The following is a 144,179-nucleotide window of genomic DNA, read 5'->3' as shown; positions in this document are numbered from 1 at the left end:
GAGGTCTATTGTCCTGTTTTTCCTTGTAGGGCAGTCAACATACTGGTAAAAATTTGTGAGTGTGGAATCCAGTGTTATGTGATTGAAGTCGCCAGAGATCACAAAAAAGGCGTCAGTGTGTTTGGTTTGAAGCCTTGCGATTGTGGAGTGGATGACGTCACACGCTGTATCCGGGAGAGCTCGAGGTGGAACGTAAACACAGACAGCAATTGCGTGCGAGAACTCCCTCGGCATGTAGTACGGACTAACCGCTAATAACTCCACGCTTGCTGTCGCTGGAGCGTTGTAATATGTCCGTATCCATAGGATAGAATAAAAACACTCCTCAAAGTGTGTAATCCAAAAAGTTGCGAAGTAAAAAGTAAACAAAAGACGTAGAAACAAACACTAAGACACGGAGCTGCTGAGTAGGCTGCCACACTTGACGGCGCCGGAACCGGAAGTGAGGTGTAGGAAGAAAACACACGAACCATCCACACGAACCATCCTTCTTCTCCTATATCCCCTCCGTTTTTAAAAATAATTCTGTTGAACAGTGATATGCTACAAACATGTTAAACAGCTGGGAAAGGCTGTCGCAAATCCCTCGAACAGGTGGTCAATCAGAGATTTCAAACGAAGGAGGGAACATGTCGCAATGCAACAGCGCTGTTTTCCCTTGATGAAAGTGAAACCACGAGTTTTCCCACATCTCAACTTTGGCCAAAGTTTTCAGAAATAATTGTTTTCAGTGATACAACCTCACTGCCTGGCGGGCCATCCTATATCATTGAAATGTATAGTCTGGAATCGAATCATTCACCTGCTTAATCCAAGGGGCGGGCAGAGAATTGTCTTTCAAACTGCCTAGGCATGCAATAGGCCAGCGCTACGACCATATCCGTATCCGGTCGGCAAAACGGCAAATACATCCTTCTTCGAAAGTAATGACTGAAGTGCATTGTGTTGCTCAACTTTCAAAGAAAAGCACAAGTCCAACTCCTCCAAAGTTGACGCCAACGCCGATTCAAACAACCGCTCTTCGTTCGCCAAAGCCACCTTTCTTGTTGTTCACAGTGCAGGACTGTCGTTATCCTGTTAAGCCCGCCTTAAGACTCTCTAACAAAATAGAGCACTGTGATTGAATAACATCTACGGTGTTAGCCAATAGAAATCCCTATGGTTTGATACTAGACGTACAGGCTGAGCAAATTAATTTGCCGCCACTAGGGTGTGTCTAGATTTCTAGATCATTAAATAATATGAATTTTCAATATGGGGTCTTAAAAGCCATGTATCCTTCTAGCCACAGCGTTTTTGTTTCAAACATAAGCCTAATCTAAGCGTGCTCAGATGATGTGACAGACCAGGCGCTGTTGCTACCTGTCCATCATCGTAAAGCCTGATTTGATTGGTCCGCCTGATATAGGGCGAACATACTTCCACCACAATGAAGCAATGCCAGACCGAACTTCCCGACCTCAGTTGTGGGTGGGACTAAGTTCGGAATGGTCCCCGGGGGCCACCCCCCCCCCCGCGCTGGGCCCCCCAAACCCAAAAAATGCAGTTTTTCCTAAATAACTACCTGAACTGTGGCACCGAGGATGAAGACTTTTTTATGGTACTAGTGCAGTACCCGTTCAAACATGCCATTCCTGAAGAAAACCCGTAGCCCAATTACATGCCAACAGGTAGCCTGTGCCTGCTTTAAAAATAGGATGATAGGGAAACATCATTCCAGCTTTATAAGCATTCAATAATGAATACAGAATATTATAATATATTAGCCTATAATTAATGTGGCCTCTAATACATGTGTAATAAATTTAGGCATGGCTGCATGTGACATTTCTACAGATCAGAATGACATAAGCCTAACAACTGTTTTGAGTTAAGGCTAAATGTAAGCTTACTGACTAACTTCCTAATACTGAAGACAAACCATTTTGTGGAAGGATGCATCATTGTTTGAAATTTGCAACGATGTGACTCAAAAACAGTCTTTAGCATAAGTGACGTCGCTCAGTCTGCCAGTTGTTGTTGTGTAGCTATGTGACATTAGCCTATCGCTCGTTTTAATTTGGGACCTTGCAGTCGGAATTGTCGTTTGTTTAGTCAAAGTCTCAAGTCCAAAGTAGCCTGGGTTATTCGAAGCGTCAGTTTATTGCACATACTTTTATTGAGTGCTTACTACATACCTGTGTTTGTTGGCGTGTTGTTGCAAAATCCGTGCAATCATTTTATGCAAGCAAACTGCATACAGGAAGTCTTTATTGTTGAGGTCAGACATGATAATTATCTTGCATCTTAACCCACAAGCGGTTCCCGAGTAATCCGTTTTTTAAATTGCGACTGACTATCATCAAAGTGAGACTTAGCTGTCAGTACACGATCCATGGGGTGGAGCTCCCCTGAAACTGGTCCCCTTGGAATTGGAAACAGTGCAGTGATAAACGTCCTACGTAAATAAGCATATTTTGAAATATGCATGCAAAAATCTTCAAAATCGAGAGTGCACACCTTTGTGCCACGTGCTAGCCACATACGAAATCTTAGGTCAGTCTGACAAACAGACTGACCTAAGTCCCCCCCCCCCGGTAAAAAATGAAAATGCAATATCATTCTGCTTTAATCGCCCCTCTCTTCAGTTAAGATGTTCAGAACTGCACCAAATTTTATGTGTATGATTAACCTGACATTCTCTGGGGGTATGCCAAGTTTCATAGAATTTCATCCATGGGGGTGGTCTAAAAAAATTAAGTTATGTGTTGGCTGCATTTCCAGTATTGGATTTACGTAGTAGTTTGTCCACCAGATGGCACATCGTTGCAATGAGACGTAATTTTGTTGGAAGTTAATCTAAAGTGGGTTGGAAAGACAATAAACACTTCCTACAAGGACAACACAGACAGTGTTCAAAGTCAAAGTCAAAGTCAAAGTCTGCTTTATTGTCAATACAGACATACAAAGAGATCGAAATTACGTTTCCCACTATCCCACGGTGGAGACAAGACATATTTTACCAATTATGTCCACAGACAAACATAACATTCAAGTAAACAATATAAAAAGTAAAAATAAGAAGGCACATACAATGAAGAAAATAAGAGCAGCAAAATTTGAGTTGAAAATGTGCAATTGTGCATACAGTAGACAGTCAATATAAAAGTGCAAAAGTCAGGCCAATAAATGGCTGAGGTAGTTCTGTTTGACCTAAGTATGCAAGTGGCATAGTGGTGCAAGTTATGAAGTGTGCATGTGCAGAAGTGGAGTAGTGCAAGTGGAGTAGTGCAAGGCAGCCATTGTGGGTCCAAAGTCCAGGATGTTATGTAGCTGAGGGTGGAGGGGGGAGAGGGGGGAGAGAGTTCAGCATCCTAACAGCCTGGTGTATGAAGCTGTTGGTGAGTCTGGTGGTGCGGGAGCGCAGGCTTCTGTACCTCTTCTCAGAGGGCAGTTGATCAAACAAATTGTGAGCGGGGTGACTTGCATCCAGTGTTGCCACAGTTACCTTGAAAAAGTAATCTGATTACTGATTACTGATTACTCCTTTAAAAAGTAACTTAGTTACTTTACTGATTACTTGATTTTAAAAGTAACTAAGTTTGATTACAAGTTACTTTATCAGTTACTTTCAGCAGCTGCCGACAACACCCCCACCACCTCAACATAAAAATGATAACCGGTTTTGCCAATATTACATTACATTACATTACATTACATTTGGCTGACGCTTTTTTAACCAAAGCGACTAACAACATGGTAAACAGTAAGTTTTAGAACAATTCTCACAATTTTAGGACAGTTTAAAAAAAAACACATTAGAGTACAGTAAGAATAAGTGCGTCGGTGAGTGCTGTATTTTAACAGTTACTTGTCAGTTTAACGGCTGGTGAGTGCTAGGATCAGTAAGACTTGTTGTAAGTGTTGCTATGAGAGTAGATGTTCTCTAAAGAGCTGGGTCTTCAGGAGTTTTTTGAAAGTGGAAAAGGATGTCCCTGCCCTTGTAGGAACTGGCAGTGTGTTCCACCAACGAGGAACAACAGATGAGAAAAGTTTGGATTGGCTTGAGCGTACCGGTGGTAGAGCTAGACGTCGTTCGTCAGAGGAGCGCAGCGGTCTGGAGGTAGTGTAAGTCTGTATGAGGGCATTCAAGTAGGTGGGAGCAGAACCGGAGACTACTTTGTAGGCAAGCATTAGAGACTTGAATTTGATGCGGGCCGCCATAGGTAGCCAGTGTAGCTGGATGAGCAGCGGGGTAACATGTGCCCTTTTGGGTTGGTTGTAGACCAGGCGCGCCGCCGCGTTCTGGATCATCTGAAGTGGTTTCACTGCGCAGGCTGGGAGACCTGTCAGGAGGGCATTGCAGTAGTCGAGTCGTGAGATGACTATTGCCTGAACCAGAAGTTGGGTAGCATCTTGAGTCAAGTAAGTCCTGATTTTCCGTATGTTGTAGAGTGCGAAACGGCATGACCGGGCGACTGAGGCAACATGATCTGAGAAGTTTAGTTGGTTGTCGAGAACAACTCCTAGATTTCTTGCAGTCCTGGTCGGTGAAACAGACAGGGAGTCAAATTTGATGTTGATGTCGTGGTGTATGGTAGGTTTAGCTGGGATGACCAGCAGTTCAGTCTTTGAGAGGTTCAGCTGGAGGTGGTGTGCCTTCATCCATGTAGCTATGTCTGAAAGGCAATCTGAGATCCGTGCTGAAACCAGGGGGTCGTCAGGTGGAAAGGACAGATAGAGCTGTGTGTCGTCTGCATAGCAGTGGTATGAGAAGCCGTGCGAACGGATAATCTGTCCCAAGGAGGTGGTGTAGATAGCAAAGAGGAGGGGGCCCAGCACTGAGCCCTGGGGGACCCCTGTGGTGAGATGGTGAGGTGCAGATAGCTGACCAAGCCATGATACGTTAAACGAGCGTCCTGTGAGGTAGGATTCAAACCAGGAGAGAGCAGCTCCGGAGATTCCCATGTCAGCGAGTATAGAGAGAAGGATACGGTGATTAACCGTGTCAAAGGCAGCCGATAAGTCAAGCAGAATGAGTACTGATGATCGAGCGGTCGCCCTGGCTTCTTTTAAGGCTTCTGTTACAGACAGCAGAGCCGTTTCGGTAGAGTGGCCGCTTTTGAACCCAGACTGATTTGGATCCAGAAGGTTGTTCTGTGAAAGGAAGTCAGAGACCTGTTTGGAGACTGCTCGTTCAATGCCTTTGGATAGGAAAGGCAGTAGTGAGACAGGGCGGTAGTTCTCGACTTGAGCAGGGTTGAGAGAAGCTTTCTTAAGTAACGGTGTTACCCGGGCCATTTTGAACGCTGTTGGAAATGTGCCGGAGGTTAGCGAGGCATTGATCACATGTGTGATAGCTGGAGCGATGGTCGGGCTGATGGACTGAAGTAGGCTCGTAGGTATAGGGTCCAGCGAGCATGTGGTAGGACGGCTGCATGTCAGGAGTCTGGACACTTCACTCTCGGAGAGAGGCGTGAATGCTGAAAAAGATGTTCCAGCAGTCCCTAGAGGTTGTAGGAGTGCGGTATCTGAGTCAGATGCGTTGAGTGGGCATGTAGAGAATTGACTGCTGATTGCCGCCACTTTGTAAAAAATGAGGCGAGGGTATCTGCAGTAAGGCTGGATGGAGGAGGAGGCAGCTGAGGGTTGAGTAGCGATTTGAAGGTTGAGAAAAGTTTTCGAGTGTCTGTAGCGCTGTTGATTTTGTCATTGTAGAAAGCAGTCTTAGCAGCAGTGATGCTGGCTGAGAAGGAGGTCAGGAGTGTCTGGTCGTCAGCTAGTTTGGATTTGTGCCATTTCCTCTCCGCGGCTCTGAGTTTGGTGCGCTGTGATCGGAGGGTATCATTTAGCCATGGATGAGAATGTTTGGATCGAGCTGGCCTTGTGGTAAGAGGGCACAGCTCGTCTAGACACGAGGTCAGTGTGGAGCAGAGCGAGTCAGTGGCTTCATTAACCTCCAGAGAGGAGAAGGTGTTGAGTGGAGGTAGACCGGAGGCAACCACAGAGGAGAAGTGCGTTGGAGACAGGTTCCGGATGTTGCGGCGGAACGTGACCATCGGCTGAGGAGCCGGAGGCTGTTCTGTCAGGCTGACGTTGAACTGGATGAAGAAGTGGTCAGAAAGATGGAGAGGCGTCACCATGAGGGTGTCTGTGCTGCAGTTCCGAGTGAAAATCAAGTCAAGCTCTTTGCCAGCTTTGTGAGTCGGTGGGCTTTGAACCAGTTCGAGGTCAAAGTGGATGTTCATATCACCGAGAACAAGAAGCGGACAGTCATGCTCAGGGATGGAGGATAGCAGAGTGTCAAGTTCGTCAATAAAGTCGCCTAGTTGGCCTGGAGGGCGGTAGATGACCAGCACGTAGAGTTTTGCTGGGGCGATCACTGTGATGGCATGGAATTCGAATGAGACATATTTGTTTGAAGGCAGTAGCGGGGTGAATTTCCATTTGTTGGAGATCAGCAGGCCTGTCCCGCCTCCTCGTCCAGATAGGCGAGGGGTGTGGGATAGTGTAAGGTTAGTGGAGAGTGCAGCCGGGGTGGCAGTGTTCTCTGGTTTGATCCAAGTCTCAGTGAGAGCAAGGAGTTCCAATGAAAGGTGGTTGGCATAGCCAGCTATGAAGTCCGTTTTGTTGACTGCGGATTGACAGTTCCACAAGCCCATGGAGAAGGAGGTTTCTGTCGGTGAGGACCGTTTAATACTCACTATACAGGAAGTGCATTTTAACAGTAATGTCAGCAATGTATAGCAGACATCCCAACCTAACCTACTTAGATACTGAAATTCAGATGTTTGTTCAATAATGTCTAAGTACACCAAATAAGGAAGGCCTATTGATAGAAATTGTTATAGTAAAATATGTAGATTTTTCTTCATGTAGCCTTGGCAACTAGCCATCTTGTATAGGCCTGAGTAATATGCAAATGAAATTACACTTGTTAAACTCACCTCAACAAGTCTTTTGCAATCATTTAACCCGCCGTGAGCAATGCTAAAGTCACTGTTACAAACAGTGCAGTGTGCAAGACTTATCATTATGTTTTAATCTTATGAGACAATTGGGTACACTTTTGCGTAGTCTGATGTAAAATGGGTCTTAAATCTTCCTTTTTGAGGGGCACTGACGCTGTCATGACGCTCCTGTTCCTAGATACACTGACTTAACTGATTAATTAAGTTTGGGAGAAAAGAGATATAAGCACACTTACACTGAAAACTGATTGGTTGATTTAGCAAAACAGACCAGGATGCTCTCTGTCTTGGATGCGCTTCAGGCACAAATGCACCACTCCTCTCTCTCTCCCTCTCCATTGTGTGCGCGTTAAACTCATATGCACACGCGATTTGAAGTCTGGTCTGGCTTGCGTGCTCTTGTTCGCTCTAGGTTCTGGGAGATTTTATGTAATTTGCGGGCGTCAGAAAGCCGGTATCAATATGTGGGAGACTCCCAAAACTTCGGGAGACTTGGTATGTCTAGCTAGACAGCACTTTGTCGCCAGCACAGAATGTACAATGTACCTTAATGTTGTCATGTTTAGCTGACACAAACTCAAAGTAATGACTGATGAAATGTGCATCTCTCTCTCTCCCTCCATTGTTGTTTACGTTTGTGTCGCTGCGTGGTTTTACACGTGAATTGTGCTCATGCTGAAAACGTGAGCATAGCCTACATGACATTAATCCCCAAGACAAGAAGAAAGCAAAGAATATATCTTTTTACTAAGGAAAATTACAAAAATAGTAACGCACAGTAACTTAGATAAGTAACTTTAATCTGATTACTGGTTTGTAAATAGTAGTGCGTTAGATTACTCGTTACTGAAAAAAGTGGTCAAAATACACTAAGTAACGCGTTACTGGCATCACTGCTTGCATCACTCACAATTGTGGTCGCCTTGCGGGTGAGGTGGGAGGTGTAAATGTCCTTCAGGGAGGGGAGTGAAGCACCAATAATCCTTCCAGCTGTGTTCACTATGCGCTGCAGGGCTTTCCTGTTGTATTCAGTGCAGCTTCCGCCCCACACAGCGATACAGCTGGAGAGGATGCTCTGAATGGTGCCTCGGTAGAATGTGGTCATGATGGCTGGTGGAGCACTTGCTCGCCTGAGTTTCCACAGGAAGTACAGGCGGCGCTGAGCTTTCTTCGCCAGATTGCCAGAGTTTAGGCGGGCAAATAAAACTTTTAGTTGAATGGATCTCAATAGAGTGGCGAAGTCCCGCCCCTTCCGTTTGCCTCCATGGGACCTATCTTTCAAAAAATTTTGAACGCCAGCATATGGCGAAAAAGAAATTATTTTCTGGTCCCGGTTGACTTGTGCCTTGAATTACCCATATGATGTTTGTCAATTTTAAACACAATTTTTCATGTAAAGACATTTGCAGTTTTTTTCGTAACTACTGAATTACAACAGATCGTAATTCCAGCGACTACAAACCCATCAGTCGCGCTAGTGACGTTAGCTCATTCACAGCCACACAGATTGTACAAGCATACCAGCAACAGGTCTTAATTGGGCTTTCCTTGCCGATGAAAATACCATGAGTCAGAGGATTAAACACATCAGGTAAGTTGTATTCGTCCATAGACTGTACATTAGATACTGTTAAGAGACATAGCAGGCAGCAAGATGCAACCGTTAACTAGTATAACAGCTCTTATCGTTTCATTACGTTGGTGACGTACATCGTTCGAGACGAGAGATGTAGTCCACTGAGCGGATTCGCACAAAACCAACATAACTTTTGAAGTCTATCGAACAACAGTACTTTCTTGACGTGAAAAATTATCTTTTAAATTCACACACATCATATGTGAAATTCGTGGCACAATTCAAACTGGACAAAAAAATAATTGTTATCTCTCCGTTAACTCCCGTTCATAATTTTTTGAAAGATAGGTCCCATGGACCGGAAGTAGAAGGGCGTGACTTCGCCACTCTATGACAAAATCGTTGTTGGGGCGTTTTTTTTGCTGATGAGGGCGGGTTTTTGAGCGTGATTGAGCGTGATCTTATACAAGTTATATAAATAGCCTAGGACCGTTAGCATTGGTTGAGTGATGGAGGCCAATTTGATTATTGGTGTTTGTAGAAAACCATAAATGCGGTTACCAAGCAAATTGATATCAGCGCCGTAATTGTATCTTCTGACTGTCATCTCATTCTTTTCTGACCAGCCTACTAACAGGAGCTAAGTGAATTAGCCACAACGCGTTCGCTAACACAATGGTTTTCTAATGGAAAATATACCTGAAAGATAACCTGTCTATGAAGCATCCTAAACAGGCTGGGACATTTCTGCTTGCTAAATAGGTTTTCCTGCTGTCGATTCGCACACAGTCCTTGGTGGCCCTGTCAGTGCTTTGTAAAATGTTGCGTTAAGACCAAAAAAAGTCTCAAAAAGCATCTGAGCTAACGTTCATTCCCAAACACCACTTCAATCCTCTATTTTCAAAGGTGTTTCAAGTAAGGAAGAGCATGGTCTGAAGTCTGAAAAATCATTTTGGTTCTCGTTTTCAGAGCACCTAAACACCTTGTGGGAATATACAAAGATTTATTTGATATTTTTTCCTTTATTCTCCACGATCCCTTCTTTTTAAAAACACCAATTTGACTTGTCTAATGCAAATCTTCCTTTTTTACTTTCCACCCTGAACATGGACAAAAAGTACTATTGAGATCAATATGTTTTGTATAGAGTTACCACAGGTTACTCTATACAACCACAGGTGGCACCAGTTCTCTAGATGTGTGTGCTTACCATTCATGCTGGCGTGCCTGATAGTGACTGCTGTTGTCGTGCTAAGCTTATGCTCCTGTCTCTAAATAGGCACAGTGTAGACTAGACCTACTTGCTATGTCGCTTGATTTTCTGTAACAAATGCAGCCTGTAGCCTAGGCTACTTCAGCAAACCCAGACTGGTGTGGCATCAGTTTCACTTTTAAAACGCAACAGTGTAGCGAGAGGGAGTGTGCAGGCTATTTATTTAATTTGCAGCATGACAGACGAACACCCATTGTGAGCGCACTCCACGAACCAGTGGCATCTTTAGTAGCATTTTTTAAATTATTATTTTCCCCCAGCAATCAGTACAAATAAGCATCGGTAGGCTAAACATAAAAATTAATCAAGATAGATCTGGCCAAAAGTGGGCCGTTTGCGGTCGTGGGCCCGGAGCGACTGCCCCCCCGCTCCCTCCACTTATGGGTAGAATTGAAATGGTAGGCTACTTGTTACTTCATTATGCTAAATTAGTACATCAAAAACTGTTGTGACTGTCTGACTGACAACATTTTGTTTTGTTAGTAATTCTAATCCTGCATAATTTCAATGGAGAATGCTATGCTAGACAAGGTAAATCAACCGAACCAGCTAACCAGAGGTTAGACATGGGCTACTATCCATTAACGTAAAATAACTGAAGTTGAAGTGAAAGCAATTCACGTTTATTGAGTCCCATTGTGTTGATCTTTCTTGTGATGTGTAGATGTGGCTCATAATCTGTCCATAATGCCAAGGGGTATAAATACGAATTCTTCTCATTTGTTGCTTTAACAGTAGGTTATTAAGTGCATGGCTTTATTTGCATAAAATATGTAAAGAAAATGTAGGGAGTTATTTATAATTTGGCCAGGATTATTTCACTTCCCTATCCCAGAACCCCCACACTTTTAAAAAGCTTGACAGGCCCCTGCCCTTGAGCAAGGCACCTAACCCCTCACTGCTCCCTGAGCGCCACTGCAGCATGGCAGCTCGCTGCTCCGGGTCATTGTGTGATTCACCTCACTGTGTGTTCACTACGTGCTCTGTGGGTTACACTAATTCACGGATGTGATAAATGCAGAGACCAAATTCCTTGTGTACGCAAGTATTCTTGGCCTACAAACCTAATTTATGATTTACAATTACATTCTTACACATTCCTCTTTTCAGAGCATGTTCCACCATCATCACATAAATCATCATATAATTGCTAATTTGTACTTAAAAGCTGCAGAGTATCATCAAAATTCTTGATATCAGCCAATGCCCCTACAGTAGGCTACCTTTCACTGACTCCGGTATTATTGCTTCTCATTTCTTTGTAAGTGTTCATTTATTGATAAAGAGTAAATGTTTGTGGACAAAATACATACATTTTCATAACCAACTACATGTACATCCCACCATGAAGCCTACTGATGAAGAATTCATGTAATGGTAAAAGAAACTGCAAATAAATATGAGAATAATATCAATATATGTGCAATAGGCTATTCAAACTTTTAAAGTCATGTAGTGCATGCTTTTGTATTACTTGGCAATCATCAACCATTTAGATAACATCTTTTAACAAACACATTGTAAGTACTAAATAAATTGTATACACATTTCATAGATAAAATATAACCAAAAATATTTCAGAATGTTGCCGAAAACACAACTAAGTCGAAATATATCATAAAGTCATTGTGTCATTCATTCATTATGGCATGATCATATAGTATTTATGAGGTTGTTGTCTTTTATCTATGTATTCTTTCACATACTCAGACAAATTTGTTTCTGATTGATTTCATATCGAGGGCTGATTAAAAAAAAAGAAAATCACTTAACTTGCATGAGAGAAGACTCGGGGCTACATATTTGACACCTTAAAATTATTTTCATGCTCTTTTGAAACCACGGGTAGAACAAAGCATATATAATCGGATTGAACAAAGAATTCAGGTAGAGTAGGGCTGATGTGTAATTCAGTACTGCCTCTAAGATTTGGGAGTTTATACCAGGAATAACACTAGCAAAGTAATATGGCACAACACATAACAAAAAGACAGACACTAATATTCCAAGCACTTTTGCAGCTTTTCTCTCTGATCGTTTAGACACATTATCATTCTTGCTATTTGGATTTCCCTGACTGTTAGCTGCCCTGATGGCAGTGGCATGTTTCCTGGCAATGCCAAAGATTATCAGGTACAGTACAAACATAATGCAGCAAGGCAATACAAACACCACTACAAAATCAACCCAAGACCATATTTCATCAACAGCAATGAGACAGTCATGTGGACAGAGTGTCAGTGCATGAGTAAAGTAACCGTTGTCGTACAGAAGAGCAAAATTGTAAGCCATAGAAAAGACCCAGTCTAGGGAGGCCAAAATGATCATGAGGTTCACAGTGATTTTCTTGGAATAGTAAAATGGATTGCTCAGAGCCATGCACCTATCCACTGCAATGAGAGCCACAATATGGATAGATGCACAGGTCAAGTGGAATGACACAAAGTTGAAAAAAGCACAAGCTCTTGTTCCAAAAAACCAGCATGATTCTATCAGCCAAATAAATTGCATTGGCATTACAAAAATTCCCACAAAGAAATCAGTCACAGCCAAGACAAAAAGGAGCACATTAGTTGGTGTGTGAAGCTGTTTGAAGTGACACACCGATGTAATAACAAGCAGGTTGCCACCCACAGTGATTAGCACAGCAAGTATTGCAGACACATACAAAGCCACATATGATGTAGTCACTGTTGATTTCCCAAAGCACGAAACACAATCGTCCAGAAGGCTGTCATTGTTGAATCTGTTTGTCTTTATGTATGTTGGCTCAGTGTAGAGCTCTCTAGAAACGGAATAGGATTCCAATGACATGATCAGACACTTAGTGAATCAGACCTATCGGTGTTCTGTATTTATAAAAGTTTAACTCCACAGACACTCCCCACTACCCCATGCATTGTTTATTTCTGATGATTCATGATGTATTCCTCAAGGATCAAGCATCTTCATCTCTAATTTTAACATGGACATCTTGTTTAACACATATACAGTATATGTTTTAATGGCAGATCTCGTATTCAAATGCACTACATTTCTAAAATCAAATTGTTTAAAATGTACTAATGTGTACAGAACACCGATAGGTCTGATTCACTAAGTGTCTGATCATGTCATTGGAATCCTATTCCGTTTCTAGAGCTCTACACTGAGCCAACATGATCAAAATTAAAAGGACTAGGGCTGTCAAGAGATTATTTTTTAAAATCGCGATTAATCACTGAATTTCTATAGTTAATCGCAATTTAGACCATTTTAATTTTGATCATATTCATGCAATTTAGACCATTTTAATTTTGATGATATTCATGATTTGTTCATTTTTGTAAGTACTCATTGATTTTTGGGATTTATCAATTTTGTTGTTTTTACTCTTACCAAGAACAAACCAGAAATTGCACCATTGCATTTGGCACACAATTTCAATTCTATATTTGAGGAATTTAAAAAAACATATAATAAATTGTCATAAGAAACCCACTGATAAAATAAAAAATGTTGGGTTATGTTGTAATCCTGGTTCTCTGAGTGAAGAGACCATCTCTCCACTTCGTTACATATTCCAAAAGTACGGGGAATGACCCCCCACCTGCTAAGGACCGTGGATAGGCTTTAAGACACACCGGCTCACCCGGACAAGCCCAACTCGAACCTATAAAACAACTGTGTTGGCATGTAATCACTAATAGTTTCATCGGAACGGGTCCCCGAGCGGCCTGATGACTGGAGAGGTGGCCTCTTCACTGAGAGAACAAGGGTTACAACATAACCCAATGTTCTCTATCGTCTCGAGACCATCTCTCCACTCCGTTACATTTCTATGGAAGCATATGAGTAGCTTTATTCAAATGAGAATGCAATCTGCAATATGCAATTCAAAAAGACATTACATTATGCAGTTTGACAATTCATTATGCAATTTAATATTGCAATTTGCAATAATATCCAACAAATTGTATTTTAATCTGCAAAGTGACAATGAAATCCTAAAATCAATTCCAATAATTTTGGTTAAAAAATAGAATAAACATGGATTGAATTGCATTCCATTTTGCCATGGTACTTCAGTCTCAAAATTCAAATGGCAATTCATTTTGCATTTCAATTTTCAATATTCAGTTTCATAATTTAACTGTCAATTCGTTTTGCAATTTAATATTTAAGGTGCAATGTAGGATTGCATTTTAAAAACATATTTGGCAAAACTGTCAATGCCAGCCTGAAAAGATTTTGGATTATTTTGGGCAAAATGTTTTGCCATCGTTTTGAGGCATTTTATTCAAATGGAAAAGAAATAGCGCCCCCCGTGATTGCATTGCACTTTGGTCACGCTCTTTGTGTTGCAAAATTCAATGGCCATTCAATCTGCCAAACGCATTGCAATCTGTCAAGTCACTCGTCAAGGCGGGAACTAGGCTACGTCACTTCCATGTTTACGTCTTACCCAGTTAGCGCTTGACGAATTGACAGTTAAATGACGAAACTGAATATTGAAAATTGAAATGCAAAATGAATTGCCATTTGAATTTTGAGACTGAAGTACCATGGCAAAATGGAATGCAATTCAATCCATGTTTATTCTATTTTTTAACCAAAATTATTGGAATTGATTTTAGGATTTCATTGTCACTTTGCAGATTAAAATACAATTTGTTGGATATTATTGCAAATTGCAATATTAAATTGCATAATGAATTGTCAATTGCATAATGTAATGTCTTTTTGAATTGCATATTGCAGATTGCATTCTCATTTGAATAAAGCTACCCATATGCTTCCATACATTTCATATGTACAGGGTAACTCTTTAAGACACCCCGCGAGGAGATGGCCCAGGAAGGCCCAGACCAAGAACCACTGTCGACCCAGTCACCATGAACAGACAGCGCATGGAGCTCACTAATCCTCTTTGCAGAAGTAATGGCCAAGAGGAAAGCTCTCTTAAGAGAAAGCCACTTCAGGTTGGTGTGAGTGAGGGGCTCAAAAGGCGGAAACGTCAGTGCCTCAAGGACGAGGTCCAGATCCCATGGTGGGACAGGAGGGCCAGCACTGCGAATCTCCGTGCTCCTCTGAGGAAACGGGAGATCAGGGAACAGCCGTCCTCTTAGGGGCCAGGCCACCAGCCGGAGCCCTGCTGGGAAGGGATGGAACAGTTTACCGTCTGCCTGGGATAGGAGGTCCCTCCGGAGAGGAAGCGACCTCCGCTCTGCTGAATCGTGACCAGACCTCCTCAACCACCTGGCGGTGGAGTCTCCACTCTCTGGTATGTGGGCCACCTCTTGACAAGATGTCGGCCACAGCATTCAAGGCCCCCGGCACATGCTCTGAGAGAGCTGAACAGGGGCTGATCCCATAGCCACAGGTCCGTCACCAGACTGCAAAGGGCTGGAGACCCCAAGCCCCCCTGTCTGTTTATATAGGCTGTAGTCACCATGCTGTTGGTCCTCACCATCACATTTTGGCCTCTTAGCCACAGTAGAAAGTGCCGGAGGGCAAGGAGAGCGGCTCTCAGCTCCAGGACATTGATGTGCTGGGATAGCCAAGGGTCCGTCCAGAGATGCCCTGACCTTCGAGAACGGCACTCCAGCCTACTGGGGATGCATCTGTAAAAGCGACCCGGCGACGAATCACTGGTCCCATGGCACTCCCCCTCTCGGTGTTGGTTGGATCTTTCCACCGGCGTAGGGCTCGGTGAAGCCTGCGGTACACAGTCACCTTGGCATGGGAGGGCCCTTGGGGGCACAGGCCTAGGCTCAACAGGCACCTCTGGACTGGGTGCATGTGAAGGAGGCCCAAGAGGCAAAGGCAGAATCTCCACTCCACTCCACCTGGGGGTGCAACGTGAAGCAACCGAGACATGCGGCGAAAGACTGCTGTCTCGCCGGTGAGAGAGTTACGATTGCCCTCCTGGAGTCCAGGGCCATGCCCAGGAAGGTGGTGATCTGGGAATGCTGGTGATCTGGGAATGCTGGAAGGTGGTGATCTGGGAATGCTGGAGTCTGCTTTTCTTGGGATTGGGGTGCCCAGTGGCTGAAAGTGGTACTAAAGTTTCACGCAGCTTCACGTCACGTAATGCGCGACTGAAGTGGCCATTTCAAAGTAATGCCCACTGTAACAGTGGAGATCAAACAATCAGTGATTACACGCCAACACAGGTGTTTTATAGTTTCGGGTTGGGGCGTGTCCGGGCGAGCCGGTATGTCTTAAAGCCTATCCACGGTCCTTAGCAGGTGGGGGGGTCATTCCCCCGTACATATGGAATATGTAACGGAGTGGGAGAGATGGTCTCGAGACGATAGAGAACGGTTTATTTTATGTTTTAGCCAATCTCAGGTGATTAGATCACCAGAAACAGGATTTGAGGTTGGTATTTAGATAGAGGTGTGAATGGCTCTAAAGGAGAAGAGTATTCTAGGAATATAAATAATATGGAAACTTCACTCATGGTTTTCTTCAGGGGGCCAATGAGGTTCGTCTGTTTGAGGACACCAGTCTGTGTCCCGTGCCTGCCTAGTGAGTCACCATCATGCCCAAGGACATCCAGCTGGCTCTTCCCATTTACAGGTGGCATGCTTAAATTCTTAAGAATATCTCTAAACTGCAAAATTGGGCTTCACTGTGAAACACAGTGATATGAAACACATAAAAAAACGGGGCTATCCGAGAGGTGGGGCTCAGTGGACACATTCTTAAACTATTTCACCCATACTGTACTTCTCCTTTTTACTTATATGATATTCCCTTATTTTGCACTTCTAGACACTCTCTCTTATTTTCCCACCTCTTCTTCATTTGTTGTGCTGTAGGGTGTTAGATATGGAAAATGACCCAAAAGGCCCACAAGCTCCTACAATACACTTCAATGCATCTGGATAGAGCAGATAATTTTATTTCAATGCAAAGGCCTCCGTCACTACATATCAGGAAACTTGTTTCTCTGTGGCCTAGACCAGTGTTTCTCAAAGTGTGGTCCGGGGACCACTGGTGGTCTGCAAGCTATCCCAAGTGGTCCGCTAGCAGACATGGTAAAATATAATATAGATGAGTTGTTTGCAATGTTGAACCAACTTGTATGTAAATCCAAACAGTTCTGCAACATGCCTACAGTATGTAAGCTACGCCAGTTTAAATCATATGAATCCTCTGACACAATAAGCAAGGTGAGTAAGCCTATTGTGTAATATATTGTTGAAGTAGGTTTACTCTTTCTTTTAGCAAGTGGTCCGTGAGGTTTTTTTTTTATTGGTTAAGTGGTCCTTGGTCTGATAAAGTTTGAGAAACACTGGCCTAGACAACAGCCAAAAGCATTTGTAAAGAAATGATTCTTTGGAGGCTTCTCTGTAATAGAGAAAGAGTAAACCGCAAGTGGCAGCTATGAGGCCTCCAGTGAACCAATGGCTGATGTGCCTGATATACTGAAAAAGTCAATGCTATGACATTTATGGGTGAGCGATTTGAAACACACAACTAGGTGCTACAGATCCTCAGTTCTGCCTCTCAGATGTCAAGTGAATCTTTCTAGGCTCACTGCATGGAAGCTAAAAACACTCTTTAGAGATGACTGTGGCACCATCGGTATGACTCTGGCGCACAAGATTGAGAATTTCCATAATCTGCCAGGTATGATGACTGCTTTTGAGCTACTTTCCTTTCTCTGTGGAAAAAAAAAATCCTAAAGAAACTGTATCTTAACCTTTGTATAGGCCTAAGAATTGCATTCACTCTACCAGCAATAAGATGAAATGAAACATCGGCAGAAATGAGATTTTTTTTTATAAATTAAAGCTAATCAAAAGCAAGTGGTCAGTCCACCATGTGCATAAGTCTATGGTGACATCATTGGTAATTATGAAAGTCCAGAAGATTAATGTTTTGATTGCAAGATTTAATTCAACCATTCAAATGTGTACACTTACATGTAACAATTGTGTGATTGCATATGGCAGAACTGCATTGGCTTAACTATGTGTCATTGGGGCAGCCGTGGCCTACTGGTTAGCGCTTCGGACTTGTAACCGGAGGGTTGCCCGTTCGAACCCCGACCAGTAGGAACAGCTGAAGTGCCCTTGAGCAAGGCACCTAACTGCACTGTGTTCACTGTGTGCTGAGTGTGTTTCACTAATTCACAGATTGGGATAAATGCTGTACTTTCTCACTTTCTTCCAGGCAGTCCTGATAGTGGTATGCTGATGCTGAAAGAGCCCAGCCTGTAGAGGGAGCCAAAGTTAATCAAACTTAGTCATCTTGAGATTGTCTAGAAAATGTCAGATATTAAGGAAGTATTGTTTGATTGTATTATTTGTTTATACCTCATTCTGTTCTGTCACCGAACAAAGAAAGATGCTAGAGGGGAAGTGGGGGCGGTTGTAGTGGGAGCACTGGGGTGACTTGTGACTAATGGCAAATGGTTTACCGGGGCCGTGTGCCAGGTAGGAGGGGCCCTGAGCAGCAGGCTACAGAGGTGTCAGGACTGGCGCTGTCATATCTTACGGAACAACGTACTGTCGCACCTAATGGAAATGTATCTCTGTTTTCTCTTTAAGTGTTCCCCATCATGGGAAGTACTGAAAAAAGAAATGACAGTAGCATCAGCAATAGTATAAACAATAGTATAAACATCCATTCCATAGGTCTCCTACACAGCCATAGAGTGTCAGAGGATATTCCTTCAACGTAGTGTGTCCATATACGGTCTCTCAAGTCATGTTTTCTCTCTAAATGTTTGCTGATGAAGAGTTAATGCACTCACACAATATCGTTTTTATGTAGGCTATATGGTCTCTTCAATTAAAATATAATAATAAAATTAAAAAAAAAGATATGCAAGTAATCAAGTCTGATGAACATGTGTGTATTCATCAATGAACAGGATAAAACCAGCATATTGAATCATTCACATCCTCAGATGAGTTTGAGAGCTAGGGCCTAATTACAGAAAAATAGGAAATCCTATCTTCCTCTGACAGAGGCATGCTATTTTGAATTTAGGACAGGGTCTGTGCCATGTGAGGGCAGCCATGGTCCACTGGTTAGCACTCTGGACTTGTGCCGGTTCGAGCCCCGACCAGTGGGCCATGGCTGAAGTGCCCTTGAGCAAGGCACCTAACCCCTCACTGCTCCCCGAGTGCCGCCGTTGAAGCAGGCAGCCGGGATTAGTGTGTGCTTCACCTCACTGTGTGTTCACTGTGTGCTGTTTGTGTTTCACTAATTCACCGATTGGGTTAAATGCAGAGACCAAATTTCCCTCACGGGATCAAAAAAGTATATATACTTATACTTATATTCTAACTTAGGATTATTGATTTGTGAAGTAAGATGGTTCTGTAATGGCCAAATTCCTATCTTAAGTGAAGATAGGATTTTTTCCTAAAGGCTGTTTGGAAACATGCTTCTGTAATACCAAAAATCCTAAATTCCATTCTATGAGAGGATTTCAGAGTTAGGAACTTTCTGTAATGAGGCCCCTGGTTACAAAAAAAATAAATAAATCACTTCAGCTGCATGAGAGAGGACTCGGGGGTACATATACGACACCTCAAAATCAACTTCAAGCTTTTTTGAAACCAGGGGTAGAACAAAGCATAAATAATTGGATTAAACATAGAATTCAGGTAAAGTATAAGGGACGTGTAGTTTAGCACATCCTCAAACACTTGGCCGTAGAGAAACTCAGCCATAACACTACCAGTGTAATATGGAACAACACATAACAAAAATACAAACACAAGTATTCCCAGCACTTTGGCAGCTTTTCTCTCAGATCGTTTGGGCATGTTCTCATTCTTGCTTCCATTTACATTGATCTGATTATTATTAGCTGCCCTGATGGCATTGGCGTGCCTCCTGGCAATAGCAAAGATTTTGATATACAATATAAACATGATGGAGCAAGGTAATGCAAACACCACCACAAAATCAATCCAAGACCAAATTTCGCTCACAGCAACAGGACATTCGCTCGGACACAATGTCAGCGAGGTCGTGAAAAAAAAGTTGCAGTAAAGAAGAGAAGAATTATACCCCACTGAAACCGCCCAGGTAAACAAAACCACGATGACAGCGAGCTTCACAGTGATTTGCTTGGTATAGAGAAAGGGATTGCTGAGAGCCAGGTATCTGTCCACTGCAATGAGAGCCACATTATGAACAGACGCTGTTGTCAATTGGAATGCAAAAAAGTTGAGAAAAGCACACATAGATGTCCCAAAGAACCAGCATGCCTCTATCATCCAGATGAATCCCAGTGGCATCACAAACAGTCCCACCATGAAATCTGCCACAGCTAAGGAAAGGATAAGCACATTAGTTGGCGTATGCAGCTGTTTGAAGTGACACACCGATATTATGACAAGCAGGTTGCCGAACACAGTTACTATAACAGCAAGTATTGCAGATATATAGAAAAACACATATTCTGGTGTAACCATTGTTTTCCCGAAGCAAGAAACACACTTGTCCTTATGGCTGTGATTGCTGAATTCAAATGTGCTTTTTCCTAGGTCTGTTCGCTCAGTAAAGAGCCCCCTAGAAAGTGAATAGGAATCCAATGGCATGATGGGACTCCTAGTGGATCAGACCTTTAGCTGTATAGTATTTATACTCTTTTAAACAGGCACTCTCACTCTCCCGCCCCATTTTTTTTATTTCTTTCTTGTAAGCTCTGATGATGTATGGTACCATCATGCATTGTAATCTGAGGTTTGAAAACAGGTTTAGGCTTGCTCTTATGAGACTGGGTCATTTAGTGGCTATCGAATTACGCCAGCGAATAAGATTAACGTTAGGCGTACAGGTTACAATGACAGGCCCATTCAATTTCCCTTACACCACTGAGTGAACCATTCAACATTACATCTGTAGCTGTATTTGACAGAGTGAAATAAAGCTTACTATAGCATACAAGTTGTTTTATGTTTTGTTTTTTAAGCACAGCTAACAATGAAGGCCTGTACCCAGGTCTGTGTGGGGTACTGCTCTAGCAAGGCCTAATACTGGCCAGTAGGCAGGCCCAATAAAACAGTTTTGGAATGCCTAGGATCAGCCAAACCTGCACACAATAGTCAGTTATCAGTGTATGATAGTCTGTCAATGGTTATGTTGTTGATGAGAATTAATGTACTGTGAAAATAAGCATCTGCTAGATCAGTGGTTACAAACCAATCATCTGTCCATTCACTGCAGCCTGTAAGGGTCGGCATGATCAGGTGACAAGGAATTTTTTTTAAGACAGCTGATCCGACCTAGGAGGTCTGAGACCGGCATCAACTAATCCTCTTCAGAGTCAAAAGCTACATCAACTGGGCATCAGGCTAGCTGGAGAAACCAACAAAACTCATTGGACAGCAGCAAGGGACACAGACCTGCGTGTCTCACGTCCTGGCAGTGTGCATTGGGAAGAAGAAGGCTGAACCTGAGGTCCTAGGGCTTCACAGTATGGACAAACCAAAAGGACATAGCAATGAGCACCAAGTCTGGGCAATGAGGACCAATGTTCTGGCTTTAGACAAGACACACACAGCATGTGGATGAATTTGTGTAGGCCACTTGTGCTGCTGCTGCCATATCCTGTTTACTGGTTCTAATTTCAGAACGCTTTACCTGTTAGGGTTCTTTTTTCTAGAGTGGATAAAGGCGCAATAAGATAGAATTTGATGAGTGGACAATGTCCACTGGAAATCGGTGATGGCATGAATGGCATTTTAAGAGAGATGCCTTTACAATGCCTCTTACCGCTACTTACAATAGAGTTAAAGATCATTATGACTTAAAGGGAATGCTTTATTAAAGTCTCTGCATAGATAGGTCATTTGTTACTGCATTTGGCATCAGAATCAGGGCTTTGAACCGGTTCAAGGAACGAAAACAAAAACCGGGAACTTTTTGTATTTTACAGGGAAGAGGAATGAAACCGGAAACGTTATTATTTTTTATGTTCTGGAACAGGAACACTTATTTAAAAATAATGGTAACCGGTTAATACGTTCCTCAAAGTTTTCGTTGCCTAATTAACTAAAAAAAAAAAAGTAATTATTTTCCTGCGCACATTTGTGGCCGCTTTATTTGTTGACCCTAGGTATAGGCTATTTTTGACAGATAATCAGGCTGAGATGGCGAAATTACACCTGTGCCGCACTTGGGACATGATCTAAAACCTGTCCGCCGCCCCCAACACAGACAGCGTAGCTGAGCGTTCATCATCTTCATCTGAAGATGATGATGAAATTGAGAAGCTGCTGGTGGCTAAAGAAAGAGAAACCACTGTCATACAAAGGGGACGAGTTCCCATTGCATCGTTGTTAGATGCCTATTGCAGAGAAGCGCGTTTAAAGCGCACCGAGAATGTTCTTCGTTATTGGGCGTCCATGGCCGCTTCAAATGCAGATATGCACAAACTCGCAATGTCCGTCATAACGCTCCCCGTGACCCAAGTCAGCGTGGAGCGCGCATTTTCATCTTTGAAGTTTATTCTTTCTCTGCTTAGGTCGTCCCTGAATGACAAAATTCTGGAGGATATTCTTTTCATCCGCTTGAATAAACAGTTTGGAATGTAGGCTGACCCATTTGCACTTCTGTCTTTCTTGGTTAATTAACGTCAGATATGGGGAGTAATCTGCTTTTGTGACTGCATGATTTCTTTTATTTTTATTATTATTGGCTGTTAGGCATATTTTTTGCATCGTGGAAGGCAATTTACTCTCGTTAGGCCTAATGTCAGTTACAAATCTTTGTTTTTTTGTTGTTTGTTTAAAAATGCCAGGTTGGTATAGGCATTTTTTTAGTTTTTGCGAACTGTTAAATGTGAGCCACTGTTATTACAGGCTATAATTAGTAGGCTATGTTTGTTGATAAACAATAGGCCCTACCTGATGAAACAGGCCTAATTGCAAGTAGGCCTAAGCAAGACAAAACAAAAGACTTGTTACGGTATGAGTAGGCCTACTGGACCTACTCGGCCTTTCCCCCGACAGTTGGAATTTGTTGTTGCCCGAGTGGCATAACCACGTGTCTTAATAATGTGGTTACGTTTGTGTGGAAATTTTCTCTTTTAACAATAAACTACACATTTGAAATAATTGTAGGCCTATTTAATTATTATTATTTAATAATGGTTGTAATATTATTACATTTGGTTTAAGCTGGATGAGAAAGATGTGACATAATTCTAAAGCATTAAACAGCTGACAGGAACGAAATTAACCGTTCCGGGAACAGTATTTTTTTGTTTTAACCGGTTCGGGAACGTCAATTTATTGGTGGAACTCATAACCGGAAACGTTATAATTCCGTTTCTGTTCGGAACGAACCGATTGAAAAAATCGGTTCAAAGCTCTGATTACAACACCTCATTTTTACTTTTTTGTGTTTAACTAGGTGGCGCTATATATGAAATGAGTGGTTATGGAATGGGTTGACATGGCCCCTTGTGATCAACATACAAAAAAATGGTCCTCCTAAACCCTACGGTTCTCGACATATTCACAGAAAACTGTGTCTGCCCTACCCAAGTTTCGTGTACCCCAGTCTTTCAGTGTCCTGGGAATCCTTGACGGAAATTTGGACATGCGAAAAAGAAAAAAAAAAAGAAAAAAATCTGACTAAACCTATATGACCGCCGCTTCGCTGCGCGGCGGTCATAATAATCAGCAAATAAACTTCACTAAACTCACCAAGACATGCTAATTCTAGAATGGTGCCCTGTGAGTATCATATGTCCCTTTATCTGATAGTCTGCTGCTCTTGCCAACTGCTGAGTTGCAGATTGGACATTGAGGTCAGCGCTCTCAACGTTGGCCTCTATGCTGTCTGGGAAACCACAAAGAAGGAAGTGGAAGAACCAGTGTGATTAGTCTGCCATTGTCCTACAAGAAATGTGGTTGAATCCCAATCAGGGAACAGCAACCTATGAAGTGGCGTCCTACAATGAATCGCAAGGCCTCAGAGCTTCGGGCAGGCTTGTTTCAGCCGTTAACTCAACATGTTTGAGGGTTGACACTTTTCAAGTGTCTGTGAGGCTTAAAGACAATGTCCTGTCATTACTGTATGTGATAGATAATAAAGCTTGTTTGAATCCGTTGAAATCTTAGAATTTAAGCACACACCATAAAGATATGCAGGTTTTTGTAGAATCCCATTTACAACGTAAACTGATATTTATTTTTTCCATTTCCTGTGTAGGCCTGTAAGGATGCCATATTATTTGACTTATTTGCCATATTAGTATTTCTTTTTATTATATCTTTATTTTATATGGCATAAACACAACACATTAAGCACTTACATCATGTTCTGACAGCATGTTTTGTCAGTTAGTATTATTATACTATTATGGTCTGTCATCTCAATGGTACTCATTAGCCATGTGAGCTCTTTAGTGATCTTCACACCTTTAATTGGTCTTTGAGCGGTGTTGACACCCAAGAGCGGGTTTGCAACTCTCTTTAGGTGTCAGGGTCTCCAACCTTTGGGCCAAAATGTAAACTATGGAATGCTGAAATGTACAGTACTATTGTACTGTACATTATGCTTTGTAATTGTGAACTTATTGCTGTAGGCTATCATCATCATCATAACTATTCCACCTGTGTGTGCAAAACAGTTTTGGCTGCAGCACAAATATTTTCATCCATAGATAAAAATAAGCAAATTTGTCCTCTGAATTTCTTCTGAAAGTGCACCAGATTGATGCATTTAAATGTTAAAATATACAATTTCGTACGGGGGAGCATGCCTAGGGGGGCTTGGGTCCCAGTGCAGTTTAGGTGACACCCCTGGTACAAATCAATATGGGGGCTACAGACATGCCAACCTGCAAAAATTAATTTCAGGGAGATATCATGAAGCCCCCCCTCCCAAAAAAAAAAAAAAAAAAACTTTAGCCTACTTAGATACTAAGATACAGATTTTAATCTGATATTAAAATATGTTTGTTCAATAATGTATAGTCAGTAGTCTACACCAAATAAGGAAGGCCTATAGATAGAAATTGTGAAAATAATATATAGATTTTGGTAGTTTGGTCTTTTCATATAGCCTTGCCAACTAGCCATCTAGTATAGGCCTGAATAATATGCACATGAATTGACACTAGTTAAACTCACCTCAACATGTTTTTTGCAATCATTTAACCCGCCATGGGCAATGCTAAAGTCACTGTTACAAACAGTGCAGCGTGCAAGACTAGGCCTATCATTATTTTTTACTCTTATGATTATGGGTCCTGCATGTTCCTTTTTTGAAACTCTGCCTTAGATAGATAGATAGATAGATAGATAGATAGATAGATACTTTATTGATCCCCAGGGGAAATTCAAGGTCTCAGCAGCAGCATACATACAACACAAACACATTCTTTAACAGCAGAAAGAGTAATTAAAGTGTAACGCCCTTTACCTGTAGTTTCACTTAAGGTAAAGGCCTGAGTTCTGTTACGGTGGATCTCTCCTTACTTTTTTGTGTCACTACTTTTAACGCTTAGTTAAATCAAATTTCCAAGTATGACCATTTCTGAACAATTAATAAATATCCCCTCATCAAGACAAATACCACAGTTTTAATGCCAAATGCTGTTAATTTATTTCTACTAACAAAGGTAAGGATATGGGAAAGTTATAAATAACAATAAATATATAAATGTGAAATATAAATGCTGTATGTTTAACAATGAATATATAAATTATGTATAGCTAATGTACAATCAGTTGCCAACTGCCTAGATAGTATGAATAATACCAGGATATAAAAACAATCAATAAATACAATATAAAACCTGTGGCTTGACGAACTTGACCAGCAAGTGTAATAGATGTAAACACACTTCTGTAAAATATCTTTAGCACAGCGGAGTTAGAAGGTTTAGTTTATAAATAACACAATATGATTAAGCAAGGTTAGGTTTAGAAGTACTACAGTATGATTAAATAAGTATACGTTTAGAAATATTAAAGTATGAATTGATAGGCTAAGTTTAGGTTTAGAAGAACTGCAGTATGATTAAATAGGTTTATGTTTAGAAAGAGTGAAGTATGAATAGATAGCCTAAGTTTAGGTTTAGAAACACTAAAGTATGAGTAATAGTATAAATACTATATTAAACGACCCATAAGGTTGTCAATTCAATGCTAAACCCCTTAGCCTGGCTTAAGGCCAGACAACGGCAACCAATTTGAACATCACATAAGACAACAACAATGTGGGCCCACACATACACTCTCTCTTTTACACACACACACAATACCGCACGGTATCGAGGAGTTATCGTTGCAGGCCTGTTAATGGCCTGTTAATGGCCACTTATCTCACACACGACTATAGCCATTAACTGATGAGACTTTTGTCTGTACACTATTACAAGCAAACTCATTACACACAGTTCCCGAATAGACAACTGGCATACCAAAACAAAATAGCTTATTTACAAAATTATCTCTCACATCTGGATCCTTTCACCTGTAGTCAGCCTGACTAACGTTACTCCCAGCGCGTCTTATTATTTCAACGCTCGTGCACTACTCAAAAAACCCGGAGACCCCTGTATGAACTGTGATTGGCTGTAAGGCAGTCTTAATGTTCTGTGGGTTAGAGTGCCTACAAATAAACTCTTGAAAGTTCTCAACAACTATTATATTGAATGTAGTTTTACATATTTAAGTATTAGCATATTTATTAACTTATCTATTTATCTATTTAACTTTATATCCTAATATTTATTTTCCCTGTGGGTTACACCAGTATATAATATAAAAACACAACTAAGCAGTAAGGACAGTAGAAGATAAAGAATATGCTAAATATACTTGCCTTGACGCTCCTGTTCCTGGATACACTGAACTGATTAAGTTAAGAGATAAAAAGCCCGCCTACACTGAAAACTGATTGGTTGATTTAGCGAAACAGGCCAATTCCGGGAGATTTTATCTAATTTGTGGGTGTCAGGGAGCCGCTATCAATATGCGGGAGACTCCCGGAACTTCCGGGAGACTTGGGATGTCTGGGGCTATTTTGTCTGACAGGGGTGACCAAGAAACGAACAATTCTTGTAAAAAGTATCGCTACACCACAACACTCATTTTTCACCATTGCACCGACAGTGGATTTCAGAGTTCCCCCACCTGCCAAATCCCACTTTAACCACTGACTGTAAAGAGTGTGCTAGTCACCCGGAAGATTGTAGTCTTTAGCGTTAACATTTTAACACTCTCTGGTTCGTAAAAATCTCTATGAGAAAATTAATGGAGTTTTTGCCAATACGGTTCAAATAAGGTATGAGCAAAGCAATGGCCGTCGAAAACCTTGGCGTTCAGTTTGATGAGTTAAAATGTATTTCTTATTCGGTATTTTGTCATAAACTGTAGTCTTGTTTCGTAAATGTTGCTACCAAAATGCTAAAGCAAAAATGAAGTGGACTACAGCGCACTGCTTGCCTGGTGTAACCAGCAGGATGGTTGAGAGGTATCCATGGTTACAGATGACTCTTCACCAAAAATTTTAGAGCGGAGCGGAGCATTTAATGTGTGCAGCAAAATGTTGCAGATGTTTTATCAGTGTTGTGGAAAGTGCAATTTTCTTTTCTGCCATCTGTTGGGGCAGTACCATTACAGCCAGGGACACTAAAAAACCGAATAAGATCACAATGAAGGAGGAGCAACCCTGGAGTTGCTGGTGGAGAGAAGGATGCTGCACAAACTTAAATATATTGGACAATGGCTCACATCCTACACAACTTACTACACCAACTAAGCTGTAAGAAAGACATATAGAGAAATACTTTTTTACCCACTGCAACAGCACTTCTTAAGGACTTCCCCCTGAGCAGAGAGGGAGGAATAACATTTTTAGAATAATTTATGTATGTATGTATGTATGTATGTATGTATGTATGTATATGTGAACGATGTTTGTATGGCTACTGAAACATAATTTCCCTTTGTGGATAAATAAAGTATATCTATATATCTACTGTATATCTAATGAGGCCCCTGGTTGTTACACCCAAGAACAGCAAAAAAATCACTTCAGCTGCATGAAAGAGGACTCGGGGGTACATATACGACACCTCAAAGTCAACTTCACGCTATTTTGAAACCAGGGGTAGAACAAAGCATAAATAATTGGATTAAACATGGAATTCAGGTAAAGTATAAGGGACATATACTTTAGCACAATCTCAAACACTTGGCCGTTGATAAACCTAGCCATGACACTAGCAGTGAAATATGGAACAACACATAACAAAAATACAAACACAAGTATTCCCAGCACTCTGGCAGCTTTTCTCTCAGATCGTTTGGGCATGTTCTCATTCTTGCTTCCATTTACATTGATCTGATTACCATTAGCTGCCCTGATGGCATTGGCGTGCTTCCTGGCAATGGCAAAGATTTTGAGATACAATATAATCATGATGGAGCAAGGTAATGCAAACACCACCACAAAATCAACCAAAGACCAAATTTTGCTGAAAGCAATGGGACACTCGCTCGGACACAGTGTCAGCAAGGTCGTGAAAATCCCATTGCAGTAAAGAATAGAAACATTATACCCCACTGAAACCGCCCAGGTAAACAAGACCACACTGACAGTGAAATTCACAGTGATTTGCTTGGTATAGAGAAAGGGATTGTTCAGAGCCAGGTATCTGTCCACTGCAATTAGAGCCACATTATGAACAGACGCTGCTGTCAACAGGAATGCAAAAAAGTTGAAAAAAGCACAAATATATGTCCCAAAGAGCCAGCATGCCTCCACCAGCCAGATGAATCCCAGTGGCATCACAAACAGTCCCACCATGAAATCTGCCACAGCTAAGGAAAGGATAAGCACATTAGTTGGCGTATGCAGCTGTTTGAAGTGACACACCGATATTATGACAAGCAGGTTGCCAAGCACAGTTACTATAACAGCAAGTATTACAGATATATAGAAAAACACATATTCTGGTGTAACCATTGTTCTCCTGAAGCAAGAAACACACTTATCCTTATGGCTGTGATTGCTGAATTCAAATGTGCTTTTTCCTAGGTCTGTTCGCTCAGTAAAGAGCCCCCTTAGTGAATAGGAATCCAATGGCATGATGGGACTCCTAGTGGATCAGACCTTTAGCTGTATAGTTTTTATACTCTTTTAAACAGGCCTTCTCACTCTCCCGCCCCATTTTTTATTTCTTTCTTGTAAGCTCTGATGATGTATGGTACCATCATGTACCACCACGCATTGTAATCTGAGGTTTTAAAACAGGTTTAGGCTTGCTCTTATGAGATTGGGTAATTTAATGGCTATCGAATTACGCCAGCGAATATGATTAACATTAGGCGTACAGGTTACAATGACAGGCCCATTCAATTTCCCTAACACCACTGAGTTAACCATTCAACATTACATCTGTAGCTGTATTTGACAGAGTGAAATAAAGCTTACTATAGCATACAAGTTGTTTTATGTTTTGTTTTTAAGCACAGCTAACAATGAAGGCCTGTACCCAGGTCTGTGTGGGGTAGTGGCACGGGCCAGTAGTTCAGATTTCAGTGGCAGGTCCGTTTTTTCATGGCTGCGTGACCACACACACACACACACACACAGACAAAAACTGCTCTAGCAAGGCCCAATACTGGCCAGTAGGCAGGCCCAATAAAACAGTTTTGGAATGCCTAGGATCAGCCAAACCTGCACACAATAGTCAGTAACCAGTGTATGATAGTCTGTCAATGGTTATGTTGTTGATGAGAATTAATGTACTGTGAAAATAAGCTTCTGCTAGATCAGTGGTTACAAACCAATCATCTGTCCATTCACTGCAGCCTGTAAGGGTCGGCATGATCAGGTGACAGGGATTTTTTTTAAGATAGCTGATCCGACCTAGGAGGTTCTGAGACCGGCACCAACTAATCCTCTCCAGAGTCAAAAGCTACATCAACTGGGCATCAGGCTAGCTGGAGAAACCAACAAAACTCACTGGACAGCAGCAAGGGACACAGACCTGCGTGTCTCACGTCCTGGCAGTGTGCATTGGGAAGAAGAAGGCTGAACCTGAGGTCATAGGGCTTCACAGTATGGACAAACCATACTGCAGCTGACGGGTAAAGGCCTCATCCCTTTAGGGACGCCCAAATGATGACACCAATAATTACAGCCACAATCACCAAAATGACTATCAGAACACAAATCTTCTTCCTCAAAAATGAGTGTTGAGTATACCATAATTCACACACAAATACTGTGGGTGTAGATAGATAGATGATAGATACTTTATTGATCCTCAAGGGGAAATTCAAGGGTCTCAGTAGCATACAGACATCACACACAACATGCATTTACCGCAGAAATGGTAAACATAAGTATAAGTATAAACATATAAATAAACTCCACTGTACAATAAAGACAGTAGAAGATAAGAAAGATAAAACTAACAAAACTAAATACTAAATACACTATATAAATTAAATTAAGAAAGTCCAATGTGCTTGAGGGTGATCAAGCATAAGACGCTTGTAGTGACAGGGCCGGGACTGGTAAGGTGCTAAAGGGAGTGAGTGTCATGGTGAAGGTGCAAACAGTAGTCCAACCATAGTCCTTAGTTATGTGTGCCTGGCAAGGTGCTCAAGAGAGTGAGTGTCATGGTGAAGGTGCAAAAAGTAGTCCAATATTAGTCCAACAGTGCAACAGTGCAAGAGTAAGGTCTAGAGACCAGCATAAATAATATGGACAAATAGGAGAGTAAAGTATAATGTAGACAAGGTAAAATAAAAAACTATTTCAGTGCAAGAACAGGTTGAGGTAATAGGGTTATAGCCATTCATTCATTCATTCAGTATTGTAGTAGAAGCCTGACTGCAGCCATATCTGTAAGACTCAATATGTCCATTTCTTTCCACAAAACTTTTAAAAAGTTGCTGAGTTAGGGTGGTGGTACCGTAGAGGTTAAGGAGCTGGGCTAACATGCAGTAGCCTAGCCTGAAAAGTTGTGGCTTCAGTTGCCACCTTTGTGCCCTTGAGCAAGACACTAAACCCAAAGTTGCTCTGGAGTGAATGTAGTCCCTTGTAATATACTGTAATTTGATAAGAAAGTTTGGATGGCCAGTTGGCCATTTTGGATGAAAAGTGTCTGCTAAATGAATAAATGTAAATGTTCTAAGTTTCTAGGGTGAGCAGGGGGGCCCTTTTCATGTTTTCATCTGATTTATACTATCCAACCGATTGCGGCTGCCAAACCCTTCTGTAATTACTTTACTTAATAGCGTGATTGTTGTGAAAAAGTTATTATCCTTGCTCGCTAAAGCTAACTATGGTTAGCCACTGCTTGCCTTGTGACGCACAGCTAGGAGACAGCGCGGAAGACAGTTTATAGCAGGTAGCAGAGGCATAGCAAATCATATTTTAGCGATATAGCAGATCTAAAGCCCTCACGGAGACATCATACACACTGATTTTATTAAAAGGATATGAACGTGGGGACTCACAAGCAATTACTCAACTATTAGATTAATAAAGTATCTATCTATCTACCTATTTATTAGGGGGCATAATTTTTTATGATTCCCGAAACCCCGTTCATTTACGCATAGGGATTTTTCTTTACAAACTGGAACATGCAAAAATGCTAATTGAACGCATACAAAATGACGGTAGTGTCTACCACACTCTATAGTTTAACTCGGCAGACACTCCCCACTGCCCCCTTGCACTGTTTATTTCTGATGATTCATGATGTATTCCTCAAGGATCATAGAAAAACAAGACTAGAGATCACACTCAAAAGGTAGACTTAAAAAAAATGAGTATATCATCAAATAGTGATTTATTGACCTCTCCATACCCCATATAAGTGCAAGAGCAAACGTTTTGGGTGACCCCATCCTCAGTGCAAGTTACATCAACGGAGTTCACAGACTTGACATAATTTACTGGGCAAGTGGCAAATTTAAATGGACCAATCACAATTCCAGTTCACAAACAATCAATCAATCAATCAACCACCATCTTGAGCTAAGAATTAAATAATCATACAAAGCAGAAAAAACATTTCATCATATTTCTTAGGTTACATACATGTTTAAGAAGCATCAATACCAGTGTGCAAAAGAAACACAGAAGATTACAAAGAAATGTCTGTACTACAATGACTATGATTTAATTAGTCTGATTAACCTGATTAACCCCCCCCACACACACACAGAAGCACACATACACAAAAACAAACACACACTATGCACACACTCATTTACACAAAAATAGGGGGTAGAGTAGGAAATGTAGACAAATTGACAAGCGTGATTTTTGCAAAGATGTGCAGGACTGGGCAGCGGTCACCGCTCTCTACATCTAGTTGATTACCTGACTGAGAGAACACAGGTTGTGAGACTGAAGTCATGTCGGTCACCCGCAGAAGTTCTCAGATGATTCTGCAGTTGTGGGGTGTGTCAGTGATGATGAGGAGACGGAGTACAGGGAACTGGTGGACCGCTTTGTGACATGGTGCAGGAGCAACCACCTTGTCTTGAATGTGGCTAAGACAAGTGAAATGGTGGTGGACTTTAGGAGGGCCAGGCCTGAGCTAAATACCATTTCAAATCTGGGTGAGGAAGAAGAAATTGTAGAAAAGTACTAATATTTGGGGGTTCTTATAGACAATAAACTGTATTGGAGATACAACACTGAGGCTGTATACAAGAAGGGTCAGAGCAGACTCTATTTCTTGAGAAAGCTCAGGTCATTTAATGTGTGCAGCAAAATGTTGCAGATGTTTTATCAGTGTTGTGGAAAGTGCAATTTTCTTTTCTGCTATCTGTTGGGGCAGTACCATTACAGTCAGGGACACTAAAAAACCGAATAAGATCACAATGAAGGAGGAGCAACCCTGGAGTTGCTGGTGGAGAGAAGGATGCTGCACAAACTTAAATATATTGGACAATGGCTCACATCCTACACAACTTACTACACCAACTAAGCTGTAAGAAAGACAGATAGAGAAATACTTTTTTACCCACTGCAACAGCACTTTTTAAGGACTTCCCCCTGAGCAGAGAGGGAGGAATAACATTTTTAGAATAATTTATGTATGTATGTATGTATGTATGTATGTATATGTGAACGATGTTTGTATGGCTACTGAAACATAATTTCCCTTTGTGGATGAATAAAGTATATCTATCTATCTACTGTATATCTAATGACGCCCAACCAACCAAGAACAGAAAAAAAAAATCACTTCAGCTGCATGAAAGAGGACTCGGGGGTACATATACGACACCTCAAAGTCAACTTCATGCTATTTTGAAACCATGGGTAGAAAAAAGCATAAATAACTGGATTAAACAAAGAATTCAGGTAAACCATACTGATTGTGCAGTTTAGCGCAATCTCTAACACTTGGCCGTTGATAAACCTAGCCATGACACTAGCAGTGAAATATGGAACAACACATAACAAAAATACAAACACAAGTATTCCCAGCACTTTGGCAGCTTTTCTCTCAGATCGTTTGGGCATGTTCTCATTCTTGCTTCCATTTACATTGATCTGATTATTATTAGCTGCCCTGATGGCATTTGCGTGCTTCCTGGCAATGGCAAAGATTTTGATATACAATATAAACATGATGGAGCAAGGTAATGCAAACACCACCACAAAATCAACCCAAGACCAAATTTTGCTCACAGCAACAGGACATTCGCTCGGACACAGTGCCTGCGAGGTCATGAAAAACCCATTGCAGTAAAGAACAGAAGAATTATACCCCACTGAAACCGCCCAGGTAAACAAGACCACACTGACAGTGAAATTCACAGTGATTTGCTTGGTATAGAGAAAGGGATTGTTCAGAGAAAGGTATCTGTCCACTGCAATGAGAGCCACATTATGAACAGACGCTGTTGTCAACAGGAATGCAAAAAAGTTGAAAAAAGCACAAATATATGTCCCAAAGAGCCAGCATGCCTCCACCAGCCAGATGAATCCCAGTGGCATCACAAACAGTCCCACCATGAAATCTGCCACAGCTAAGGAAAGGATAAGCACATTAGTTGGCGTATGCAGCTGTTTGAAGTGACACACCGATATTATGACAAGCAGGTTGCCGAACACAGTTACTATAACAGCAAGTATTACAGATATATAAAAAAACACATATTCTGGTGTAACCATTGTTCTCCTGAAGCAAGAAACACACTTGTCCTTATGGCTGTGATTGCTGAATTCAAATGTGCTTTTTCCTAGGTCTGTTTGCTCAGTAATGAGCCCCCTAGAAAGTGAATAGGAATCCAATGGCATGATGGGACTCCTAGTGGATCAGACCTTTAGCTGTATAGTATTTATACTCTTTTAAACAGGCCTTCTCACTCTCCCGCCCCATTTTTTTTTTCTTTCTTGTAAGCTCTGATGATGTATGGTACCATCATGCATTGTAATCTGAGGTTTGAAAACAGGTTTAGGCTTGCTCTTATGAGACTGGGTCATTTAGTGGCTATCGAATTACGCCAGCGAATAAGATTAACGTTAGGCGTACAGGTTACAATGACAGGCCCATTCAATTTCCCTTACACCACTGAGTTAACCATTCAACATTACATCTGTAGCTGTATTTGACAGAGTGAAATAAAGCTTACTATAGCATACAAGTTTTTTTATGTTTTGTTTTTTAAGCACAGCTAACAATGAAGGCCTGTACCCAGGTCTGTGTGGGGTACTGCTCTGCGTGATCTGCGTGTCTCACGTCCTGGCAGTGTGCATTGGGAAGAAGAAGGCTGAACCTGAGGTCCTAGGGCTTCACAGTATGGACAAACCAAAAGGACATAGCAATGAGCACCAAGTCTGGGCATGTTCTGGCTTTAGACACACACAGCATGTGGATGAATTTGTGTAGGCCACTTGTGCTGCTGCTGCCATATCCTGTTTACTGGTTCTAATTTCAGAACGCTTTACCTGTTAGGGTTCTTCTTTTCTAGAGTGGATAAAGGCGCAACAAGATAGAATTTGAATGAATCTCTCAGTATAGTGTTTAATTTACAATGTTGATGAGTGGACATTGGTGATGGCATGAATGGCATTTTTAGAGGGAGAGCAGCTTCACAGAAGAGAACTTCTGACGGTAAATTTGAAGAAAAGTTGGTAAACCACCCTTCTTACCTAATTTGAGGGTGCTGATTCTGAATATTTTGTTTACCAAGTTCAATTCTGAGTTCTAAGCTGCATAATCAGCATTTTAATGTACTCGGAAATTCTAATCAAAACACAACCATATTTTTATTGCTAACATAGTGAGTCACTCGTGGTGCATTTCATCACAATAACAAATTGCACAGATAACCTTCAACTCAGAATATATCCTATAGTACATATGAACTTAGATAGCGGCAATAAGCCTAATGCAGAACTGCATCTACCGTCAGCAACAACCGTCAAGTAAAAAACATTTTACTTCTAGTAACACTGGATTTGGTATGTGTGCTTGCCTCCATACTAGAGCTTGATAATGTGCTCTTCTAATATGCCATTGAGCAGCATCACTTGTTGGTGGTAGAGCCTCCGATCCTCGACATCTAGAAAACAGAGTGGCTCTGGCATAGTTATCACGATACCAAAATTATGACTTCGATACAATACCTGCCATAAATATCTTGATACTCGATACTGAAGCGATATCCAAATCCTAAAATATCTGGAAAAGAAAGGATGCAGGCCTCCTCCAAGTGTATTGTCATTTGTGTTTAATTTGGTGCACTTTTGGTCAATTCTGGGTTTCAAACTTCTAAACTTCCTACATAATTATTATTTTTGTAGTCAGTAAAATAGAAGTTTGTGTGTGAAGTCCTTTATTGTTTATTATAGCTCATTTATATTGTGTGATGTTTTGGCAATAAATTACCTTTAAAGCTACCTTGTGTAAGAACTTCTCCCATCTAGCGGTGAAATTCTATATGACAACCAACTGAATATTACCAAAGTCCTTTTAGGCCAAGTCCCTCCACTCGGCGGCCATATACCAACGTTTTATGGGCACTCATCGGGCACAGTCTTTGGGTCGAACTGCGCGTGCGCAAGGCTTCACGACACCAATCTTGCTCCAGCGGCGAGATTACAACACATGATTGGCACGATGTCTTCACAACACACCATATGATTGGCTCAATGTATTCACATCACACCACATGATTGGCTCAATGTATTCACATGTCGACGTTTTGCCGAGGAAGGGGTGGGATATGTGTAGACAACGGCCATATTGGCGTGACAAACTAGCCCCATGCATTTCTATGGAGTATTTTTTGAGTGCTGTGTCTCCACATTAGAAAGTCTCTGATATTACTTTCTAGCCCCTCCCATTCCAAGCGCATTTTAACTCCTACAGTGGCCGTTTCATGCCAAGATTACCATGGCTTCCAGTACTAGGACTTCGTCCAGTGTTCCTTCCAGTGATGAGGTTACTTTAGAAAACAATTACACATTGCATTTAGTTATATAGCCAGTAAACATGTTGGGTATGACCTCTATGTAAAGTGAATAGCCTAATAGTTTTATGTTTTCGTTATTTTGGTAGGCTACTATTTCATTGCTAGCATCAGCTATCAGGTTCCCAAACGAATGCATACTAATGTTAGTACAGTATCAGTGCTATCGTTATTCAGTATGTGCGAGATTAATAGTGTAAAGGCAATGTTTACAGCGCAACCTACTATTTTTCTCAGTGAGCAGAGTCAGAGATCAGTCGATGCAACGGAGGTGCGAGGGAAAGGTAAAGGAAGAGGGATGGGTAAAGAAAAGCCAAGAGCCGGTGGCAGAGGATCGGTGAGACCTGCTAGGCAAAGAAAAAGTAAGACTCCAAAGATGACGAGGAGAGAGTGGAAGAACTTTAAAGACAAAGGAGAGAAGCAACAGAGGTTTGTGTTTTTAATATATTTCTCTGAACAGTATCAATGTCAATGACACCGAAATTAGCTCGGAAGCTGCACCAAGCACGTTCGTTTGCGTTGCGTCTGCTGCCACTACACCAGAAAAAAAAATAGACCATTCTTCTAAAATTGATTTTACGCGTTGTGAATGGAACACTTCAGTTACGCGCTTGGTGTAGCTTCCCTGCCTGTTTGTATCTCCATTGTTTATATGTAGCAATTTCTAGCTGTTGCCAGTCAATTGCATGATGTTACACAACATTTTCAGTTATTATCAAACAACAATCACATAGAATCAACAATTGTTTTCATGCAGTGACTGACCGGTCTGTCCCACTGTCCACAATGCTGGACACTTCTGGAGTAGTTAATACTAGAGGGCTTTCCCTTCATTGGTGTTGATGTGACTGCTCTCAGTTCTCTCTCATAGCTGGACATAAAAAGAGCAGTACATGTTAGAATGTCTCACTTTAACCACAAAGTACATTCATTTTATGACCGTGAGGAAAGATGTATTTTGGTAGATGCATTGACTAAAGTTCAATCAAAGTATTTTATTGTTCTGCATGATAATGACTTAGACCCTCAATGATCAGTCTCAATGGGCTGGCTGGTCTACCTTGCTCCATTCACAAGTGTAATGGACTAGGCTAGTCTACCCTTCCCCCATTCTGAGGTGTAGGCTACACTCATATGGTGAAAAACTTTCAGACAATTTAGTAATTAGTAGGCTATGTCTACAATTAATAAGACTACAGGACAGGCCTCAGGATGTGAATGTCACCCTTGGAATTGGCTACCCTAGCATTATCAGATTAGGATACATTTAGGCTACAAAGCAAAAGCAATGAAAAATAACTACAATTTACAGTGCCCTTTGCCTGTGATCCGTCATAGCAGATTTATGTTACAACGTAGAACAGACAATCCTTTCTCATTGACGCGAGGAAAAGTATCCCAGACGTCATTCTAGCGTTATGGACAACCATGCTATAGTAAGCCAAGCAACTATAAAACTTAGACTTAGACACCATAGACTGTATATGTTTACACGAATAGGCCGAATTACCTGTCGAGGAGAAAGCAGGCAACTTCGGCGTCCCTTTTAAAATCCTTGCTCCTCACGAGCTTTCCATCTTAGAAAAGCCACTCCAATATTGACTTTGGTCTGTTGTTTTTCCGGTCGCGTTGGCGTTTTAATTCTCTTTTTCGCTTCCTTGGCGACTCATTTTCATGTCCTTGAGAATAGGTGTCAGGGCTCTCAAGTTTTGAGGACAGGCAAGAGTCAACACACACTGGCATGGGAGTTGCACCAGCCCCAGGTCAGTTACCAATTGATCCAATATTAGTTGTGCAGAAATATAGCCCGTCTTATACACACCAATTGAATTGAAATAGAAATTGTAAAGATTTGTATTTTTTGTAATTATTCCATATTTAGTGTAGTCATATCAGAACCTGAAGTAGCCTACAATCCAAATGCAAGCATGAAACTTCAGAGTATTACCTTTCATTTGAGGCCATGCTTATGTGGGGTTCATATGCAGTAAGCATTTGATTGCCAGTATGCATTTTGGATAACCCAAAGTCCTATGGGGAGTTTTCATAGGGCATTTTACCAAATGCAGGAGCATACCTTGGCAAATAATAGTCTAAAGTACTCATGTTGTCATTCTATATTGATCTACTTTTGCACACAGCATGACAAGACCTAATGCTAGGACTCAAGTCATATCAAGTCAAGACCTAGAGGGCTGAAATGTGGTCAGTTCAAAGATGCTTGTTATCCGGTAGAAAAATAAAAGAATAATCTAGCCTTTGTAACTTTGTGACAGTACATCACACAGTTATTCTAACAGTTTTCCAACAGTGTCTCAGCTTTCCAAAAGAGAGCAGACGTTTGATTATTGGCTAAAGTATAGGAGCAATGCCCTCTTAAGTCAAAATGGGGCAAAAGTATAATTTATAATTGCTCAGATTTGCAAAAGAAATTATTTGACACATGGCACTAACAATTCAATAATGGGCCTTTTCACCACCTCTGAGCATCCACTAACCTGGACCTTTTAGGGGGCTTTCCTCTCAGGGTGAATGAGAGGATGCTTAATTGCTTTTTACCCGACATTTTTGAATACAGATGCAATGATTAATGCATCCATGGCCAGGATATAATTATATAATATGACGTGATTTTAAAAGTGACCTATAACAATAGGCTATGCAATACACTTTAATTTGTTTAGTGGTAATAAAATGATTAAGCCTATTTGGAGAGAGAGATGTTTAGAATGTGACAATATGTCAGTCATCGTGTGAACGAAAGTATGACTAGGCATAGGCTACTTGTTCTGAGCAAGTGTTGTCAATGAACAGGCTGTGAAACTGTTGGCTAAGTTACAGAGTCATGAACAACTGATGCTAATTATCTGGGAAACATTCTCTATAGCAGCAGTCACGTTGTCATTGTTTGTGTCAAACAAGTTGTGGATTTGTTGTAACATTAAAAGATGACTTACTCTGTGCTGAAACCATGAACTGAAGCTCGAAGCTCCAAGGTGAACGAAACTTGGAAGAAGTAGGTAACAGGTTCACGTTCAATAATTCACGTTAAACAATTCCAGGATACGCGTTTTTCATTGGTTGTTGCGTTAAATCTTACCCAGATACAATACAGTTATTTTCTGATTGGCTATTGTGTAGCCCCTCTCGTTATTTTTGATTGGCTGATAAGTGGCAGGCTCAACTCCAGGGGAGACGCGCTTGATTCCTGCCGGTTCCATAGTGAGAGCGGCGCGGCCGCAGCATATTAAATATATAAATCGTTTTTCTGCGTGAGAAATACAATGTGTGGCGGGAGAGCGTGACAAAAGACCGAAATGATTGACTGTCACGCTCAATGCTTGACACTTGAGAGCCCTGAGGTGTAATCCTCCATCTTCAACAGACTTTCAAATCTGCCGGCAGTCGCGAGTAGACTCATCATGCAATGAGTGTTGCCTACAAGCGCGAAAGGCGGAGCTGAATTTCCAGGAATGTCCCTCGTTGGCGAATGTATTTCAAAGATGGAGGCGCAACATGGATTCAGCCATTCGCGCGTATGTATTTGGAATAGCAGATTCTACACTTACGAGAATACGTTGATTAGTAGGTGGAAATAATTACACATGAATGAGCACATATTTTTGAAAGAACAAATGGGTTTTTGCTAAGAATTAACTCAAAAAAGTACACAATGTAGCTTTAAATAGCCAAAGTAGGCTAGATCAAGGTCAGTGTTCAAATTACTGCATGCAAATCACTTAATGCTATGCAGAAGAGTCTAATCTTTAGGCCATCTGATGTAGGCTACCCTAGGCCTTCCTGTGTTTATGGGATTTCTTTGACAGTTGCAAAGGGAAGTGAAGATAGTCTTCTTTTCTCCCAGTGTAATTATGACCGCCGCGCAGCGAAGCGGTCATAAAAGCGAAGATTTTTTTTTTTCTTTTCTTTTTCGCATGCCCAAATTTCCGTCAATGATTCCCGGGACACTGAAAGACCGGGGTACACAAAACTTGGTGGGCATGTAACCCCACATGGATAGCATGGAACCATCGTTTTTCGTTTTGATCTGTAGCCCCCCCGCTGGACTGGACCCCCCGAAAGGAGGGTAGGGCAGACACAGTTTTCTGTGAATATCTCGAAAACCGTAGGGTTTAGGAGGACCATTTTTTTTTTATGTTGATCTCAAGGGGCCATGTCAACCCATTCCATAACCACTCATTTCATGTATAGCGCCACCTAGTTAAACACAAAAAAGTAAAAATGAGGTGTTGTAATTGAAGGAAATTGGAAGTATAGGATCATTATGACACCCTCTGTATGCACGCCAAGTTTTGTGGAATTCCGTTCATGGGGGGCCACACAATAAATTAATTTATGTTACTATACCCCAACTGGCCTGTAGGTGGCCGGAGACAGTTTTCTGTGAATATCTCGAGAACCGTAGGGCCTAGGAGGTCCACCTTTTTTATGTATGTTGGTCTTAAGGGGGCATGTCAACCCATCCCATTACCACTTATTTCATGTATAGCGCCACCTAGTTAAAAAATAAAAAGCAAAAAATTAGGTGTTGTCATCACAATATCTCTGGTTGACAAGGTCAAAACTGCACGAAATTAAAAGTGTAGGATCATTATGACACCCTCCGAATGCATGCCAAGTTTTGTGTACTTTCGTTCATGGGGGGCCTTACAATAAAATAATTTATGTGTACATTTAGTGACGTACACCAACAAGGATTCCCGGGACACTGAAAGACCGGGGTACACAAAACTTGGTGGGCATGTACCCCCACATGGATAGCATGGAACTGTCATTTTTTGTTTTGATCTGTAGCCCCCACGCTGAACTGGACCCCCCGAAAGGAGGGTAGGGCAGACACAGTTCTCTGTGAATATCTTGAGAACTGTAGGGCCTAGGATGACCATTTTTTTCCGTATGTTTGCCTCCAGGGGTCATGTTAACCCATTTCATGTGCACACATGTGCACAAACAGATACACACACACACATACATTCACAGTAATCATACGTATGACACATACTCACACAGTAGACATATGTACGCTTGCATGCACAGGCACATACGCAGGCACACACACAAGCACGCACACACACACACACACACACACACACACACACACACACACACACATAACATAAACATAACACAAACAATCAAGAATTTCTCAGAATTATGAACAGGCAAGATGGAGGTGGGGTTGTATAAAATTAATTTTACATGTGAAATCTATGAACTAATCATGTTTTGGTACTTGTTGTCTAGCAGATACCAGTGAGAATTGACTGTGGATAATGCAATTTAGTGAGACAGTTAGAATCATATAGGCCTTTCAGCGTGATTTCTTTTTGTGGAAAAAATGTGCTGGACTGGGCGGCGGTCATATTTTGTACCGCTCTGCGGTACATCTAGTTTAATAAGTATGTCTCATCCACTCTTTGGGTCTTAATCAGATATGCCTACACCATTATTACATTACATTACATTACATTTGGCTGACACATTTTTAACCAAAGCGACTAACAACATGGTAACAGTTAAGTTTTAAAGCAATTCTCTCAACAATTTTAGGACAATTTAAAAACGGTAGAGTACAGTAAGAATAAGTGCATCAGTGAGTGCTGTTTTTAAACAGTTGAGTGTCAGTTCAAGGCGGATGGTAAGTGCTAGGATCAGCAAGACTTGTTGTAAGTGGTGCTTTGAGAGGATACTGTATGTTCTCTAAAGAGCTGGGTCTTCAGGAGTTTTTTGAAAATGGAGAGGGATGACCCTGCCCTTGTAGGAACTGGCAGTGTGTTCCAACGAGGAACAACAGATGAGAAAAGTTTGGATTGGCCTGAGCGTATCTGTTGCAATATCTGTGTGCATTCCTACATTAGGTCTATTTCTTTGATAGTCAACATCATTTGCTACCACATAACAAATACCAAATAACAATACAAAAGTTTCTTACAAACTTTTCTGCATACTTCTTTAATGTGCTGCAATCAGATGGGTGCCCTAAAGACAACTAGATCTTGAGCATCTATTACCAGTGTTGAATGAGCAGTTTTTGTAGTGATCACTACTGGACATTCGACATTGCTAGATAGCACTTGAGTGAGGATGACTTATTTCCACTTCACAAATAACCATCGCTATCTACAATAGCTACAGTACAGGGGCATTAATCAGTTCATAGCTGAGGATTTATCCTAGGTCCACTTCCCTTTCAGCATGCAGTAATGATGCACTGGAGAATGTTTCTTTTTGTTGCACTATAAAGGATATCTTGTCTAAATTTTATTTTTATTTGCAAATAATGCAATCTCCATAGCACTCTTCAGCAACCCTCAAATATGCACACTCTTCCATTTTTTTGCATGGCTGGGATTTGAATGATAGGAAAGAGCACCAGTGATGTTTTAACTAGGCAAGAACAGTCACCTTTACAGTAAAAAAAAAAAAAATACAGTGTAAATCCTCTGTAAAGACGGACAACTCTTCATAATAGTTAGTGACAAAATACTTTCTACAGAGAAATGAGCAGTCACCTACTATTCTATCAATTTATTATTAAGAATCTATTTTGCTTCTAAACGTCATACTGAATTTTAGCTATTATTTCAATTTATATTTTAATTTTATCTTATTTTCATTTGCTACTTGAGGGTCATTGGGGTAATTCCTGTCCTGTCCTACAACATATCTAATACATAAAGAGTACATTAACAACTTATTTTTTGCAATTCCTACAATGGCGTAGGTTTAGTCTGAGCTTTGGTGGGGACACTACCCCTGAGCTCTGAGCAACAACCTGGCCGGGGTTCCTCTATCACTTTATAAATAAAATATTGATGTCATGAGCAGTGACATAGCACGACTCAAATCTCGAAGAAGACCAGTAGTATTCACTAGGTCTATAACTAGCTAACACTAAAAAAACACCATGTCCTTATTCAAGTTCACCTGCTGCTGTGACCCTGCCACACCAACGCTGTCTAATAAAGGGAGCGGCTGGGTTGCTTTTTCTGTCATCCGTTTTGCATTCATGTTCTACCTCCAGCACGTCAAGCCCATATTTAAATGCACTTGTTTTCACTGACATCCTCGTGCCATTTTCATTCATTTTAGCAAACATTGCATTGCTGGTTAAACACATGCATTTCCTTTCCTTAGTAACCATTGTCATAGTACACAAATCTGCTAGCGCAATATAGCTGAACTAGCTGGTATTTGGTTGATTCCAACGTCCATTTAATAGGCTATACACATATAGCACTGTCAACTAAATGTGTAGCCTACCAAAAAACGCATTTTCTGGCATTCATAACTAGTGCATAATATTATGACTTAGGGCTACACTTTGTTTCTTGAAATAACTTCTGATGTCCTCCACCTTTCTTTTCATGCCCGACATCCTCGAATCGACAGCCAAGCAAAGATTACAGCTAAGATCTTTGCAGCCAAGTGTGCCAAAAACTTCTAATCTACAGCATTATAGTCTACAGGGAGCTAAGCCAATCAAAAAACAGATCTGTGTCAAAGACGTATTTTGGGTGGTGGTACTGAAGTGGGAAATGATTTAACCTTTTGTGTACCGCATGAGGCGCTTTTTCCCCCCGTTTCAACCTGAATATTGGTGGGGACATTTCAGTCATTATTTGATATTGGTGTGGACACGTTCTTCGGACCCCACGCAAATCTACGCCCATGAATTCCTACGATATCTGATGGCAAAACCAAAAAGTATGTGAATTATGCTAACTATGCTAATTAGCAAGCTTAAAACTCAAAATTGAGCTTGGTAAACAAAATATTTGAATTCAGCACCCTCAAATTGTGTGAAATAGCCCCTTTACCGACTTTTCCTCAAATTTGCCAACAGGACTTTTTCTGAACGTTTGTTAGCTATCTGCTCTCCCTCTATTTAAGAGATGCCTTTACAATGTCTCTTACCACTACTTACAATAGAGTTAAAGATCATTAGGACTTAAAGGGAATGCTTTTATTAAAGTTTCTGCATAGATAGGTCATTTGTTACTGCATTTGGCATCAGAACATACATAACTATACAAAGTCAAAATATATAAAATATCTAAAAATTGGAACTGTCCCATCAAAGGTTATTACAATCTAAAAAACAAAATTTGCGCATTATTAAAATGAGCATCCCTTTGTTTGGATCTTGAAAGCATTTACAGTACTGTGGGTTGTGAAGTGTCATTAGTGATGAAAATAAATCATAAAGTGCCACATCCATGTTGAAAGAAGCATGCCTGGTAGCAGCAGTCTCCCTGGGGGGGGGGGGGTGGGGACATGGCTCTGAACGGTCCACAGCCAGCAGGAGCAGCTGACGGGTAAAGGCCTCATCCCTTTAGGGATGCCCAAATGATGAGGCCAATAATTACAGCCACAATCACCAAAATTACTATCAAAACGCAGATCTTCTTCCTCGACTTGCGCTGGAAATATATGAAGGGCCATTTGTGAACTGACACGTATTAAAGTAATATGAATAATATAAAGTAATACAAGGACACAAAATGAGTGTTGAGTATAGCATTATTTTGTGAATTTAAGGATATGTGTTGAGTATAGCATAATTCACACAAACACTGTGGGTGTACATTACAGCATTGCAGCAAGTTTTCAGTCTTATTTGGCATAACACTTATTGCTGCTTTTACTTCTAAATTAATAATCAGCAAATAAACTTCACTAAACTCACCAAGTCATGCTAATTCTAGAACAGTGCCCCGTGAGTATCATATGTCCCTTTACCTGATAGTCTGCTGCTCTTGCCAACTGCTGAGTTGCAGATTGGACATTGAGGTCAGCGCTCTCAACGTTGGCCTCTATGCTGTCTGGGAAACCACAAAGAAGGAAGTGGAAGAACCAGTGTGATTAGTCTGCCATTGTCCTACAAGAAATGTGGTTGAATCCCAATCAGGGAACAGCAACCTGTGAAGTGGCGTCCTGCCATGTCTGCCATGTCTTTCTATCTGCTTTAGTTTTTTTGCGAGTTGCGACCACCATTTTTCAAGTCAATAAACATTCTTAATTTTCGAATGTCTTTGTCAGGGAACATCTGACTTTTAAAAACCATAGGCCTGGTAGTCGCTCAGACAAGGAGTTATAAGATAAAGGCAATACCATTTGTGTCACCTAATGCAGTTCAGTGAATTAGCAAGATACCATCAGAAGGCAACAATCATAAAGCACAGTGCGCGCGCGCGCTCTCTCCCCTGCGCATAAAGCTGTCTGTTATAGACGTTCTATGAGGTACCAGTGTTTAGCTGCGTCACAAAACAATAAGCTTTGTCAGACTACTTTTAAAATGATATTCAGGGCTATATACATTTTAAACATTGGCCTTGCGTTAATTCTTCAGATGGGAAGAGTCAGGAATTTTCATACGCTTTCATTGGTGGTTAGGATATGGAGTAGGGGATTGACAGCAACATAGCCAATCACATTATGAGAGATGCTGAATTTAACATCAACTGCAATGTTTGATTTTAAATTAATGTAAATTTAGCCGGGACTGTAAGCTGGCACACGTGGGTGCTCGAGCGACGGAGCACCCACGGTATCGGCGCCTATGAGCCAGAGCATAGGGGAGAAGGGAAGGGAAAGGGAAGACATTGTAAAACACTGAAAGTTAATATTTTGTCACTAGCAACATACATCTGTCCTTTGTCAAATACAGTTGCATGTATAGCTCTGAACAAAACCGTTCAAGAGTTATTTAAGGAGAACAGCATGGGGGACGAATTAAACATCCTACAGCTTAAATTATGTAAACTTCCCACGACTTCAATATTTGACAACATATCATGAATAGTACTTCAAGTATGTGTTATTTTAGATAGAATGCTGCTGGGCTATATGTCTTGGTTCATGTCTGTTAACAACTCATTGCCGTCAAGCGCGTATCTCACGGTTGCATCCATTACAAACAAACATGCAATGTGAACGTCTGGGATTGGGGCGAGCACTAAATGCTCTACTGAATAAGCACAAAGTCAAACCTTTAAATGAAAAACACTCTTTAATAATCAAAAAAATAAACCGCTAATAAAGTAAACTTGTGACCATCAAAAATCATTTATCGCCTGTAACTCCATGATAACAGGACGTAACAGGAAGGCATTTGGCTGAGCAACGGAGGTTAATATGCTCTATATTTTGTCCAAATGATGTCTATCTATCATCGTTGCACTCAGAGAAAACCGGAATGTTTCATTCGTCCTGCGTTTCTTTTACGGCTGCAAACGGGATTCACTCGCAGTTAACCAAATATTTCTTTATTAGGGCAGGGCAGGCATATTTCTGGCTATTAAATTATTTCTAAACCAGTCTGCTAAAGTCTGTAGTGAAGTCTGTGTAGGGTTTTCCAGGCTCCATTTCTTTTTACAAGACACCCTGCTCACAAGAGACATCTGCCGGTTGTTTGGGTGTTGCAGCGTCACTGGAAAAATACAAATTAAAGTCGTGTGATCCCGTGTGATGTTACGCGCGGACCACGAGGGAAGCTGGCCAATAAAGCTTTTTTAAATCCTTTGAAATCTCAGAATTGAATCACACACTAGGTTAAGATATGCTGTTTTTTGTAGAATCCCATTTACACCGTAAACTGATATTTATTTTTTCCAATTTCTGTTTAGGCCTGTAAGGACTCCATATTATTTGATTTCTATTAGTATTTTTTTTTATTAATTGTGTGCATTGGCATAAACACAACACATTAAGCACTTACATCATGTTCTGACAGCATGTTTTGACAGACTATTATGGTCTGTCATCTCAATGGTACTCATTAGCCATGTGAGCTCTTTAGTGATCTTCACACCTTTAATTGGTCTTTGAGGGGTGTCAACACCCAAGAGCGGGTTTGCAACTCTCTTTAGGTGTCATTGTCAAAAGGTGTCAAAATATCAGCAGTCTGTTGGTTCCCTTCATGTGAGAGTATTGAAATCTAAATTCATATCTCATAATTTTTATATTCATTATGTCCTGATGTTTCTTATGTCTGTTTTTATGTGTCCTGCTATTTCCTGATTTTTGCTACCATTGTCTGACTGGGTCATTCATTCAAAATTACTATAGCATGGCAGTGCAACATAATACTGAGATTGCACTTGCACGTGTATGTGTGTGTGTGTGTGTGTGTGTGTGTGTGTGTGTGTGTGTGAGACATAGAGGGAGATGTGCCGTCAGATGTGTATGTGGTCCTTACACTACCATGGCCTGTGGGCCTAAAGGGGTCTGTGAAAATGGAGAATGAAGTCTTACCAATCATGTCTCCTTGCTCATGGACCATCATTCCCAGGTCTTTAAAGATTTCATTGATGTCTGTGATGTCAGACTGAGAAAGAAAAAACATATTTTAAGCAGCTCAAATTATGCAAGATATAGAAAACATATTCTCCAAGTGAAATGGAATAGAAGTAAAAAAACAAAGTACACACTATGATAAACAGAGTATGAAATTTAAGTTGTGTGGAGTTTACTCTGCAATTCAGTTTACTAATCAATTCAGATGAATCACCTCTAGCTGCCGTATGGACTGTTCTCTCTCCTGGATGAGATACAGGTCATCCACAGTAATGGCTTCCTCATCTGCCTGGATTTGTGTCTGACTGTCACTGATGATAGGGAAGAGTTGGCATGACAACGGTGACAAAATACTAGACTAAAACAAACAAGACTCTATTTTATTTTACATTTACACATATTGGTGTTAGGGTTAGTTTAACGGTTCTCTAAGCACGGTTGGGTAATGTCACTTCTGTTGACGTTTCAAACTAAAACAGAGAGCCCCCTCCCTCCCCTGCAATTGAAACTGACATGAATGCGCATCTCATCGGTGATTGGCTGGAACAATTTGTTATGTTTCATGGTCCAGGCTGGACCCGACTGTTTTTGTTGCCGTTTTTGGAGCCTGGGTTCCTCACAGAGACTGCGTTTTTTTACAGTTCATTCAGGGGACAGGCAGCTAGGGGATCATGAGGAGATGTTAGCTGTATGTGACAAAAAATGTTTTAGCTTAGAAACTGCATAACATGACTTAGTGCACCTTTTACATAGAAGTAGCTGATCTACAGCACTGAAATAGGCCTAAATGTCCGCAGCTACTGTTCTGTGGAGTATAAATAAACAAAAGTAGGGTTTGTGGTCAATGTTTGCAGTTCCACTCTAATGCCCAAAGCTGCCTACAGTGGGCATCGCTTTTAAATGGCCACTTCAGTCGCGCATTACGAGGCGTGAAGCTGCGTGAAGCTTTAGTACCACTTTCAGCCACTGTGCGTTGCTCTGCCACTGTACATCGCTCTGCCTGCCGCCCCTTCTGAAAAAGCTCGATTTACCTCGATTTAGGCTACTTGGGTTGAGGCTTGACTACTGGTAGCGAAAATCGAAATTGAAATTTGCTGTCTACATTATTGTCAGTGTTGGGGTAACGCAACTACGCAAATCAAAACAGTGGTGTGATAATTGAGCCAGTAGAGAAATAACTGTTCAGAATTAATCTGTAGCCTTGGGTAGGCTTCTGCGACATTTTTAACAGGCTACGCTATAGAGGCTTACACAACTATGACCCACGTTTTGGTAAATTAATTTGCCCTACTTCTTGACTGCAATGTAGTCAATTTACTGCTTGACATGTCATTTTTATTTTTCTGTACAATAAACAAATACATCTGCTTTATGCCGCAGAATTACATTCATATTTGGAACTTACATAGGCCTAGTTCAATGCATCGTTACACTACGTTAGTGTTTCCCAAAACCATAGTAGCAACGAACGTTCGCAACCACTATCGTAAAGTTGTGTAGTTACAACTACACCTCTCGACCTGTGGTAGAATGCTAGTAGAAGCATAGTTCCAGGGATCTTCAGGTCAAAGACGTCACTGACGCCAGTTATTTGTTTGCAAATTAATAATTATAAATATATTTAGGTTTCTAATTGCCCAAGACGTCACTGACGCCAGTTATTTGTTTGCAAATTAATAATTATAAATATATTTAGATTTCTAATGCCCAAGGCAGAAAATACATAAATTAAAAGTAATTTTGCAGCCATGTGCACGTAAGTAAAAGTCACACACATGCAGATAATAATAAGGTGGTGCGCACTTTTTGACGAGTCAGCTGAGAATACAGTATGTAGACTTTGATTTTCATGGGGGGGGGGGTCCTTGTTAGTTTACGCAAACCAAGCCAAGAAGGCGGATTCTGATTTTGATAATATGATCTGCACAAAAGATAAACTTAGGTAAACAACGATGTCAATATTGTTGTCAAAATCTTAACCCAGATAGATTCGAACTCTTGGACAGGGGACTGGTAACTGCTGTGCAACGGCGGCTGTCATCTGCCAGCCTTAACGCAATGCGCCACAGAAGTATGTGCAGGTGCCCGTACTAAACGTCATTAACCACCTTAGTCCAGACTACTGAAGTTTGGAAACTCACGGTCCAAACTTACAGTACTATGTAAGTACGACAGTTTTGGGAAACAGTCGTAACTTACATGTTGGTTAGTTGAACGATGCATCCTGTTAGTAAAAAGCTAACCTCCGTAGTTGTACGGGAAACGCACCCCATGTAGGCCATTAGCAATCTGTTTATTTTATTTTATGAAGCCTACATAGTAGATCACATGCCACATTCTCACTTTCAATAGACAGATGCAATAGCCATTGGTCAAGTATTGAGTATAAAGCAATTAAGATAGTATGAAGTACTTTTTGTATAGGGTACTATCATAAAAATTTGTTAAAACGAATAGCATTTTGCAACTTGACAAAACACTGGATTAAATATCGTAGGCACAGGAGAAAACTTGTACATCCATTGGCCCATGGGGAAATCACATGCCAGTTGCCTCTCCCTTCAGTGCTATGACTCGTTCCGCTGTGAGCTTGTTTCGCCAAAAAAAACTCTATTGCAGATATCAATGCGTCTTTGTTCATGGGTTTGGCCTCACAGCAGAGGCTTAGACAACTATGACCCACGTTTTGGTTTTGTAATTTGCCCAACTTATTGACTGCAATGTAGTCAATTGACTGCTTGACAGGTTATTTTTATTTTTCTGTACAATAAACAAATACATCTGCTTTATGCCGCAGAATTACGCACTTGGCCAGCCTATAGAACGGGCACATTTTGGAGAGAATAGAGAATGTACGCACGCAAGAATCTGTAGGCTATTTGTGGATGGTTACCAGCAAACAATGTTTAATGCATTAACTCAAGACGTCAAACCTTTTCTAAACAATACAAACAGAAAGGATGCAACAGGCAGCAAATATAGAAGAGTCATTTCCAGTGGAAGAACAAAATGCTGAATGAAGCCTAAAGATATGAAGGCATATCTGGCAAGTTGTTATTTTTTGAAGACATAAATGGTTGGGCTATAGGCCTAGTTTGCAAGAAGGAGACATAAAGTGTGAGTATGTCACACTATCCACAGCTGTGGTAGCGGGGGGTAGGAGGATTACGCAGGATTTATATAAAATTCTTCAACAGAAGGCCTGCCTTGAATGCAGGCTTGCCCAAAAAAAGGCCTGTGGTTTGCGCAGCCTACAGTAAGTAGGTAAGTGAGTTAGGAGTCCTCTAGACTTCTTTTAAGCTGTCTCAGAGGTGGAAAGTTGCGTTCGTTGGGGGCAGGGGCGGATTAACAATTAGACCCTTGGGAACAAATGTCTGATGGCCCCCCCTGCCCCCCAGCCAACGTGAATCGGGCGGTCAGTTAATAGGCCTATCTGTGAGGCCAAGCCTCACCAAGTAGCCCGTTTGTTTACAACTAACATGATCATGATGCTGCGGGACAGTGAGGATCAGGCGGTGCGGCAGGCAGACATCACCGTGAGGACTGGCCAGAAATGGAGCGCCAGCGGAGCTCTGAGAGAAGCAGAGAAGCGGTTGCAACACGCCGACATCACGGGCACCGTGACACAGGGGAGGTTGGGCCTTGGAGTCATTACCCGAGCAAGCTGGAAGGAGGCGAAAGGGAAGGAGCGTAGGAGAATGGTGCAAGAGGAGATCCGAGCTGTGGAGGAGGAGAGCAGGCAAGCCAGCGCAGTGGCTATGAAACAGCAAGGCAGCTGGACACGGTGGGACAGCGTCCGTGGAAGATCCCTTAGCTGGAAGGACATCTGGAGCATGGAGGGGCATCGACTGAAGTTCCTGCTGAGCTCTGTGTACGATGTACTGCCAACACCGACGAACTTGCAAAGGTGGAGGCTGTCAGAGGACCCATTTTGCGCACAGTGCAAGAGACCAGCAAACCTCGAGCACATCCTGTCATACTGTCAAGCAAGCCTGACCGAGGGGAGGTTCAGGTGGCGCCATGATAAAGTGCTGGCGCAACTGGCGGAGGGACTAGAGAGAGAGAGGAAGCGGAGAAGACCCCAGACTCAAACCAATGGCCCCCGCTTTATCAGCTTTCTCAGGCCAGGGGAAAAGGTGGGCAAGGAGGGCAGGTGTGCAGGGATCCTTGGCACGGCACAGGACTGGGAAATGAGAGTTGACCTGGGTAGGCAACTCAGGTTCCCGGAAGAAATTGCCAGCACCAGCCTCCGACCAGATATTGTGCTCTGGTCTCCTGCAACAAAGCAGGTGGCTTTGATAGAGTTAACGGTACCCTGGGAGGAGAGGATCGAGGAGGCACATCAGCGCAAGTTGGGGAAGTACCAGCCGCTCATCGCAGAGAGCCAGCAGAGGGGCTGGAGAGCCTGGAACCTACCAGTGGAGGTGGGATGCAGGGGATTCCCAGGACAGTCCCTCTGGAGAGCACTAGGGAGTCTTGGGGTTAGAGGTGCAACCCGCAAGAGCCTAGTGAACAGCATTTCAAAGCAGGCAGAGCAGTCATCCAGGTGGCTGTGGCTGAAGCGGAGTGAACGTTGGCAAAGCCAGGCGGGCAGAGAGGAAGGGAGTAGAGTTGCACGGTAGGTCCCAGATCGGCAGAGGGAGCAGTTCCAGGACGCTGGTTCTGCTGTCAAGCCCCACTGAGGTGTCGTGGGCTTGTTGACGAAACATCAGTGAAGTGGGGTGCCCACTTGAAAACCCGATGATGTTGACAGGTCCATGCCGTGCAGCTCTGCCCTTAATGGAAGACGTCTGAGAGGAGCGACTTCAATGCTAGCAACCACACAGAGGGAGCAGGACTCAACTCCTGCCAGGCATGGTGGCTGCGGTATGCTCTACCGTTTAAAGACACATTACATTTAATGCTTATAGGCTATGCCGAAATAGTTTCAACATTTTGAATATCAGTGTCGGGTGAATTAGGAAATGCCTTATGGCTGAAAGCTGCTTGGGATCCCCCCTGTCAAGCAATGACCATACAAAAAGTTAAAAACAGATGACATGATGCGCGTCACTGACATAATGCGCAAATAATATAGCCTAGATATTCCAATATAGTCGAATACATGTGTTTATTTTAGAGGGGATATTCGAACGTCATTTTTGAGCAATTTTGACAGCCCTAGTCCACTGTAGGCTACGCCAATCGTCTATTAACACCTTCCACCTAACCCCGGTAAGTTGGGGTTGCTATAATGCGTGTGAAATAGCACCATTGAGTAGCCTATGCAAAATAGCCTTAAAATCGTTCCGGTCGTGCCTTCTGGTTTCTCCACCTACTGGTTTCCTTGCGCGTGCATGCGCTGCAGCAGTTGTCAGACATTCACAAACAAGTTGTTTTAGGCGGTTTGAAGTCGCTTTTCATACGCCATGAGCGCTCGGCTACATTACAGCCACTCGGACAAAAGACATGTAAAAAAATATATGTTTTGAAATCTAGCATTAAACTGGATTCGATCCCGCAAAAGCAACACACGCGTGACTCTCTCCATCCTGATTCCCTACTCTTTGAGCCAACTAATATGTTACGCGAATCAATTAACTATTGTAGGCTACCATTAATTAATAACGTAGGCAACACCCAGGTAACATGTTGTCCAGACTATCTGAAACAAGGGGTTGCCTCTCATCTACAACAACTGGTTACCTTGGGCTGCTTCAGTCATCAGTGCACTGTGCACAGTAGGCCTATGCTACTCTTTGTGGTTGATCAACTAAAAATAAAAGATGTATTTGGTGATAACATTATTGTAGGCCTAGTAGACCTACATTCTGAGAAATTAAATGGTACGAGAAACGATCTACATAGCGCACAGTGTTGCGCGGTCTGCCCGAAATTAAGCGGTCGCCCGCGGATGACCGCGGTCACCCGCGGTTATGAGTCATAGACAAAATATTTTAATGATATTCGGGTCATTTGCGGGCGGGTCATTTAAAATAAATTAAGTAAGGGATAATGGACGACATGGTGGTCTGTTCACAGAAGTTAATGCACGGTCGAGGTTGTAAAACGGCCCCGACGCGAAGCGGAACAGACCACCGTGGAGTCCATTATCCCGCTTATTCCACTGTTGCCACTTGCGTTGTGTTCATTTCCTGTTACAATTTAAACGTTTTAATCGCTAACACTGTCTTGTTTGTAGAACTAATTTCTTCCGACACATATCAACTAATTTCTCAACTCACAGGACAAACTGTCGTTACTAGTTCTAAATGGATGTTTGCTACGGCCAAAGGCCAGTCGTTAGTGCTATCTCTCCCGTTGTCAAGCGGGCGTATCCCAAGATTCTGATGAACTTTAGCTTTGAAACATCGCTATTTTACTTAGCCTGCTGTTATCCATCTAGCTAAAAGCCACCTCCGTCATATGCTACAATGTTGCAATGTTCTGAACGTCTGCATTTTACAGCTCGGATGCAACGTGACAGTTCATTTAAACTTCACAATGAGTTTGGCGAATTAATATACAAGTGTGATACGGCCAAAAAATGGATCTACTTCATAGGCAGATAACATACAGTTAATGGTCGTTCTAAATTACGTAGGGCAATGGGAAATTCAACCAAGCAGTGGAATAATTAAATATATATTTTCTACAAATAGGCCTACTTAAAATATCACGAGAAGGCTAGCATCAATACAGTAAAGTCAACAGTAAAGAAGCTGAAGACGCGAGTTAAAATAATAAAGACACCCCTTCAGGAAAAGCGATATAGGCTATGGGAAATATTGGGAAAAGTTCTTAAAGAAGATGACAGTAGTACAAGTTATGGTCTGTGTAGGCCTACTTCTTGCGAAGCCATTTAAAAGTATGACAGCCAAAACGGGCAGCCTGCAGGAATAAATGTTATGGCACAGACTACACAGCCATATCTACCGGTATGTATAGGTTCGCGCATGCATAAAAGTTAGTTCGTTGTGTTTGTGACTTTAAACAGTGGATGTGCTTTAGTAAATGTGCTTTGTGCTTCATTTAGCATTATAAACCAGTTCTTACGCTAACGTTTTGACCAGCAATGTATCTCTCTTGCCTATACCTTGCCTCACCATTTCTGTTTTCGAAAGAAAGATGCATGTCCATGGCCTTCAAATCTTATCCTAGTGTTCTAATCCTTGGTGGTTGCGTGCGTGCTTGCGCTCTTATTCTCATTCTCTCTCCTGCGCAAACATTATGTCCTGCGTGCCTACTGCGTGTAGTTCTACTGCATAAAGTTTCGCAAATAAATTAGTTTGTTTTACAGAAATGGCCTACTGTCACACTGCATGCAGGCTATAACCAAAAGCACACATTTTGTAAATAAGCGGGTCGGATCGCGGGTCGGGTATAATTTTGTCCTAATTAATATTCGCGGACCAAAGTTGCGGTTGGGTTGATTAAAATATCGGGCGACCGCGGGCCGCTTGTGACCAAACCCGCGCAACACTGATAGCGCACCAGACCGCGATGTCTTCAAGGGTTGAATGAAGGGAGTTTGCAAAAAAATGAGTGTGTTTTTCAAGTCAATAAACATTCTTAATTTTCGAATGTCTTTGTCAGGGAACATCTGACTTTTAAAAACCATAGGCCTGGTAGTAGCTCAGACAAGGAGTTATAAGATAAAGGCAATACCATTTGTGTCACCTAATGCAGTTCAGTGATTTAGCAAGATACCATCAGAAGCCAACAATCATAAAGCACCTGTGCGTGCGCTCGCACTCGCTAGCTCTCTCCCCTGCGGTCTGCATGTTGTAGGCTAGATTTGCGTGAGTTCTTTCTATCTGCTTTACTTTTGTGAGTTGCGACCACCTAGGCTATGTTATAGACGTTCTATGAGGTACCAGTGTTTAGCTATGTCACAAAACAATAAGCTTTGTCAGACTACTTTTAAAATGATATTCAGGGCTATATACATTTTAAACATTCGGGGCTGAAGACCCGACAAAGCCTTGCGTTAATTCTTCAGATGGGAAGTGTCAGGAATTTCAGCATAAAAAAGACGCTCTCATTGGTGGTTAGTATATGGAGTAGGGAATTGACAGCAACATATCCAATCACATTATGAGAGATGCTGAATTTAACATAAACTGTGATGTTTGATTTTAAATTAATATAAATTTAGCCGGGACTGTAAGCTGGCACATGTGAGTGCTCGATGTTTTCAGTGGGTGCCCGAGAGACGGAGCACCCACGGTATTGGCGCCTATGACAAGCGTATCTTGCGGTTGCATCCATTACAAACAAACATGCAATGTGAACGTCTGGGATTGGGGAGAGCACTAATAAGCACGAAGTCATGCCTTTAAATGAAAAACACTCTTTAATAATCAAAAAAATAAACGCTAATGAAGTAAACTTGTGACCATCAAAAATCGTTTATCGCCTGTAACTCCGTGATAACAGGACGTAACAGGAAGGCATCTGGCTGAGCAACGGAGGTTAATATGCTCTATATTTTATCCAAATGATGTCTGTCTATCATCGTTGCACTCGGAGAAAACCAGAATGTTTAATTTGTCCTGCGGTTGTTGCAGCGTCACTGGAAAAATACAAATTAAAGTCGCGTGCTGCCGCGTGAACCGCAAGGGAAGCTGGCCAAGTCGAAGCACTGCCCACTGTATGTGGCTGTTTTCGTTTTCGTGTGGAGACCTCCACAACTTCCTGTCACTTACCAAATGGTTACCATCTTTTGAAATGAAACAAAATGTTTTAAATTCTAACCTTCCAAAAGGATTAGTACTTCCTCCAAATTCATAATCTGTGGCACCACCCTGAAACCAAACATTAAAACCATTTTAAAAATAATTTCTCATACACCTTCACACTTCAAACTGTTATTCTGTACCGTAATTGTGAATGATCACAATGAGGAAATACAGCATTAGTCAGATCTTAGCAGGCCACACATTTAAAAGTGAGGCATGGGAACTAAACCAAACATACTGGGAGATGTAATTCACCAACAGTTAACATAAAAAAACATTAGGTTTAAGTTATAAGAGTAGACTTCACACTTGCCGATACTCTGGAGCTGGCACGAACTCTGGCAACAAACTCTTTCTCTTTCTGTGCGGCCTCCCTCTGAGTCCTTTGGAAAAGAGCCAGTGCGTTGGAGAAATCATTGACAAGACGGTCCTTCTGGATCTTTCTTTGGCGCTAGATGATGAGGATGGACAGTTAAGTGATTTGGGGTTTTCAAGGGGGTTATTTGTTTGCTGAACAACTGAGCTAATGTTTCTGCTACAGAAAGACAAATCTGTGTGAATCTGAAATTTCTACAAATGTATGTGCCCATTTTAAATAGGATGGTCGTTTTTGAGTCTGTAATTCATTCACATCCAGGGCAACGAATGAAATCCAAGTACATAACATCTAACTTAAAGCAACAATTTGCCACTTTTGGAGGTATATGTTTTTTGAGCAACTACTTTTGCCATTTATTCCAAACACATAGTGCCATGCTCAAGTGTCAGGTTTGATATTACAACTGGTCACTAGATGGAGACAATTTGCCAATCATTTAATTCTTAATGTGATTTTTGAATACTGGCAATCCAATACTGAAATACTTGAATTTCACAGAAAATGAGAGCCTTTTGTTGTCAGCTGTAAGTCTCAAAATAGGACTGCCTGAAGAAAACAATAAAGTTTCCATAGTTACTGATGATATGGGGTTGCATGTCAGGAAAAGGACCAGGGGAGATGGCAGTCATACAGTAAATGCACAAGTATACATTAAAATGTTGGACTCTTGTCTTAGATAGATAGATAGATAGATAGATAGATAGATAGATAGATACTTTATTGATCCCCAGGGGAAATTCAAGGTCTTTCAAAGTCTTTCCATCAATCGAAAGGATTTTTTTGGTGATGAAGTCATTTTCCAGGATGATAATGTATCTAGCCATAGGGCAAATTATGTTTTCTTATTACACTGCTCTTCATAATGCTGCAGAATGCTCCATTTCACTTGAATAGGCCTTCCCAACGTTTGGTGGTCTGATATTTCTCGATACCAGACCATTGCTAATAACAGACCGCTGTCAAGGAAAATGGATTGTGTGCTTGTAATTCATGTCTTTCATATCACTCCACAATTAGTCCGGTCACTTCTTGCATTGGAACTTCATTCAAAAGTGAAAGCAGACGGTTGATTAGCTGTGTTCTAAAGAATGTTTGATTCAAATTCAGCGTGTGTTGTGAACTATGTTACTCAACAAAAGCAATGATGAAACGGTAACAAATAAATGTAAAGAGTCATATCATGTGGCGTTTATTTTTTTCGTTTTGGCGAGTGGCCGTGTAATAAGTGGGATAATGTATGGAACGCTGGTCATTATCCAAAAAAAAGTCCCTTCAGGACGAAGTAAGACCCCTCCACTGCGCAGGGTCCTGTTCAGCCTGTCGGGACTTATTTTCTGATAATGACCAGCGTTCTATACATTATCCCTTACATATACTGTAAGACATATCAAGTCAATGACATGGCCAGTCTGGATCTCAATCTCATTAAAAATGTATGGTGCAAGCAGAGGAAAAGGCACCATCCTGTAAAGCTGATCTGGCAACTGTTTGGTCATACAAATTGATACAAAGTGATTACCAAGACACCATTCTTAGTAATCTTGGGAATCTGATTGTCCCCACCAGAGCTGAGACCAAACCTACGCCCTTGGCCTACAATGATATTCCAATTTAACAACTGTAACTCCTTCACTGTAAACTATTTCACTGTCCCCATGGCATTACAGAAAAAAATCAAGCAAGCTTGTTGCCTACTACTAAGCCAAGTTTGAACTTGCAGAGAAACAAACATTCTGTTTGTGGTAAGCCTGCTGACGGAATAGGCCTTGTAGGAAAATGTCTGAATATTTTACCAAAAATATTTAAGGAAGAAACCCAAACAAAGAATAGGATGTTTTGTCACTTGTACACACACTGAATTCGACATTTTTTTTTATCATTATCATGTAACCACTGGTGCTGCCCCTTAGAACCCCTACAGTTGCAAAGTCAATCCCCCTTTTCCATCACTATTGTCGTCCCAGCCATTTAGGTTCAAATCAGCCTTGATGTTGAGAAAGCAAACAATTACCTCAAACAAAAATAATTGATAATTCGCCTAAAATGCATTGACTCCAAAGTAACAAGCTAGTGTTGAAAATGTAAGGAGAAGAAAGTACATATATTTATGTGAAAATATAGGGGAGTAAAGTAAAAAGTTTTAAAGTAAAAATAAATAAAAGTACAGATACCTAAAAATGCTACTTAAGTAGAGTACTTAAGTATTTGTACTTAGTTACTTCCAGAATTGAGGAAAGTTTGGTCATCAGCTTGTGCGTATGTTCTCCTCACAACACGGCGACTTGAAGAGCAAAGTAATGCACTGACTGTACAAAGTCTTTTTAAATACTGTTACAGAGATAAAAACACTTTGTCTGCAGAAACCCTCTCCATAGTAGCATAGATTTATTATTTTTTGAGCCTAGGTAATGGCTTAAAAGAGTCATTTACTTTGACGTAGCGAAGTTGCCCCCAAAGACTATGCTACAAACTATTCAGTTGTAAATGCATATTCCGGTCTTACTCAAAACTGCCCCGATTGACATTGTTTTGGTCCCAAAAATGTACACTTGTTATCATAGGTTGTTGTTAGAGCAGAGTTTTCCTTTAAACTAGGGTAGTTGTGTCAACCATATCTTTCTAGGTTGAAGTCAACAATAAAGTAGTGATCAAATCTATCAGCAGCAGTTCCTCTTTGGTTTAAAGTCTGAGCTTATGGTTAGTTAAAAGGACAGTTGCTCTGCAACAGTAGGGCCTACATGAATGAATAGAATCACCCTTCCAACAACAATGACTTGGATTTTGTTCCAAAACAAGAACAACCTGTGTTACTCGCATGATTCCGCATTGCCATTTGGACATAGTTGCTCAGTTCAATAGCACACAAATGTATAATATACAAATGCAAGTAAGCTGAATTGTCAGTTTCCTTTATGACTGTCGTATGGAAACATAACTAAAGCCTACCACATTCCACAGGAAGTGAAACACAAATACTGTGAGAAAATGACCTTGACATTGTAAATATCATGATAAGGCAATTACTTTACCTGCTCTGTTGTTACCGGCAAGGAACCAAACTCTTTCATCAACTTATCCGTCTCTTTGGCAAGATTGTTGACATTTTGCTGCTTCTGTTGTCTACAATGCAAGTACAATATAAAGTCAAAGTGTGACACCACCCTCTTTGTTAATAAACCTAGACTTTCATCCAATGTCAATTCACAGGATTACCATCTGCCATGTAAGTCAACAATAAAATCCCAGCAAAGCAAACTTTACCTAATATTCCTCAACATTTGCTTTGCTCAGACATATACTAAATTGAATCATAATGGAGATGACAGAGGGACCTTGCACATTAGCTAACCCTTTTGGAAACGGAGCCTACATGACCTGAAGTGCACTACGGTTCCATATCACACAGGGTAGGTTTCGAAGAAATTAGCCCAGAAACAATTCATAGGCCTAGTCAAGGGATTTAGTGGGAGTATGAACAGTAAAAAACTAAACTAACAGGGTATATGTTTTGTGTCCGTTTTACAATCACAGCCAAGGGATTCAGTGGGAGTAATGAAATTAACAGGGTAAATGTTTTGTGTCCATTTTACACTCACAGCGTTTGTCTCAGCTCAGTGGTGTCCTGTGGTGTCCCTACTTGACTGACAATCCTCTGGATCTCAGATGCTGGTACAAACACAGGTACAAATGAAACACACACACACACACTTTAAATGTGGCAATCTTAGCCTTAACATAAATAGCCATTTTGTTCCATTGATGAATATAAAGTTTCAATACTCTGTGCACTTACTTTGCTGTGTGATCTTTTGTATATTGGAACTGATAGTCTGTGCAAGCTGGTTCGGGTCCTTGGGCACTCCACGCTGGTAATCCATCTGCTTCTCTGAGGACAAATTACAGCAAGAAATATGAAATCTTGACCCGTCACAGAAAAGGAAAGTTGTTTTCTGTACACAGAAACGAAGATGCTTAGTGTCTAAGTGTATGAATACACTATTTCTAAGGAGGCAGAGAAGATTCCCAGAACTTTGTCAGGTTGTTATTTTGTGTCAGGTCTGTAATTTGCCTTTTACAAGAGGCAAAATGCATGAACAGGCCTAAAAGGAAGAACCATAACCACATGCAAATTGAAGTTGCAATAATGACTTTTTAAACACGCCTACAGATTTAACACACATCCATGTTTTACATACATGCAGCAAAATATGTGGTTAAAGGAGCAACGTCTAATTATTTATTGCGAACAAATCTGGTGGAGCAGAGTAAATGGCCATGCGCCAATTGTTTGTGGCAGGTTTACTGTTTTTTCTTTATTCTTTAAAGTAGAGAAATATGAATTAAATAACAGGCACAAAACCTGAAGGAGTTCCTTCAATGTCAATATAGCCTGTCTGTTACTGTAAGTGTACACAAAACATGCTACTTGCGTTATTAATGCCACCCTAGTCTAAGTGCTTTTCGGACAGACCAGAGCCATTGACTATTCTAATGTATTCGATAAGTAGTGGAGCAGTCAAGTAAATTCGCCTGTTTCATTGAGCCTCTTAGGCATAATTGTTTACATTTTTTAATGGCAGCAATCCCTTTTTAATGGTAATTACACAACAATCTCAACACCTGCTCTGAAAGAGGTGTGTGTGAGACGCCCTTGGTTCGAAGTAGCCTAGTTCATGCGGAAGTCCCATAATAATATTGGGACTTGCATTAAAAATGTATTCACAACAACCACCGCAGAATATATGTTAGACTGAAACAAATACACACAGTTTCATAATTTCTCGAAACTATAGACTGTAGTTAGACTACCTAAAGTCGACAGCTGTTTTTCGGGACATTGAGAGCGCATAAAATATGCTAGGCTATTTTTGATTTACCAAGGGGCGACGCATTAACGTAATGACACCAATTAAATTATCGTTCCAAAAATCTTGAGTAAAGTTAATGAATATACCTGCAATACAGGCTAGTTTACCTTACAACGCTTAAACCAAAGTCAGTTTCTGCGCTGGCTTCCTGATCTTTGAGTCATTTCTATGTCACATGATCAGCTGGGTGCGTGCGCTGCCAACACATTTCCTCACTTCACGAGAACACAGAAGGCGAGAGGAGAGGGAAGGGGCCAAATTTTGAAGTAGACGCTGCACACGCAACGCAAGAAGTAACCTTCAAGGCCAAGGCAAGCACTTTACAGCCTACAATGATAACACTCGGATCCCTGATAGCCTAGAGTAGTGTCCGAAGAGAGGAATAGGATATCGGAATGCCCAAACTAGATGTACCGCATAGCGGTACAAAATATGACCGCCGCTCAGTCCTGTACATCCGTTCCGCGAAAATAAATCACACTTCAATTTGTCTCCATCTTTTACTCCATCCCCCACTCTTGAAACTTTTGTGTATGCTTGTTTGGCATGCCTGAGTGTTTGTGTGCGGCTGCACAGAAAGTAGCCTACTGGTGCTGAAAAGGTGAATAGATTGTAGAATAGCCAATGAAAGATGTAGCATTGTTATAAAACCTTTAAAATCTCTAAACAATCACAAGTAGGTCAGTTCATCACAGTTCATCCATTGCAACTGGAATGATGAAAGGTCACCCTGTAGGCTACATTGTATTTGGGAAAAGCAAAAGGTATCAGCATAATGTTATTTACTTATTTATTTATTTATTTATTTATTTATAAACAAAAACATCTCTGTCAGTTCCATGCCGTTTTCAACAGCTATCAAAAACAAAGGTCATTTTTGGATGGATGGATTTTTTGTGAATTTTCTTCTAAGATTTTAGTCATCTTTAGTTCGTGATACTTTATTGTCAATGCACAAATTAAGTAACAGTAGTCTGAAACGTTATTGTTAATGCACAAATTAAGTAACAGTAGTCTGAAACGAAATGCTGTTTTACATCTAACCAGTGGTGCATATAACTGACATGTCCAAATGGGCCTTGATGAAATGCGTCGCTAGACTGTTCATACACATTTTAACGGGCCAAAGTTGAAGAGCTGTTGTCCGTTATTGTTCGTGCAAATATAGGCTGATTCATGTTCCCTTGCATTGTGTAACTGAGGTCCATGGCTAGTCTGACTTTCACCAGACCAAGCTCAATCTTTTAAAGGAGAATTCTGCAGTGATATTGACCTAAAGTGTATTGAAACATGATACCGAGTGTGAACGTATGTCTCATAGCCCATCTCGGCTTGTCCCCTGCACTCCAAAATCTGGCGCTAGTTAGCCGATGCTACCAACAGCTTTTTCAATAGTGGTGCTTCCATAGACATAATATACATAGACGCCGCATCGACCGCTATTCCTTACTAGCGCTGACGAGATTTGGAGCCGCCATCTTGGACCGGTCATCCACTCCACTCAGTGTAATCTGTTTGGCGGTGAGATGAGCTGTCAGCGCACTTAATTAATCATATCTCACTGAATACCGAACAGATTCTCACGCGGTTTTTTTTGCTGCAAAGGTCATACATGTAGCTATGATACAGGACACATGATTTAGCGTATTTTAATATTCATAGTGGGTTTAACAGTAATAGAATATTCTGATATATGATATAAAGTGACCTGACGTCCGATATCAAAACTGGGAACATAATCCATGTTTGACAGCATAGACAAAACTAGTTTGATACAAGTTTAATGAGTTAAATATAGTTCACAGTTGACAGAAAAGTTCCATCAACAGCATTATTCACAGTCCACAGAAAGGTTCCATAAACATTTAAGTGAGATCAGTGCCATTCAGACATCTGAGGGGTATTCCAAGTACAGTAGGCCTACAGTATGTGGTTTAGTGACAAACTTGGGTAAATTGACTCAGAATAAGTTGTAAACCTCCCAGTAGAAAAGCTGTATGATACAGGAAACATGGTTGTGTGTATTTTAATATTCATAGTGGGCTTAACAGTAATAGAATATTCTGATATATGATATATTATAAAGTGATGACATCCAATATAAAAACTGGGAACATAACTAATCCACGTTTGACAGCATAGACAAAAACTGGTTTGATACAAGTTTTAATGAGTTAAATTTACAGAAAAAAATCCATTAACATTTTCAGTTCAGTGCCATCAAAAATAAAGTGATGAACAGACATTGGTGTGGCATAAAGGAAATGGAGTAACTGGGTTCAATATCAACAGCATTTGTTAGACAAGTTCCATAAATATTGTAAAGTGCAAGTTTGTAGGTTTGTTTCTGATCCTTAAAAAACAGACATTGGTTTGGCATAGTAAGTGTAACAGTTCATCAATTCAAGACAAAAAGGTGACTTGTCACTTGTACAGTGTCAATGGGTTCATCAACAGCATCTGTTATTTACAGTTCACAGAAAGGTTCCAGCCCCAATGAAGATATTAAATAAAAAGGAATTAAGAAACATTTTAGAAACTGCTAAGATCAACCCGTTCATTGCAATCAGTAAAGAATCAGGGAGTGTCTTCACAGGCTCAGTGAGACAGAGTTACCGTCATGCAGTTGGTTCTATGATTTCGACAACTGGTGCATGTCATTTTGTATGTTCCCACCTTGCTAAAATTGCTTGGGTACACTTTGGCTGAGAACAAAAGTGCTTCAGACAGCAGGTGGGCAAATAAGATGGCATAGTAAACTGGGTAAACTCCATAAAAGAGGACTGAGTCAACCAGACGATGGGAAAATGGGACACAGAGTGGCGAATGCAGGTGATGAAGGTGGAGCTCATAACATTCAGTCACAGTGTAGCAGATGCCCTGCAGTACTGCAATGAAGAGCTGCACCTTCCTCAGTTCCAGGGGTGTGAGGAGACCGTTCAGTTCATTCACAGTCTTCTTGAACAAGGCAGTTGTTCTGGAGAGATACAAAATAATAAATAAATGAATTAAAAGGAATTTGAGAGGCATCTTATTCTTGTTAGGGTAAATGACATGTGAATAATACAGTGTTGGGCAAGCTACTTCGAAATTTTAGTGAGCTAAACTATCAGTTACTCTGCCATGAATAAAACACTACAGAAAACTACCACCCAGGCAAATGTATTAGTAGCCTAACACAAACACAGCAGTAGGCTAGTTCACTACATAGGAAGCTACTTTAAATTGTGCTAATTTCACATGACAAGAAAAGTGTAGCTTGTCTGGCTAAGCTACTTGATAAATAAAGAAGTTGAGCTATTGAAAAGTTACTTTATTCAGGAAATAGTGAGGCTACTACCAACACACTTAGGCTACAAGTAGCAGCTAGCGATTGCCCAATAGGCTAGTTTGTGCCACACTTGTGTAAAATTCGCCGGCCAAATCTAGTACGATTTAGTTCTACAATAGCCTTCTTGTGTCAGTTGTAATCTAAGTCAGTGTTATGGAATATGACTTATCAAGTCTCAGTTCATAGCCGGGTGAACACCGAGTAAACATAGCCTAGCTAGATGGCTACGATTTTCATACAGTAATATCAAAGATTGCTCCTTCTCAGCTCTGGTAATATTCTATTCACAAAATACAACCAATAGTACGGTTATGTTAAATCTTACTTGTGAAAAGTAAATCCCCCGAGTATGGTCCGCCGATTTGAGAAGGAACATGCTGCACAGTGCTGTCATCTTGTGTCTTCTGCTGCAACGCAACGAGGAGTATGACCGGTCTAAGATGGCGGCCGCATTTCTTGTTTCCAGCAGCCAATGCGGCGTCTATGTATATTATGTCTATGGGTGCTTCGGCATCGGGCTAGCCATGCAAATAAATCACTGTTTTACACCCATTCACAAGGCTCAATGTATCTCCACACTTCATTGGTAGACTTCCGAGGGCCCTGACATTTAAAACGAGACATTGAGAACTGGTAGTTTACTTACAAGACGATTTATACAGACAGTATCTTCACGAAGTTTAGCGTTTGCAGCCATCTTGAATTTAGTCACGATAAGTCGAGCAACGAGTAAGAATGAACAGGTATGATAAGGGATCAGATTCCAAAAATAATTCAGTGGAAATGCATGGATTCCAGTTGCTGCTACTGGAAGAAACTGGAATCCATGCATTTCCACTGAATTATTTTTGGAATCTGATACATTAAAGCCTAAGCAATAGAACTACATTGTGTTGCTTTAAAGCTTGTTTGGGCAGCTGGGGCAGTCCAGTGGGTTTAGATGTACTGGTCATTGACTCCGACTGAGGGTTGCTCAATGCCCACAGGTATGATAAGGGATCAGATTCCAAAAATAATTCAGTGGAAATGCATGGATTCCAGTTTCTTCCAGTAGCTTTGCTAGCGGCGGTCATAATAATAGTAGGACTATGGTGTTGGTACCACAAACGACAAAAAATTTGTAGTTTTTATTTTACAGAGATTTTACAGACATTTACTACAGGTGAGTTGAAAACAACCAGGATCCAGTGTGAAACGTTTATTTGAAACTAGACAGTAAAACATTTGCTAGAACTCATCGATTTGGCTTATTCACATGAACACAAACCGTAACCGAGGTATGAAAAACCTAGGCCTACATTCTGCGCCAGGTATAAAAAACCTAAATGATTTGCTCATATGTTGTATGGAGATATTACTCTGGTTCAAGTCCAAATGATCAGTAATATTATTAACTTAATTCAGTCATCAATCAGGAATGCAAAGGAAATTTCGGAATCCAACAAAGCACCGACGTGGTGCGTTTGTGAAATGTACATATTTGATGCGTGTGCTATTTGTTTTTGTTTATTATTTTCTGGCACATATACTTGCTTGGCCAGGTGGGGGCGCAATGCAAGGCAGGCCCATTGGGTGTCATCATAATCATAATATATATTAACCTGAGAAATTTCAGACCATTCATTTTAAGTAAAGAACATATCTGATGCACTTTTTGGTTGGCCAGATGGTGGCGCTATGTTATGCATGGAAATTACACATGTGAATATCATCAAAATAATGATATTTAATTACATTTTTGAAAATAAATTCCAAAAACTATTTTGACTTTGGCCAGCTGGTGGCGCTATGCCAGACAGGCATATTGGGTGTATGGATGTCATACACCTAATCTGATGCATCTGATTGTGATATCCAACAGACGTGGAAAAAACACATTCCTTCTCTTGCCAATTGGTGGCGCTATACAAGGCATGTTAATAAGATATATGAATATCATCATCATGATATCTAATTTTGTGTAAAATTTCAGATCAATCAGTCAAAGCATTGAACATTTTTGTCACATTTCCTGATTGGCCAGATGGTGGCGCTATGCTTGGCATGTGAATTCCACATGTGAATGTCATCACAATAATGATATCCAATACTTTGTAAAGTTTCAGATCAATCAATAAAGGCATTGCCAATTTCTGGCACATGTTCCTGCTTGGCCAAGTGGTAGCGCTATACCAGGCAGGCCCATTGGGTGTCTGGATATCATCATAATCATAATATCTATTAACTTATTAAATTATCTTATTAGTTTCAGACCATTAATTCAAAGCATAGAACATTTCTGGCACATTTCCTGCTTGGCCAGATGGTGGCGCTACTAGGCATGTGAATTACACATGTGAATATCATCACAATAATATCCAATATTTTATAAAGTGTCAGATTAATCAGTTAAGGCATTGTCCATTTCTGGCACATTTCCTGCTTGGCCAGGTGGTGGCGCTATGCCAGGCAGGCCCATTGGGTGTCTGGATATCATCACAATTATAATATCTATTAATGTGAGAAGTTTCAGACCATTCATTCAATGCACTTTGACTTTATGACACATTTCCTGTTTATGTGCAAGATATTATAATCATAACATATTACAACATATCAAAAATCCCTTTGCCATTTAAAGTCAGCGTCATCTTGCCATCATATTTGCCAAATTACACATGAATCTGACAAACCGTCTAGGAGGAGTACGTTCAAATCTATCATGTGGCATCAGTGTTCTTGTCATTCTTTTTGTTGCCAGTGGGTGGCGCTATGCCAAATATGGATTATGGGCTTGTGAATATTTTCATTACCATGGTATTCAATAACCTGTGAAATTTAAAACATTTCAAGCCATGCATGGTGAATTAAGACACATTTATTGTTTATGTGGAAGGGTATTAAAATTCATAGTTTCGCCATTTTGTCAAATTACAACATATCAAAAAAAGCTTCACAATTTAGAATCAGAAGCATATTGGCATCATGTATACCGACTTTCACATGAATTGGAATAACCGTCTAGGAGGAGTACATTAAAATTGGTCATGTCCACAACGCACAAAATCCCAATCACCTCACTTCCTGTGGGCGTGGCTAATGGCATGTTAATACAAAAGTTGATTGTTTTGGGGAGTTACATGCACCCACCAAATTTGGTGTGTGTATCTAAAACTATATGCCAACCACAAGTCACAGTGCCATATGGGGCCGCTATGGAATTCCTGGGCCAAGCCCAGTGTCAAGGCTTTCCCCCTGTGTATTCACTGCAAAAAATGAAATCTAACCAAGTGTTAATAATCTTTTATTAAGATCAAATAATCTATTTGGTATTGTTTTTGGTATGAAAAGACTTACCTAGTGCTCTCCCGAAAGATCATTTTGACTTAATTTAAGAAGACCTTGACTTATTTTAAGTGTCTTATCAAGACAAATTTACTCAACGCACTGGCAGACAAATTTGCTTAACGCACTGGCAGACAAATTTGCTTGTTTTCAGGATGAGATGTCTTAAAATAAGTCAAACTTTTCTTAAGTCAAATGATTTCATGAGGTTAGGTAAGTCTCTTTATACTGAAAACAATACCAACTAGTTTTTTTTATCTTGATATAAGATTAATAACACTTGGTTAGATTGTGTTAGATAAGCAGTTTTTGCAGTGTTCACGGTACCTCTTGATGTGTGTGCCACATTTCATGAGTTTTTACCAATGGTATATCAATTGGTGTGTATAGCTAAAAGTATGTGTTCTTAAGGACACATTGATTGAGATTTCTGTAAAGTTACAAACATTGTGAGATTGTTATTTAATGTTGAACACCCTGATAGGTAATATGTAAGGTAAGTGCAATAGAAAAGGCTGTACAGTAAATTCATCTGTCTTGACATGCAATACGCTGGCTGTTGAAATACTGTGACAGAATTATACAATAAAATAAGGTATAAGAACAACCGAAAAAAGGCACATACAGTACATTCAGTATTTCAAAAAGTACAGGATATATTGAGTCTTAATTCACTGAACCTGAAATGCAGCTCTATGAAATTAATATGTTCATGTCAGATGAGTGTGTGTTAAATATCTTAAGGGTCACAATTAAATAAAGAGATTTCCTGAACCATGGGTAGAAGAGCCCGTATATAATTGGATTTAAAGTAGAATTAAAATAACCAAGCCAGGTAAAAATCTCAAAAAGAATAACTGGGGTAGAAAAATTTGTGTAAGGATCAACAATAGAATTGACAAAGAATGGCATCCAGCAAAAAATAAAAGCACCAACAACAATCCCAAGAGTTTTTGCAGCTTTCCGTTCTGTTTTGGAAACATGTTCATTATTCGGATTAAGGCCTCGGTTGACATCTTCAATCTTTTTTATGTGATCTTTGGCGACCGAGAATATCTTTGCATACAAACCTACCATAATAAAGCAGGGTAAGAAAAAAGCTATCAAGGTATCCAGTGCCCCCCACAGTGCATTGAACAGAAGGTTACAACTACCTATACAGTAAATGGACTTCAGGAAGTCATCAAGCCCTTTAACATTTGCCCTGGAATAGAGGAGACTGAAGGAGTAAGCAGCAGCAATGCCCCAACTTACAGCTATCATGAGCCAAGCTACAGGTATTGTTATTCTTGTAGGATACAGAAGAGGATAACAGAGAGCCTGGTGTCGATCAATGGCTATGGATATCAGGTGGAAAATCGAGACAGAGGTCAGGAACATGTCAAAGCTGGAATGCAGTAAACAGAACGCATCACCATAGTACCAGCACCCATCCACAAATTTGACTATACTGAACGGCATCACAGTCAAACCCAGCAGTAGGTCTGCAAAGGCCAGGGACATCACAAGCAAGTTTGTCGGCGTGTGCAGCTGTTTGAAATGCACTATGGAGATAATAACAACCAGGTTGCCCAGAACAGTAAACACCATGCTGGTCCAAAACATAATGTATAAAACTACTTGCGTTGCCTGATTGTAACTGCCTTTCAGGCAAGAGCCATTAAATAATGGATAGCAATATTGAACAGAAGAAATCTTCATGTCCATCTTCAATTGTCTTCTGTCACGGAAGCAAGAGACACACTGTGGTAATTTACCAGAGTCTATGTCTCTCTTGCTTTTATATGTTTCGTTTCCCTGTCCTTTGTTGGAGGCTCCCAGGGGGCTTCTTCAGTTCTTCTGTTTTAGCCAACTATCTTTAAGCATGCAGAAGTGTATGTCTGAAGCAATAGTATGATATTAGGAGGACATATTTTAAACAGCTGGTAAATTATTTGAAAATTAAATTAAAAACTCAAATGGGAGAAATTGGAAATTAATTTTGAGATTAGATTAGAGATTAGATGATTACATTATCATCTACTGATTTTAGATGAACAGTGGTCATCTTTTTAGACACCCCCCCCCACACACACACACAAATTAATAGGATTTTATTTATTACAAAAACATGTCAAGTTCACATTGCAGAACTGTTCTATTGTATCGTCAAAGCACCAACTCAATTCTAAAACAACAATGTTTTTTAATACTTAACAAAATAACATTTGATAAATGAACCTTACATTTTTAAGTAGCCTTGGGTGTGTAGATTTTAACCAAATCTGGAGGCTCAGAGTTTATGAACATGAAACTGGTTTTAGGATAAGGAAACCTATGTGTTTTATGACATTGTAGACATTATAGCAGTGAAACAAGCAGGCGACGTTGAATTTAACAATCATATAGTGACGCCAAATGAATGAGAGTATACAGGGCTCTACAGTGCGCCCATTTCACTCGCACATGTGAGTAAAAATGATGCCGTGCGAGTGCAAAAAAATATTTAGGCGCACTGGTGCGAATGACTTCTAACCATGTCAATGTTTGTCTACAAAATACACCGCAACATCGAGAAACATTACTGGTGCAAACCATAGAATCACGTCGCAGCATACAAACTACACCTCCCATCAACGTTAGCAGTTTCGCGTTGTGACTCGCTAGTCACTTCTATCAAATCCAAGAGCGCGCAGGAAAAAGCGGAAAGTTAGACTAGCCAGCCAAGATGCAAAGATTGAAGAAATTAGTTCTTCTATCCACCGAATTCATTGGATATAGGAGGAACAGGATGAGATTCTGAGAATGCAGTGAGAGAAGGAGCATGCATTTTAGCCTAGTTGACGTATTGGCTGCAATATGCAAAATATAGCTGTAGCTAACCAGCACAAAAGTAGCCTTCCGTAATACTCGGACATTTTATTCAAAGGTAGAACGCTACTCACAACTCCAGGCTTCCACGCATGCTTGTTTGTTTACACCGAATACAAGCTGAAGTGCAAAACGAAAGTAGGCCTAACGTTTGCCTACTGCCCCCATCAATGCAGATATTTCAAATAAAAACTAAAAGTATAAAACATATATCCTTGATTAGCCTATGTTGGGTTTTGTGGAAGAGTAAATGGACTGTTTTAGTAGTAGCCTAGTATTAGGCAGTATGCAGTCAGATAGGTCACCATGGGCATATTTGGATTAGCTATAGATGGATTCACAAATAAATAAATTAGCCTACATTTGGCAGGATACTTGATATAGGCTAAATGCAAATATGGCAATGTATTATATTATTTTACATTAACAAAATGTAGGAAAATAGAATAGACTGAAAATAAAGTAGGCACTGATCTTTAAAATCCTGTTTCCTGTAGCCTAAATGTTGTCAGTCATTCTTAATATTTGCAATTGGTGCACTGGCATGTTTAACTGTTAGCTGCAGTATAATGTTAGATTATGTGTAAGTTAAGTACAGAACTGACTGTGCGCCCAAATTTTTGTCTGTGCTCCTACATTTTTTAACTTGGGCGCACAAGTGCTCCTGAAAAAAAATGTTAGTGTAGAGCCCTGGTATACTGCAAAGCAAGTGGCTTGCTATAGCCTTATGAAGAGGCAGTACAAAAGGCCTTACCACTACAAATAACTTAAACCCTATCGACATACTCACTCAATTAAATCCAGGTGCAGAAAACGTCATTGATGTAATTATACTGATTGATTTATTCCCCACTGTAAAATTATTCTCATTTCCAATATTTTGTTTTAACTTTAACACTATTAGGCCTATGTTTGACTCTCTTTTGACTTCTCGACCTTCTGTCTAGTGAATGTCTCTGTCATTGTGTGTGCCCCTCCTAACCCAACCGTGCATCTTAAATAAAACCCTCCAAGAGCTCAAACCCATTAGTCCCAAAAATAGGCCTTTGCTAATTGCCACAGTAGGGAAATGTATAGAAATACATATGTAATTACGGTAAGCAGTGGTGGAGGATGTTTATGCTGAAGTGTGGCCATTGTGAAAATATAAGTTAGGTTTAGCCTCTTGTTATATAAAAGCCAAGGCCCACTGGCGACGACATTCGAACGAATGGATTTGACGCTCAAGAGATAGAACAATTTTCGAAACGTTGGCACGCACCAGAGGCCGCCAGTGGGCTTTGTTCTATTAAAAGTAATGGAGCTCTAAACCTTGGCGTCATTTCACGTACGTCAGATGCTGCCAGTGGCCGTTGGCCTTAAGGCCGCAGGTGGCTGCCCACGTGACTTTCACAGCTGAATATGCTGTAATTCTCAGCTGCTTATAAAACAACACATGGCTGTGGCACCAAAGGGTCTTCCTCATGGTTCCTGTATGATGTTATGAACTCTATAACAGTAAAGCATGTTAAAGTACAATTATTATTACTACGGTATAATGTGAGATGAGTGTGAAATCTAATGTATTTTTATAAACCTATGGCCACATGCTTCTGGAGAATAGGCCTGTAATATCTGTGTTATCCTGTACTTTAATACTTCCAAAATGTCTCTCTGAATACTCACTTTCAATAATAATTCAAGGTGGTCATTCATCCGGGAAACAGTAGCCAGCAAGAGCAGTAACCTTGTGGATCCACAGACATCCCTAGTGTCTGTGCTAATTGGTCTTGGGAGAGCTTTCACTTTTTCGCATGTATAGGCTAATTGGGAATGAACTACTGTATGTTGTACTGTATGTGTGTCCCTGCCAATTAAAGGTGTTGGTAAACACAAACTCTCTAAATGATGTAATAGCTCTCTATGGCTCAATTACCAACTGTGTCAGTATAGCATGGCTGTTTTGATTAAATCTGATGACCTTGTTGAAGCGTTGTACAGAGGTCATGCTGTTAAGCTGACACAAAGACTCATCTTATTTGTCTTTGTTCACTGCTGCAGTTTCCTTGTGTAGTTATGATACTAAGACATGACATCAATTGAGATGAGATCAAACGATTCCTGTTCATTATACTCTGTCAAATGATTTTGGGTTTTGGGTTTTGGATTTTGGGGACACTTGGGTCTTGTAGTGTCCCAAAACAATGAATTTGCAAAGGGAGATGATAACACTATCATTAAATAGAATAAAGGGAACATATTTTTGTCTCGCTTACTGGTGTGCCTTTTGTAGGGGCAACAGAAACACTAATGTAAATTGTGAAAAAGGCAAGTAAAACTGACCTCATCTAAAAGGCACAACTTTTGGGTGGTTATGCACTCCAGGACTGGTCTCAACACAATGTGAATATCTGGTGGGTGTCTATTTCAAAAGTCCTCTTTCAGAAGATGGTGGAAATCAACGAGAACAAATTAGAACATTCGAGAATACAGATTTCCAAGTACAACTTATATATCTATGATAAATATCTATGGTGTGTTCACTCTACTTTAGCCTATGTAGGCTACACCACTCATATTCCTAGCCTGTAATGGGCATAATGTTGGATCGTCCATCATGTTGGCATTAGTTTTCATTAACAAATTGTGAGCTAGATGATGTTGGTACTGATATACACTGTTGAAACAATTAAAAGCCAATGGACTTTTCATTTTTGTTCAGATTCTCACTGGAGGTCAGCATATAGACCCTATTAATCTCATGAAATGACAATTCTTGGCCAGGGCCCACTTGAAAAAGAGATAACAATCTCAATGTGTTCTTTTTCTCTGGTTAAATAAAGGTAAACAAACACCAACAACAACAGTGAATACGTATTTATTACTAAAAGCTATGTTTACAGAGAATCAGCTGACTAGATTCTAAATCACATTTGTTCATTTTTGTTTGGTAGTTGGTGGGTGTTTGCAACTGTACACAGTTAACAATAGTAATCATTACAAGCAGATTTAAACATTTTTAATGTATGTAACCAAATCATTTCAGTCATAGAATAACACATTGAGAAAATGTACCCATTTTATAAAAGACCTTTTAGTAGGATTTGAAAATATTTTCTAAACCAAGTATGGGAGAAGGCATAAATTATGGGATTAAACATAGAGTTTAAGTAGGCAAGCCACATTAAAATCTCATATAAAAGTGCAGGTATGGAATGCCCTACTATTGGATCTATGATATTGCATATAAAAAATGGTGTCCAACACAACATGAAAACACCAATGACAATTCCAAGAGTCTTTGTGGCCCTATAATCTATTTTAGTCACATTGTGTTTGCCGATTCTGATTTGTCTGTTGGTCTTATGGATGATGTTAGTTTGTCTTATTGCAATGACTAAAATCCTGAGGTAAATGCTTGACATGACAGTTAATGGGATGAAATAGAACACAAAAAAGTATGAGATACCTATTTCTTTTTCATGTAAGGCCAAGCATCCTCCTATGCAGTCAAAATAAGCGCTTTCAGTGGCGTGTCCCCTATGACCAGGGAAAAATGCTACTGCAGACCCAAAGATGGCAGATATAATCCAGCTGACAGAGATCATAGTGAACGCCACAGATGTTGACATTCTGTTGTGGTACTGCAGGGGCTTACTGACCGCATAGAAACGGTCGATAGAAATACAGGTCAGATGCAAAACTGAGGCACAGCAAAGAGTGATGTCAACACAGGCATAAACTGTACACAAAAAGTCGCCAAAGTACCAGCAGTTTTCCATAGATTCAATCATGTTCGGAGGCATTACAGTTATACTCAACAGCAGGTCAGCCACAGACATGGAGAAAACAAGGTAGTTGGCGGGAGTTTGCAACTGTACAAAATGAACAATAGTAATCATTACAAGCAAATTTCCCCCCACTGTGACGATGATTGTGGAGGTGAGAAGACAATACAGTGGTATGCGGAGGGATAAAGGGTAGGTGGACCGGGTGCAGGAGCCGTTCATTCCTTCATAGCAGAACTGCACACTTGGAACTACAGAGATGTTCATTTTCGTAAACCTGTTCGGAAAGAAATTGTATTTTTTTTTTTTTTTGAGTATTTCAATTCAGCAGGATTTTGACAGTATAAAAGCAGGACAGTTCCCCCCTTTAAAAAGTAAAACATTTAATCACTTTGTCGCTTATTTGATTTAGGATAGGACTCAAAGAAATATTAAAGTAATTTATATTAATTCAATTTTTTTGAATCATTACTCATCACAAGCTTACTTATCTTACCTTTTTGATAGTGATAAGTCGGTCTTCCTGAACCTTCCTTTGAGAGCAGTGGGTAGAGGTTTAGAAGTGTCAGTGTGCTCCCTCCTAGGGTTCACATTTATACTATGGCAAATTCAAAACTCTGTAGGCTACTCAAAGGCTCAAATTTAGTGGCCTATTACTAAGATGGGCGGGGCTAAGTTCGGCTGGCATCCAGGCTACAAATTTAGACCAATCAAACATCATGATGTTCTGAATGACTTCACCTCTCCATTGCATAATTAATGAAACATGCAAGTACACGATTTATACAGTTTCTTTACAATTAGTGAGTTATATAGGCATAGTGGTATCTCTGTAGAATACAAATTATTGCACAATAAAGGGAGACATGAGAGAGTGCGACATTTTCTTCATGAGAGAAGCATCAAAAAGCCCATTACAGTTGGCCGATGCTTTTTATCCAAAGCAACTTACATATGTCAATTATATTACAAGGGTCAATGGTGGAAGCCCGGAATTGAACCCACAACTTTTCTGGCTACTGCATGCTATCCTTAACCACTACGCTACCACCGTCCCATCACTGGACATGGCCGCTCAAATTTATAATGAGTTTCAACTGAAAGACACACAGCTATTTTTCTCCTCCCCAATAATGACTGCTGGAAAAATAATGATTGCTGCCATTGGCAGTGGTGTTTATATACTTCTTACTCACATCTTTCACATAATTCAACAAGTAGTTCATTTATGCTAATGAGAATACAATGACATCAAAATAACATCACTCTCGGAACAAATTTACACTTGATGAATTTTGCCCAAAGATTTTACCAAACAAGATAATTTTGAATGCCTTTCTAAACCAGCTGTAAAACAGTGCATATACAATCGGGTTACAGGTTGAATTGAAATAGGCGATCCACATAACCATGTCAAATACCAAAGGTGGAATGGAATAACCAATAAATGGATCAATTATGTTACAAATAAAAAATGGCAGCCAGAGGGACAAAAATACACCCATGATAATGGCGAGTGTTATGGTGGCCTTTCTCTCCATTTTGGAGGCAGAGGTCCCATTCGTATTGTGCTTGTCTTGAATTGACCGAGCTTGTTTCTGTGCAATGCTGTAAAGTTTTGCATATATGGAGAGCATTATGACTCCTGGAATGTAAAATGAAAGAACAGAAGATAAAGCCCCAGACAGTCCGCCCTGAAACAAAATGCAAGCTCCTTCACAGTAGAAGTTGTTATAGTAAAACTCCTCATAGCCCAAAATGTTGAGCTCAAGGAAAATCATCCCAAATCCAACAAGGCCAGGGACACTCCAGCTGATAAAGATCATGGCCATGGTCACGGAGGGAGTTATGGTGGTTTGGTAGCGGAGTGGGTGGCAAATAGCGTAATATCTGTCAACAGCAATGAAAGATAGATTCAAAATGGATGCATTGCAAAGCATCACATCAATGCTCGAGTGAACCTTGCAATAAAAGTTACCCAAATACCAGCAATTTTCTACAGAGCGCACTATGGATGGTGGCATCAGAAAGGCACCCACAAGCAGGTCGGCCATAGCCAACGACACGATGAGATAATTGGTTGGAGAGCGGAGCTGTTTGAAATGGACCACAGTAATGACCACCAGTAAGTTACCAATCACCGTTAGCAGAACTGTGGTCCCAAAGAAGATGTACAGGGGCACACGAATCACCACTGGATAGATGAACTTAGGACAGGAGCCATTCACAGATTCATAGCACAGAGGAACTGCACCTCTGTTGTCAGGATAGGTTTGGTTCTTTCCTGCCATCTTACCTGATCAAATAAAAAAGAATGTAAAAAAGAAAGTAAAACATTCAAAACCGCACTATTAACCATGTGCCATACAGTGAAGGGATGCCATACATGATACACAAGTACTTCACAGCACATTTAGTGCTATTGCTACATCAATGATACATTCTCAAAAACAGCAATTATAATACATTGTAACACAAGAGCAACCAAATATCACAAATATTTTTCCCAGTGCACTGGAAATGTAGTAGTTGGACAATGCCCATCTTAAATACCAGATAAGAAGTCAATTACAGATAAGAACTCAATATAAATTTCAGTCAATTAACTTCTATATCAAAATTAATTATTGGGTTATAATAAAATCCAAGAAAATAAACAGATTGTCTCTTACCACAGTCAGAACTTTGACAGCTCCAAGTGATAAAGACTCATATTTATCTTTTCCATCCTGGGGCTATTGCCCAGAGCGGTTTCACACTTTTGCCCAGCACTGTCTGTGCCCTCCCAGATAGCAGTAGACTCCGGACAGACTCCGCCTTCAAACTTGCAAATCCGTGTAACTGTCACCTCTGTTTTACTGTCGTGATTGGGACATTGACCAGGATCTATGGAGCTAAATTTGTCTCAATAATATTTGTATATGCGCAGAGGGGGATCCACAAATATTTCTTGATTTGCATGTGTGTTTTGATATCTACAAATAAAAAAATCATATTTGTAACTCGTATATTGATTTTTACAAATATAGATGTGCATTTGTAAATAAAATGTCATTTGTAAAACCGAAAATTTCATTTGTGAAATGTGATTCTGCATTTGTGGATCACCAACACACGCATTCTTCGCTTTCCAAAGTTACGTGTTTTTGAGACGTTCTTCACATGAAAGTCACACAAATCCACACGTAAATAGGCCTACTTTAATTCACCGGCACACAGAAATCGCAATCCAGTAGATGGCGACATCCACAAATATTTCTTGACTTGCATTCGTGTTTTGACATCCACAAATAAAAAAATCATATTTGTAACTTGTAAATTGGTTTTCACAATTGTAGGCATAACTGCTAGCAAACATTAGAGCCATTCCAACTGTCAGTTATCGTCAACTATCTACCTAAATAATTTAACCATTTAAAGTATCCACCTATTTAACTGTTCAGTCATTCCAACTATATTAAACCTCATCTACTTAGCAACCAATATAGTTTGTTTTTACTCTGTATGATATTTTACATCATATTTTTGCATTTTCATGCACTGTATTTCCTTCAGGAAATGCTTTTCTAGTTCTTCTTATTTTTCTTCTAACGCTTTTTGTGCGTTTAATACAGCTTCAACTGTTTAACGTAGAAACTTTATTCAAACTGCGTTGCGTAGGTCTTACTTATGTGACTTTGGCTATGTATTTTTCAACTTTCTAACTTTTATACTTTTTAAACTATTATTTAAAAACTACTAAAATTTCCCCATTGACTTAACATTAGATTATGACATCACAATAGTAACTAGAGAATGGAATTCCAGGGAATTATGAGTGCATGAAAATGAAGCTAGGACAGACATAGCATAGCTTAATAAAAAGTTGATAGTTTAGACGTAGACAGTTTAAAAGTTGAATGTAGATAGTTTAACAGTTGTTAATAGACAGATAGTTTAATAGACAGATAGTTTAATGAATGTTGAAAGTTTAAAAGTTATATGTAGATAGTTTAAAGGTTGTTGACATACTGATAGTTTAATGCGTGTTGGTAGACAAATAGTTTAAAGGCTGTATATAGATAGATAGTTGACGATAACTGACAGTTGGAATGGCTCTAATGTTTGCTAGCAGTTATGCTAACAAAGCTAATTATTTTGACCAAGTTACTTAGTTAACTTAGCTCATGTTTTCTAGCAGTTTTGAAAAAAATGCTAATATGCTACTATGCTAACCATGTGACTTAGCTAACTTGGCTAATCATTTTTAGCAGTTATGCTAAAATGTTAACATGCGAACTATGCTAATCACATTACTTAGCTAATCATTTGTAGCAGTTTTACTAAAAATGCTAACATGCTAACTATGTTAACAATGCTAACCATGTGACTCAGCTAACTTGGCTAATCATTTTTAGCAGTTATGCTAAAATGTTAACATGCTAACTATGCTAATCACATTACTTAGCTAACTTAGCTAATCATGTTTAGCAGTTTTGCTAAAATGTTAACTATGCTAAAAATGTTAATGATGCTAACTAACTAACTAGCTAGTGAGGACTTTTATTTTGAAACAGTTGAAGGCAGAGGATACAGTTGATGGGAGTCATAGTTGACAAATAGTTACAGTAACAGTTGAACAGTTGATAACAGTTGAACAGTTAAAAAGTTGGATAGTTTAAAGGGACTTTTATTTTGAAACAGTTGTGGGCACAGGAAGCCGTTAAACAGGATCTGCAGTCTTAATACAGCCATATTGTATGCTTAAAGCCGGAGACAGTGGCTCCAGGTGGCCTGAACACCTGGCATAAGATTCTAATTGCTCTATTGTGATGTCATAATCTAATGTTAAGTCAATGGGGAAATTTTAGTAGTTTTTAATTAATAGTTTAAAAAGTATAAAAGTTACAAAGTTTTATTTTCATGCACTGTAATCAGAAGAAAAAGCCTTGGAATAACAGTACAGTGCATTTTCATGCACTGTAACTAGAAAACGCAATTCCAGGGAATTACCAGTGCATGAAAATGCAAAACATATGGTGTGAAATATATTGTTAAAACAGATGATGTGCTAATTGGCAACCAACAGGATGAGGTTTAATATAGTTGAAATGACTGAACTAGTTAGATGAGGTTTAATATAGTTGGAATGACTGAACTAGGTAGATGAGGTTTAATATAGTTGGAATGACTGAACAGATAGGTGGATAGTTTAAAAGGTTAAATTATTTGCTAGGTAGACAAGGTTTAATATAGTTGGAATGACTGAACTACGTAGATGAGGTTTAATATAGTTGGAATGACTGAACTACGTAGATGAGGTTTAATATAGTTGGAATGACTGAACAGTTAAATAGGTGGATAATAATAATAATAATAATAATAATAAGAAGAAGAAGAAGCCTAGGAAGAACAGTACAGTGCATTTTCATGCACTGTAATAAGAAGACTTGGAAGAACAGTTTAGTGCATTTTCATGCACTGTAATAAGAAGAAGAAGAAGAAGAAGAAGCCTAGGAAGAACAGTACAGTGCATTTTCATGCACTGTAATAAGAAAAAATCGGATAACAATAGAGTGCATTTTCATGCACTCTAATTATGTGTCGTGATTTCACTGGCAGACAACTCGTATCATGCAGTTGACTGGCAACAGCTAGAAATTGCTACATATAAACAATGGAGATACAAACAGGCAGGGAAGCTACACCAAGCGCGTAACTGAAGCGTTCCATTCACAATGCGTAAAATCAATTTTAGAAGAATGGTCTATTTTTTTTCTGGTGTAGTGGCAGCAGACGCAACGCAAACGAACGTGCCTGGTGCAGCTTCCGAGCTAATTTCGGTGTCATTGACATTGATACTGTTCAGAGAAATATATTAAAAACACAAACCTCCGTTGCTTCTCTCCTTTGTCTTTAAAGTTCTTCCACTCTCTCCTCGTCATCTTTGGAGTCTTACTTTTTCTTTGCCTAGCAGGTCTCACCGATCCTCTGCCACCGGCTCATCGCTTTTCTTTACCCATCCCTCTTCCTTTACCTTTCCCTTGCACACCTCCGTTGCATCGACTGATCTCTGACTCTGCTCACTGAGAAAAATAGTAGGTTGCACTGTAAACATTGCCTTTACACTATTAATCTCGCACATACTGAAAAAACGATAGCACTGATACTGTACTAACATTAGTATGCATTCGTTTGGGAACCTGATAGCTGATGCTAGCAATGAAATAGTAGCCTACCAAAATAACGAAAATATAAAACTATTAGGCTATTCACTTTACATAGAGGTCATACCCAACATGTTTACTGGCTATATAACTAAATGCAATGTGTAATTGTTTTCTAAAGTAACCTCATCACTGGAAGGAACACTGGACGAAGTCCTAGTACTGGAAGCCATGTTAATCTTGGCATGAAACGGCCACCGTAGGAGTTAAAATGCGCTTGGAATGGGAGGGGCTAGAAAGTAATATTCATTGTCATATAGATGGGAGAAGTTCTTACACAAGGTAGCTTTAAAGAATTCATGTTTTTTTCATTCAGATGTGTAAATAAACATGTATAAGTTGCTATTAGTGAATTAATGGGGAGATAATCGAATCGAAATCGAATCGGACTGAAAAAATGAATCGTTAGATTAATCGATGCATAGAAATAATAATGGCAAGATTAATCGTTTTTCCCCTGGATCCTCCCATGAATGCATATGCATGACATGACAAACGCAATATGCCACTTTCAGCTCCCGCGACAGGCAGTTTAGTTAAAAGAACCACATTCTGTGTAATATAGAGGTTAACAAAGATACTCTAGTTTGTAATTTCTTTTAAAGTATTTATCCATTTGAAGACAAATGGAGTCATACCACAGGTCCAGGGATGGACTACTGAATGGGCTTACTGGGCCCAAGAGCTCAGGAGGCCCTGAAGCCCAAGCCTCTGTGTGAAGTTGCACCAGTCATCATTTAAAGGGTCATTTAAACAAAAACAAAAAAATCTGTGGGATTTTTTTGGACCCCTCTATCTGGAAGGGGGGGGGGGGGGGGGGGGGGGCATCTGTGCCCAGGGGTTCATAATCCATCCATGCCATGCCTATGTCCGTCAAAAGTTTGGAATACCCTAATTGACTGGTAGGAAATGTATTGAAATTCTGTTTGGGGGTCCCACAGACCCCACCACAGATTTGGTCCCCACCAATGTTGACATCATGACTACGGCCTTGGTGAATGGTAAGGCCTAATTGGTGACAGTGGAGAAGTGGAACACTCTAAATTAACAATCCATGTACACAGTAACTATAGACAAGAGACTAAACACTCACTCGCCCACACTCTGGACCAGTTTACATTTGGTTTTAGAATGTTTTTTGGGTGGTCTTGGCCCACAATCAGAATTTTTTCTGCTAAGAATTGTTTTGGACTTTTATGCCTTTTTAGTAGGCCACGGGGGCAGCCATGGCCTACTGGTTAGCGCTTCGGACTTGTAACCGGAGGGTTGCCGGTTCGAACCCTGACCAGTAGGTACGGCTTAAGTGCCCTTGAGCAAGGCACCTAACCCCTCACTGCTCTCCGAGTGCCGCTGTTGCCGCAGGCAGCTCACTACGCCGGGATTAGTGTGTGCTTCACCTCACTGTGTGTTCACTGTGTGCTGAGTGTGTTTCACTTATTCACGGATTGGGATAAATGCAGAGACCCAATTTCCCTCACGGGATTAAAAGAGTATATATACTTATACTATACTTTTTATTTGACAGGACAGTGGAGAGAGTGACAGGAAGCGAGTGGGGAAGAGAGAAGGGGTGGGATCGGGAAATGAACAGTTAATAAATATTAGGTATGCACACATACTTTGTAGAAATGTGAAGAATAGGGATAATTCTATTGTATTTATGTAAAGATAGCATAATACAATATAATTTTTTTCTAATTATGATGTTTGGTATACCAGCAGCCGGTTCAGTTTTGTGTTGATATTCAGTGCTGTGTTATAGGGCAATGTTAGCATTTTGTACAATGGTCAAATATGGAAGAACGGCAAAAGTGAGGACTAAAAAAACAAAACAAATTTTTTTTTAAAAAAAACACTAAGCGGCTGAAAGAATTGTGAATAAGCATTATAGTCTACTGTATTTCTCCTGTCCTTGTATGCAAGCATCCTTTGTTTATCCTTGAATGATTAGAATTTAATGAAAGCCTGTCTAGAGGCCTTTTGCTTATCACCAGGTGTGAAATGTTAATGTTTGTAGAACAGTGAGGGGCCTCTGAGGAACTTCCCAGGAAAGGGGATAGTTTTAATTAAAAGACAATAGAAGCTAACCAGACCTGATGAAGGCCTGATCCTCATCCTCCCTTTCTATTGCATATTCAAACTGGGTTGGACCTAGAGGTCACTCCTTCTTTTGTTTGTAACATAAAGTTAGTATACACCTCTGTGTAGTTAGAGATACGGGTGAATCCTCTTGGTGAAACTTGTGGCTCTCCCTTGATGCACATCATTGTAAAGAATAAAGCCTGTTTCCTGATTGACCATTCATCCTGACTGAGTTTCAAGATGGGGTAACTGGGGTACATGAAAATTACCATCAGTTTTAGAGGTTCCACCGAGATTACAATTTTGGATTTACTGAGATTCAAGTCTGCTAAGATCTTCATCATCCTGGTTGACAGTACTCTTAAGGTGAGCATTTGTGTTTTCTGGTGGTGAGATTCTGGTGAGTTAAGTCCCATAGTCATCCTGATGAGGATTGACAGTTGACCTCTTGGAGGATATTGGGCTCCCACTCTGGAAGCCATATTGGGCGTTAGAGCATTCCTGCTCTGTAAATGGCCATACGCACTGACGAGTGGTCTCTGTGAGATCTAGTTGGGCTTCTCTGAAGCCATATTTTGGGCGTTAGAACATTCTTGCTCTGTAAATGGCCATAGTACTGACAAGTATACAAGTGGTCTCAGTGAGATCTAGTTGGGCTTCTCTGAGGCCATATTTTGGGTAGTTGGAGAAAAGGGCCACTCTCCTGTAAATGCTACTATATTGGGGACTGCTTGCCTGGGGTCTCTCGCCTGAAACAATAGTATAAGAATATGCTGCTGGCTGTCACACAGGCAGAGGTGGAAAAAGTACGAAAATATTGTACTCAAGTAAAAGTACCAATACCTTGATGAAATATTACTCAAGTACAAGTTAAAATACCGATCTGAAAATGTACTTAAGTAAAAGTAAAAAGTAGTTCATTTAAAATGTACTTTAAGTAAAAGTTACTAGTAATGCATGGGGTTAGTCAGTTGTCTACAAATATCACAACCGCGGCAAAACGTTGACATGTGAATACATTGAGCCAATCATGTGGTGTGTTGTAAAATACACTGAGCCAATCGTGTGGTGTGCTGTGAAGACATCATGCCAATCATCTGTTGTGATCTCGCTGCTGGAGCAAGATTGGTGTCGTGAAGCCTTACGCACACGCATTTCTGCCGAAATAGATGCACGATAAGTGCCCAAAAAGTGTTGCAATATGGCCGCCGAGTGGAGGTACTTGCCTGAAAAGGACTTTGGTCCTAGCTCGAGTTGCTTCAGCCAGCAGCTAAGGCAGCCATGTTCATGCTCCCAGTGTGTAGCGCTGTAGCTGCAGCAACTCGAGCTAGGTAAAACCGATTGTTTCAGTTTTGTTCATACCGACAGTACTCGGTGACGTTGAGAAATTGAGTTCTCCTTTAAGTTTGAGCAGTAGTTGATTTTCAAAGTTAGTTGCACTCATCCTTGCGTCGCTTTGCAGTGAACAGTAATCCAGCACAACTGAAAAGCCCCTCACAGGCAGCTGAGGCAGGCAGGCCAATGTTGAGTTGCAGAGAGTTTTTTTTTTTTGGAAACGAGCAGAAGGTTCAGCAGATTAAAGGGCGTCAAACTGGGGGGGAGAGTGGGAAGTATAGGGCCCCAATGGAGGAGAGGGCCCTTGAAAAGTGGAATACGGGGGGTACAACATTTTCACCAGGCATTAGTAATAACTCAGGTAATCCACACATAAAAAATCCAAACAACTCCATAAGTAGAGTCATGTGTAATGAAGTGGAATAACACAGGGAAAAAGTATTGAACAAGCTAAGAAAAAGCACTAAGGCAAGGAAAGGGAAGGAACGAGCTGGAATCTGTAAGTAGTTAGAGTAGTTATCCTTTCTATCTATGCAAATTAATATAAGCTTGGTTAATATATTGATGGGCTATAAAAAATTTTAACCAATTTTTTTGTTTTTTTATTACCAAGGTGTCACACAAAAAACATTTCATGATGGATAAAAGCAAAAAGCTCTCCCAAGACCTTTGCAACCTTATTGTTGCAAAACATCAATGAAACTGGTTACAGATTAATTTCAAAACTTCAGAATCTTCAGTAAGCAGCATGGGAGCCATTATCTGCAAGTGGAAGAAACATCACTGCCATGCAGGATCTCCTTGCAATATTTCTGACCAGGGAGTCAGAAGGATAGTCAATTCCAAGAGCCAAGGACCACTCGGAGAAATCTCCAGAAAGACTTGAAGGCAGCCAATTCAATTAAATTCAATTAAACAGTTCTGGAAGTAACTAAAGATCAGGATTCACAAGAGGGACCCCTGGAATCTGTTTAGAACAATGGGCCAAAATCACACCTGATACTGTGACTAATAAATTTTGTCATACAGGAAATGTCTTGAAGCTGTCTTTACAAACAAAGGCTTTTCCACAAAGTATTGAAGAAATTTCAGTAGGCACGTTCAATACTTTTTTCCTGTGTCATTCCACTTTAATACACATAACTCTTCGTTTGGATTTTTTATATTGTAGCGTCGGCGCAAAAAGAGTGGCGGGCGACTCGCGCCGACGCTAGCATGTGGCTACCTCATGGTCGTTGCCGAGGACGGCAATGGCTTGTTGGGGGTGGGAGACAGTGTTAGCGTTCTCCCGCGAAAGGCATGCTGGGATACGAGAGCGAACATTTGGGGGGTTTATGTCGTTATTCTCTTAATTATAAGTGTAAAGTTAGTGTCTTTAGTGTAACATGTTTCCCTTTTAGTTTTCCCTCATGTGTGATCCTTTTTGTGTGGGGGGGGTGCGACCTCCCCTGTTGGTGTAGTGTGTGTGTGTCTTCTTGACCTGCCCTGTGTGCATTGTGTTCTGTGTCTGTGTCCCTGCCCTCGTTCTCAGCCAATAAAGCTTGCACTGAACAACTCTTGGCGTCCTGAAACCTTCAAACATTACAGTGGTGTCAGAAGTAAAGCGATGGAAGCCTCCAATGCGAGAACGTGTGGCGGAGCTGCCCCTGCCCCGGGAGTTATCCTGAGGGCAGGTGACCTGACCCTGGGGTGGGGGCCGTTTGAGCTCCCGCCAGCCCTTGTAAGGGCTCCCAAGGCTCGCCGGAGGAGGGAGAGGAGACGAGGCGCGGTCATAAAGGCTTGGCTCCGCACGGAAGAAGAAGCACCAGGGGACCTCTGCATAGGGGAAGAGGAGGGCCGTCTGCTCGAGCGGCCGGAAGAGGAGGATGAGTGCCAGTTCCGGAGGAGATGCTCGGGCCTGCTAGCGATGGAGTTCGCGCCAGTGACGAGCAAGGAGGAGCTGAGCGGTAGCGAGAGCGGGAGTGACGGCGGCAGCAGCGGAGAACCCGGGCTGCCAACAACGCCAGTCGAGGAGGGCCCGGAGCGGCTGCCCCCGCCGGGACTGCTAGCAGCGTGGCGCCCCGTTGAGTGAGCTCCTGCGGCGTGTGCACCCCACGTGATTTGGCGGTACTGTCGCGCTGGACTGAGTGGCGGGCGACTCGCGACGACGCTAGCATGTGGCTACCTCGTGGTCGTTGCCGAGGACGGCAATGGCTTGTTGGGGGAGCTATGTAGCATCGGCGCAAAAAGACAGTGTTAGCGTTCTCCCGCGAAAGGCATGCTGGGATACGAGAGTGAACATTTGGGGGGTTTATGTCGTTATTCTCTTAAGTTATAAGTGTAAAGTTAGTGTCTTTAGTGTAACATGTTTCCCTTTTAGTTTTCCCTCATGTGTGATCCTTTTTGTGTGGGGGGCTGCGACCTCCCCTGTTGATGTAGTGTGTGTGTCTTCTTGACCTGCCCTGTGTGCATTGTGTTCTGTGTCTGTGTCCCTGCCCTCGTTCTCAGCCAATAAAGCTTGCACTGAACAACTCTTGGCGTCCTGAAACCTTCAAACGTTACAATATGTTAATATAATGTGTGGTGAAAATTTCGAATAGACTCACTGGAAGTTTAAGCTAATTACTGAAAAAATATATATATATGTCCACCATATATTTATTTTACCTGAATATTTTAACTTCCAAATTAAATGTCAAAATGAATGTCAGACGAAATTTAAAGTTTGACTGACTGGATTTTGTATACAAAGGTCACTCTCACTCTCCCTTGCTAAAGAGAGAGACATCAAATTGAGGGGAAACAACTGCTAATAAACTTCTTTCCAAAGAAAGGTGAGCACAAACGTCAAAACACGAAATCCCATGGTGTTTGCTTGAAAATCTCCGCTATCATTAGTGGTAAAACGAACTGAGACAACCCATTGAAATAGCGGAAAATACACTTTCATAGGTTAGGCTACACATGTAATCTGATGCATCTCGTGATCCAGCTCCATCTCCATCACTTTCAGAAAGACTGCATGGCGCCAGCTTGATTCATGTCCTGTTGTAGGCTACATGCTGATCATTATCACTAGGCTAGTGGTTTAGGGCGCAATTTCTTTTCTCTCCCTTTCTGTTTTCGTTAGTCTTAACTTTTTTTTTTTTACTCAAGTAACGGATGGGATTTTTTATGTAGCGAAGTACAATGCTTCACTCAAAATGTAATCAAGTAAAATTTAAAATCCCGATTTTATAAACTACTTAAAAAATACAAAATACACAGAAAAAATACTCAATACAGTAACGTGAGTAAATGTATTTCGTTACTTTCCACCTCTGCACACAGGATGTATGAAAAAGATCTTTGGCTTACAAATTGATATTTGGATAAATTTACAACTAGTTTGAAATTGAATTGATATCTGAAGTTTAAATTGAATTATTTGAATAGTGGAAACTGGTCACGATATGGACAAACAGGATTCACGTCTTAAGGTTCCTTTGAGTGTACAGATTGCTATGGCTATGATTGGGGACGAGATAGAGCATGCAAAAACTAAGGCTGATATGATTAAAGATGGCTTCCAACAGGGTTGGGGAGTCAGGAAAGCATGTGTGATTGTGGAAACTTAATTACAATGGTAATAGCTTTGTACCAAAGGGAACTTTTTATAAATGTAACACAGATTTAATTTCTTTGGTGATGTACAATCACGGTCCTGTTTTTATAATGTTTTGAATACTGTTACTTTCCTTATCTTTCCACACAATGGTAAACATTTGCAATGAGCATATAGTGTTATTGTCTGTTCCTTTACACACTTCCTTTTCCCCTCTGTAATACTAAGTTTGACTCATGATTACTTTATTTATTTTAAACTTTGTTTATTTTTACTCTAGTCACTTAAAGCTGAAGATAAGTTATGTACTGGTTTTTGTTGTATGCTCCGGTCTAAAAGCATAGACTCTTTTGACTCATAGAGAGTTTTGAGTTTTGTTGTATGCTCCGGTCTAAAAGCATAGACTCTTTTGACTCATAGAGAGTTTTGTTGCTTTAAAGAACCTAGGCTATACAGATGCTGGTTGTAACTAATATAATTTCTATTCCTTTGATTTGATTCTCTTTGACTTTAAATTTTATTTTTGTTATTCTGTTGCACCTTTATTTTTTTATGTTACGGTTTATTTCATTTGATTTCCTTTTCAGTTTGTCCTGACTAGGAATACTTGTTGCTCAGATGATATGGTTACAGATTTCCCAATTCCATTATAGGTGCTAAGATAACAGGAGGATAATTTTTATATAATCCCCATTTGACCCTTTCCTGGCTGTGTTGTTTATTTTATTTCATTTTTTTATGTTGTTTGTTTGTTTGTTTTGTAATGATTTATTTCATACATTTACAAGCTTTGCTCCTAGCCACCCACCACTGGATGATATTTGATGTCTACAAGCAGAACCTCACCATGTACTTTGTTTTGGTATCAGTTTCGGAGGTGGATCTGGTGGACGAGGGTGTGCCACCGATTCGAAGGGGGATGGTTGATGGTTTTTAACAATGGTGATGGTGATGTGTGTAAATAGCCTGTTACATTATAGGTTGAGGACTTGGGCTCCTCAAGAAACTTTACTTCTCAAGAACACTGTTTAATTGATTTGGACGAGATGTTTTGTTACCACTGTCATAAGTAATGTTTACATTATTACTAGGAATTCTGTTCTGAGGCATCACAAGCCTCAAAGTTCATGTACTGTATTGTTTGCGTGTTTGGAGGTATAACTGAGAGGTCAAGACAGACCTGACTGCAGCTGACGTCATCTTTGAAAAATGTTGAACTCCACTGAATGATCCTTTGTTTATTAGTACTGGAATGACAGCTAAAACCTTTTGCTCCAAGCTACAGTACATGTATTTTCAAGATCTGTTTACAGACTCTGAAGTCGCAGACCCAAGAAACATCCTAACGACGCATGTCTCACTTCCCCCGCTGGCTCATGGTTGGGACAGAAGTGTGATGGATGGGACAGAAGTGTGATGAAAGACACAGCTTATCAAAAGGGGGACAGCCCTTTGATCTGATCTTCAACACCACCCCTGAAGACCCCAGCAGACTTCACAGTGCCCTTGGGAGAGCAGCATTTGGAAGTCTTGTGTACCATCCCACAAAAGGATCTTGGTCAGAACATCACAAGAAAGATTGGATTAATTTAGAATAGTGGACCTGCTGTGGGCAGAATAACCCCCAAACAGCAAGGATCTGAAGGTTCCAGGTAGTCGACCCTGACCTTCAGACTAGAGAAATTTTATTTTGTTGGTATACTTTAACTGGAGAAGGAAATATTGAAGAAAAAGAAGAGGAACACAGGGTGTGGGGGAACGCCCCCTATTCATAGAGCCAAGCGCCGCCCTAAGCACACTCTTTGCACACACACACACATTCTAAACATTGTGCACCACACGAAAAGATCTGTAACCTCCTTCCACATCCCTAAAAGTCCTCTGTTGTTAATAAGCTGATTCATAATTTATGTTAGCAAGTTTAGATGTTCAAGTCTTTAAGGACTTGAAAGGGGGCCATCCCGGCCATGACGGGCCCGAGCACATGTTGCTCTGCGACCCGTGCCATTTCGGAAACCAACTATGCACTCACATGTGGTGTGAGTGTCAGTGCACATACTGTATCTGATGTGTGTGCAATTTGTTTTGCAAGTTTTATACATTGGAAACACTCACTCACTTCCTGTTGGGTGTGACGTTTTACACTGTGATGATGATACTCACTAGGTGACCAAATATGTAGGTTTTTATGATGTGCCTCTTTGTGTCTGTGTGTGTTTTTGACTAGTGACATCAATTAGAAAGTTTTTTTGTGTCAGTGTGTGTGTGTGTGTGTGTGCATGTGTGTGTGCGAGTCCATGTGTATGTGTGCGCGTGTGCATGTATGTGTGTGAGATATTTCTTATGTTTGCAATGAACAGACAGGTCAGTGTTTTTCTGTGTGTGTGTGTGTGTGTGTCTGTGTGTGAGACAGAGAGAAAGAGAGAGAGAGAGAGAGAGAGAGTGTGGTGTGTAGTGAGACTAGTGTGTTTTTTGACTGGTCATGTTAATAACAATGTCTTTTTTGTGTGTCAGATTGTGTAAATGTGTGTATCTTTGTGTGTGTGTGTGTGTGTGTGTGTGTGTGTGTGTGTGTGTGTGTGTGTGTGTGTGTGTGTGTGTGTTTAGTGTAGATGTGTGAAGTCAGGACACTAGTAAGTTGACATGCACCTAAACTGAATTAATGTAATGAATCTAATATTAATATCCAAAATAAATGAAAAAAATCCTTCTTTTGCCAGTTGGTGGTACCACACACAAGGCATGTGAATATCATCATCATAATAATATCCAATATTTTTGAAAGTTTCCAACCAATTAACCAACGTGTGGTCAATGTCTGGCACACTTCCTGTTTGGTCAGCTGGTGTGACGCTAGACCAGGTTGGCAGATTGGGCATGTGGATATCATCAGATTTATATTAACTAATATTTTGTTAATAAATACCAAAAACTATTCTGACTTTGGCCAGCTGGTGGCGCTACAACAGACAGGCGTATTGGGTGTTTGGATGTCATATACACCTAATCTGATAAATCTGATGAATCTGATTGTGATATCCAACAGAAGTGAAAAAAACACATTTCTTCTTTTGCCAATTGGTGACGCTATGCCAGGCATGTTAATAGGACATATGAATATCATCATCATGATATCTAATATTTTGTACAATTTCAGATCAATCAGTCAAAGCATAGAACATTTTTGGCACATTTCCTGCTTGGCCAGATGGTGGCGCTATGCTAGGCATGTGAGCAACACATGTGAATATCATCACAATAATGATATCTAATATTTTATAAAGTTTCAGATTAATCAGTTAAGGCATTGCCCATTTCTGGCACATTTCCTGTTTGGCCAGGTGGTGGCGCTATGCCAGGCAGGCCCATTGGGTGTCTGGATATCATCATAATCATAATATCTATTAACTTAAGGAGTTACAGACCATTCATTCCATGCACTGTGACTTTGACACATTTCCAGTTTATGTGGCGAGATATTAAAATCATACCGTATTACAACATATCAAAAATTCCTTCACAATTTAACACCAGAGAGATCTTGGCATAGTCAGGTCCCAATAAAAGAAAATAATGAGAATAATAATAATAATAATAATAATAATAATAATAATCCTCACAAAAACAATAGGGCTTCGCACCTTGGTGCGCAAAGCCGTCCCGGCCTTGCACCATCGGTGCTCGGGCCCTAATAATAATAATAATAATCTTTACAATTCAAAACCAAGGAGTTGATAGTGGACTTTGGGACACGTAAGACACATCATCTACCTGGGGTAAATGAGGGGGAGGGCATTGAGGTGGTCCAGACGTACAAATACCTGGGAGTCCACCTGGACCATAAACTGGACTGGTCAGTGCATGTAAATGCAGCATACAGGAAAGGTCAGAGCAGGCTCTTTTTGCTCAGGAAGCTAAACTCCTTCCAAGTCTGTAATGAAATGCTGTACCTTTTTTATCAGTTCTTTGCTGTGGTGTGCTGGGGCAGCTGTATGACAGGGAGGGGAACCGACTTGACAAACTGTCAGGAAGTGTGTGTCAGTGTTGGGGAGGAGGGTGGACTGTGATTTGGTGGATAAAAGAATGAGGAGCAGGCTCGGACTGGTAATCTGTACAACCGGGCAAATGCCCGGTGGGCCGGTCCACATGTGGGCCGGTGACCTGTGAGAATTTTTTTTTTTATTATTTAGCCTATTTGCGGCCCGTTATGTAGACCTAGGCCTAGCCTATAAATGCAGTTGCATCCATTTGGCTTGGGGGGGTGACAGGTCAATCATTTTGCCCTCTTCATGACAGGTTCAGTGTGTGTTACGATCGCGACCCCCTGCCCCACCCCTCAAGTGGATTTGTCCAAGCAGCCGCTAGGTTTGTGGGGAAATAGCCATATACGAGTGCATGGTAGCCTGGGCTGTATAAGTGCCCTCCGCTGGCTGGTGTTCACATCATCGCAGTTTAACCGTAAACAGCAATCAGAGGTCTAGTTTTGGAGCTGATCCTACTCAAAAGGAACTTCAAAGTATTTCCTATATAGTAGGCCTAGGCATAGCCTAACTTTTAGCTCACAAAGACAGTGAAAGCGAAACTTGGAAAGTGGAAGTCTCTCCACCGAGTGTTACATTAGATGCACAATCAAATGCGAGTCGATGCAGGTAAAAAGTATCAACTGGTAGGTTAGTAACAAAGGTAGCCTAATTTTGCAAAATGTGATGACGGCACACACGTGGGCTAAAACGTTTGGTAGGCCTATACACTTGTGGTTATAGCCTACAGTTAATGTGAATCGCGGACTATAACCAAAGTAAAGGAGCACCAAATAAAGGCTGTGGTTGTGTTTCTACAAAATGTTGACACAAAACGTAATTTCTGTCAACTATGACGATGTCTATGTTCAGTGGCCTATTTTTCATTTAGTCAAGCAGTGTCGTGGTTTAATGCATGCGGTAACATGACGTGAGATAGACAGAAGATGAGCCTGTCTTTAGTAGCCTATCCCTGAATCCTGTCCCTCTCAAATCACTTTAAAATGGTGTGATTAGCAACCAGAATTAGAAAAAAAATCCCGGAGAGACATCCCCGGACCCCCGTGTTATTGTGATTAGGCTATAGGTCCAAATCTAAATGTTTGGGTTCTATCTATCTATGTAAACAATAGGGCTTCGCACCTCCGTGCGCAAGGCCATTCCGGCCCTGCACCATCGGTGCTCGGGCCCTAAATACTTTTCGTTGAGAAGTAGACAGTTACCATGCAAGGCCATGCCATTAGTATGCAGTGTTAATAATAAAATAATGGCAAACTAGGAAGTTAGTATGAAAGTGAATACCTGTACTCACATGCAATTAAAAAAACTTACATAATAGCATAAAATACACTATACGGACTGAATTATTTGGGCACATGACATTGCACTTACAGGAACTGCAATGACATGCCATTACGTTTGATCATTTTGGGTGGGCCAGTCTTTGTTATTAATAGAACACAATTCTAGATCTAATAAGCTGCCATTGTTTCATCAACATATAAATACAAAGTCAGTGTCTGGAGTACTCAGTAGAAAGGTGGGACAACATCATCTTCAGGACAACGAGCCTCCGTCATACACAGCAATGGAAACCCACTTGAGAACTGATCACTGTTATCCAGCCCTGAACTCTTCATGTGCAAAGTTTGCCAAGCCACAGGCATTATACATCATCATGTACATATTTTTGTCATCAATATCTGTGTCTACCGTGTTTCTAAACTTGCTGGTGATCATCTCGATTTCTCACTTCAAGCAGCTTCACACTCCAACCAACCTGTTCCTTCTCTCTCTTGCTGTGGCAGATTTTTTGATCGGACTGACTGTCATGCCTACGGATGGGTCGCTAATAATTGAAACATGCTGGTATTTCGGGGACATGATGTGTAAAATACTCCCGTTCATTTCTTTAGTGGCTGTTTTGGGATCTCTGTGCAGCCTTGTATTAGTTTCCATTGATCGTTTCATTGCTGTCAGTGATCCTTTAAGGTACTCATTGAAAGTCACACACAACAAAGTAGTTATAATTGTTGTTCTTAGCTGGTTTTTTTGTGTCCTTTATAGTTTCTTCCTGCTTTATGACCACCTTACTGAAATGGAGCCTCACAGGACATGTCACGGAGAGTGTCTGCTCACATTCAGTTTCTCATGGATTGTTGTTGATGTTTTTGTGTCATTCATAATGCCTTGTTCCACGGTTATAATTTTAAATATGAAAATATTCTGTGCTGCTAAGTATCATACAAAGGTGATTAACTCTGTTACAGAAAGAGAAAGGGCTAGTAACAAGGACACAATAAGAAGTAAGAAATCCAGCCGTAAAGCTGCAAAAACAATAGGGGTCCTTGTTACAGTTTATTTGCTCTGCTACATGCCATATATGTTAAGCTTTTTTGAGTTTGGCACTCAATCATTCAATCATTTTCTATTGAAGTATGTTATATGGATTATGTATATCAACTCCTGCATGAACCCAATAATATATGCTTTATTTTACCCATGGTTTAAAGTCTCAATCAAGCAAATTATCACCCTTACAATACTTCATCCAGGTTCCTCTTATTTCAATGTAAATTCTGATGCGAAATAGTTGAACTGACTTGTGTTTAACCCTCATGTTGTATTTGCGGTCAAATTTGTCCAATTGACAATTATTTTCTCTCAAAAAAGTTGTTCACTTATTCTGACTATCATGAGGCTCCATGATTAAGTTAACACATCTGTGGGCGCATTTTGATCACTTTCATAAAAATGTGGGTGTTTTATTTAACTTTAGAGCACCCATTGTGTTCCCTGTCAAAAATTACTGGCCATTAGAAATGAATGGGTGAGAAAATGGTCAGTGTATAAAATTGAGTCCAGGAACATACCTGTTGATCAGATGGACTGTATAGTATCTGTGCTTCTGTACATTCACACAAACCCCCCTTCACTGCTTGCAATGGTTGAGCAAGAGCAAGAATGTTTCAGGTGAATATTTGTATTTGCAATCATAATTTAGTGATACATAACTTTGTCAGATTTGTTGTGGGAGTAGAGTTCGCCTCTGGGCTACATGTGTTGTGTTAACCTGCAAGTTGGGTCTGGCTGCGTATTTTAGAATTTCAAGATTTAAAAACTCACCACTCTGAACTCACTTTATTGTCATGGCATGCTGACATTAAAAGGGGTTGCTAACAGTCTCTAGAATGTTTAAAACAAACTTACAAACAAATTCATGTAGCCTACACGGGGTCTCATGCAATAGTCCGGCCCATGAATTCAAAATCCTGTAACCCTGTACAGTAAAAGTATAAGTATATATACTCTTTTGATCCTGTGAGGGAAATTTGGTCTCTGCATTTATCCCAATCTGTGAATTAGTGAAACACACTCAGCACACAGTGAACACACAGTGAGGTGAAGCATACACTAATCCCGGCACAGTGAGCTGCCTGCAACAACAGCGGCGCTCGGGGAGCAGTGAGGGGTTAGGTGCCTTGCTCAAGGGCACTTCAGCCGTGCCTACTGGTCGGGGTTCAAACCGGCAACCCTCTGATAACAAGTCCGAAGCGCTAACCAGTAGGCCATGGCTGCCTCAATTTCATGGTCAGATCAAGAGTATAACGATTAAAAAAACAGCCTCAGGGCCGAAACTGATTTTGGTATTTATTTTTTCCGATTTCTGTGACCTAGAAGTCAATCCGAAGTCACTTCCTTGGTCTAGATCTGTCGGTGCTCAGTGTTGCGTAGTGTGGATTACGTGCGAGTGAGTTGTGTGGCATTGTGTTGTTGGCAGATGAGTGTGAATGACGAGTGATTGACACCTTGATTTATCAGCGATCGGTTTGTTGTTTTGTAATGGACACCTCTGTTGCCCGTGCACTAGCCTGTACATCTATAGGAAATAAATTGCCGGAGTTTTGGAACGATATATCAGCCTCCCCGTCTCCTAATTTTTCATTGGCGTTACAATATGTTATCTTCAACCTTACTGTTGAATAGTAATCTGCTATTTGCTATTCTTCCACTAACTCTAACTTAAATTTGTATCGCAAAGCCGGCATCGGTCATTTACATCCATCTTGTTCGCTCTGGTGGGGAATGGTTGTTGTATACAGCGCACGCAATTTCTGGTAAGCATGTAGCTTACTTAACGATCGAGCGCCGAGATCCCAGAGCCTTGTAAAAGTGAAGCGTACCAAGGGGATGGCCAATGGCCAGGCTAAAACAAATAATGAAATAACAAGTATTTTTTTCATTTTGGATTCTCAATTGAATATCAAATGAACAAATGATACACGGAACGTAATTGTTTTACTTCTATGTCACATTGTATGTTGTAACATCTGAACGTAAACACAATACAAAAAAAATACACATACACATAGGGTCACCATGACTAATAGTTACAGGGCAAGAGAGTGGTATAAATAGCTGTCATCCCTCACACTATTGAAGTTGCGAGAAAAAAACAGATATCTGAGAACTACCACCACAAAATCTTACTAACGATGATGTTGAGTGGTGGGCCGAAGCAATGACGGGAGGGGGCCCATGTCGGGAACGTGGTAGTGGGCGCTCCGGTGCACTGCACCATCGGTAGTTATGCCACTGCCTAGGTGAGGGCCCCTGTCAGTGCTGGGCCCTTAGAATCACCCCCCCACCCCCAGCAGCACCCCTGATGGCTAATGCCATGTATATACAAAAGTTGTTTGTCTTGGGGAGGTACATACACCTACCAAAGCTGTAGCTGAAACTATATGCCAACCACAAGTCACAGTGACATAAGGGGGCGCTATGGAGTTCCTGGGCCATGCCCAGAGCCAAGCCTTTATCCCTGTGTATTCACTGTACCAATTGATGTGTGTGCCAAATTTCCTGAGTTTTCACCCATTGGAATCACCTCTTTTGGCATCACAATTCATCATATGTTAGTGTGCACAAAATCCCAAAATACCTCACTTCCTGTTGGGCATGGCTAATGCATTGTACATACAAAAGCTGTTCATCTTGGGGAGATACACATAACTACCAAATTTGGTGTGTGTAGCTGAAAGTATATGCCAACCACAGGATCAGAGGGAGAGGCTAGCGAGTCCCTGGGCCACACCCGGGGCCAAGCCTTTGTCCCTGAGTAGCGGGTGCAACGACTGACATGTGTACCCAAACAAGGGAAGATGAAGAATAATCCTTACAAAAAAAGGGCTTTGCACCTCGGTGCGCAAGGCCGTCCCGGCCCTTCACTGTCGGTGCTCGGGCCCTAAATATTAGGTACTTTGTAGAAATGTGAAGAATATGGAGATTGTATTTATGTATAGCATAATAATACTCCAGCAGCCGATTCAGTTTTGTGTTGAGATTCAGTGCTGTGTTGTGGGGCAATGTTAGCATTTTGTGCAATGGTCAAATGTGGGAGAATGGCAAAAGTGAGGACTAAAAAAAAAAAAAGAAAGAAAGAAACTCATCTCATTGAGTGGAAAAAATCCAAAGTTGTGAAATGATGCAAGCATGTGTCCTTTCTCAGTCAGTCGATAGCCAGACTCCCTCAGCACCCTCTCACACTTACCTGAGCAGTGGGATTCATTAACTTCTCACAGGCAATCAGGGGTGTTAAAACCTGTTTGTAATGTTTGGTGTTTATTTACACCTGCCAAAAGGAACACATGTTTTCCGCACTCTGTTTTGGTTCAGTTTCACATACAAAACAAAAGTGAATCCCTTGCCAGTGTAATTAGTTTGGCTCGGCCCTAATGTACTGCTTGATTGCATCATTAAGGCCACAATATGTCATTGAATGGATTACTGAACCTTAGTGGAAAATTTCTAAATGTTTGTCAATTTTTAAGATTAGCCTTTAATATCCTATGGCAATAAATGTCAGTGAAGCTAGCAACCTTTGTAGCCTCCTGTAAGTAAACATCTTCCCAATACTTGCCACATTCCTGGATTTGTCATGTGTAGTCGGACCACACATACAGTACATGACCATCTTTGACTTTGAGAATGTACTGTTGTTAATGTTGTTTAATGTTAACTAGCAAGTGGTAGACCATTAAGCAGCAATTGGAATAGCAACATTCCAAACACAAAAGTGTGACGTTACACTTTTATGGATAGTTACAGTACATTCTTAAGGGTTAAACGTCTTATGTGATTTCAATAATATATTTTCCAAGCTGAATTCAAAGTTATATTGTTGATTTAGTTATTTTCCAGGGAGAAAGTGGTCTAAAACATAAGATTACCCAATGCATTATAGCCTTGTAATGTAATGTAATGTAATGTGATGATAACAATGTGATGAGTAAATGTCATGTTCTCCTCTACTGACTGCAGGCCTCCAAAACATTTAGCTAACATTTTTCTTAAAGAGTTAGGTGAACTGTTGTCAGCCATAGAGTTTAACTACATATCTATTTGATACCTTCAACCTAACACAGGGTAAGGCAGGGTGGGGCAGTCGTGGCCTACTGGCTGAAGTGCCCTTGAGCAAGGCACCTAACCCCTCACTGCTCCCCGAGCGCCGCTGTAGCAAGGCAGCTCACTGTTTCGGGTTAGTTTGTGCTTCACCTCACTGTGGGCTTTGTGTGTTCACTAATTCACAGACGGGATAATGCAGGGAACAAATTCCTTGTATACGCAAGTATACTTGGCAGAGAAACCTGATTTACATTTACAACACATACTCTTGGCCATAACATCGACCTTGTCGCTGCAAAGGATCTCAACTTCTCTCTAGCCCTTGGCCTATCTGATAATTTTTGTGTTTTCTTTGTCTGTCCTGAACAGATCTATTGGATAGGTTGGTGGGGGGTGCTAGTACACACAAATGAGGTATGGGGTATGACATGTTTTGCTCGAGCTGCTGCCCCACACCTTGTGGGTATATGCAAAGATTTTTTTAATCTTTTCATTTTGCCCATGTACAGGGTGGAAAATAAAAAAGAAAGACTTGCATAAGATTAGTCAAATTGGTGTTTTTAAAAAGAAGGGATCATGGAGAATAAAGAAAAACATTTTTAAAAAATCTTTGTATATCCCCACAAGGTGTTTGGGTGTTCTGAAAATGATAACCAAAATGATTTTTCAGACTTGTGAGGTCTGCTGTTTATTTTCTGTTCATTGCTTTTTGTGAGAGTGTTTCTACTTATCTCAGTAAGGAAAATAAATCAAGAGCCTATGTTGAGTACAAATATCTTCTGAAGGCCTAAATAGAGCCCAGCCAAAAACTCCAATAAAATTTTGATCAACTTTGAGGGACAGCTATGACCATGCAGGATCATCCAGACCAAACGTGACGATTTTGCTACATACTATTCCTATTTATGTACCAGAATGCAAAATTTGAGCCTCCTACACGGTTTAGTTCTTGCGCTGTGGGCCCCCTCCCCCTGTAAAACTGGCTGTACCTTGGAAAGTATTGATCTTACATAAGAGTAATTTTACAGTGTGTCTCCTGGATAACATAGGTACACTTGGTAATTATTTCAGAATTTTTTGAGACCTAAGTGCGTGGGCCCTGGTTGAATTGACGTGGAATGACCCCCTGTTTATTTGTGTTGTTTCAGTTGTCTTGTAGTGGTAACTGGTGTAAATTACAACAAGATCTACCACAATCTAGGTAATTTAGCTCTTGCTCCATGCTCTTTACACATAAGCTACAGTATTTTTTTTGGTGCTGCTATCAATTGATCATTATATACCTAGTTTAATTTTTTTTGAATGATACTTTGAATTCTTGCAGAAATTGTTCTTTCATAATTGCTTATATACTTGAATACGGAGATCATGTGCTCCATGGCTACCTCTGACCAGTCTGAGTGATAACCATAGAGGCCTGCATTTGTCTACTTTCAGTGCTCCACTAATTAGTTGAAAATATATGCATATTTAAGGCTAATGCAAGGGTTTTGTATTTAATTTAGGTGTGCCTGACCGATTTGAGGTCTAAGTTATGTGACACAGACATACTCAATTGCAATACCATTTTATCCCAGACAGGGGCAGCACACACATACACAGAAAGGAAAGATTACAATACCCTTAACCAAGCTCAGTAGAGAACGGATGATGGTCTTTGGAGTAGGGCCTAAAAATGCTTCAAAAGAACATAACAATGGTGGTATTCTGTATACTTTTCTGTGTGTGTGTGTGTGTGTGTGTGTGTGAGAGAGAGAGAGAGAGAGAGAAAGACTGTCCAACGTGGAGGGTGGACAGTGAGCAACAAAATGTAAAACTCATGAGGACATAACTAGTATAAGCCTTAGAAACTAGCTCTGTGTGTGTACGTACATTAGTAAGCACACATGCTTGTGCAAGACTTTAAGAGTTTCTGTAAATCCTCATCCATTCGGACATTAAACAGACACTTGCAGATTAAAAATAGCATCAACTTATCTCTCTCTTTCTTTCTCTCTGACACACACACCATTCAACTATTTTAAACTTTAAATTAAGTTAAAATTAAAAAAGTACACTGGAGATTTTCAAAAACACATCTCATTTACTCATATGTCAGCTTCCCAAACTTGGCAAGGCAGCATGTAGAGATTTCGCAACCGCAGAGTAATCAGTAATTTCCCAGAAAGTGCTGCCCCACTCTACTGTCTCAGGCTGTCCCTTTATAAACATGCCATAAACAAGTCACAATTGTTTAAAGTATAGCCATATTTCTTGTCTTTCCGTTAGCTTGGTATTTAACTTGTTTGGCTTGTTTTCATATTGAAAGTTGCTTTTCTGTCTAATGCTCTTTTATCAGTTGTTTTTTACTGTAAATAATCTATTTTCTTTGTAAGGAACAGACACACTCATGAACACACGCAAATACACACATAAAGATACATGCACACACACACACACATTAACACACAGACACACACAAAAGCAGACACACACACAGGTATGCACACGCACGCATACACACACATATACACACACGCATAAACACACATGCGCATAAACACACACACACATAATGACATACACACACACAGTAGACATGTAGGCATACACACCCACGTATGCACAGACTCACACACATACACACACACACAGGCATGCACACAAGCACATGCACGGCCACACATAAACACAAACACGTACAGACACACATGCACAAACACACCCACACCCCATTACCCCTACACTCCCACTCACAAGTGAACACACACACATGCACAGATACATAAAACAAACACATGCAGGCAAGCAGGCAAGCAAACACACACACACACACACACACAACCCGCAGGCTGGGGTAGATGACAGTGTCAAAAGCAGCTGATAAGTTGAACAAGAGGAGTGAGCTGCTGCTCTGGCTAATTGTAAGGCTTTTGACACAGATTAAACTAACTTGTTTGGGAAATGGAAATTGGAAAGGAATGTGGAGGAGTGAGACTGGGCGATAGTTCACTCTGCAAGGGAGCAAGGGATGGATTTTTAAGCAGCCGTTACCCGAGCAAGTTTAAAAGCAGTGGGAAAAATGTTCCAGAAGCTAGTGAAGTATTAATTACATGTGTGATTGCTAGCGTGATGGTAGGAGGTGGTTGGTTGGTTGGTTGGAAAGAATTGGGTCCAGTGAGCATGTATACTACTAAAAGAAATTAAGGGAACACTTCAATAATACACTGTATCGGTACTCTGACACTGTTTGGTTCTGAGCACAAGTAACAGTTGTTACAGTTGAAAGTTAATTCGATTCTGTTGACTATTCCGTTGTTCTTCTAAATCATAAATCATGTGAATACAATTAATGATCATGTCTTTAAATCTTTACAACTGGTTAATTTATCGTTATAGATCAAATATTTACCTATATTTCCAATCAGTTATGAGCTGTAAAAGCAGTTAGTGGTCTTCATCTAGTAACGTCTGATAATTGTGTTTATTGTTGTCAACGTTACCAGGGAGCTGCATGCTGATTGGTTAAGCTTCCTCTACAACTAAACCCATTGTTGTCTGGGCTACAAATCAGAGTACTCCCAATACATTGATGTCTTCTGTCCCCATCAAGCTTCACAACTGCCTCCTCACCGACCTTGGGACTGTGCTGTGGATCTGCTGCCAGATATGCCGGTGCCCAAAGGTAGGATTTATCCACTCTCTTTACCTGAGCAGGAGGCTATAAAGGGATATATTGTTGAGGCATTGAAACAGGGCTACATAAGACCTTTAACCTCCCCTGAGACCTCAAGTTTCTTTTTTGATGTGAAGAAAGATGGAGGCTTACGGCCCTGTATAGATTGTAGAGCCCTAAATAAGATCACAGTCAAATTCCGCTATCCACTTCCCCTTGTCCCCTTTTCACTGGAGCTACTAAGAGGAGCCACTGTATTCACAAAACTCGACCTCCGGAGTGCTTATAACCTCATTCGAATACGGGAGGGAGACGAATGGAAGACGGCCTTTATCACTCCAACTGGCCACTACGAATACTCCGTCATGCCATACGGACTGGTCAACTCTGTGTTCCAGGGATTTATGAATGAGGTCTTTCGGGAATACCTTCACCGTTTTGTCCTTGTTTACATTGACGACATCTTAGTGTACTCTCGGGATATGGCTCAACATCGTTAGCACGTGTCCCTCATCCTGTCCAAGCTCCATGAATACCAATTGTTCCTCAAAGCTGAGTGAGAAGTGCTCTTTTCATCAGAACTCCCTCCAGTTCCTTGGATACGATATCCGTCCAGAGGGAATCAGCATGGATGAGGCAAAGGTGGAGGCTGTACGTTCCTGGTCCACTCCATCCATTATCAAGGAACTCCAACATTTCCTTGGTTTTTCAAAATTTTACCGACGCTTCATTGCAAATTACAGCACAATCACAGCCCCATTAACCTCCCTCCTAAGAGCTAAGCCCAAAATCTCTGTCCTGGAATCCTGATGCAGACAAAGCCTTCCAAGAAAGAAGCCTTCACAAAGGCACCGGTCATGACCCACCCAGACCCAGCACTACCCTTTGTCATTGAGGTCGACGCCTCGAGCACTGGAGTGGGTGCTGTCCTTTCCCAGCGGCTGGGTAAGCCATCTCGTCTTCACACCTGTGCATTCTTCTCTAAAAAGTTGTCCCAAACAGAGCAGAACTATGATGTGGGCAATTGAGAATTGTTGGCAGTTAAACTGGCATTAGAAGAGTGGCGCCATTGGCTTGAGGGTGCCAAACACCCTTTTCTGACCACTAACTGACCATAAAAATCTGCAATACCTTCGAGAGGCACGCAGGCTCAATCCCCGACAGGCTCGATGGGCCCTCTTCTTCACCAGATTCAATTTCTCAATTTCATATCGTCCAGGATCGAAGAACATCTGAGCGGATGCCCTCTCCAGACTCCATGCTCCTAAGGAGACACCCGATCAACCCAATACCATTCTGCCTACCGATGTGGTGGTGAGCCCCATCCAGTGGGCCCTGGATGATGACATCGCCGCAGCGACCGAGAACGACCCTGCTGCTTGGTACCCCCAATGACCGAACCTACGTACCCGCCTCTCTCTGGAATCAGGTGATCACCACAGTTCACACTTCTTTGGGCACCGGCCATCCAGGAGTCAACCAAACCCTCTCAGTCCTCAGAGATCACTACTGGTGGCCAGGTATGGCTCATGATGTAAGACGGTTTGTATCTGGCTGCACTGATTGTGCCATGTCTAAAACACCAATACATTTGCCTGCGGGAAAGCTCCTTCCTCTGCCCATTCCTCATCGCCCATGGTCACACCTAGGGATCGATTTCATCACAGATCTCCCTGCATCAAACAACCACACCTGCGTTCTGATTGTTGTAGACCGGTTCTCTAAGGCTTGTAGGCTGATACCTCTTAAGGATTTCCCTACAGCCTTTGATACTGCTAATGCCCTGTTCACTCATGTATTCTGAAATTTTGGTATACCTGAAGACATTGTATCTGACCATGGCCCCCCAGTTCATATCCAGGTTCTGGCGGGCCTTCTTCTCCCTCCTAGGTGTGACCGTGAGCCTATCCTCGGGCTACCATCCTCAGTCGAATGGCAGACAGAAAGGAAGGTCCAAAAAATCAGCCGCTTCCTTAGGACCTTCTGCCATGACCACCAACACAGCTGGAGCCAGTTCCTCCCATGGGCCGAGTACGCACCGAACTCCTTCATACAAACATCTACGGGTCTGACTCCCTTCCAGTGCGTACTCAGCTACCATGAGATCCATGCCAACGCCCAACGTTCTTCCACCCCGTTGTTCTCGGTTGGGCAGAAGGTGTGGCTCTCCACACGTGACATCAGGATGAAGCTCCCATGCAAGAAGTTAAGTCCCAGGTACATTGGCCACCATCTTACAGCAGATTAACCCACTCACCCCCACTATCTGAGCTTCCACACTCACTCTCACCCCCACCCCCACTACCAACCATCTGAGCTAACACATTAGATCAGGGTTGTTCTACTTCCCTGAACGACAAATTTGCCCAATTTATCTAACCCACAAAAACTACACAAATCTACTGTAATGAGAAATTGTTGAATATTGTAATGCAAAAACTTTTGACATTTTAAATTTGGCTTCTGGCTGCATAAAAACACACAGTGTTTCATGATGTGCCCTTCCCCAACCTACAGTTCCCTGTACACGAACATGTTATCAGCAAAATAGTGCTATTACCTCTTATTAAGCTTACCTCTACTATGTCTGTGGCCGGTGGCCCCACTTGTGGAATAGCGTTCCTTTTCAGGTATACTTTATTCAAACTTTTTGGGTTCTTGGCTTTACTGGGATAACAGAAGTCATCTTCATCGAAATGTCTGCTACAGACACGGTAGCGCTTCTTCATTAGCGTCTCGACTGGCGTCGTGATGTCCATTTGAAGAACGATAAGCCACTGTTGTAGAAGCTCCAGGTCATTGTAGCGAAACGGTAGACCATGGAAAGTCTCTAGATTGAACTTTTTGGCTTTTAAACCGCAGCCGGGATGGATACACATGGGTGGCATCTTGTCCTATCTTTTCACTCCCACTGTAGTGGTCTGAAGCAGGGTCTGAAGTAACTCTGACTATCTCACAACAATCCTCTGCTCAGTCACGTCATGTTACACAGCTGTTTCCGTCAACAAAGTTTCACGTGAGAAGCAAAACCTTTAGCTGAATTTCAAACGTTTTATAAATGCTTGTATTTTCAGGTCAACACTTAAAATATATTTACTATATCATCCCGTTTTCTGTAAGTTTACGGAGTGTTGAATTCACTACCTTTCCCCTTACACTTTTGCGTTTTGAAAAGGACTTTTACGGGCTTTTCCAAAATCATGGAAGTGACGTCGACGCAGCAATAGCGGTGGTAGCTGAGAGTAGAAGCTATCAGGCAAGTATTATTTTACTAAACTTCTGGTGTACTTACAAACTTTCTAATGCCTCGTTTTCCAAGTAAAGGTCATAGTTGTACTACTGTAGAAGTTTCGTACCATTCAGGGCATTATTAGTGGGGTAATTTACGAGCTAAAAGTTGGTTCCATTACGACTGCAGAACGTCAATAGTTTCTGACAGCGCTACTCGACCAGGGTTCGACCAAGGGAAAAAAGGTTCTGGGAGGGTATTTGGCTCAGGGTCATGGTGCAAAGGACCCTTGGGTGAAATTACTCCGAACCATCGCTTTAAGTAGGGGGGTGGGGGCAGGATCAAGGTGACAGGAGGAGGGGATAGATTTAGTGATGATATTTGAGACAGTAAGGGCATCAACAGGTGTAAAGTGGGTGAGTTTAGGGCCCAGTGAAGGAGAATATGTAAAGACAGATTGAGCAGAAGGTGGAAAACTATGGTAAATCGGATCAATTTTGTCTTCAAAGAAATGAAGGAAAGCCTGGCACTGCTCAGGTGTTTTGGGGCAGGCAGTCACAGTCTTTCCTCCTTTTTACCAAATATAATTACTATTTTTCTTTGTTCAACTGAAGAAAATATTGAGACATCCAGTTGTTAATCTTGTCAATACACTGACAAAGAGATTCAAGAAGACTATATTAGGCGAAAGAGCTAAGTAAAGTTGGGTGTCATCGGCATAGCTATGATAGGAAATCAAATTGTTTGTAATGGTTTGTCCAAGTGGGAGCATATAGAGGCTGAATAATAGTGGCCCCAAGATCGACCCCTGGGGGACACCACAGGTCAAGGACGTTGGCGTAGAGGTACAGTTGCCGATGGCAACAAACAAACTCCTTTCTTGTAGGTATGATTTGACCCAGTTGATGACTATACCTGAAAGTCCAACCCAGTGCTCTAATCTGTGTAGTAATATGTTGTGATCAACAGTGTCGAAGACTAACCTGACTCTTGCCAGATGAATTTCGCCACTCATCCATCTGGGACCAATCCATTGGAGTGTTGCTTCAGAAGGCTGGGCCTAATCAAAAAATGCTTGCATATGATTGAATAAGCCACTTGTCCGTCATCTATTTCAAAGTCAAAGTCAAAGTCAAAGTCAGCTTTATTGTCAATTTCTTCACATGTTCCAGACATACAACGAGATCGAAATTACGTTTCTCACTATCCCACGGTGAAGACAAGACATCATTTACGTGCTACATCAACCACTGACATCGAAGCCAACCCGTGACGCTGATAACAGTCTCACAGTCGCTTCTACGCTATGTCACATCTATAAAACTCCCGCCCTGCGTCCTGATTGGCTGTACCATAAAACCGGGTGCAGAAATCAGTCTCAATGGAAGAGGTCCCAGATGGATATGACTGAAGCTAGGCGGAGCTAAGCGGAACGAAATTCATCTGGCGAGAGTCAGGTTAGTCGAAGGCTGCACTAAGAACCAATAACACTAGGACTGATGTTTTGCCTGCATCTGTATTGAGGCGTATGCCATTTCAAACTTTAATAAGAGTTGTTTAAGTTGCCCGAAAACCTGACTAAAAGTAATCAAAATACCCATTTTAGAGACTATTTTTTCAATAATTTTGCCAATAAAAGGTAGATTGGATATGGGCCTGTAGTTGTTTAGCATGGTGGCATCTAAATTATTCTTTTTGAGAAGGGGCTTTACAACAGCTGTTTTCAGGGACTTAGGAAATGTGCCAGACAGTAATGATGCATTTACAATGTGAAGCACGTCTGCTGCTATGAGGTGAAGAACAGATTTAAAAAAAAAAAAATGAAAGTGTCTAAGCCACATGTGGAAGAGTTGAGGGTCTGTACAGTTTTTACAAGAGTTTCATAGTCTATCAAACTAAACTCTGACATCAAGTTAAAGCGGCAGTTGGCCAGATTTTTTTGATCATATTCACTGAAACCAACACTATGGTCCAACAGAACAACATATATCAGCCGGTTAAAAAAAAAAAAAAACGCATTTCTACCTCCACCTAGAGCTTGTTATTTGTTTTGCAAAAATCCACAGCTCCCGGTTCTTCTGGTCCAATCTGAGCAGGGCTGTGTGAGATCTGATTGTCAATCACAGTTTGGTGCAGTCAGGTGCGCACTGACGAGCACAAACTCGAGAGGGTGCTCGGTGGTAGTGGGGGAGGGGCATGAGAGTTGTAAACATTCAAAATTTTGGCTACGTCCCCTCAATCTGTCAGACTTGGCAACTGCAGCTTTAAGTTCCCCTTCCCTTGAAGCTTGAAGTTCCAGATGTTGAGAAGATATTTTCAGTCTGATTTTATCAATTTTGCCTTTGAAAAAAGTGCAAACTCATTGCATTTATTAGTTGAGACAAATTCAGGTGCTAATGGTGAGGGGGGTGGGGTTGTTAAAATCTCCACAGTTGAAAATAGTATGCGAGAGTTATTTGTACTTCTACTGATGATATTTGAGAAGAAAGACTCTTGACTCGTTCTATTGCTAATCAATACAGGAATATGTCTTGGGCCTACTGGGCCTACATTTCTATTACAGGGACCCCAACAATATCAAACAACCATATTGCAATCAGAGTTAGTGATTTGATCACTGTTAGTGTCAGTATTGTCCAAGGAGGTTTGTGAGACCTTTACAAAATTCTCCTCTTTCTTCATCAAAAAATCTGACATGTCACGGTTTGCAGGGAGTTTCTATCCTAATGCACGACAAACAACAAATTTGGAATGATGAGCGCTTTTACTCAGAAAACGGACAGCACGACTTAACACGAACAAAGACTAACAAAGCATAGAGGAAACATGAGGGCTTAAATACACAGGTGGGCTAAATTGTGTTTGGGTCTGGATGCGGCCCGGAGTCCGCCTATTGAGTAACTCCTCACTATGGACATCTGTTATAAACAGTTTGGGAACAACACACAGTGTCCTTGTTAAGGAGTGCTGTAAGTGAAATGAAATGGAAATGCAGTGGTGTTAATATTTTATTTATTATAAAAAGAGAGTATTATTATATAGTGCTGAGCATACCTCTATGTTTAAAATAATATGCAGCATAGAACTCAGCTAATCAGGCTTCTTTATATTTCAGTCAATAAAACAAAGATCAGGTTACAATGGTGCATGACAGACTAACAATATTTATTTTATTTATCAGGCCCTACTTGGGCAAGTGCAAAGTTAGTCAATGAGTAAATGTCTCATGCATGAACTAAAGTGATCATGTGGTGTGGGGGCACTGAGCGGATCCACTGGTGTTTGAGCTAAGGTCCCTGCTCATGTCATTAGATAGACAGATTTTGCATAATGTTGGTAGACTTTATGCTGTATTCCAGACAACTCAGATGCCGGTCGGACTTCTGTTCTGATTTTGAAGTCGGGGTAGTTCGACTTGCCCTGTGTTTAGAAGCGGGAACTCTGACCACAATTGGCACTCTATTATACTTTTTCCTAGTAGTCAAAATTCTTGACCTCCGAGTTTGTCTGGAATGAAATTGGGAGATTCCAACTGGGAAATATCTGACTTCCGAGGTTTCTAGAATGCAGCAAGAGAAGTTGTGCAGACCAATAAATCCTTATGTTAGATGAAATTATGAATTTCTAGTTCTGGCTATGTTCATAGAGAAAAGGAAGAAAACAACCAAATCTCTGACCATACAGCTATTATAGTTGCACAATGGTAAAAATCCTAGGCTTCCTTTGTGAATGGGCAAGAGCCCAATACTAGCACCAACCTCCTGTACTGTGCATTGCAGTATTAAGTCCATTACCTAGGAACTTTGCATTGTTCACTGCTGACTGGAGGCTAGTTTAATAGCACGAGGCTTTCTGGAATGACAGAAGGTGTCGAGTGTCTCATGTTTCTGGCCTTAACATTTAACGCCGTACCTAAAAAAAAAAAACAATAGAACATACATAATCTAGCAAATCAGACTTTCAACTTGGTTTACATATTTTATAAAAGAATACTATTATTACTAAAAAAAATAATCTAAAGAAATCACTTTTTTTCCACGATATTCAAGTTTTTGGCGATGCATCCGTTTACATCTACTATGGCTGTACTTTAAGCTTGTGAAACACAAACAAGACATTATAGGTGGACACCAGCATGGCTTCTATTGATTCTACAGCCGTCAAAAATATATGCAGATCTTACTTTTAGATCTATGGCATATCACCACAAGTGTGACGATACCCAGCAGACCGAGAGAGACGATCAGTAGAGAGCCAACCAGTGTGAGCAGATAAACGGGAATTCCATCTAGGGGTATAGCCAAACACAAAGATATTTATGAACAGACATACAGCAGTCATTATAGTTATGACATTATAGTTATGGTTCTAAGGACAGGATAACAAAAAGAAAGAGCTACAAAATATTAATGCATAGGCACCCTACTACACACAAATAGGGCTATATCTTGCACTTTAGCGCAATTGACTTCACGCAAATCGTTTTGTGGGCGGATCTTTGGCGCTGTTTCTATTTTACCGGCGAAATCATGACTGTTGCGCCCGACGCAAATCTAAAATGGGGTGGTCTGAAGTAGCTAGAAGTTTGGGCATAACGTGCAATAAACCAATCAGAGCGTCATTTAACAACAGGCACGCTTGTTCCATAGCGGATTGCTATTATGATGGCGGAATTGCCAGGCGCAGCCAGGAACGGTTCACAGCGCTATATTCAGTTGGGAACAGTTTGCTATTGATTTTTCCTCTTGACAAAATGTAATACAGAAATGTCACTTTCCGATGTTTTGGGATCACTCTCACTGAATCACGAGGTTATGAATGTATGGTGATATTTTTGCACTATAATCTACCTCACTATAGAGTATAGACAATGCAGATCTGTCAGATAAGCTCTCCTCTCCTGTGCTGCTGCTGGGGCATTTGGGTTAAATGGCATTGGCATGCAGTTCAACATCACGTCTCATTAAGTCCTCTAATATTTCCTAATTTATGTCATCAACACATCCGTGATTCGTGGAAATGTGTACACTAGATTTATACCTATTTTTTCACATCGGACACTGATTTCCCTCGTGTAGCAATATTTGTCCTTGTAATTATGTATGGTTTGGAGAAATGGGAACTGCGTCGTATAGATGAGAGGAGCAAAGTGCATTTCGCAACACAGGCGCCCAAGCAAGCGCTCCTGCAGGTGTAAGCTACGGCTGTACCTACCATCCGGCAACAGAAACAGTTGACCTTTCCAACTCTGCACAGTATCCCATTAACTGCATGAAAATAGGCTATTTACAATATTTTATGTAAAGTAGAGTTTGTAAACACGTTATCCTCAACTTAATGCACGCACAACTTTTGTTTGAGCAGGAGAGAGAATAACAATGAATGGACGCAGCAACTACACAAATTGTAGCCAAGGCTACTTGCTGCTTTCTTTTAATGTCTATGGTTGCTGGTTAACAGCACATAATAAGCTTATTTAAGCGAATTCACAAACTCAAGACTTCAAGGCCATCATGGATATAAAACGTTTTTTGAAAACAACGAAAGGATGGAGGGAACAAAGCAAAGTTTGAGTTATTTCAGATGGGCTACAACAAGGTAGGCAAAATTGTGGTGCTTGTCAAAACCTTAGTGCAGCTAGAATAATGCTTATAGGCTGATGTTAAAGCGCACACAATGTGTAAAACCATACACAACGGTAAATTGAAACAAAACTAAAGGTAACTTTATAGGTCTGTATAAAGTTGTCCAAATTAATAGGTCATAATTAGGCGTTGTTGTAAAGATATTGCATGTAGATGTACTATATAGGCTACTAAATTTTTAGTTGACCAATGCACGAACAAAACCGGGAAATGGACAAATATTATCAAGGCTTTGAATGTTTCCATCTGTGCACAGGGTGTCTGTAGATCGGTGTGCATAGCATTCATTTCTGCAGGCCTGTGACCATGCATGCGCCCTTAAAATAGCATCTGAATTTGCGCCACTGGCGGAATTGTTTTCTGAAACTGCAAAATATCAACAGGGACCGTTTGCGCCGGAACACGCCCCCTCTTTTCGCTGAAACGCCCCCGTGGGCGCACATGTACCTGTGGAGGGAAAATTCCAATATGCGCTGACTGCAAAATAGGAAAGACAAATGTGCGAGTATACAAAGTCAATTGCGCTGGTGTGCACGATAGAGCCCATAATGTTATAGTATACATAATATTAAAAATGATAGAGAGACAATAGAGAGAAAAAGGTGTCTACCAATGACTATGACTTGGGGGCTCTCTCTGCCAGTGACTGTGACCCAGCTCTCTGGTGACTCTCCCAGCTCTGGGTGTCTGCACTGATACGAGCCCGCGTGTGCCTTTGAGACTGCAGGGATGGTCAGCTCTCCCGCTGATTGGCTCTGAAGGAGAGAGCCGTCTTTATAGAAATCAGCACTGGTGGTTGAGGGTCTACTCTGAGATACACAGCGCAGAGTCAAAGGATCTCCTTCAGTCACAGGGTTGGTAGGGCTCTCCAGAATCACAAACCCAGCTGAATTAGAGTGAACACACATGGCAAAGCAAGACTTATTTAGCCTACAAAGTGACAGGAGTAGACATACTAGGGGTGTAAAGATTAACCGATACGTATCGGTATCCGTTTTTAACATGTAAGATATGGCTACATCGATACGTGAAGCCCCGTATCGGAATAAAACTGAAATGAACCGGTCGTTATATCGATTTACATGTTACGAATCGGTTCACAACCTTTTCTGCTCGCTCAGACTCTCCTTTACGTTGCAAGCAGCGCGTTCATCCCACTTCCGGTTTTGAAACTACACGTGGCACGGATTTGTGGGTAATGCAGTTCGTTTTGGGCTACATTCATTGCCCAAAGTTGTCAAAGGACTTCTTTACCCATACATCTACTGCAACTTAAGCACGTGACAACTCGCAATCGGTCGTTTGTTTGACCAAAATCCAGCGCGAAATTAAACACTTACTGTAGCATTCCTAAACGGCAATGATAGTCTGTAGAGTAGCCTTACGTTTGATGAAGGGATTTCCTTCATGTTAAAGAATAATTTGGCCCTTACTGCTAAAACTATGCACAAATTATTATTTTGTTCATATTCACTTAGACTTGGAACAAAATAGGCCCAGTTTTTTTTTATTTTATTTTATTCTTGTAGGCTAGGCTATATGAGAAAAGGCCAAGATTGTCTTAAGCACTGTTTTATTTTATTTCGGTATTGTCTTACCTCAACAATAGGCTACAGCTCCTTGAAAACAATCAGATATAACTCTATAAATCTATAAAGTCTATAAAAATGTATTTGGTTGTTGTTTTTGACTGAAATGTAGACTATTCTTTTTTCATTTCAATACAGTATATGATACAAACCTCAGTTTAGATAATCATATTCACACATTTGTTTTTGCTTAATTGACATGACCATGATAATTGATAATATAAAATGAATGTGCACCTTAAGCAAATGATAAAAAATCTTTCAGAATGCTTTCCATTCTTCAACTGCATCGAATTGTATCGAATCGTGTCCATGTATCTAGATGTGAATCGTATCGTCTTACATGAGAGATTCACATCCCTAAGACATACCATACCTTTGAAATCATTGGTTTAGCCTAACCATCTACATTGATCAAAGACTCCTAACGTTACTTCCTACTTCTCCTAAACTTTACAAACTGACTGCTGATGCTGTTTACTGTCAGGAAACAATGTATGTGGGCCTACCTTTGCTGTAAATAAATTTCTGTATTTTTCCAACTGCATTTTTTTTATGTTTGCAGGCGTTGCTCTTACTGCTCTTTCGGTTTCGAATCTATAGCGTCATCCCCTCTCATTGCTGATTGGGCAGGTAGTCTGCCGACCGATGGAAACGCTAGTGACCTGTCGTGTTCCAGACTAGTATCCATCCCTGAAAGGAGATCTAATGTGGGCGTGTCCAGGTTATATGGAATGTGCTATATAAGTAAACTTGTTTTTATTGCTGTTAATGGTTTGGTTTATCTGTAATACTTACAGGTTATTGATATCTTCACAGCATTGCTGTGTTGTCCAGTTTCAGACTCACACCAGTACACTCCCCTATCCCATACTGAAGTGCTGCTGCTGCTGCATGTGGGTCCAGCTTCTGATCTCCAATCACGAGGACAGTCTGACTCCTCTTCTCTGTCTGTGGACCATCTCAGCCTCCATCCAGTAGAGTTGTCCCGCACCTCACAGCTCAGAGAGAGAGACTCAGATTCAAACAGCTGAGCTCTGTTGGGTCTGATGACCAGAGAGGCTGGAGGAGACAAACCTGAGATGCAGACGAGTAACAGGTGAACTTAAGATTCAGAGTCAGTCAAGAAACAGTCTGAAACTCAGTGGAGTTCAAACTGAGACAAATGAGCACCTGTAGGAGTGTTTTACTCACCTGTGACCCAGAGAGACTTCACATCGCTGAAGTCTGTCTGATAGGTCGGATCTCCTCCCTCTGCTCTGCACACATAAAGCCCAGTGTGTTGAAGAGCAACAGGGCTGAGAGTGTAGGAGCCTCCAGCTCCTCTGCTGCTGTCTGAGAGGAGCATCACAGAGTAAGTGTTCCCTCTGTAGCGAACATCAGCTGAGTTCCGTCTATGAGGAACAGTTTTGGAGGGAACTGCTCTGTACCAGAGGAACGTCCAGTTTAAGGAGGTGTGTCTAACCTCACAGCTCAGAGTCACTGAGTCTCCTTCAGCTGGCCAGCTGTGTGAAGAAACTCTGAGAACTGGATGGGGTCTCACTGTTGACAAGCCAAGAAAAGTGTTTTGAAAAGAAGTGTATTTATTAAACTGGTCTTAACTAATTCAGTCAGTGTTGGGAAAGTTACTGAAAATTAGTAATTAGTTACAGTTACTAGTTAACTTCTTTCAAAAGTAATTGAATTACCTTACCAATTACTGTATATCAAAAGTAATTAGTTACTAGAGAAAGTAACTTTTGAGTTACTTTTAAGTCTGCTTTTAAAATGTCAATATGAACAGTACTGAAGTCACACACACAATAAACCTAATTTTTAGACCTATTTATTGTAGTTTCAACGGGCCTTCAAATCAATAGCCTTGTGCATGAGTTCTCAAACTTTTTCCGACCACAAAACATTCTACAATGCATGAAGGCTTCCCTGACCTTGTTTTGTGCCACCCTCACCATCTAGGTGGTTTGATAGATATGTACACCACACTGCCTACTGCTTGCCTTCTACTACTACTAGTATGCATGGTGGTGCACTGACACTGAATTCTGCAATATAGTAAGTTATTATTATCATTATTATTGCAATCCTATTGGCTACATGGAATGAGTTCAATGGGACAATGTGAAACAATGTTAAATGGCTTATTTTCAAAGCAGTTATTGTCTGCTCACACACACATACAACCTTAGGTTATCCTCATCCTGCTTTGAACACAGTTGTATTATATAGCATTTTAAGCACCACCAGTTTGGGAAAAGCCTGCGCTTCACAAGTGCTGACCTACCGAAATAAGTTCTAATGCGCATCCGAGGGTTTGGGGTTGTCGCGCACTATGCAGAAGGTTACTCTTCGGCTGATAAGGTGTTCCAGAGAGAAGTTGCATGTTCTGTCGCAGACAAATGAATCCATAACACCACGGACGTCAATTCCGATGTAAACATACTGTGCAAATAACTCAAGTCGCTGTAGTATGTACGGTAGGCTATTTGGAGGTTTCTTTATCTGGTAAGTGAAATCTGCATTTTCCTCTCGAGTTAAACGTGTGCTTGCTTGTGCCAAGGCTATATATAGGCTACTGTATGTAGGCCTATTGGTGTTGTGGCGTGGCTATGTTGTAAGAATGAGAAATTGATATAACGAGGCTTTTGCGCAATAGGCGAAAAAGAGCAGAGATAAAATAAACAACAATGCGCTTTTACTGTAGTGGAGCTTACGAGATGGAAACGAAAGGGAAAAGGCTTTTAAGATGCCCATTTAAATTGTAGCCTAATGCACTCGTGTGTGTTTTAGCATAAATACAAAATAAGGAGGAATGTGAGGAGGCTCCTATTAACTGTAAAGAATGCATCTGCAATCTAAACATGTACACAATCGCTGAAAACACAGCTAATGTCGGGAGACGTTAGATCAGAAGCAGCAAATGTGCATCTGTCATCTTGTCTGCAGTCGTTCATTCAAGATCAACAAAGTAACGCAAATAACGAACTCTTTGAAATTTCAGTAATTGTAATTGCGTTACTTGATTTACAAAAATACTTCGTTACATGCTCGTTACCACTAAAAGTAGTGGAATTACAGTAACGCGTTACTTTGTAAGGCATTACTCCCAACACTGAATTCAGTACACATACTGTAACCCCAAGTTGCTCCGGGGACAATGTGATTCCTTGTAATATAGCTGACATATGTAAGTCACTTTGGTCAAGAAGTGTCTGCTAAATGTAATGTAATGTAAAGACAAAGATGTGTCAGGCCATGATGCTGCGAGACAGCAAAGATGAAACAGTACGCCAGGCAGGCATTGTGGTCAGGACAGGCCGCTAGTGGTCAGCTAGTAGAGCACTGACAGAGGCAGAGGTTTGATTGCATCATCCAGATATTGTGGGGACAGTAGCCCAGGGCAGGCTGGGACAAGGTTGATCCACTAGAGTGAGCTGGAACAATGCCGATCCAAAATAGCGGCGTACCATGGTGCAGATGGAGGTTCGAAAGGCAGGAGAGAGCACTGCAACAGGACGAAAGGGAAAAGGGATCTTGGCTTCAGCAAATGACTGGGAGATGAGGGCCGAGCTGAAAAAGCAGCTAAAATTCTCAGAAGAGATAGCCCATACAAGCCTTAGACCAGACATTTTCCTTTGGTCTAAAGGTACCAAGCAGGTGGTGCTCATAGAGCTAACAGTGCCCTGGGAAGAGAGGATGGAGGAGGCACAGGAGTGTAAGCTCAAAAAATACCAAGACCTTGTCCTCAAAAGCCAGCAAAATGGATGGAAGGCCTGGAACCTGCCCGTGGAGGTCGGCTGCAGGAGCTTTGCTGGGCAGTCACTCTGGAGAACCCTTGGATTATTGGGGATCGAAGGTCTGGCCAGGAAGCGGCTGGTAGGCAATGTCACCAAACAGGCGGTAACAGCATCCCGATGGATCTGGATACAGCGGGATGTGTGGTGGCGGAGCCAACCTGGGGAAGGATTAACAACTGCAGAGGCGAGTGATGGTCAGCTGGGGTAGATCCAGGACGCTACTCTGATAACCGGCTGTAGCCACCCAACTCTTGTTCAGGTATGCGGCCAAGCCCTTGACTTGGCTCAGGGAGGAGGACGCCCCTGCTAGGCATAGTCCCGCTGGTGCCTTGGAAGGGAAGAAGGAGAGAAGAGTGGAGAGAGCGATGCCGCTGGCCCACAGGTGTATGGCAGGGTACCTGTAAAGGTGAATCCGGTGCGATGATCCACATCATATTTTGCATATATATCCTTGAATTTCAATAATCGCATTACATTTTGAGGGACTAGTTTCTCAGCAGCGGCGGAATTTTACTTGCTCCTGTTAGTAGTACTGCGCCGAAAAGAGAAACAGAGAAGCGCACTCCAATGGGGATACCTAGTAGTAGCCTAAGTAATATCAGTCCGCCACTGCCGTTACTTATATGCCTACAACCAACTTCAGGGGAAAAAGTATAACTATTTTAAATGTGATGCAAGGGTAGTTTTATTTCTAACACTATTCTATCAACACAGACATTTTCATCGATAGTCTGGCATTATAATTTATTTGCCTCAGGTGTACTGAGGAGTGGGTAAGACTGTTTTTAGTGGCAGGCTAACATATACTGTTGACTTGCGCTAGCCTAGCACCTACGAACTCTGCAACTAGAAGGACTGGATGAAACATGTTGAAAATGGTCTCGGCTGATAAATATCACACTTGCTAACTTGGAAATGATGTCCAAAATCCTGAATCACTCCTTTAATGACGTTTTGTTGGGCATTATAGTTAATTCACATGAATCTCTTTTAGTGATGTGTATTGCCTGTGTGTTGTGTGTTATCTAAAATATTGTGTGTATGCATTAATTCATTTATATCGGTACATGGTTGAGACCGCTGATTTTAATGGGGGCTGTTTAGCTCAAACGGGAGATTCCTCTGTAGCGAGAGGTCATGCCAAAAGACCTCAGAGGTATGCCTAGTTATGCGTGGGCATCGTCCCTGTGATTATTTCTTATTTTGCCTCAGTGTTTTATTTCTTTGTTTGTCATCATTGTTTTGTTTTTTGTCTAAAACAAATAATAACAAAAAAAAAGCCTTTTGACTACAAAGCAGTATTTGTTACATCCTTCAATCTGACCAACCATCCGCTCGGGAGCACTCCTTTACAAGCCTTAAAAGAGGTACTAGCTATGCAGTGAGACAAAGAACTTGTATAAATATCTTTACTTCGGGAGCGAAGAGTTTATCCAGAGACAAATGAGCAGCTGTAGGAATATTTGCTCACCTGTGACCCAGAGAGCCTCCACATCGCTGAATTCTGTCTGATAGGTTGGATCTCCTCCCTCTGCTCTGCACACATAAAGCCCAGTGTGTTGAAGAGCAGCAGGGCTGAGAGTGTAGGAGCCTCCAGCTCCTCTTCTGCTGTCTGAGAGGAGCAACACAGAGTAAGTGTTCCCTCTGTAGTGAACATCAGGTGAGTTGCGTCTATAAGGAACAGTTCTGGAGGGAACTGCTCTGTACCAGAGGAACGTCCAGTTTAAGGAGGTGTCTCTAACCTCACAGCTCAGAGTCACTGAGTCTCCTTCAGCTGGCCAGCTGTCTGGACAAACTCTGAGAACTGGACGCGGTCTCGCTGTTGATGAACAGTTGGAGGTTTATATAAAAAAACGAATGTTTGAATGAATAAACCCATCTTCATATCTGATTGCAAATGATCCGTCATACTTACAGTTAAATGTAATGTTGACAGCATTGCTGTGTTGCCCAGATTCAGACTCACACCAGTACACTCCCCTATCCCATACTGAAGTGCTGCTGCTGCTGCATGTGGGTCCAGCTTCTAATCTCCAATCACGAGGACAGTCTGACTTCTCTTCTCTGTTTGTGGACCATCTCAGCCTCCATCCAGTAGAGTTGTCCTGCACCTCACAGCTCAGAGAGACAGACTCCGATTCAAACAGCTGAGCTCTGTTGGGTCTGATGACCAGAGAGGCTGGAGGAGATAGACCTGAGGCACAGTGAAGAAAGAGGTCAATTTAAAGGTCCTATGTGTAAGAACTTCTCCCATCTATTGTTTAGGGATTATATTGCAACCTAACTACGGCAGCTGTCACATAAAAAACATAACACCCAATTCACACCAAAGAGCCGTGTCAAGACGAAACCGTCGCAGAAGGAGTTGCAGCGGTGTGAATTAAATGGTGCACGTCATTGCCAGCTGTTGCAAGCTGTCGCAAAGCATTTAACGTTACCATATCTAGTTGCAGCTCATCTCATTGCGAATCTACCTACAGTAGATGATGGCCCTAGTTCCGGACTCCTAAATAGGTGTCAAAACATTAACTTTTTTTGTTTTGTCATTGCTTGTGTGTGATGCCAACGAAACACACTTTCGGACATGGATTAAATAATTTAATTTTGCCTGTTAACCGAGCTTCTTATACGTTAGCACAGTAAACTGAAAGTGAATGGGAATGGCTAGTGATGTTCGCTAACTAGGTAGCAGCTAAGGACTTTGGTTAAACTTATACATTGTTGCAAACTAACCTGAAATAACATACATTCAGCAACTCACTGGTAGTCTGCTAGTTCTAGCAAAACTATAGTAGGTTAGTTTATCAACTGTCTCTGGGTCTAGAGCACAGGTGGCTATGCTTTGCTAAAACAGTGACAGATCACAAACAAAGTTATATTTTCTCTTTATTTGTTTCGTTGGAAAATACAATGCCAATGTCGGAATGTTAGGAAGACATGTAGCTTGTAGAAAATGAGTTCATAACTTACATCGCTGAATGTAGGGAAATTCAGCAGATGAATCCAAGAAAGTTTTTCTTTGCATGCCAAAGACGGCACTGTATTTCACAAATGTCCCTAGCCGGTCACCATTATTTTAAAATGGCACACGTAGATGAAGCGATTATAAACGCTATGTATATGTAAATGCCTATATCTAAGCCCATAGGTATGCTTCGAATTAGTGGTGGTGGTAATTAACCAGGAATGAGGCCACATTTATGAATGGGAAATGTTACAATAATATAGCAAACAAACAACTGAAAACGTTCCACACTGTCCCTTTAAGATTCATGGTTAAGGGCCGTTCATACCAGGAATGATAACGATAACTAAAACCATAATGATAAAAGCGTCCACACTGACCAATTTTAAACAAAGTCTCTCCTTGTGTTGAATGTGATGGCTAAAATGTGATTAGTTCTGATTGGCTGTAAGCTTTTTATCGATGTCACAATGAATCGCTCTGAAAGTGATCCCCAACAATATCATTCTTTATGTCGTTATGGTTTATGTGTGAACGTCGTCATTCATATTTACAAGAACAATATTTTTTATAGTTCTCATTCTTGGTGTGAACGGCCCTTTAGAGTCGGTCAAAAAACTGAAACTCAGTGGAGTACAAACTGAGACAAATGAGCACATGAAGGAGTATTTACTCACCTGTGACCCAGAGAGACTTCACATCGCTGAAGTCTGTCTGATAGGTTGGATCTCCTCCCTCTGCTCTGCACACATAAAGCCCAGTGTGTTGAAGAGCAACAGGGCTGAGAGTGTAGGAGCCTCCAGCTCCTCTGCTGCCGTCTGAGAGGAGCATCACAGAGTAAGTGTTCCCTCTGTAGCGAACATCAGCTGAGTTCCGTCTATGAGGAACAGTTTTGGAGGGAACTGCTCTGTACCAGAGGAACGTCCAGTTTAAGGAGGTGTGTCTAACCTCACAGCTCAGAGTCACTGAGTCTCCTTCAGCTGGCCAGCTGTGTGAAGAAACTCTGAGAACTGGATGGGGTCTCGCTGTTGATGAGCAGTTGAAAGAATTTCATAAAAATTTGTTATGAAAAAAAATATTATTTAACTAAAAACATATACAGAGAACTGTTTGATAACTGATGATCAATAAGCCTTCATTTTTCTGCTACACAAATTTCTCTTACATACTGTACTTACAGTTAAATGTAATGTTGACAGCATTGCTGTGTTGCCCAGATTCAGACTCACACCAGTACACTCCCCTATCCCATACTGAAGTGCTGCTGCTGCTGCATGTGGGTCCAGCTTCTGATCTCCAATCACGAGGACAGTCTGACTCCTCTTCTCTGTCTGTGGACCATCTCAGCCTCCATCCAGTAGAGTTGTCCTGCACCTCACAGCTCAGAGAGACGGACTCCGATTCAAACAGCTGAGCTCTGTTGGGTCTGATGACCAGAGAGGCTGGAGGAGATAGACCTGAGACACAGATGAGAAACAGGTGAACTTAAGTGAGTTCATACTGAGACAAAAGAGCAGCTGAAAATATTCCCTTACCTGTGACCCAGAGAGCCTCCACATCGCTGAATTCTGTCTGATGGGTTGGATCTCCTACCTCTGCTCTGCACACATAAAGCCCAGTGTGTTGAAGAGCAGCAGGGCTGAGAGTGTAGGAGCCTCCAGCTCCTCTGCTGCTGTCTGAGAGGAGCTCAACAGAGTAAGTGTTCCCTCTGTAGCGAACATCAGCTGAGTTCCGTCTATAAGGAACAGTTCTGGAGGGAACTGCTCTGTACCAGAGGAACGTCCAGTTTAAGGAGGTGTGTCTAACCTCACAGCTTAGAGTCACTGAGTCTCCTTCAGCTGGCCAGCTGTGTGAAGAAACTCTGAGAACTGGATGGGGTCTCGCTGTTGATGAGCAGTTGAAAGAATTTCATAAAAATGTGTAATGAAAAAAAATAGGGTAAGGCTATTTCACCCCTTATTATTTAACTAAAAAACATATACAGAGAGAACTGTTTAATAACTGATCAATAAACATTCATTTTTCTGCTACACAATTCTTTTCTTTCATACTTACAGTTAAATGTAATGTTGACAGCATTGCTGTGTTGCCCAGATTCAGACTCACACCAGTACACTCCCCTATCCCATACTGAAGTGCTGCTGCTGCTGCATGTGGGTCCAGCTTCTGATCTCCAATCACGAGGACAGTCTGACTCCTCTTCTCTGTCTGTGGACCATCTCAGCCTCCATCCAGTAGAGTTGTCCTGCACCTCACAGCTCAGAGAGACGGACTCCGATTCAAACAGCTGAGCTCTGTTGGGTCTGATGACCAGAGAGGCTGGAGGAGATAGACCTGAGGCACAGTGAAGAAAAAGGTCAATTTAAAGGTCCTATGTGTAAGAACTTCTCCCATCTATTGTTTAGGGATTATATTGCAACCTAACTACGGCAGCTGTCACATAAAAAACATAACACCCAATTCACACCAAAGAGCCGTGTCGAGACGAAACCGTCGCAGAAGGAGTTGCAGCGGTGTGAATTAAATGGTGCACGTCATTGCCAGCTGTTGCAAGCTGTCGCAAAGCATTTAACGTTACCATATCTAGTTGCAGCTCATCTCATTGCGAATCTACCTACAGTAGATGATGGCCCTAGTTCCGGACTCCTAAATAGGTGTCAAAACATTAACTTTTTTTGTTTTGTCATTGCTTGTGTGTGATGCCAACGAAACACACTTTCGCAACACAACTATAGCAACAGACACTCCAGAGGGAACCACATGGCTGAATGAAAGAGGTATCCCAATAGGGGGTAATAAAAAGGAGATATATCAAGGTAAATATGAGTTATACTTAGAGTATGTTTATTGTATGTCACTTCTGAACCGCTTGTAATTCATACCGCCGACAAAATAACTGGATTTTTTTAAATGTAATTAGTTGTAATTTGTGATTATTTATTGCTAACTCTAAAACTAACACTATCAGGCTAATCAGGCTTGAGATTTTGGAGGGAAATGGGGAAAATGTCTTTTCAACAACCGTCTTTTCCACAACTATCTCCATGGTTGTGGTAAATACAGACGGTTGTGGAAAAGACATTTTGCATTTGAAATTTGACATTGTCAGGGCTAAAAAGCAAAGTAGTTTGCCTATAGTGCTAAAAAATGTAGTGTAGAAACATGATTTGCATATTATGACCTAGGGAATGTTATTAATTAAAGTCTTTTATTGGTTACAACTAAGTCTGACATAGTCTCTCTGCTGTTCCTTTAAGATGGCACCCCAAACATCAGCAGAGAAGGCCAGACTATGCAGGGAAATACTAAAATCTGATCCAGTAAAATATGCTGAGTTCCTAAGGAAAGACAGAGAAAGATATGCAAAGAAAAAACAACAAGGATTAGTTAAGACTGTTGCAGACATGTCAGTGAGAGACCAAAAAATGATGAGAAGACAGTGGCGAACTAAGTAACGCAACAGACGTAACAGATTTAAAATGGTCTCAGCAGCAGAGAGGTTCCTGGAAGGGGTAACATTAGAATTACGTTTCCGAGGAACTGCAAGAGTGGGTTTGATCAGGGGCATGGAACTCGGCTTAATCCAAGGATTCCAACGGTACCTCATTTATGAAAATCGGGCACACAGATCAAAAGTTATCTGCATTAACGCAACATCCAATAAGCCAAAACGCATAAATAACGTGGTTGCTATGCTGGTTGCTAAGGCAATCATGCTGGTTGCTATGGTGGTCGCTAGGTTGACATTACAGGGGTGGTTTCTAGGTTGTTGCTAGGGTAATTAAAATGGTTGCTAGGGTACTGGTGGTTGCTATGCTAAATAACACAGTTGCTATGGTGGTTGCTAGGGTTAAAGCCAATCAATAGGGTGATTCAACTTCATGTAGCCGCCTGCAGCCATCTTAAGCTGACTGCATAAAGTGATTATTTTAAGAGATACATTTTCAAACCAGAACTGTGCATAGGCCATGGTTAAAAACGTATCAGAATCTCAGAAATAATCACGTAATGCAGCAGGGCTGTACGTTAACTTTTTTTGCAAGTAGCACTGGTGCTACAGAGGTTAAAAGTTTTGTAGCACCAGCCACAAATTCTGTAGCATCGATATAAAACCTCTAAAATCTCTAAAAACAATCACAAGTAGGGCAGTTCATCAATTGTGTTTGGGATCTAGGCCTTCTACAACTGGATTGATAAAAGGTTGTGTAGTTGCAAACATCTCACCTGGCTACATTGTGTTTGAGATGAACAAAAGCTATTAGCATTGGTTGTTGTGTTTTTGTAAAAACAAAAAAACAATCCCGGAGAAAGCCCACTACTTCTGCTACAACACTGAGTCATGCCACATGCAGAAGTTTTCTGATGATACTGCAATTGTGGGGTGTATCAGGAACGGGCAGGAGGAGGAGCACAGGAGCCTGGTGGAGGACTTTGTGCAATGGTGCAAACTCAATCATCTTCAACTCAACACTTCAAAGACCAAGGAGATGGTGGTGGATTTCCGCAGGTCTAAGCCCACTCTGCTACCAGTCCACATTGATGGGGTCAATGTGGAGGTGGTTAGCACCTACAAGTATCTGGGTCTCCACCTGGACAATAAACTGGACTGGTCAGCCAACACTGATGCACTCTACAAGAAAGGGCAGAGCAGGCTGTACTTCCTGAGGAGGCTGCGGTCCTTCAATGTGTGCAGCAAGCTCCTCAGGATGTTCTACCAGTCTGTTGTTGCCAGCGTCCTCTTCTATGCAGTAGTATGTTGGGGAGGAAGCACAAAGAAGAAGGATGCGGGGTAAAGAAAGCTGGCTCTGTAGTGGGAGCTGAACTGGAGTGCATCACTTCACTATCTGACAAAAGGACCCTGAACAAACTGATCAACATCTTGGACAATGAGTGTCACCCACTCCACAGCACTATTGTTAAGCAGAAGAGCCTGATCAGCTGGAGACTTCGCTCACTGCCTTGCACAACAGACAGACTGAGAAAGTCATTTGTCCCCAGGCCATTGAACTGTTCAATGCTTCACTTAAGGGAAGAGGAGAGATAGACTTCTCTGCATAGTCTGTCTGCCTCTTCACCCCCTCCATGTTTGGATACTGTCTGTCCACTAGCCACTTTTACCACTGTCTTTTGCCTCACTGTTTGCGTGCTATATTAGCACATTAGCACATATGCATAACCCCTCCCTCCATACCACAGCCGAACTGTGGCCACACTTATACCTTTCTTAAAATAAATAGTTAAATATATAGATATATAGACTTTACTTTACTTTATTTCTGCATTGTTGCACTGTTGGACTTACTCCATGACCACTATCACCATTGCACTATCACCATGACACTCATTCACACAGAGCACCTTACCCTACCTTACCTTAATATTCACAGAGAATCACCGGCTCAGTCCCTGCCTCAGTCATTGCAAGCGCCTCTGATTGATTAATCACCACTATGTGGATACTGTTTTTAGAATTGATTTAGATTAAGTGTTAGTATAATTTGTATTTTAGTATATTTGGCATATTCTTTATCTTCTACTGTCCTTATTGCTTAGTTGTGTTTTTATATTATATACTTTAATTACTCTTTCTGCTGTTAAAGAATGTGTTTGTGTTGTCTGTATGCTGCTGAGACCTTGAATTTCCCCTGGGGATCAATAAAGTATCTATCTATCACTATTGTTCTTGTTAAGTTTTCTTATTATTATGTCTTCCTATTCACCCACTTTTTGTATGAGCTACTGCTCCTAGACTGTTTGAGCTATCGACGCAGTTCCAACTCCAAAAATTCAGGCCCGAACCGGTGCAGTTTGCTTGTCACTTTCGTGTCACTGGCCCTTGTCGTTTTCGCGGTATTCCCATTTTTCTGCGTTTTTTGGCCCCATTGAAATGAATGACGCAATGCTGGCCCTTTATGTTGGCCCACCAGTACCCTAGCAACCATTTTAATTACCCTAACAACAACCTAGAAACCACTCCTGTAATGTCAACCTAGGCAGTGAAAGACTTGTTTTTATGACAACATGATGGAGGTTTTTTATGAAGTTCATGAATTGTTTTATGAAGATTGTTCTGACAAAATGAGGATGATGTTTTTTATGATATTGTTTTGTATTAAAAATACATCTGTGAGACATATTGCATGAGTTATATTTTACTATCTTTTATATTTTTACTAGAGATTTTATACTGAAATGTATTTTTCACCATATCCCGTCTTTTCCACAACTCCTTGTCTTTTCCACAACCACACATTTTTTAAGGTAAAATGTTTAAAAATAATAGTTTTATGGTAATGATGGTTGTGGTGTTTGTGCAGTTGAGGGTAAGGTATATTGTATTAGTTTAAAAATATCAGATTTCAAAATGGTAAAAATGTGAATGAATGGTTTCAGTGACCTATTTTTAAGCGTTTCTTAGTGTTAACTTAATAATATCATAACAGTTACATTTCTGAGATATAAATAAATGTAAAATTGGGAAAGATGTGAATGTGATGTTTAAATATTTGCTGTTATACATATATTGGCTTTAACATTTTTGCTTTAAAACACATGTTTATCTCGGTGATGGAAAATTACAATTTCCTTGCTGTGCTTAGACAAAATGGCAAAAAATATATATTATTCAATTAAAATCAGCATAGCCAGCTTCAGGGCATGTATCTAGACAGAATGGGGAAACAAAGTATGGCAATAATATTTGAATACAAAATGTTTCATTTTCTGAAAATCTTTTGGTCAAAAAGTACCATAGTTGAAGATTTATGTGTGAACGTCGTCATTCATATTTACAAGAACAATATTTTTTATAGTTCTCGTTCTTGGTGTGAACGGCCCTTTAGAGTCAGTCAAGAAACTGAAACTCAGTGGAGTACAAACTGAGACAAATGAGCACATGAATGAGTATTTACTCACCTGTGACCCAGAGAGACTTCACATCACTGAATTCTGTCTGATAGGTTGGATCTCCTCCCTCTGCTCTACAAACATAAAGCCCAGTGTGTTCAAGAGAAGCAGGGCTGAGAGTGTAGGAGCCTCCAGCTCCTCTGCTGCTGTCTGAGAGGAGCTCCACAGAGTAAGTGTTCCCTCTGTAGCGAACATCAGCTGAGTTCCATCTATAAGGAACAGTTCTGAAGGGAACTGCTCTGTACCAGAGGAACGTCCAGTCTAAGGAGGTGTGTCTAACTTCACAGCTCAGAGTCACTGAGTCTCCTTCAGCTGGCCAGCTGTGTGAAGAAACTCTGAGAACTGGACGGGGTCTCGCTGTTGATGAGCAGTTGAAAGACTTCCATAAAAATGTGTTATACAAACAGTTTTATTCTGTAAGTAGAACAATTACAAACAAATAAAATAAAATGGAAATTATTTTTGATCGATCTCAATTTTTCTTTCATGCTTACAGTTAAATGTAATGTTGACAGCATTGCTGTGTTGCCCAGATTCAGACTCACACCAGTACACTCCCCTATCCCATACTGAAGTGCTGCTGCTGCTGCATGTGGGTCCAGCTTCTGATCTCCAATCACGAGGACAGTCTGACTCCTCTTCTCTGTCTGTGGACCATCTCAGCCTCCATCCAGTAGAGTTGTCCTGCACCTCACAGCTCAGAGAGACGGACTCCGATTCAAACAGCTGAGCTCTGTTGGGTCTGATGACCAGAGAGGCTGGAGGAGATAGACCTGAGGCACAGTGAAGAAAGAGGTGAATTTAAGATTCAGGGTTAAGGGCCGTTCATACCAGGAATGATAACGATAACAATAACCATAATGATAAAAGCGTCCACACTGACCAACGATAAGCAAAGTGTCTCTTGTGTTAATAATTTACTCACCTGTGACCCAGAGAGTCTCCACATTACTGAATTCTGTCTGATAGGCTGGATCTCCTCCCTCTGCTCTGCACACATAAAGCCCAGTGTGTTGAAGAGCAGCAGGGCTGAGAGTGTAGGAGCCTCCAGCTCCTCTGCTGCTGTCTGAGAGGAGCTCCACAGAGTAAGTGTTCCCTCTGTAGCGAACATCAGCTGAGTCCCGTCTATAAGGAACAGTTCTGGAGGGAACTGCTCTGTACCAGAGGAACGTCCAGTCTAAGGAGGTGTGTCTAACCTCACAGCTTAGAGTCACTGAGTCTCCTTCAGCTGGCCAGCTGTGTGAAGAAACTCTGAGAACTGGACGGGGTCTCGCTGTTGATTAGCAGTTGAAAGAATTTCATAAAAATGTGTTATGAAAAAAAATAGGGTAAGGCTATTTCACCCCTGGTACAATTAGCAGTGTATGCTATTCGTACCCTGGTGCAATAAGAAGTGAATTCTATTCGTACCCCGGTGCACACAGCAATGTGTCCTATTAGTACCCCGTCTGGTACAAATATCAATGTATGCTATTCGTACCCCGGTGCACACAGCAATGTGTCCTATTAGTACCCTGTCTGGTACAAATATCAATGTACTGTATGCTATTCGTACCATGGTGCACACAGCAATGTGTTCTATTAATACCCTGTCTGGTACAAATATCAGTGTATGCTATTTGCACCCCTGTGCATTTATTCTGGCATATTGATCACACAATGTAATAATAATTAAAAAAAAACAAGCAACATGTTTTTTTGTTGTTACGTAACAGGGTGTGAATAGCTCAGCTGTGTAACAGACACTCTGAATAGGGTATGCTGTTTGCATCAATGTATAGTTAGAAGTGGATGCTATTCGTACCCTGGTGTTTATAGTACTGTATGCTATTTACACCCTGGTGCATGAACTAGCTAATTGTTGCAATCAAAACTTCCGTTTGAGAACCGATTTCTTGTTCAAATTGCGCACCTTCTCTCCAGAGACGTTGGTACACATGCACACTCACTCTACCAAAATGCATTACACAGGAATCAAACCCCGGTCTCCCACATGCTAACCCTTGTCTGTGACCACTGCACTATCTTCTTCCACAAGCAAATGGTGTTTGCAGGTAACCTTATAGTTTATCAAAGTCAAAGTCAAAGTCAAAGTCAGCTTTATTGTCAATTTCTTCACATGTTCCAGACATACAAAGAGATCGAAATTACGTTTCTCACTATCCCACGGTGAAGACAAGACATATTTTACCAATTTAAGTCCACAGACAAACATAACATTCAAGTAAACAAAAAAGTAAGTAAATAAGAGGGCACATATAATAATGAAAAAAATAAGAGCAGCAAAATTTGGTTGAAATTGTGCATAGACAGTCAATAAAATACTAGTGCAAAGTCAGGCCAATAAAAGGCTTGGGTAGTTCTGTTTGACCTAAGTAAGAAAGAAAGTGACATAGTGGTGCAAGTTATGTAAGAGCAGCAGAAGTGTTGTGTTTTCAGGACAACAACAACAAGTTGTAAAGTGTACAAGTGTGCAAGTGTGCAAGTGGAGTAGTGCACGCGGCCATTGTGGGTCCAATGTCCAGGATGTTATGTAGCTGAGGTGGAGGGGGGAGAGGAGGGAGAGAGTTCAGCATCCTTACAGCTTGGTGTATGAAGCTGTTGGTGAGTCTGGTAGTGCGGGAGCGCAGGCTTCTGTACCTCTTCCCAGAGGGCAGTAGATCAAACAGATTGTGAGCGGGGTGACTTGCATCACTCACAATTTTGGTCGCCTTGCGGGTGAGGTGGGTGGTGTAAATGATGTTTTATAAACAAAGTTCGGGTGGAGCCTTCGGGATGATTGACAGCAATTAACTCACCCACTGCCGCCGCAGGGTAGGCCTATTTAAGCCGACCTCCTTTTCCATACGTCACACGCTCCGACGTTCGCGAAATCATTCAGTCTGCGTATCGTTCGCATTGACAAGACAGCTCTCATGGAACTGGAAATCCACCCAGCGCCAGCAAGGCGTTGACCCTACCCACTGGACAGTGGCTCGCATCCGCAGCACTCTCCATTCCCGCGGCATCGCGATGCCGCATGTCGGATAGGAAGTTCCATCTCCTCCGCCTTCTAACGCAGTCGGATAACCCGGTCTTTTCGCCCTCCCGCTCCCTCACTTTGTTTTCCTCCCCAGACCAGGAAGCAAGCTGCTCCTTCTGGCATCCCGACGCGGTTCCTTCCGCCGGCCATTCAGCCGGACGAAGCACACACCACCAGCCACCTCGCGAACCGGGCACGCCGACAGCACTTTCCGGCACCACACGCTTCAGAGCGTATCATTTCGCTGCTTCAGCCACAGCCACTGCCACGTCAGCGGCTCAGGCCCATTCCCGCCGCATCTCCGCCGTATTTCCGGGTCCAGCCCCACTTTTCCAGACGGCCCCGGTAGCGACAGCGTCGCTACTCCCCCCCCCCACTCCTTCTTTCCCTCCCCCATCCACCTCCCCTAGCCAGGACTCGGTCCAGGCCTGCCCCACCTCCAGTCGTTCCGACGACTGCTCCCTCCCTCCCCCCTCTCCCCCTCCCCTTTCCATCCCGGGAGCCACGTCTGTACAGCACGCCTCAACTCACGAAGCGTCAGCTCGAAGAGTCACCTCACTAGCTCCCCATCTCTCTTATGAGTTAGCGAGCACCTGGTCTTAGTCGGCGCCGATAGCGACAGCGTCGCTACTCCCCCCTAACCCTCTTTCCTTCCCCGTCCCACTTCCCGCGACCCTGTCCCAGGTTGCTCCCCTTCCGGTCGCGTCAGCGACCGCTCCCTCCCTCCCCCCTTTTCTCCCTTCCCATCTCTTCCCCGGCTCCGCGCTAGACCAGCCCGCAGCAGCGGGTCATCAGCACTCCGCGAGTGCTTCGGACCACGACGTCCCGTTCCGGCAGCAAAACTATTCTTTAGCCACAGCACAGGCCCTGCCACCGCCTCCTCACGCTGCAGCATTCGAACCACCACCCGTCACAGCGTCCACCAGGAACCTCATCTTGTCAGGTGCAGACGTAGACCTTTCTACCATTCTTCCCTCCCTTCCTATTCCCTCTCATAACCGGGATCTAGTTTGCGGCGAACTGGTTTTTCTCTAAAAAATTCTGGCCCAGCATCAAAAAACCCTGTCATTTCCCGAGTTCACCATAGCTTTTGCCAACTACACAGAAGTCGTCTGTTTCGTGTTCTCCAGTCGACGCAGATGACTAAGCTAAATGACTACCCGGCCATCATCGCCGGCCTAGCCGTATCCTACGGTGGAGCTCATTTTCATACGTAGGCTACCACCGGCTGTTTTCAGCAAAATGCGCTGCCAGAGTCGGCCTCTGGAACTAAAACCCCTACTGGGGCGGGCTCGACATGGAGCTCCATAACCGCGTTTTCCTAGGACTTAAGCCATCTCGTCCCCTCTGCAATAGCCCCAGTCACGGCGCGGTCGAGTGTCCACTAGTCAACTCATTCCCCAGGGCCGCCCTTTCATCTCGCATCTCCTAAACCGCGCTCAGCAACCCCATCTCTCGAAGACGTCGTATCTCTAGATGCCCAGTGTCTGGCCGATATCAAACTCTGGAGGATGTTTAGACGAATGGAATGGTCTGTGCATGTTCTACGACGACTGCCAATCATCTCCAGAAGAGCTCCAGTTGTACACCGACGCAGCCCCCTCAACAGGCTTCGGAGGCTTTTTCAAAGGGCGCTGGTTTGCATCCCCGTGGCCACTAGAGTTCAGAGAGCTAACCACTGGAAACGAATCGTCAGCCGTGTTCGAACTCTACCCCGTAGCCATCACGGCCCTACCTGGGGGAATGAGTGGACCTCCAAGAGTGTGATAATCCACAACGACAACGAAGCCGTAGTGCACGTCATTAATAACTCGAGCTCAAAATCGCCTGCGCTTTCCCCTCTTATTAGGCGTCTAATCTGGATAGCAGCCAGCTACCAGCTTATTATAAGAGCCGCGCACGTCCCCGGTTGCCACAATGGAATTGCTGACTCTCTCTCTCGTCTTAAATTCCAGAGATTCAGAAGCTCGGCTCCAGAGGCGGACCCGTACCCTACTCCACTCCCCAGCCTTTCGGAGACCATCTTCCCATAAACCACCCCCTCAGCTATCTTCAGCCCATCACGGCCGACCTAGCCCTTCAAGCCCTCGCACCCAGGACCATGCAGTCCTACTGGACTGCCTGGTCGTGCTTCAAACAGTTCCACGCAAAGCACTCACTACCATTTCCCAGTTTCGATGCAGTCACCATATCATCATTTATCACCTACGCCCACACTTCACTCGGGATCAAAGTTTCTTCCATTAGAGTCTACCTAGCTGGCATTCATTTCTTCTACAAACGCCCCCACGGCTCCGAATGCCCCTTCTCCGACACCAGGATAGGCTTGTTAATTAAAGGTATCCGTAGGCAACATCCAGTCCCCCAAGACTCCCGCCTTCCCATTACCTCAAGCATTCTCGCCACCTGCCTCGCTACCCTTCGCAAAGGGTTCATGTCACCGCATTCCGATTCCACCATCTCCGTTATGTTTCTACTGGCCTTTTTGGGCTGCTGAGATGTAGCGAGTTTACATGCCCTTCGTCTCTCTTCATTCCCGATGTCCACCTGTGCATCGCAGATCTAGAGCAGCTAGACCAAGACACCATTCGATTTACCATCAAACAGAGTAAAACCGATCAGTCCCGAAAAGGACACTCCATATCCATTTAACTCCGCCTCAGATCTTCAGCTTTCCAATACCTATCTCACTACATCTCATATCGGTCAGCTCAAGCTTCGTCTACTAGCCCGCCCTTCGTGTCAGACGAAGGGCTACCCATCACTCGCCACAGATTCGACACTCTTAAAAACCATTCTAGTCAAATCTGGTTTTCCCGCGGATCGCTACTCCGCACACTCCTTCAGGATAGGAGCTGCCACAACAGCTGCGCTCAACGGCTTATCGGAGCAACAAATTAAAATACTGGGCCGTTGGTCCTCGGATGCCTACCAGTCTTACATCCGCTCCAATCTAGCGGATTTACGACTCGCTCAGCAAGCACTTATGTAGTTGGTAGCGGCCTTTCTCTGTGATCTTTTGGGGTGCAAGCGGTCATCGCTCTATCGCGATATCCGCTCCAGGCACTCCAGGACCACGGACAGCTACCTTGCCAAACACGCACTTCTCCCATACATTCTAGTCTAGCTGAAGCAATCATATAGAAGGGCGAACTAGTGAAATGATGTTTTATAAACAAAGTTCGGGTGGAGCCTTCGGGATGATTGACAGCAATTAACTCACCCACTGCCGCCGCAGGGTAGGCCTATTTAAGCCGACCTCCTTTTCCATACGTCACACGCTCCGACGTTCGCGAAATCATCCCCCCTCCTCCCCCTACTCCTCCATTTCACCAATTGCCCTGTTACTCATCCTCCTTACACAGGGGGGTGCAAGCGGTCATCGCTCTATCGCGATATCCGCTCCAGGCACTCCAGGACCACGGACAGCTACCTTGCCAAACACGCACTTCTCCCATACATTCTAGTCTAGCTGAAGCAATCATATAGAAGGGCGAACTAGTGAAATGTCCTTCAGGGAGGGGAGTGAAGCACCAATAATCCTTCCAGCTGTGTTCACTATGCGCTGCAGGGCTTTCCTGTTGTATTCAGTGCAGCTTCCGCCCCACACAGCGATACAGCTGGAGAGGATGCTCTCAATGGTGCCTCGGTAGAATGTGGTCATGATGGCTGGTGGAGCACTTGCTCGCCTGAGTTTCCGCAGGAAGTACAGGCGGCGCTGAGCTCTCTTCGCCAGTGATGCAGTGTTGGTGGTCCAGGAGAGGTCTTCGCTGATGTGCACCCCCAGGAATTTGGTGCTGCTCGCTCTCTCCACCACAGCACTGTCGATGGTCAGTGGCAGGTGTTGGGTGTGACCTCTCCGGAAGTCAACAACAATCTCTTTGGTCTTGCTGACGTTCAGCAGGAGGTTGTTGTCCCTGCACCACGTGGTCAGATGGTCGACCTCCAACCTGTATTGAGTCTCGTCGCCCTTGGTGATGAGACCCACCAGAGTTGTGTCGTCAGCAAATTTCACTATGTGATTGTTGCTGTAGGTTGCAGTGCAGTCATGCGTCAGCAGGGTGAAGAGCAGCGGACTGAGCACGCAGCCTTGGGGGGCCCCTGTGCTCAGTGTGATGCTGCTTGAGGTATTGTTGCCAACACGTACTACTTGAGGCCTCTGACAGAGGAAGTCCAGTAGCCAGTTGCAGAGGTAGGTACTGAGTCCCAGTTTGTCAAGTTTGCAGATGAGTTGTTGTGGTATTATGGTGTTGAATGCAGAACTGAAGTCTATAAACAGCAATCTCACATATGAGTCTCTTTATAGGCCTGAACGTCATATTCACGAAAATTTCTGTTAACTAACAAACTGACAGTTGTATGTGTTCACTGAACCAAGATTATGAAAATAAAACACAACTTTTCAATCTAAAACTTAATCTGAACAGATATTAGTGCCGAAACCTTTCAGAATTCTTCACTTTCTGCTGACGAAAAAACGTATGTCCGCCATGTTTTTGTGCACGTGGGCAACAACTTTTTGTTGTTATGTCACAGGGTGTGAATAGCTCAGCTGTGTGGCCAAGGCTATTCGTACCAGGGGTGTAAATAGACACTCCGAAAAAGATATTATTTAACTAAAAAACATATACAGAGAACTGTTTAATAACTGATCAATAAACATTCATTTTTCTGCTACACAATTTTTTTCTTTCATACTTACAGTTAAATGTAATGTTGACAGCATTGCTGTGTTGCCCAGATTCAGACTCACACCAGTACACTCCCCTATCCCATACTGAAGTGCTGCTGCTGCTGCATGTGGGTCCAGCTTCTGATCTCCAATTACGAGGACAGTCTGACTCCACTTCTCTGTTTGTGGACCATCTCAGCCTCCATCCAGTAGAGTTGTCCTGCACCTCACAGCTCAGAGAGACGGACTCAGATTCAAACAGCTGAGCTCTGTTGGGTCTGATGACCAGAGAGGCTGGAGGAGATAGACCTGAGACACAGATGAGAAACAGGTGAACTTAAGTGAGTTCATACTGAGACAAAAGAGCAGCTGAAAATATTCCCTTACCTGTGACCCAGAGAGCCTCCACATCGCTGAATTCTGTCTGATAGGCTGGATCTCCTCCCTCTGCTCTGCACACATAAAGCCCAGTGTGTTGAAGAGCAGCAGGGCTGAGAGTGTAGGAGCCTCCAGCTCCTCTGCTGCTGTCTGAGAGGAGCTTCACAGAGTAAGTGTTCCCTCTGTAGCGAACATCAGCTGAGTTCTGTCTGGAAAGACATGCTCTTCTGGAGGGAACTGCTCTGTACCAGAGGAACGTCCAGTTTAAGGAGGTGTGTCTAACCTCACAGCTCAGAGTCACTGAGTCTCCTTCAGCTGGCCAGCTGTGTGAAGAAACTCTGAGAACTGGACGGGGTCTCGCTGTTGATGAGCAGTTGAAAAATGTTCATAAAAATGTGTTAAAAAAAACCCAAATAAATAAAAATATATATGCAGTTAAGAACAAAATGATTCAACCCCCTGGCAAATATTTATTTAATGCTGATTTTCTCTCTTTCTTTTTATCAATATGTTTGGTCTGACTGAAAATGACACTGTCACATGCCAAATGTTTGTAAGACAATGTGGGAGAAATATGGAATTAAAAAAAAGAAGCATTTTCATCTTTTTTTAACATTTTTATAAAAAATAGCATGTCCAAATTTGTTCATACCCTTTTTAAATAATCAATGGAAACATCTTTATTTGCATTCACAACAGGGGGCAGCCGTGGCCTACTGGTTAGCGCTTCGGACCTGTAAGCGGAGGATTGCCGGTTCGAACCCTGACCAGACACCATATTTCCCTCACAGGATCAAAAGATCTTATACAACTCTCAAAATGGTTCTTATAATATCTACCAAGCCTCTCCATGTCTCCACAATGATTCTAGACCACATCTTTTTAACAGCAATCCGGGTTTTTCAACCAGGGGGACCTGGTGACCCTCTCAAAGTAAATGGTAACACTAAAGCAAGAGGCTGCACTGAGATATTGAAGATCAGGCAGTGTGCCAAGAGATCTGCCCCAATAGGCATCATTGGACCATTAAACCATACAATGATCCAAAACATACAGCCAAACAAGGCAAGAAATGGTTAACAGAGAACAATGTCAACATTTTAGAGTGGCCCAGCCAGAGTCCTGACCTCAATCAGTCAAAAAAGTTAGCACAAGGCCAAAGTGATGGCAAATCGTCCCTGCCTCAAAACCCAAATTGCTGCTAAAAAGGTGCGATTTACAATTATTGTGGAGACTTGGTACTGTAGGTATTATAAGAACCATTTTGAGAACTTTGATGGCAAATAAAGATGTTTCCATTGATTATTTAAAAAGGGTATGAATAATTTTGGACATGCCATTTTTCATAAAAATTTAAAAAAAAGATAAAAACGATTATTTTTTTGATTCCATGTTTCTACCATTGTCTTACAACCTTTTGGCATGTGGCAGTGTCATTTTTAGTCAGAACAAACATATTGTTCAAGAGAAAATCAACATTGCATCAATATTTGCCAGGGGCATGAATAATTTTGGCCAAAACTGGTACTGCAATCACTTTCAAATTATTGTGGAGCGGTGTATCCCCTCCCCCTCCCCCCTGACTCGAGGTTGCCAACCCGGATGCCGAAACACTACTGACTTCGTGATTAGTAGATAGGTGGAGGGTGGCACATCAGGCCAAAACACAACATGACGTGACAAAACACAACATCAGTTTACTTTTTAAATGACAATATCCTGGCCTGGCCGGAAGTATTTGAAATGAACATGATTTTTTAATGTCTAGTGACATATCAGGGCCAATTTATGATGAATTGAAATACATTTTTAACATACGGTTCCTGTAACTAGAACACATACACAGAGGACTGAACAGGACTGAACAACACACACACACACACACCACCTCTAGGTAAACGTTTCATAAATGTAAACGTTTCATAATCATACGCGTTTTACTAATATATGTTGTCAAGTTACCTTCAGTGTGGCCCAGTAGAACAACAGAAATTGTCCCTGTTCAAATAGAAGTAGAATTTCCAGTCATATAACATCTTGATTCACTCACGGACAGTTAGTCTTTTCAAATATAGTAGAGCTCAGAAGGCAGTGCAGAAACAATTTTGAGTATTTCTACGTTTATTTTCCTGTGGAGTATGTTATATATGGGTCATTAACACAGTCAATGGATTCATCCTAATGCCCAACATTTTTATTGTTAGACGGTAGCATCGTGTTTATTCAAGTTGAATATGAATCAATAGTCGGAGACGGTTAATAGGGTGGGAGCCATTTAGGTCATATTTTATGAATAAATTGGGTCTAAAATATATATTAAGCATTGATATTGGTGTAAGGTTGTCATACTTTGCATTATTGTTCAAAATTTACTCAATAAAGTAAATAAAGAAAATAACAAAAAGTTTATATCGGAGACACAAAATGTACCATGAATTATATAATGACCCACGTACATATAGCCATCTTGTGATTTATTATGACCGCCGCTAAAGGGGCATGTAGGAGGACTTGATGAGCCTAGATATTGCCATTACAACGTGATAATATGGGTTAATAGTTCTTCAGAAAAAAAATATTAAGTCTCTTAAGAAGAATGATATATTAAAGCTGGTTAAATATGTCATCACATATACAGCAAACTGAAACTGGTTTTGCCCTACTGGTCAAAGTTTACAGTAGTACACAGACAGTCCTTGAGCTGGGCAGTAGGCTACGATTCAAACCCACATCCAACTTAGAGTGCAGGGTCCCCACGGATCTTGGAAAAAGTCTCAACACAGGAACACATGTTGAATCATATGTCAACATCAGAATAACAAAAATCAGTGGGACTATAAAAACGTTGGTGCAAAAAGTGTCCATATATTTTTTTTTAAACCCCTACGCATCGTGCCTATGTGCTTGCATTTCAATATAAACAATTTAGATAGGCTATAGCAGTCTCCAATTTACAGTGGTGTATGACCTAAACCTCAGAGGAAGTAACGACTGCCTGTACTAATAAGTGTCCTAAAAGAAAGATGCATTGAAGCATTGGCACACTGATGATTTCAATGAGAGGTATGAGGCTAAACAAGTATTGTTAAAACATTTCATGCATTTCAGGCCATTTATTCCAGCACATTGCAATGCATGCTTTATTCAGACTTCACTTGAATTTCAAAAAATAACTTCATATTGTTTTGATAGATGCAGTGATTTTATATCAAAAATGTTATCCTACGCCATCAGTTTGATCATAACCATCTTGGCTTTATGGTATGTAAAGCAATACCAAAAATGGCAAAAACCTAAATTTCCCACATCCAAGCAGTGATATTAAAGTGGGGATTTTCATTAACTTAATGCATGTGAAATAACCTGTTTAGTCTACACTTATCATCCAACAACAAATAAGACAAATGAATAATGAATAATAGACTACCCATAATCAGTGTGAGGATGCTGTGAAGAATGTTTTTATTTTATGAAGACAGGTTGACAGGTATATTTATGTTAATTAATACATTCAAATGAGTGAGCACATTAGATGGTAGCCTATCAATTGATCTAGCCGGTGTCCCTGTTCCTAAGTTAAAGTAAAATCACAGAGAGATGAAAGAAAGGCACAGAGACATAACTCACATAACAGCCGAAACGATGCAGAGAGCTCCATGCTGTAACAGGAATGACTGACCCTGTTCTCACACGTATCTACTGTTCTCATAAGTGACGTAAATATCTAGTCTACTTGCTGTGGGCCCATTCTTGTCATACTTTCGGACGATGGACTTTTTTTTATTGCTGACCCTCCTGATGGTAAACACTGTATTCAAAAGAAACAAGATAAAGGAGTTGGACTGGATGAAAAAAACTGGGAGTGAACTCGATCTAGAACTAAGAAAATGTTTTTCTCGTACAAAAAAGACAGTCGGCTACCACTAAAACAAAAGAGCCTGTGTTGCATTATTCAGCTGTAGTAACATGGTATTAAGACAAGACAAGATTTGTACATGGATGTGATTGTGCAAACCAGGGCTCTAGCTTTGATATGATAAATCACTTAAGGAAAAAAGCAGTATTTTAGGTACATGAAAACATATTAGGTACATGACCATCAGAGATTCTTTTAGTACTTTTTGGCAGTGACCTTAGACTCATCAGTCTCTGAGGCCCTCTGCTGGCCATTAAAGATACTCTACAGCCTCCAGGTTCTCTTGGACTGACTTGGGTTTCATCTGAATCAACCTACCTGCTTACAGACTATATCATCCACAGTTGAAACATCTGTGGTACTTTTGTCCTTTCCCCCTTAGTCTGAAATTCATGTCACCTATTATGTTTTGGTCTCAGGTAATTCAGTTTCAATTATGAGGACCACCCAAGACAAAAGTTGTATTTTGTCTTGGGTGAACAACAATAAACAACAATTTGATAACTTATAAGGGTTTAGAGATGCTCTCTGCAAAAAAGTTGGTCTTCTGGCACAACTTACCCCATATGTGGGGTAAGATGAGCCTAGGCGGTGGGTAAGTTGGTCCAAAACAGAGATTTCAGCTAAAACATTTTTATTTTCTTAAAACAATAATTGAATTTCTAGTCAAACAGTAACAAACACCAACATTTAACTGAGAATTTGCCAAATAGATTAAACTGAACTGAACAGACAGATTTACCGTAGGCCTATAATTTTTTTTACCTTTGTTGCCTATTTACCTTTGAATTCGCCCATTTAATTTACTTAAATAAGTCAGATTAATTTGCTGCCTAGTCTCTTTAGCTCTTAGTACTAAGAAACTATATAGAATGACGTCACAAAATCAAGGCAAACTTAACAATCTTACAGATGCAATACAAGTACTAGTTAGCTAGTGGCTCAACTTAACCCAGCCCTGGTCACTCATCTTACCCCACAACCACTATTTTGAAAGAAAATGCTTCTTACAACAAGCTAAGGTAACATTCATGATTTTGTTTAGCCCTCATATCATAGCTTAAAGGTTGTATCAGTGATTGCAGGCCCAAACATAAATGATCACATTCATCTAATCTTTCCTAACGATCCTCTAGCTGCCCGCCCCATAAGCAGGCCGTCAAAAAACGTATCTGTAGGCAGCCTAGGGCTCTGAGATCTGCACACAAAAACAAATGCTATCAACAAGTGTTGCCAACCACTCAAAGGAAAAATAAAGTGTTCCAACCAATAACCAACGAGATGCATGTTTAGGAGAGTTTCAATTGCACGAGAGGGAGGGGGAGGAAGTAGCGAGCTAGCTCTCTGTTTTGTTTGAACATCAACAGAAGTGACGTTACCCCTCCATCGCTGAAACAACCTTTAAAAGGGCACCAACTGAGGCGTAATGCATCTGAATGTTGTTTTGTTCACATTTTCTCTACATCACCCTAATTCTGGACATGAATGGAATCCATTTGGAGAGCAAAAAAATCATATTTTCATTCATATTTTTTTCCACATTTGCCATGTGCTGTACCTTTCCACAGATTGTAAGGAATGATTCCCTCTTCCTTAAAATGTTGTCACATGATAACATTTGTTTATGGTGTCCTAGAAAAAAGGGGTGACTCATCTTACCCCAAAGCTCAACTTACCCTATAAGTTTGGGGCCCACTGGTTAGGGCTTCAGGTTGCCGGTTTGATCCCCGACCAGTAGGAAATCCATGGCTGAAGTGCCCTTGAGCAAGGCACCTAACCCCTCACTGCTCCCCGAGCGCCGCTGTAGCAGGCAGCTCACTGCTCCGGGTTAGTGTGTGCTTCACCCCTGTGTGTTCACTGTGGGCTGTGTGTGTTTCACTAATTCACAGATTTATTTTCCAAAGAAAAACATATGTCCAAATTATTGTCACTCATAAAATATCAGAGAAACAAAATGTAACTAACGTTTTCAATTTATATTCAACCTCTGAATGGACTTCGTTTTCACCTCAACGAAGGAACCAATCACAGAACAGAGGGAGGGCAGCAAGACGATGATGAGAAAATGAATGTCTAGTTCCCAGACCCCATCTCAATGAGATGAGGTCTGGCGTTAGCCAGGCTAATAACCAGGGGCCGGTTCCCCAAAATGTTCTTATCGCTAAGTAGTTCTTAACCAATTCCTTAACCTCTCTCTTAACGTTATGGCACGATTCCCGACACGTTCATACGCTAAGTATATCTTCTGTAAGTCACACGTTTGTAAGGTTGGTCTGGACCATTCGTAAGCTCTTTCTTAGCGTTGTTTGAGCTCAAGACAATAGTCGCCGCCACTGTGCAGCAGACTTTAGAAATCAGCGCAGCGCAGTAAGTCAAACTATGGTACAGTATGTTGACAATGTTGTGGCTCAATGATGATTTTATGTTATGGACATTTTAAGACTAATAATAAAATATGTTCGCAATGGATACAGGCCTACGTTTACTTTATTTGGTATCAGAACTAATGTTGTGGTAATTAGCCTAGGCTATTTCGTAATGTCATTAAAGCGTTCAAATTGGCAATCACTTTTGATAATTAAAAGCTGGCAAAGAATTTGCCTCTAAATGGATGTTAAGCTATTAAGGGAAAACTGAACCGTGTTTGCGCTGCGCTACCCGCCAAGTGCTGATTGTGGGATGGGCAACGTCTATAAGGACGCCCTGTTTGACGTTTGGGCGCTCTCTCGCATTCACTTCCCATCCGATCCCGTCGGCAGACAGCTTTGTGGTGCTGGGCAGCTTTGTGGTGCCTCGCTGGCACATCACATTCTTTGTTTAGCCTTTTGTGTAGATTTAGTTATTTTGTTCCCCAAGCACGTTCCTCGTATGGGATTGATCTTTGTTGTCTTTAGTTAATTCATATTTAGGTGGTATTTGGTGATGAGTTTTCACGTTATTTAGTTTAGGTTTAGTTCAGCATAGCAGTAAGCGGACCCGGTGTTACCGGATATACGGTTTCTGAGATTCTGAGTTTCCAGGGCGGAGTTTAGCGTGAATATTTATGAACGGAGGATGTCGTGCGCGAGTGCCTAGACGCCCATTGCTGAAGCGTGAATGAAATGGAACTGAAAATGTTGTCAAAGAAAATAGAAGACCACGGCGTTGTAACACGTTTTTGGATGTTGTCATGTGTTATTAATGGAAAGTATGACTATGTCGTGTTCGAGTATAGATGCAATTTGGCGTCAATGTTGTTATCTTGTGTCGCAGCCAGTGAAACACAACTTTGTGTCAGATTCAGTGGGTCGCTTACCATTAAGGATATTGGACCGTGGTAAAGTTGGTTTTATATTGGACGTTGGATATTCGACACATTCGAAAAATGTAGACTATAAGGGTCGAGTTTGTGTCAAACCAACTTTAATGTGTTTGAACAAGGCCTGCCTATATTACACAAAGCTTCTTTTGTCCAAAAACCCATGTTTTGATTTTATGAATTTTTTATGCTGATAAGAGATTTCAATCTTTTATGCGGCTTCACCTTTTGACTTATCCATACTAAAACACATCTCCTGAACTCGGCTTACTGCCCTTTCTAGTACACAAAGCTCCTTTTTCCCTAAAACATACTCTTTGATTTTATACAATTTTTAATGTTAAATGTTTCAAATCTATTATGCGGCTTGCCCTTTTGACCTACCCATGTCAAAACTCATCTGGTGAACTCGGATTACTGCTCTATATAGTACACAAAGCTTCTTTTTCCCAAAAACCCATTCTTTGATTTTTAGAAATATTTTTAATGTAAAAAAAAATGCTTTAAATGCTTTAAATCTATTATGCGGCTTGACCTTTTCACCTACCCATGTCAAAACACATCACAAAACACACTCAGCTAACTGCCCTTCATAGTACACAAAGCTTCTTTTTTCCAAAAACTCACTCTTTGATTTTATATGAATATTTTACTATTCAAAAATGCTATAAATCTATTATGCGTCTTGACCTTTTGACCTACCCATGTCAAAACACATCTGTTGTACTCAGCTAACTTCCCTTCATAGTACACAAAGCTTCTTTCTTCCAAAAACTCACTCTTTGATTTTATATTAATATTTTACTATTCAAAAATGCTATACATCTATAATGCGACTTGACCTTTTGACCTACCCATGTCAAAACACATCTATTGCACTCAGGTAACTGCCCTACATATTACACAAAGCTTATTTTTTTAAAAACTCATTCTTTGATTTTATATAAATTTTTTACTATTCAAAACTTCTATAAATCTACTATGTGGCTTCCACTTTCAACCTACCCATGTTAAAACACATCTGTTACACTCAGATAACTGCCCTTCATAATACACAAAGCTTCTTTTTTCCAAAAACTCCCTCTTTGATTTTATATTAATATTTTACTATTCAAAAATGCTATAAATCTATTATGCGTCTTGACCTTTTGACCTACCTATGTCAAAACACATCTATTGCAGTCAGGTAACTGCCCTACATAGTACAGAAAGCTTTTTTTTAAAAAAAAAACTCATTCTACTCATTCTCAGGCCTACTTGTATCTAAACATAGCATTTAAGCATTCTGCTGTTTGAGAATTAGACAGACGCACCCCGTGCTTTAAAGACAGTAAACAGCTGGCATGCATGAATACTGCTAGACATGAATGTTCCAGTCTGCTTTGATGCACGGAATTTATCGTGTGGTTTTCCTAACCCCCATTTGGTAAATAGATTATCACGGTAGATTAGTAGCCTATAGCAGAGAAGCTATGCCACCTTCATCAAAACCTATTCGAAAGCTATAGCAATGTTATGTCATTAAATACGATAAACAGTGATTCTGGAACAGATCTGCGTCTTCCTTATCCCGTTAATAAACATATTACAGTATGTAACCAATACATATTCCGTCCGTCCGAAAAAAAAAAGTTGCGCTAACTGTTCCAGTTTGTTACAAGCAGCATGGGCCGTCAGGCAGGTAGTTAACATAAAAAATGTTTTTGCTAGGCTAGCCTTCCTGCTGTGACATTACACCATTTGTACAAGACAAGTAGAGCTATTTTATCCAGAGTAATTTATCACTTACCACTATCTTGTTTTTTCTTGTCATCCTCTTCCTTTCTCTTCTTTCTTTTCTGGCTTCCGGACGCATAACTCCGCTTCATTATGACTGCGAGGTTTTATATTTTCCCGGCAGCAGAGATCAGAAACTTGGCTGGCTGGCTGCTGTCAGCGACTACTGAGAGGGGCCCCCTTGAGGGGGATCCCGGTATTGCCGGTAACAGTGTCGTTGCACTTTACTGCATTGACTATCAAAGGGGCGCTCACAGTTTGTCGTTGCATTTTATTCTTAACCAGTCGTTGTCTTGGGGCCCCTGGCCAGCTCGGGGCCCCAAGCAATTGCTTGGTTTGCTGGCCTTCTAGCGACAGGCCTGGCTAAGATCTATGGGTAAGCATATTGGGGAAGCGACCAACTATGGCAGCGATCCAACGTGTCCTCGTATTGAATCAAAGACGCCGGCCGCGGGGCCGTTTAGTCCATGTCGCTCCATAGCTCTTTTTTGTTGCTGTTGCACAAGTTATTCCGAAAGCTGCTCTCTCTGTTCATTGTAGATAGCCAGGTTGCTTTTTATTGAAAACATTAACCAATGGCAATCAATACCGCATTAAACAGAAGTAACTGCAGCTGCTTGCCAATCAATTCTAATTGTAAGGTACCTTACCATTAATATAAAAGTGTACATCATTTTTAGAAGTCGTTAAACCCATGTCAAGAAGCGGCACAAGTGGCACAACGGGATAAGGAGGGTGGATGATTAGCGAGGGATAGGCCTACCCGGTTAGTCTACCCGTCACAACATATCGTGTGAACATATACTGACAATTTGATAATTTAATTAATAGTCTATATTTTACTGATAACTTATATAAAATAAAAGTTACTGGAATAATTTGAGGAACGTGTTGTCTTTCTTAACGCCG

At 41.3% G+C, this 144,179-nt stretch overlaps 10 protein-coding genes across 17 annotated transcripts; 1 reads left to right on the top strand and 9 right to left on the bottom strand.

Moving 5' to 3' along the window:
• Nucleotides 1-11,563: 11,563 nt before the first annotated feature.
• Nucleotides 11,564-12,478, bottom strand: LOC121711833 (trace amine-associated receptor 13c-like). The gene has a single exon (XM_042095674.1). The coding sequence runs from the start codon at nt 12,314-12,316 to the stop codon at nt 11,564-11,566; it is 753 nt and encodes a 250-aa protein (XP_041951608.1). The 5' UTR covers nt 12,317-12,478.
• A 6,809-nt stretch (nt 12,479-19,287) lies between these two features.
• On the bottom strand, nt 19,288-21,557 carry LOC121711778 (trace amine-associated receptor 13c-like). Its single transcript, XM_042095616.1, has 2 exons — nt 21,530-21,557; nt 19,288-20,171 (listed from the first exon to the last, which is right to left on the bottom strand). The coding sequence occupies exons 1-2, from the start codon at nt 21,555-21,557 to the stop codon at nt 19,288-19,290; spliced, it is 912 nt and encodes a 303-aa protein (XP_041951550.1).
• Nucleotides 21,558-27,805: 6,248 nt separating this feature from the next.
• Nucleotides 27,806-28,744, bottom strand: LOC121711882 (trace amine-associated receptor 13c-like). The gene has a single exon (XM_042095745.1). The coding sequence runs from the start codon at nt 28,742-28,744 to the stop codon at nt 27,806-27,808; it is 939 nt and encodes a 312-aa protein (XP_041951679.1).
• A 4,251-nt stretch (nt 28,745-32,995) lies between these two features.
• Nucleotides 32,996-34,384, bottom strand: LOC121711881 (trace amine-associated receptor 13c-like). Its single transcript, XM_042095744.1, has one exon. It carries the CDS (start codon nt 34,058-34,060, stop codon nt 32,996-32,998), a length of 1,065 nt encoding a protein of 354 aa, XP_041951678.1. The 5' UTR covers nt 34,061-34,384.
• Nucleotides 34,385-44,206: 9,822 nt separating this feature from the next.
• stx7l (syntaxin 7-like) lies at nt 44,207-61,753 on the bottom strand. 4 transcript variants are annotated; one of them, XM_042095750.1, is made up of 12 exons: nt 61,610-61,720; nt 61,192-61,203; nt 60,665-60,671; nt 60,449-60,533; nt 60,252-60,321; nt 59,685-59,775; nt 56,590-56,727; nt 56,293-56,342; nt 47,771-47,867; nt 47,515-47,587; nt 45,001-45,083; nt 44,207-44,681 (listed from the first exon to the last, which is right to left on the bottom strand). In XM_042095750.1, exons 4-12 carry the CDS (start codon nt 60,531-60,533, stop codon nt 44,586-44,588), a joined length of 783 nt encoding a protein of 260 aa, XP_041951684.1. In that variant the 5' UTR covers nt 60,665-60,671; nt 61,192-61,203; nt 61,610-61,720; the 3' UTR covers nt 44,207-44,585. The 4 variants fall into 4 exon arrangements, with proteins under 4 accessions (XP_041951684.1, XP_041951681.1, XP_041951682.1 ...); XM_042095747.1 differs by having other exon boundaries at nt 61,631-61,720; XM_042095748.1 differs by lacking the exons at nt 60,665-60,671; nt 61,192-61,203 and having other exon boundaries at nt 60,449-60,541; nt 61,631-61,753.
• A 7,118-nt stretch (nt 61,754-68,871) lies between these two features.
• LOC121711183 (trace amine-associated receptor 13c-like) lies at nt 68,872-69,885 on the bottom strand. Its single transcript, XM_042094545.1, has one exon. It carries the CDS (start codon nt 69,883-69,885, stop codon nt 68,872-68,874), a length of 1,014 nt encoding a protein of 337 aa, XP_041950479.1.
• A 4,202-nt stretch (nt 69,886-74,087) lies between these two features.
• LOC121711182 (trace amine-associated receptor 1-like) lies at nt 74,088-75,394 on the bottom strand. Its single transcript, XM_042094544.1, has 2 exons — nt 75,292-75,394; nt 74,088-75,072 (listed from the first exon to the last, which is right to left on the bottom strand). Exon 2 carries the CDS (start codon nt 75,060-75,062, stop codon nt 74,088-74,090), a length of 975 nt encoding a protein of 324 aa, XP_041950478.1. The 5' UTR covers nt 75,063-75,072; nt 75,292-75,394.
• A 663-nt stretch (nt 75,395-76,057) lies between these two features.
• Nucleotides 76,058-77,515, bottom strand: LOC121711181 (trace amine-associated receptor 1-like). Its single transcript, XM_042094543.1, has 2 exons — nt 77,468-77,515; nt 76,058-77,091 (listed from the first exon to the last, which is right to left on the bottom strand). The coding sequence occupies exon 2, from the start codon at nt 77,084-77,086 to the stop codon at nt 76,058-76,060; it is 1,029 nt and encodes a 342-aa protein (XP_041950477.1). The 5' UTR covers nt 77,087-77,091; nt 77,468-77,515.
• A 16,093-nt stretch (nt 77,516-93,608) lies between these two features.
• LOC121711180 (trace amine-associated receptor 13c-like) lies at nt 93,609-94,613 on the top strand. Its single transcript, XM_042094542.1, has one exon. It carries the CDS (start codon nt 93,609-93,611, stop codon nt 94,611-94,613), a length of 1,005 nt encoding a protein of 334 aa, XP_041950476.1.
• A 13,691-nt stretch (nt 94,614-108,304) lies between these two features.
• On the bottom strand, nt 108,305-137,999 carry LOC121711906 (Fc receptor-like protein 5). Of its 5 annotated transcripts, XM_042095781.1 has the most exons (18): nt 137,908-137,999; nt 136,243-136,278; nt 134,290-134,640; nt 133,933-134,211; nt 127,134-127,481; nt 126,703-126,981; nt 126,218-126,565; nt 121,358-121,636; nt 120,838-121,185; nt 120,481-120,759; nt 119,980-120,327; nt 118,253-118,531; nt 117,809-118,156; nt 113,738-114,085; nt 113,342-113,620; nt 111,565-111,840; nt 109,493-109,597; nt 108,305-109,221 (listed from the first exon to the last, which is right to left on the bottom strand). In XM_042095781.1, the coding sequence occupies exons 1-18, from the start codon at nt 137,987-137,989 to the stop codon at nt 109,139-109,141; spliced, it is 4,695 nt and encodes a 1,564-aa protein (XP_041951715.1). In that variant the 5' UTR covers nt 137,990-137,999; the 3' UTR covers nt 108,305-109,138. The 5 variants fall into 5 exon arrangements, with proteins under 5 accessions (XP_041951715.1, XP_041951716.1, XP_041951719.1 ...); XM_042095782.1 differs by lacking the exon at nt 111,565-111,840; XM_042095785.1 differs by lacking the exons at nt 119,980-120,327; nt 120,481-120,759.
• Between the last annotated feature and the right edge of the window lie 6,180 nt (nt 138,000-144,179).

This window comes from Alosa sapidissima, chromosome 6, assembly GCF_018492685.1.
Source record: "Alosa sapidissima isolate fAloSap1 chromosome 6, fAloSap1.pri, whole genome shotgun sequence".
Classification (NCBI taxonomy): Eukaryota; Metazoa; Chordata; class Actinopteri; order Clupeiformes; family Clupeidae; genus Alosa; species Alosa sapidissima.
The sequence above is the reverse complement of the archived record's forward strand: the minus strand, read 5'-3'. Positions and strand labels throughout refer to the sequence as shown.

What these genes read in the sequence shown, in the direction of transcription:
- LOC121711833 (XM_042095674.1), bottom strand. Translation starts at nt 12,316, where the DNA reads ATGCCAATGCAATTTATTTGGCTGATAGAATCATGCTGGTTTTTTGGA.
- LOC121711906 (XM_042095781.1), bottom strand. Translation starts at nt 137,989, where the DNA reads ATGAGAACAGTAGATACGTGTGAGAACAGGGTCAGTCATTCCTGTTAC. An exon ending in GAAGTCTCTCTGGGTCACAG is followed by an intron (nt 121,637 to 126,217) that starts GTGAGTAAATAC and finishes ACTGTGCCTCAG; the next exon opens with GTCTATCTCCTCCAGCCTCT. An exon ending in GAAGTCTCTCTGGGTCACAG is followed by an intron (nt 113,621 to 113,737) that starts GTGAGTAAAACA and finishes TCTGCATCTCAG; the next exon opens with GTTTGTCTCCTCCAGCCTCT.
- LOC121711182 (XM_042094544.1), bottom strand. Translation starts at nt 75,062, where the DNA reads ATGAACATCTCTGTAGTTCCAAGTGTGCAGTTCTGCTATGAAGGAATG.
- LOC121711183 (XM_042094545.1), bottom strand. Translation starts at nt 69,885, where the DNA reads ATGGACATGAAGATTTCTTCTGTTCAATATTGCTATCCATTATTTAAT.
- stx7l (XM_042095748.1), bottom strand. Translation starts at nt 60,533, where the DNA reads ATGGATTACCAGCGTGGAGTGCCCAAGGACCCGAACCAGCTTGCACAG. An exon ending in ACAAAAGATCACACAGCAAA is followed by an intron (nt 60,322 to 60,448) that starts GTAAGTGCACAG and finishes TGTTTGTACCAG; the next exon opens with CATCTGAGATCCAGAGGATT. An exon ending in GTGCCAGCTCCAGAGTATCG is followed by an intron (nt 56,343 to 56,589) that starts GCAAGTGTGAAG and finishes GTTTGGTTTCAG; the next exon opens with GGTGGTGCCACAGATTATGA.
- LOC121711181 (XM_042094543.1), bottom strand. Translation starts at nt 77,086, where the DNA reads ATGGCAGGAAAGAACCAAACCTATCCTGACAACAGAGGTGCAGTTCCT.
- LOC121711778 (XM_042095616.1), bottom strand. Translation starts at nt 21,557, where the DNA reads ATGATCTTTAACTCTATTGTAAGTAGCG. An exon ending in TAACTCTATTGTAAGTAGCG is followed by an intron (nt 20,172 to 21,529) that starts GTAAGAGGCATT and finishes TTGCTGTTATAG; the next exon opens with TAACTGTGTTCGGCAACCTG.
- LOC121711882 (XM_042095745.1), bottom strand. Translation starts at nt 28,744, where the DNA reads ATGGTTACACCAGAATATGTGTTTTTCTATATATCTGTAATACTTGCT.
- LOC121711881 (XM_042095744.1), bottom strand. Translation starts at nt 34,060, where the DNA reads ATGCCATTGGATTCCTATTCACTTTCTAGGGGGCTCATTACTGAGCAA.
- LOC121711180 (XM_042094542.1), top strand. Translation starts at nt 93,609, where the DNA reads ATGGAAACCCACTTGAGAACTGATCACTGTTATCCAGCCCTGAACTCT.